Source organism: Felis catus, chromosome C2, assembly GCF_018350175.1.
Source record: "Felis catus isolate Fca126 chromosome C2, F.catus_Fca126_mat1.0, whole genome shotgun sequence".
In the NCBI taxonomy this organism is placed as follows: domain Eukaryota; kingdom Metazoa; phylum Chordata; class Mammalia; order Carnivora; family Felidae; genus Felis; species Felis catus.
In genome coordinates, this window is record NC_058376.1 from 17,779,914 (window position 1) to 17,901,809 (window position 121,896).

The 121,896-nt window shown below is 41.6% G+C and overlaps 1 protein-coding gene and 2 long non-coding RNA genes across 4 annotated transcripts; 1 reads left to right on the forward strand and 2 right to left on the reverse strand.

Moving 5' to 3' along the window:
- Positions 1-64,185: 64,185 nt before the first annotated feature.
- Positions 64,186-69,436, reverse strand: LOC123379888. The gene is made up of 2 exons (XR_006584868.1): positions 67,631-69,436; positions 64,186-65,426 (listed from the first exon to the last, which is right to left on the reverse strand). It is a non-coding gene; the product is annotated as an uncharacterized LOC123379888 (long non-coding RNA).
- Positions 69,437-70,437: 1,001 nt separating this feature from the next.
- Positions 70,438-121,386, forward strand: ADAMTS5 (ADAM metallopeptidase with thrombospondin type 1 motif 5). Of its 2 annotated transcripts, XM_023238835.2 has the most exons (9): positions 70,438-70,617; positions 70,960-72,808; positions 84,652-84,784; positions 96,719-96,886; positions 106,061-106,344; positions 107,361-107,544; positions 107,916-108,091; positions 110,364-110,539; positions 114,691-121,386. In XM_023238835.2, exons 2-9 carry the CDS (start codon positions 71,705-71,707, stop codon positions 115,256-115,258), a joined length of 2,793 nt encoding a protein of 930 aa, XP_023094603.1. In that variant the 5' UTR covers positions 70,438-70,617; positions 70,960-71,704; the 3' UTR covers positions 115,259-121,386. The 2 variants fall into 2 exon arrangements, with proteins under 2 accessions (XP_023094603.1, XP_023094602.1); XM_023238834.2 differs by lacking the exon at positions 70,438-70,617 and having other exon boundaries at positions 70,913-72,808.
- LOC111556360 lies at positions 84,604-96,724 on the reverse strand. The gene is made up of 3 exons (XR_002735813.2): positions 96,109-96,724; positions 90,648-90,850; positions 84,604-84,833 (listed from the first exon to the last, which is right to left on the reverse strand). It is a non-coding gene; the product is annotated as an uncharacterized LOC111556360 (long non-coding RNA).
- Positions 121,387-121,896: the final 510 nt, after the last annotated feature.

Sequence of the window (121,896 nt, forward strand, 5' to 3'; positions counted from 1 at the left end):
GGAATAACCAACTATATACAATGTCCCTTATCAGTGTAATGAAATTTTCCTTTATTACCAGTTTGCCCACAGAGCCAAAAAAAAAGAAAAGAAAAGAAAAGAAAAGAAAAGAAAAGAAAAGAAAAGAAAAGAAAAGAAATAAAAGAAAAAAAGAAAGAAAGAAATGGATATTGGCTTTATCAATATTGTTCTGCATCTGATCAGATGATCCTATTTTTTCTCCTTTATTTTATTAATGCAGTAAGTTACAATGATTGACTTACAAATGTTACACTGCCTTTACGTTATTAGAAAAAACACTGCTTTATGCATTACTGGATTAATTTCACTAATAGTTATTTTTTCATATTTTTGTGTCTATGTTCTTGAAATAAATCTGTTTGCAAATTTCCATTCTTAAAGTGTCCATGCTTTGTTTTGGCATCAATTTATGCTTGCCATTAAAAAGTTGGGGGAGTATTTTCCTTCTGCTTCTATTCCCAAAAAACTTTTTATAACAATAATGAAATTACTTCCCTAAATTTTTGGAAGGATTCAAAGTGAGATCTTTTTGACTCAGAGTTTTCTTAGTGGAAAGTTTAAATTGCGAATTCGATTTTTTAAACATACACAATAATTTGCATTTAATCTGCCATCTTGTGTCAATTTCAATAAATTGTGGTTTTTTTAAGACATTGGCTTATTTAATTTTAATCATTTTAGTTGTAATCTTAATTGGTAGATATTGCCCATATCTATCAGATATATATATATATATATATATATATATATATATATATATATTATTCCTTTAAAAACCTACACCATCTCTCCTTTCTTTTAATCAAGAATAGGATTGTCAGGTTACAATTTTAATAGTATTCAACTTTCAAACAACCAAAATTTATCTTTGTTTATTTTCTCTATGGCGTATTTGTTTTCTGTTTCATTCATTTCTGCTTTAACCTTTTATTGTGTCTTTTCTGCTACTTCATTTAGCTTTTTTTTTTTTTTTTAGTTTCTTCACACGGAAATATAGATTGCTAATTTTTCATATTTTCTTCTTTTCTTCTGGATGTATATCTACTGAGTTTTCCTCACAGCACAGCTATAGCAACATCCTACAACATTTTTATGTAATATTGTCATTAAATTTTAGTTCAAAATATTTTCTCATTTCTACGTGATTTCTTCTTTGGCACACAGGCGATTTAAAAACGCATTGCTTCATCTTCAAAGTTTGGGGATTTTACTAGTTATCTTTCTATTTTTGTTAATGTTTTTCCCAGTTTAATTATATTTGTGTCAGGACATATTATCTATGACTTCATTTTCAACTCCTTTGGAAGTTGCTTTGTGGCCCAGCATGTGGTGACCTATTTTGGAAAATGTTCCATGTACACTTGAAAAGAACTGCATTTTGCAGTCCTTGAGTGCACTGGTGTGTGTGTGTGTGTGTGTGTGTGTGTGTGTGTGTGTGAGTGCAGGCATGTGCGTGTGTGTGTATGTAGAAAGAGAGAAAGAGAATTACGTATATTCATAGTATATATATTATGTACTTATATACTATATTGAATTGTTTAATTATGTCAAGTTGTTTCATTATATAAATTTCTAACACTGAATTTTTGTCTGCTTCATCTGTCAGTTACTAAATGGGGTATATAGAAATCTCAAATTATGAGAACTCATCTGGCTGTCCCATAAGTTTTTAGAAGATAATATTAGTGGTATACAAAATTAGACCTTGTAAATTTTTTTTTTTACTGAGCATCTCTGTGAATCATCATTTCTTTAAGTATTTGACTTGTGTTGGTAGAGTTTTACAGCTTCTGTTGATTACTCTTTGCACTTCTCATCTTTTCTTTCCTTTTCCTTTCAACTATTCTGTGCCCTTATATTAAAGATGCATCCCATGTGAGCAAGAGATGGCCATTTTGTTTTTTAATTGTCTTTATAATTAACACTGTCCATGAATTTAGGTTGGTTTTTTCTATCGTACCATTTGCTTTCCAATGTGTCCATCAATTCTTTGTTTCTTGTGTTCTCGTTTCTTGCTTTTTTCTGGATAAATCAAATATCTCTATTTTTTTTCACTCCTCATCTTTAATAAGCCTGTTAGTAATACATTCTATTATTATTTTTGTGTGTAATTGTTGTTAAGGTTCTTTTTGCTATTGTGGGAAACTATACATAACATAAAATTGGTCATTTTTCAGCAGACACTTCAGTGACATTACTACATTCACCTTGTTGCACACACATCACCACCTTCCACTTCCAGAACTTTCTGTCATTGTCTCCCTGAGATTCCACACTCACAGAACAGTAACTCTTCATTCCCTCTCCACACAGTTTCTGGTGCTCACCATTCTACTCCTGTCTCTATGAACCGGACTGCCCCCAGTCAGGTGGACTCATACAGTATTTGACATTTTGTAACTGGCTTATCATGTCGCTTAGCATAAAAGTCGTCAACGTTCATCCATATTGTGGCACGTGCTAGAATTCTCTTGCTTTTTAAGGATGACTAATATTTCGTGGTATGACTGTATCATGTTGTATTTAGCCATTCATCCACCAAGGAACACTTGGGTTGCTTCCACCATTGGATTACTGCAAATAATGTTGTTGTAAACTTGAGTGTACAACACTCGAAGATATATTCTCCGAGGTCCTGATTGCAAGTTTTGGGGTATATTCCCAGAAGTGGAGTTGCTGGATCATATGATAACTTAACGTTTAATGTTGTGAGGAACTACAATATCATCTTCTATGGCAACTGAGCCATTTCTTTCCTGCTCAGCAGCCCACAAGGCTATATTTCTTTCACATCTCCATGCGTGTAATAAATTCAATGTCCTAGTGATACCCTCCTTCTTTTCATCTATTTTTTTGCTGTATTGGCTATTTTTTTTAATTTTATGTCTGACAACCTCCATAGCTGAAGTTGTATGGTCTGTTCTTTTTGTCTGCTTTGATTTCCATATTTTCTGTCACCTTCCCCTTCAAATTTAGCAATATAACTGGCAAAGAATTAGTCAGATATAAAAGATTTTAGAAAGGGTGGTAAAGAATTTTTGCCAGTGAACCTGGATTTCTGAAAGACTCTCTCACCATTAACCAACAAACAAAAATCTGCAACGGGTATTTAAAGGCACTGGGGGTAAGAGGCACTAATAGCAGATTAACAAAATTATTAAGTTTACAATTACTCTTTTCATAGTGAGAAAATAACAATATTCTCACATGATTATCTTACTCACAAGAGATATAACTTTAGACATCACCACTGCAAAAGACAGAGATATAGTTGTTTCTGTTAGGAACTCAGAAATTACAGGTGGAAGTCTAAGCATATGAGTCTGGGTTCTCCAGAAAACAGAAAGAACAAGAGATTTTATATAGAGACAGAGATAGATAGATAGATAGATAGATAGATGCATGATAGATAAATAAATGATAGATGATAGATCGATAGATAGATATTGATAGATAGATAGATAGATAGATAGAGATAGATAGATGATAGACAGGCATTTACTATATGAAATTGGCTCATGTGATTATAAAGGCTGAGAAATCGCAGGGTAGCAAATGATATAGTTCTAATCCAAGTCTGAAGGCCTGAGAGCCAAAAGAACCAATACTGTAAGTTCTAGACTAAGACCAAGTCAAAAGGCAGGAGAAAAACTATGTCTCAGCTCAAAGACAGTCAGACAGAGAGAGAATTGTTTCTTACTCATCCTTCTCTTCTATTCAGGCTTTCAACAGACAAATACCCTCATAGACACATCGAGAAATACTGTTTAACCAAAAGATAGGGCCCTCCATGGTGGTCCAATTAAACTGACACATAAAATTAGCCAGTACATCAGGATTTTTTTAGTCTTTTTTTTTTTTTTACTTTTTTTTTTTAGTTGAAGTATAATTGCCAAGGTTTTATTTATTTGAGAGGAACTAGATATGAATAACACAACCTTTTTTTTTTTTAAGAGAGAGAGAGAGAGAGAGAGAAGTGAAGCCCACCCAACGTGGAGCTTGAGCTCAACAACTGTGAGATCCTGACCTGAGCCAAAGTCAGATGCTTAAGGACTGAGCCACCCGGGAGACCAAGCATAACCCTTTCATATTCACTTGCCTTGTCTTGCTTTGTTTTATTTTTATCTCAGATGTAAAGTTGTTTGTTTGTTCACCTTCCCTGACTAGAACCTGGCGAGCATGATGTTCCAAAACGCATTGTGAAGGGAGAGAGAGCAAGATGTCAGTTTTGCTTCCACACGCCATTTGTAAGTTCATATCTGGCTCTGGAACCGGGTGTCTCTGTGCACTGCTAATTGGCCCATTGTTGGTCGATGGGAATCTTTGAGCGTGACATCATTAACATTCTAGCTTATTAGTTGAGAGGTCACGAAGTGTCTAGATGAACTCCTGTACTGATCGCTACTATTTCTATTTTGCCATCAAGTCTTCGTGTCACCTCAGGGTAATACTAGGATCTCTGCAAAACAAACTTGAAAGATCTGTTTTCAAAAATCTAGCTCATCAAAATATTTACCGAAACAAAACAAAAGCAATGTTATGGTGATGGTACATCATGCTATGATTATCCCGCCTAGTGAAATAGTTAAATCAGGTGAAGTTAACTTTTTGTAATGTTTCTTTATTTTTGAAGGAGAGAGAGACAGAGCATGAAGGGGGCAGGGGGGGGAGAGAGAGAGAGAGAGGGGACACAGAATCCGAAGCAGGCTCCAGGCTCTGAGCTGTCAGCACAGAGCCCGTTGTGGGGCTCGAACTCACGAACTTCGAGATCGTGACCTGAGCTGAAGTCGGTCGCTCAACTGACTGAGCCACCCAGGCGCCCCAGGTGAACTTAATTTAAGTGAGGTGAAATGTAGTTGAACAATACAGGTTTGAACTGAGCAGGTCCACTTAGATTTTTTTTTCAATAAACACAGTACGGTATTGTAAATGTATTTTTCTTCCTTATGACTTTTCTTAATAACGTTTTTTCTCTCTAGCTCACCTTATTGTAAGAATATAGTACATAATACATATAACATATAAAATAGGTCCATCGATTATTTATGTTATCAATAAGGCCTCCAGGGGCGCCTGGGTGGCGCAGTCGGTTAAGCGTCCGACTTCAGCCAGGTCACGATCTCGCGGTCCGGGAGTTCGAGCCCTGCGTCAGGCTCTGGGCTGATGGCTCAGAGCCTGGAGCCTGTTTCCGATTCTGTGTCTCCCTCTCTCTCTGCCCCTCCCCCGTTCATGCTCTGTCTCTCTCTGTCCCAAAAATAAATAAACGTTGAAAAAAAAAAAAAAACTTCTCAATAAGGCCTCCAGTCAACAGTAGGCTGTTAGTAGTCAACCTTTTTAGGAGTCAACAGTTATATGCAGATTTTTAACTAGAAAGAGTAGAGGGGAGTTGGTGCCCCCAACATCCACGTTGTTTAAAGAGCCCACTGTGGTGAAATAAATTACCTGTTATAAATTACCCATCTCAAACTTAAAAGTATTTATAAATGTAAATATACATTTATATATTTAAACTTCAGAAAAATATTCTTCTGTTGAAAATCAGGGACATTTCCACACTCGGTAATGAGGGTCCTTTATTTTATAGAAGAATTTCTCTCTCTCGAGTTTGTCTCTTATAAAACACAGTTGAAAGGATACAATGTTCCATGATGAAATCATAATAAAGTCTGCACATTAGAAATGACAGCTCCTGTGTAAAACATTTCTGCCAGAACTCCAAAGTCTCTACTAAAATGTCTGGCATTTCTGTAAAACCTTAGTAGATATTTTTGGGATAACATAACATTACCTCAAGGAATTCCATGAGCTGTCCCTCCCCACATCTGTTAGCAAAGTTCTTGTCAAACATGGGTCATGAAATGTGGCTGAGAGCTGCAACCCTTCCAGTCAAAACTGGTGATGTAAAGTTGTCATATATTACAATTGTGTCCCCACCAGGGAGAGGGGGGAGTATTATTTCGATCCCTTTAACATTCCAGATGAAGAAATAGACTTAGAGGAATGAAGAGATGTTAGGTTCATACAACTAGTTAGTGGCAGAACTAACCCCGAAGCAACGCCATTCATTAAAAACTTTTAACAACTTTCCCACAGGGGCGCCTGAGTGGCCCAGTCGGGTAAGCGTCCTACTCTTGACTTCAGCTCAGGTCATGATCCCATGGCGGGGTCAGGCTACCATTGAGTATGGCGCCTGCTTGGGATTTTCTCTCTCCCTCTCTCTCTGCCCCTGCCCCACTCGCTCATGCTTTCTCTCTCAAAACAAAACAAAACACTTTTCCACAGACGCACATTTAAAACAGAGAAGAAGCTTACACCCTAAAAGTCTAGACAGATAAATGGTAGTGATTCACAGGAAGCAGAACATTTCTTGGAAGTATCTGAAGCCATGTGAATTTTTCAGCCCATGTAGAATATACCTATGTCTCTCTTAATGTAAAAATAATGTTTTATATATCTTACCAATAAAAAAATTTCAGGCATAATAAAGACAGCTTATATAGTGTGGTAGGCAGAGTCCAGTTTTTTGGTTTTCTGGGTTTGGGTGGGTTTCGTTTTGGGGGTTTTTTTGTTTGTTTGTTTGTTTTGGTTTTGTTTTTTTCACCCTTGGTGGATTAACATGCCCTCCAGAGGATACATTTATCTGAGTTTCAGAAGCAAAGGATGGCAATCTGTTTCCTATATCATTCATTGTATCAAGTGAGTGTGGAGTGGGGGGTAATTTTAACTAGTCTAGGAAACAACATAAATGATGTGAGATTTCAAACTAGGCACTGGAAAATCTAGACAAATCTAAAATGCCCTGAACATTTATCAAATTCTATTTCATGAATAAACGGACTCACTTGGCACATTTTCTCATAACATAAACACCAAGATATAAGTTAGGAAAGAATGCATGTGTCAGCCAATGGCTAGCCCATCCTTACTTAATGCCCATCCCTACTACTTTGTATTTCTGTATTCAGCTACTCAGGGTCCCAAACCCATCATTCTGCATTTTTTTCCCCCGGACAGGCAGCCAGAATTGTCCATATCCAACCTTGCATTGATAGAAATGAACTTGTCTCTCCCTTACCTTCATTAAAACTTCCCTTATTGGGATGCCTGGGTGGCGCAGTCGGTTAAGCGTCCGACTTCAGCCAGGTCACGATCTCGCGGTCCGTGAGTTCGAGCCCCGCGTCGGGCTCTGGGCTGATGGCTCGGAGCCTGGAGCCTGTTTCCGATTCTGTGTCTCCCTCTCTCTCTGCCCCTCCCCCGTTCATGCTCTGTCTCTCTCTGTCCCAAAAATAAATAAACGTTGAAAAAAAAAAAAACAAACAAACTTCCCTTATTATGTCTGAAAATTTCAAGTAGGTGATAGGAAGAAAGCAACCTGATTAAAAGCATATATAGCTAAATATAATATAAATATGTGTATATATATATACACATGTATATATATGCGTTTATATACATATATGTGTATATATGTATATATGTGTATATATGTATATATACACATATATGGAAATAAGCATATAAAAGCATACGTATAAATATACACATGTATATATATATGTGTTTATATACATATATATGTGTATATATGTATGTATGTGTATATATATGTATATATACACATATATATGGAAATAAGCATATAAAAGCATACGTATATATAGGGAAATAAGCATATAAAGCTATATATAGTCTGGTTAAACTTTCCCAAGATTAGGTGTACTTTGAAAGGAGGACGTAACCTTAGCTCAAATGAATTTGTAATTAGCACAGAGTCTTGCATTTCAAACACAGTAGTAATGGGAGGGGGCTGGGAATATTACATGGCGGACCTGGCAGCACAACTCGGCTGTTTTGAGTTGTCATCACCTGTGGCTTTTGAGGCTGTCTCTTTCTATGCCAGTTTCCACGTGAGGGTAAGGGGGAAGCCAAATGACTGACGACCTTAATTTCAGAATTGTTTCTTTTTAAGGTTTCTTTGTTTCCCTGTATGATTTGCTCCTGTGCTGTCTCCATGCTTAGGAGTCATGGTCACCTGCTTCATTGCCCAGTGGATGTTTGTTGTGAGACTGTGTCTCCAAATGCCTTTCAGCCTGGTCCTGATTGAGGTCCCGAGGATAACAAAGTCCATACCACTTGGGGAAGAGAATTCTGAGCAGGGTACCTTCGTGCAGTAGTCTGGCTTTGCCTCCAACTTGTCTGTGGCAAGTTATCATGGTACCGTGCATGGTTTCACTGCTGCAGACCTTCAACTGCTTACAAGGAATGATAACAACTAATTCTGTTTATTAACATGGGGGCAGCTGGGAGGGTTCACTCGATATGATATAAGTTTCCTCTAAGGAGAGGTTATGAATGAAAACATTGCTGATTTGAGTCCACATGTGTTCCTTGAGGGGTTAGGCAATTTCACCTGCTAACTAGCCAATATGGATGTGGATAATTAAAAGCAGGCAATTCACAAAATATTAACAGCCAGCAATTTGAAACCTGTAAGAAGGGTGTTGACCTATCTTCACAATGTTTCCACCCTTTGGGTACCCTGGAGAAATTAAGAAATATTGGCTGATACTGATCCTTGCTGTGAAGAGCAACTTTTGTGGGGTTTTCTGCCAAGAATCTGTTGTTTTAAGCAATTCACAAAGAAGGCCAGATTGGTATGCGTTCTCCCTACTTGAGTATTTCTGGTTTGAATTATTCCTTGCAACTATCAGTTCTGGAGGGAGGGTGGATTTACAGTGCACTGGTATTTAGATGGTGGGAGTAGGGGGCTGTTTCTAATTCCAAGCTATATTGAGGAGTAATTAGTTGCAGTGGAATAGATCTTTTCGGAGATAAGGCCAATGGCTTCCTCTTTAAAATGCTTTTCGTCAGCAAGAATGTTTTCATTTAAACGTGGTCCGTCACCAATCTCTTGTGTGCGTGTGTGTTTTCCATTTTCCAAACCCTAACAAACATTTTGAAGGGTACATTTAAAATAGGTGTTTATTTACATGTGTAAAAGTACATAGATAACATTTGTAATCTGACACACCAATGCACAAAGTTTTATCCTGTAATTTGGGGGAAGAAATCTTATTTTTGACTCTACATTTATACAACAGAGAATTCAAGACGTTATTATTCTCTTTATTATTTTAAAACTCTTTATTATTCGTCTTTCTCTGCAAGAAAAATTAGTGACCTACTAACATTCTTGAACCAATGTAGGAGTCTTACTTCAAAAAAGTTCAGATCTTAACCTAATTACAATTGCTAGAAATAAAACTATTAAGCAAACATTTGTTAGGGCTTGATGTTGTGACAGTATCATTTTCTGGGAAGTGAGCCATTTATGTAGAACTGTCAAAGAGAACCAGGTTTTTACCATTCTTTTGGAATTGGGTTTACAAAATCCCCAAAGTGGTCCAATAAGTACCTTCTCTGAGTTTGTTAGTGAATTATTTATAGCTGAAACACATTTTAATTAATTAATGGAAGGAATGCACGCGTTTTCCCAGTACTTTCTGCCAACATCAAACCAACTGAAATTTTGCTTTTCAACATAGCCTATCATAAGAGCAAAATTTTTAATTTTGTAAGCTTTGATTTTCTGTTTATCCATTATAGTCATATTCAAATAACTTCACAGAAATGGTACAGGGATGTGACAAAATATAGGCTGAATGTGTCACTCACCTGATCGAGAGGCATCTGAGAGACAGGAAACTTCCAATAAAAAATCACTATAATATCAGTCCTTGTAAGATGATTCCTATAATAATGATTTAAAAAATAATGAAAAAGGGGCACCTGGGTGGCTCAGTCGGCTGAGCGTCCTGACTTCGGCTCAGGTCATGATCTCGCGGTCTGTGAGTTCGAGCCCCGTGTCAGGCTCTGTGCTGAGAGCTCAGAGCCTGGAGCCTGTTTCAGATTCTGTGTCTCCTTCTCCCCCGCTCATGCTCAGTCTCTCTCTCCGTCAAAAATAAATAAACATGAAAAAAAATTTAAATAATGAAAAAGACTTACGATTGAACTAATTTCTACCAGGTTTTGTAAGTATTACACACACATTTGTACTTCATCTCCAAATAGTAAAGAAAAATTAAGCACAATTTTAGACTTTTTTCCTTGAAACTGATAGAGATCTGGAGCGTTGGGGAAGTCGCACAAGATGTCTAGGGTTTTACAGTGAATAAGTAAGAAAGGGAATATTCTGGCCATATTCCTTACTACCAAGCAATCACATTTTCTGTTTATAAAACTAATGTTCTTTATATCCTTAATTAATAGAAAAGCATCAGTGAATTCCAGAAAAAAAAAATACAGTTGATCCTTGAACAATACAGGGGTTAGGGACACTGACTGCCAACACAGTAAAAAATCACATATAACGTTTGACCCTCCTCAGATCTCAGCTACTGATAGCCTACTGTTGGCTAGAAGCCTTACCAACAAAATAGACAGTCAATTAATTCATAATATGTTCATGTGTCATATACCGTATTCTTTTTTATTTTTAAAGTTTATTTATTTATTTTGAGAAAGAGAGAGACAGTGTAAGCAGGGGGGTACAAAGAGAGAAGGAGAGAGAGAATGGCAAGTAGGCTCTGTGCTGTAAGCACACAGCCCGACTCGGGGCTTGAACTCACAAACCACAAGATCGTGACCTGTGCCAAAAGCAAGAGTCAGACACTCAACCGACTGGGCCACCCAGGCTTCCCTATACTGTATTCTTCTAAAGTAAGCTAGATAAAAAATGTTATTAAGAAAAATCATAAGAAAAAGAAAATACATTTACAGCACTATTGGTATATTTACTGACAACAATAAAAGAGAACATGTGTAAGTGTACTTGCACCACCAAGCCTGTGTTGCTCAAGGGTCAGTTGTATAAATATACATAGAATATATAACCATATAGGGGTACCTGGGGGGCTCAGTCGATTAAACAACTGACTTCGGCTCAGGTCACGGTGTTGTGGTTCGTGAGTTCGAGCCCCGCGTCGGGCTCTGTGCTGACAGCTCAGAGCCTGGAGCCTGCTTCAGATTCTTTGTCTCCCTCTCTCTCTCTGCCCCTCCCCTGTTCATTCTGTGTCTCTCTCTGTCTTTCAAAAATAAATAAGTGTTAAAAAATGTTTTTAAGTATATGTATATAACCATATATTAATCCCTTAAAAAAAAGGAAGTAATTGTGAAAGTAGAAAGTGCGTAGGTTCTAAGGAAAAAAAGCAAGGCAGAGACTAGGGATAAGGAGAGTCGGGCTTTGGATGGGAATTCCATTTTAAGAAGAGGGGACTACAGTGGCATCACAGAGAAGGTGTCTTTGTGACTTAAGTCCTATGGCATTGGGGGTGGGAGGGAGAAGGTATCTGAAGAACAGGAAACTTCCAGTGAAAAGTCCCTAGGGAAACAAGATTCCTGGAGTGACTGAGGAGTGGCAAGAAAGCCAGTATGGCTGAGGGGTAATAGACAAGAATTGGAGAGTGGAAGATAAGACCAGAAAGGTTAGTGAGGTAGGGCTGAGGTGAGGGAGGTAGGCATTTATAGGCTTTTGTAAGTCATTGTTGAACTTTGGCTTTTATTTAGAATGAAGCGTGAAGCCATCGGGAGGATTTGAAAAGAGAAATTATATGATGTAGCTTATATCTTAACAATATCACTTAATACCTGTGCTGCAAATAGGCTAGATGTGGGTTAGTGCAAAGAAAAAAAAAAAAAAGCAGTGATTCAGCTAATATAGTTGTTCAGTTGAGGAATGTCAACATCTTGGATCAGAATAGAAGCAGTGAAGGTAGGAGAAGGTTATTTTGAAGGCGAGCTAATGGTATTTGCAAGTGGACTGTGCCTGAGATATGGCAGAAAGAGGAGTCCACTAGGTGAGATGGGGTGGGGTCCAGAGCATGGATGGAGAGTTTGCTGGAGTTCTTCTCTGATTGCTTCACTTTTCTCAGTGAAATAGAAGATCGTCAGTTCAGTGGGAAAAATACGTGAAGAAATTCTGGAAGTCGAAGGAAAGACAAGATGTGAAATGATCATCTGGGAGAGTGGAAAAGTAAATGGGCCGGTGGATAGAGGACGATTACCCGACAACTTGAAGTTAAGGACGGTAAAGCTCACGTGAGAACAGCCAGCGCTGTTGGGTGTCCTATTTCAGCCACACTGAGGTGCAGGTGCAGATGTGAAGTATTTGGAGGGCTGGATTTCGCCAGGGTTGGGATTTTGCCAAAGGATCGATTACGGGAAGGAAGGATAAAGCAGCTGAAAAGCATATGCCAAGAAAAGCTTTTAGTTGACTGTAGAATGGAGGTGGAGTAAAAAGAAAGGTGAGGACGTTAGGTGGAGTAGCCATATAATTTATTATCTAAACCAGGTCACTATTGATTCTTTCGCTGAGATGACTAACACGTTTAACCCAAAACTCTCCTATGCAAACCAGAACATATGGGTATTATAACATTAAGGGGCACGGGACAAGAAAAAGGGCTTGTGATTATCGGAATCAGACTACTAAAAGAGATGGGGCTAGAAAGGTGGGAGGTGAAGGTCAGAATGTGGTACTTGAAATTGATAGTATGGAAGGTTTGCAGTTGCTGTTAATAACAAAATCACTGGGGCATCTGGGTGGCTCAGTCGGTGAAACGCCCGTCTGATTTTCAATTTCAGCTCAGATCATGATTTCATAGTTCACCAGTTCAAGCCCCATGTGGGGCTCTGCGCTGACAGTGTGTAGCCTGCTTAGGATTCTCTTTCTCTCTCTCTCCCCCCCCCCAAAATAAACATACATTAGAAAACAAAACAAAACAAAATCATGTCCACATGGGTGAGTGCCCGAAGGAGGTGGAGGGCAAAACAACTGGAAAGGAAGTCAAAACCAGAGAGGCCCGTGGAGGGAAAGGTCCACGCAGATGTTTCCAAGCACAAAAACCAGGAAAGGGGTGTTTTGGAGAGAGTGGCATCTACGAGGGCTGATATTTTCAAGGAATTAAGGGGTTTGCCTCGGGATCAGCAGACACTTGCCCAAGGTACCGTAAACAATGTTATAATCTGAAGGCTTGAGAGTTAAAACTGGGAGAATTTAGAGAAGAGGAAGGAAGAATCGTCTCAAAGCTTCAAAGAAGCAGAAGCAGCAAAGAGCTTGCCTTCTCCTGCCTAGGCGCGGGAGACCACGTTTGCGGGCACGACACAGCGGCCACTGGGCACCCCGAGAGAAGCTGTGCGCCAGTGAGGCCAGGTTTCAGAGCAAGAAGATAAAGAAAACTGCCAGGAAAAAGATCAAGGCTACCAGGGATGTGGCTGTGTCATCAAAAGGACGGCGAGGATGAAAATAATGCTGCGTGGGAGGGGCGGAAGTAGGGAGTAGGAGGCGGGCTCGGAATAACGATGTGCACCGGGAGGGGGGGGGGGTGCAGAGCAGACGCAGGAAAACGGGATGAGCAACATCTCAGAGACGAAGGGAGGCGGCGAGATTGGGCTTCTTAGTGCCGAGGCAGATGATGATGCTGAATCCATCTTCGGCAAAAGGAAAAACAGGGATGGAGACGTGTGTGGAGGATGGTGCTGAGCGGAACTCTTCACAAGGTGTGGAGGCCCACCCTGCTAGCCAGGGTATGGCCCCACCACCACCTCAATGTATTGACTGATCATCTTTTCAAAATGCAGTTTCGACCTTGTGTATTTTAGCATACTCTGCATCAATTAATACATTAGGGTGAAGTTTTATTTACAGTTTTCCAGTTTATTTATTTTGGGAGAGAGAGAGAGAATGCACATGTACACGCATGCGATGGAGAGAGTGGGGGAGGGAGAGAGAGAGAGGGAAGGAGAGACTCCCAAGCAGGTTCCATGCTGTGATCATGGAGGAGCCTGACACTGGGCTCGATCTCGCGAACTGTTAAGATCGTGACGTGAGCCGAAAGTGAGGGTCGGAGGCTTAACTGACTGAGCCACCCGGCTGCCCCCAATTTAAAGCTGCTGCTTTGTGTAAAGCCAAGTATTTTCTGGAAAAACACATCTCTGACTTTATCGTAGTGGCCCTTGGTGGAAATTGTACAGAAAAGCATTCAATGTTACCATATATGTAGACACATATGCTTTGCAGTAACTAAGTCTATTTTGTTTTGTTGTATTTTAAGAAATCTTTAAGGCTCTTACTTTTTTAATCTAAGGAAATAGAAATGCAATTTTAATTTGGGGCAACATGGTTACCTATTTCAATATTTTAGGAAATGTAATACCATTAAAAAACATTTTAATTAACATATATTTGAATAACTTAATTAACAGATACCGCTGCATGATCCATTGAATTTGTTTAATTAAAAAACTCTACCAGTACTTAATAGTGTGTTACTTATTTTAGCATATTGAAAGCTACTTAGACTAAAACCCTAACTCAAAGAGAACGCAAATATTTGGATGACTAATAATGGCAAGGGAAAAATTCAGCTTGGATACCTCTGTTTTTTTTCATTTAGACAAACAAGATGACAAAAATAAAGTTGTCTGTGTAAATGTATGGTTATTAACTCATTTTCAGTTACTCTTTAGCCCAGCTGATATTTTATCTCTGTGTTTTTTATCTTCGGAGGGGGAAAAACAGAAAAGAACTCCAAGTTATACAACTTAACAGAGCAAAATAAAGTTCACATGTTTTTGTAAAAGGAGAATAAATGAATCCGTACATTTGGACACACAGTCTCTCATCTCTGGTCAACAGCTTGACCAGTGATTCTGCATTCCTATGGTTTCTGTTTTGACATTGTTGTTTACTCTTGGTACTACGTGTACGTATTTTTTTCTACCTTTGTTATTTTCATAGATGTTGCTCAAAACTTAAGAATTGTTCTGCCAGTACACCTTTACAAAATTAAAGTTATAGCCTAATATGTTTCAATAAAAATGAATATGAAAATAGATTGGCTGCAAATACATGCCCTGACTAGTTAAGTGAACGGTTATCCCAAAGTACTCATGAATGAGTATGCTGTTTTTAAAATATGTGTTTTATTATTCTTTGAAGAGTAGAGGGATGAATCTCTTTAGATGCTGTGTTAGTATGAATGCCAACAGGAACTGCTGTGGCTGAGACATTCCTTCCCACACAAGCCCCAAATGCTAGGGCAGCTGTCTTCATAACAGGTTAACATGTCCCTTAAAATGTCCCCTTGCTCTGAATGGTCAGTATGAAGTTTAAAAAGAGTCAGAGTAGGATGTGGGATAGCAACAGTACCAAAAAAAAAGAAAAAAAAAAGTCATGTAAGTACCTTCACTCTTCACCTAACTTCCAATGCCTATGGCTTGCTGCTTCTTTCCAATCCTTGATGAAGAGAAGAAAGACTGTATCAATGGGGTTTTTTTCAAGGAATTATGGAAAAATTCCCTCCTTGACCACTTCAGATTTGGCATGGGCTTTATTGTTTTATATACATCTTATAGATATGGCATGAAAGACCCATTGATATCAGAGGTAATAAATTTTGTTCCAGAAATTCACCATGGAAGCCAATGTAAAAATATTTTTGCCCTTTTTCCTAGGCTTGTGCGTTGGGATGGCATTCCTACTGGAGTAAGTCACCCGTAAGTTTCCTTAGTAGTCAGTTTCCCAACCTGTCTTATGATTGCCTTCTCTTAAAAAAGTATGAAGATAAGAGAATACATATTCCCAACAGATGGGATAGCCTGTGTCTTTTAGACACGTTTCAGCAGCTAAATTGTTCCCCATTTTTTAAGGTTCTTGGACCCCGAGTCTTAAGTTAGGTATGAATGTGTCTGGCTCTTCATTAAATTTACTAAGATTCTTGCTTTAAAATTGGGGAAATGGATAAGGGACTAGAAAAATGTATCTTCTTACCCATAACTTAATCATGTAGAACCTTTGAGTAGGAGTTATTTGGCTCTGACGACTGGTAACTTCAAAATGGAAACATTTCATGAACTCACCCAGCTTTCTTAGGAACACATTCCCTTCCAGAAACTTCCCCTAAACACACACACACACACACACACACACACGCACACATTTATTTAAGTAATAAATGTTCCAGCCACCACTCAGATTTTTCTAATCACATATGTCAAAAGACAGTCTTTTCCCTGAATTAGAAGAGAGGTTGTCTGAGCTACTGACGTTAGCTCAAGCACCTCCATCAACTTTTGAAATAAGATTCCTGGGGCGCCTGGGTGGCTCAGTTGGTTAAGCATCTGACTTTGGCTTAGGTCATGTTCTCACAGTTTGTGGGTTCAAGCTCCGCATCAGGCTCCGTGCTGACAGCTTAGAGCCTGGAGCCTGCTTCAGAGTCTGTGTCTCCCTCTCTCTCTGCCCCTCCCCTGCTCATGCTCTGTCTCTCTTTCTCAAAAATAAATAAACACTAAGAAAAAATAAGATTGCTCTTACTAACTGTATTGGTTTTACAGGGCTGCCATAGCAAATACCACAAACTAGGTGACTTAACAGAAATTTATTGCCTCACTGTTCTGGAGGCTAGAAACTCAAAATCAAGATGCCAGGACCATCGGTTTCTTCTGAGAGCTAACAAGAATACATCCCATGCCTTTCCCTTAGTTTCTGGTGGTTTTCCAGAAACCTTTGGCCTTCCTTGACCTGTGGCCACTTATCTCCAATCTTCGCCTGGTGTTCTCCCTGTGTTCCTCACTGTGACCATAGTTCCCCTTCTTATTAAGCCATCAGTCATATTGTTTGAGAGACCCACCCTACTCGAATGTAACTTCATCTAAAATAATTACACCTGCAATGAGCCTATTTTCAAGTCAAGTCACACCGTAAAATAACCAAGGTTAAGACTTCAGCATATAAATTGAAGGGAGACAAAATTCAACCCTTAAAACTGACCCATAGGTCCTTGGAGGTAAGAACTCTTTGATTCATCTTTCGCTATTGTTTCTAGTCTCCCAAGTTCAAGTGTCTCCATACCTGTTACTTATTTATGTTTTGAATACACAGAGTTCTGATGCATTCTTATCTTCTCTTTGAAACTAGAGCAGTCATTTACTTATTTATTCAATAAGCATACAAAAAGTGTTTATTTGAGAGAGAGAGAGAGAGAGAGAAAGAGAGAGTGAGCAGGGAAAGGGCAGAGAGGGAATCCCAAGCAGGTTTCCTGCTATCAGTGCCGAGCCCAACATGGGGCTTGATCCCACGAACCATGAGATCATGATCTGAGCCGAAATCAAGAGTCAGATGCTTAACCGACTGAGCCACCCAGGCACCCCAAGCATATATTATCTTCTAGGTACAAGGGATACAGTATAAAACAAACACTAATGTCTCTAGCTTTGATAGACTTACAGTCAAGTTAGAATGTCAAAAGAGAATAGGGAATTTTACAGCTGAGACATTTTAGATATTAAAGAAGATAAATTCTTCTTCTAAGTACAGAAACTAAGGAAGAAGTCAAGGACTTGTTTACTCGAATTTCCATGCCTTCCCCAAAGTTTAATTTTTCATGGTTAATTGTCATTTTAGGGGACAATCTGACATTCCAAAGGGAATAATTCCTAGCGAGAGGAAACAGACTCCACAGAAGTGTATGTTTGAGGGCTCACTGAGCATCTGCGTTCCAGCAGCCACAAGCAGATTTTTTTTTTTCTCCGATTATATCCTTAGGACCTTGAGCAAATGTTGCTCAGAAATGTGAATGGAGAACTTTCACTCTAGAAATGACTTCCCTCTTATGCTTTGTTCTTTGCCACAAGCAGTTTAAGCAAACCATTTTTCAAGAGGCACACTGGGATAAGATTCAAATGGACCGCAGAGCGGATGAGAATCATGCAAATAAGGAGAAAGGAGAAAAACCTATTAAACACCAAAATAGCAACAAGGATACAGAGAAGCTAGGCACGCCTGGAATCTCTGGATTCATGGTGACGGTGGCCCCAGGTGAGCAGGAAAGCCAAATTCTTAAACCAAGCATAGGGAGCTTAATATCACTATCTGTCATGTATTATTAGGAAACATCTATATAAAGGATACGCTTCATTGTCTCCAATAAAAAATTCTGACATCTTAAAAAAATTAACTGCAAAAGAAATAAGTTTCTTTCTTTCTTTCTTTCTTTCTTTCTTTCTTTCTTTCTTTCTTTTTTTGAGAGACAGAGACACAGCACATGCTCATGTGAGCAGATTAAGGGGTTGAGGGAGAGAAAGAGAGAGAGAGAGAGAGAGAGAGAGAATCTTCAGCAGTCTCCACACTCAGCGAGGAGCTCGATTCCACGACCCTGGGATCATGACCTGAGCTGAAATCAAGAGTTGGACACTCAACCAGATCAGACACCCAGGTGCCCCCATTCTTTAAGAAAGGTCTAAAAAAGTTCAAATATCTCATTTCCTTGGTATTGGTAGTTCCAATTGAAATATATCTTTGCCATTTCTAAGAGAGTCTAAAGGGTATTCAAGGACACAAAACCAAGAGCCTACAGCATCAGAGGCTGAAAGCAATTAAAAGATGTTTGCCCTTTGTCTGAAAGGGAAAAACATTAAAGAGTCACTAACGTTGGGAAGAGAATGGAGCCATAGCTCAACTTGACTAGGTATTGTCATGTTGCTCTACGAAATGAATACAGCGGTCTTCACCTCTACCAGAAATGCATGAAAGTTCCTTTGACTTCCTGTGACTGGGGACATATGGTTACTTCTGGCCAATGAATTCTGGGCAGAAGTGTCATATAAAATGTTTTTGCCAATCCAAAGGCTCACCCCCACATCCCAACTCAACTCCCACCCACATTCTCTGCCCAGAGGGATCTCCTTTTCCCACTGACATGACCAACAATGTTTAATTGGTTGTGCTATATGAGCCCAGGTTTCTGAGAACAGTGAGCAGAGGACTACTTTTGACACTGTAATATGCAGGTACCATGAGCCATAAATAAACCTTTAGTTATTTTAGCCACCAACATTTTGATTTTGGTGTCATTCATCTTCCTAACTTACACTAGTCCGTCCAGGACAGACTTCATAACCATATCAACATTTGACACTAGCTGGATTTGTAATATACAAATACAGTCTTTGATATGTAAGTTTATATTCCATTATTATTTTAATGTGCATTTCTCAGATACAAAATGGTTTTGTGTATCTTACTGTATGATCGCGAGATTTTTGTGTTTCTTCTTCAACTTTACTATTCACAGATATTTCCCATTTTATATTGCTATCTTTATATGCCATTGATTTTGGTGAGTTTTACTCATGATTTTTTGGTTTTTAGTTTAAGTTTCAGACATTGAAAATATTTTCTTCCATTCTGGCAACTTGTCTTTAACTTTGTGCTATCCTTTTCGGAAAAGAAATCCATAATTTTTATAGCATCAGATTGTTTTATAGCATCAGATAATTTTCCCATTGATGTTCTGTTTAAGAAATCCTTTCTGACCTCTAGGTCAAAAAGATAAATTCCTAAAAAACAAACAGGCAAAAAAAAGATAAATTCCTACTTTTCTTTTTAATAACTTTTTAAAATTTTTTGCTTTTCATATTTATTTCTTTAATCAATCTAAAGTTTTATTTTCTTCCATAGAAGGAGTGTGTTGCTCAACACCACATATTAAACAATCTGCTTTTTACCACTGATTTGTAAAGCCAAACATTTTTGTATCCTCAGTTCTTGTATATTTGCAATGCGATCATTGACTCAAATTTGTGAAATATTTACCCTTGGGGATCTTATTCGGCAACCAAGGGCATCTCCTTCCTATGGGTTTTTGTATTTTGCGGCTGGCAATGCCCACCCATAGGAATTAGAGCAATGCAAATGAACACAAACACCTCCAGCAGGGTATAAACAATAGCATTAGTTGGTACCCTTTCCTGCTGGGTTAAATAGATTCGCTGAACAAAGCTGCATGAATCTTCTACACCGTGTGGGGAAGAGGTAAAGTGTAGGTGTTTAGTTCAGGTTCCTTCGAAGCAAAGCCTGAGATAAAAATGTGTATGCAAGGGATTTACTTTTGGAGGGAAAAGGGCCTTGGCTGGCAAATTGGGGAGTAAGACAGAGAAGGTGGATAACAGAAGGTAACAACTGTTGGGACTAGAGCTTACCTCCACTGGGAAAACTCTGGGATTCAGTGCAGAACACAAGCTTTGCAGTTATCACAGATGAGTCGTGAGAGCTGGAGTACTTCCAAAAACTCATAGTCTGAGAGCTGCATTCCTGATCTTCAGTGGGCAGAAAAGGAGCTCGGGCACCAGGAGAAAGCCCTCAGGTACCGATGCTGGCAGCTGGCAGTATGTAGCTACATGGCGTGCCCTGAGGAGGCAAGGGTGATAGGAAGCTGGTGGACCGCCGACAGTGATGGTGTTATACGTCTGGTGAATGTAGGTCATAACTGGATAGCCCTGTTTAATAAGAAGGGAAATACAGGGTCATAGAGCAGAGCTTCTCAAGTTTAATTAATAAATGTACCTCTTTGGGTCACCTGGGTGGCTCAGTGGGTTGAGCATCCACCTTCAGCTCAGGTCATGATCTCACGGTTCGTGAGTTCGAGCCCCGCGTTGGGCTCTGTGCTGACAGCTCAGAGCCTGGAGCCTGCTTCAGGTTCTGTGTCTCCCCCTCTCTCTCTGCCCCTCCCCTGCTTGTGCTCTGTCTCTCTCCCTCTCTCTCTCTCTCTCTCAAAAATAAATAAACATTAAAAAAATAATAATAAACATACCCCTTGGGAATCCTAACAAGACCCAAAGTGGACACTATTAATATTCCTATTTTACACATGAAAATACTAAGGTATAGAGATGTTGGGAATATTTCCCAAGATTTCAGAGCTAGGTTTGGTTTTCACTACTTTTTTTTTTTTTTCAGGAATTTGGGTCACTGGGAAATTAAGACTTTTGATACAAATATTTCATTGTTTGTCTTGATCCCCCACTGCATTTGCAAAATACTCTGTGTGTGGGGGGCTGGGGAATATATATATATATATATATATATATATATATATGTAATGAAAATTTTTGTTTCTACAAAATGAAAGAAACAAACAGCTAAGATGTGAAATCCAAATGTCAAATTACTTTACGGTTGAAATGTAATAGCACAAACAGGAAATATTATCCAAGCAGTGAGTGGACCTCATATTTAATGTTCCCTCTCCTTATTTCCTCACATTACCCACAATGAAAATAGTATTGCAAAGCTCTGACTTAAGAGGCTATTTCCTATACTTTGTCCTTAAAATCTCTCATATCAATTCTTGGCTTTTGACCTTTAAAAATTTGAACAACGACAGTTCTTGCCAACCATTTTCCCCACTCAGATGTTTAGTTACAATCATTCACAGCTCTTTCTGAGAAAGAATACCACAGTGTGACAGACTATCATCCTGTTTATGAGGCTTTAGATCCACGGCCGCTCTGTTTGCAGACTAGTCGAAGTTAGACAGTTCTGGCTCTTCTCCACCTGTACTTTTTCCCTTGCGTTGATGGTAGGTTCTAAAATTCTCCCCTAGGATCCACTATACAAAAGCTAATAAAAGAAGACACACATTATTCTTGATCAGAAGCAGCTTTTAAAATGGAGCACTATGGAACATGGCGGCGTAGGAGGACGCTGGGCTCACCGCGTCCTGCAGGTCACTTAGATTCCACCCACACCTGCCTAAATAACCCAGAAAACCTCCAGAAGACTAGCAGAACGGAGTCTCCGGAGCCATGCGCAGCCGAGAGGCCCACGGAAGAGGGTAGGAAGGGCGGCGAGGCGGTGCGCGCTCCACGGACTGGCGGGAGGGGGCTGGGGTGGAGGGGTGGCTCACCGGCCAAGCAGAGCCCCGAGTCTGGCTTGCAAAGCGGAGGGGCCCGATGGAGTGTGTTCTGACAGCAAGCGGGACTTGACATCTGGAAGGTTATAAGCTAACAGCTCTGCTCTGGGAACGGGAGGGCTGGAGGACAACGGGAGGGAGAGTTGTTGAGCCCCAGACGACAGAGCGCAGCTTGGCGGGGAACAAAGGCGCTCGCCAGCGCCATCTCCCTCCCCCATCCCCCAGCCAAAAGCCCAGAGGGAACCAGTTCCTGCCAGGGAACTTGCTCGCTCCGCACAAACACCCAACACTGTGCTTCTGCGGATCCATCCCTCCGGCGGATCTGACTCCCTCCCGGTGCCGCAGGGCCCCTCCCGAAGCAGATCTCCGAAGGAAAAGCAAGCTGAGCCTGCCCCTCCCGCCCCCGTGCACCTTGCCGATCCACCCCAGCTAATACGCCAGATCCCCAGCACCACAAGCCTGGCAGTGTGCAAGTAGCCCAGAGAGGCCACGCCACCCCACAGTGAATCCCGCCCCTAGGAGAGAGGAAGAGAAGGCACACACCAGTCTGACTGTGGCCCCAGCGGTGGGCTGGGGGCAGACATCAGGTCTGACTGCGGCCCCGCCCACCAACGCGAGTTATTCCAGACAGCACAGGGGAAGTGCCCCGCAGTCCCGCACCACTCCAGGGACTATCCAAAATGATGAAACGGAAGAATTCCCCTCAGAAAAACGTCCAGGAAATAACAACAGCTAATGAACTGATCAAAAATGATTTAAACAATATAACAGAAAGTGAATTTAGAATAATAGTCATAAAATTAATCTCTGGGCTTGAAAACAGTATAAAGGACAGCAGAGAATCTCTTGCTACAGAGATCAAGGGACTAAGGAACAGCCAGGAGGAGCTAAGAAATGCTAACAACGAGTCGCAAAATAAAATGGAGACAACTACGGCTCGGGTTGAAGAGGCAGAGGAGAGAATAGGTGAACTAGAAGATAAAATTATGGAAAAAGAAGAAGCTGAGAAAAAGAGATAAAAAAATCCAGGAGTATGAGGGTAAAATTAGAGAACTAAGTGAGGCACTAAAGAGAAATAATATACACATAATTGGTATCCCAGAGGAGGAAGAGAGAGGGAAAGGTGCTGAAGGGGTACTTGAAGAAATAATAGCTGAGAACTTCCCTGAACTGGGGAAGGAAAAAGGCATTGAAATCCAAGAGGCACAGAGAACTCCCTTCAGACGTAACTTGAATGGATCTTCTGCATGACATATCATAGTGAAACTGGCAAAATACAAGGATAAGAGAAAATTCTGAAAGCAGCTAGAGATAAACGTGCTCTAACATATAAAGGGAGACCTATAAGACTCGTGACTGATCTCTCTACTGAAACTTGGCAGGCCAGAAAGGAATGGCAGATCTTCAATGTGATGAACAGAAAAAATATGCAGCCGAGAATCCTTTATCCAGCAAGTCTGTCATTTAGAATAGAAGGAGAGATAAAGGTCTTCCCAAACAAACAAAACCTGAAGGAATTAGTCACCACTAAACAAGCCCTACAAGAGATCCTAAGGGGGATCCTGTGAGACAAAGTACCAGAGTCATCACTACAAGCATGAAACCTACGGACATCACAATGACTCTAAACCCATATCTTTCTATAATAACACTGACTGTAAATGGACTAAATGTGCCAACCAAAAGACATAAGGTATCAGAATGGATAAAAAAACAAGACCATCTATTTCCTGTCTACAAGAGACTCATTTTAGACCTGAGGACACCTTTAGATTGAGAGTGAGGGGATGGAGAACTATTTATCATGCCACTGAAAGTCAAAAGAAAGCTGGAGTAGCCATACTTATATCAGACAAACTAGACTTTAAATTAAAGGCTGTAACAAGAGATGAAGAAGGGCATTATATAATAATAATCACAGGGTCTATCCCTCAGGTAGAGCTAACAATTATAAATGTCTATGTGCCAAATACAGGAGGCCCCAAATATATAAAACAATTATTCACAAACATAAGCAACCTTATTGATAAGAATGTGGTAATTGCAGGGGACTTTAACACTCCACTTACAGAAATGGATAGATCATCTAGACACACGGTCAATAAAGAAACAAGGGCCCTGAATGAGACATTGGATCAGATGGACTTGACAGATATATTTAGAACTCTGCATCCCAAAGCAACAGAATATACTTTCTTCTCAAGTGCACATGGAACATTCTCCAAGATAGATCACATACTGGGTCACAAAACAGCCCTTCATAAGTATACAAGAATTGAGATCATACCATGCATACTTTCAGACCACAATGCTATGAAGCTTGAAATCAACCAAAGGAAAAAGTCTGGAAAACCTCCAAAAGCATGGAGGTTAAAGAACACCCTACTAAAGAATGAATGGGTCAAGCAGGCAATTAGAGAAGAAATTAAAAAATATATGGAAACAAATGAAAATGAAAATACAATAATCCAAATGCTTTGGGATGCAGCAAGGCAGTCCTGAGAGGAAAATACATTGCAATCCAGGCCTATCTCAAGAAACAAGAAAAATCCCAAATACAAAATCTAACAGCACACCTAAAGGAAATAGAAGCAGAACAGCAAAGACAGCCTAAATCCAGCAGAAGAAGAGAAATAATAAAGATCAGAGCAGAAATAAACAATATAGAATCTAAAAAAACTGTAGAGCAGATCAATGAAACCAAGAGTTGGTTTTTTGAAAAAATAAACAAAGTTGATAAACCTCTAGGCAGGCTTCTCAAAAAGAAAAGGGAGATGACCCAAATAGATCAAATCATGAATTAAAATGGAATTATTACAACCAATCCCTCAGAGATACAAGCAATTATCAGGGAATACTATGAAAAACTATATGCCAACAAATTGGACAACCTGGAAGAAATGGACAAATTCCTAAACACCCACACGCTTCCCAAACTCAATCAGGAGGAAATAGAAAGCTTGAACAGACCCATAACCAGCGAAGAAATTGAATCAGTCATCAAAAATCTCCCAACAAATAAGAGTCCAGGACCAGATGGCTTCCCAGGGGAGTTCTACCAGACATTTAAAGCAGAGATAATACCTATCCTTCTCAAGCTATTCCAAGAAATAGAAAGGGAAGGAAAACTTCCAGACTCGTTTTATGAAGCCAGTATTACTTTGATTCCTAAACCAGACAGAGACCCAGTAAAAAAGAGAACTACAGGCCAATATCCCTGATGAATATGGATGCCAAAATTCTCAATAAGATACTAGCAAATCGAATTCAACGGCATATAAAAAGAATTATTCACCATGATCAAGTGGGATTCATTCCTGGGATGCAGGGCTGGTTCAACATTCGCAAATCAATCAATGTGATACATCACATTAATGAAAGAAAAGATAAGAACCATATGATCCTGTCAATCGATGCAGAAAAGGCCTTTAACAAAATTCAGCAACGTTTCTTAATAAAAACCCTCAAGACAGTCGGGATAGAAGGAACATACTTAAAGATCATAAAAGCCATTTATGAAAAGCCCACAGCTAACATCATCCTCAATGGGGAAAAACTGAGAGCTTTTTCCCTATTATCAGGAACACGACAGGGATGTCCACTCTCACCGCTGTTGTTTAACATAGTGTTGGAAGTTCTAGCATCAGCAATCAGACAACAAAAGGAAATCAAAGGCATCAAAATTGGCAAAGATGAAGTTAAGCTTTCACTTTTTGCAGATGACATGATATTATACCTGGAAAATCCAATAGACTCCACCAGAAGTCTGCTAAAACTGATACATGAATTTAGCAAAGTTGCAGGATACAAAATCAATGTACAGAAATCAGTTGCATTCTTATACACTAATAATGAAGCAACAGAAAGACAAATAAAGAAACTGATCCCATTCACAATTGCACCAAGAAGCATAAAATACCTAGGAATAAATCTAACCAAAGATGTAAAAGATCTCTATGCTGAAAACTATAGAGAGCTTATGAAGGAAATTGAAGAAGATATAAAGAAATGGAAAACATTCCGTGCTCATGGATTGGAAGAATAAATATTGTCAAAATGTCAATACTACCCAAAGCTATCTACACATTCAATGCAATTCCAATCAAAATTGTACCAGCATTCTTCTCGAAACTAGAACAAGCAATCCTAAAATTCATATGGAACCACAAAAGGCCCCGAATAGCCAAAGGAATTTTGAAGAAGAAGACCAAAGCAAGAGGCATCACAATCCCAGACTTTAGCCTCTACTACAAAGCTGTCATCATCAAGACAGCATGGTATTGGCACAAAAACAGACACATAGACCAATGGAATAGAATAGAAACCCCAGAACTAGACCCACAAACGTATGGCCAACTCATCTTTGACAAGCAGGAAGACAGTCTCTTTAACAAATGGTGCTGGGAGAACTGGACAGCAACATGCAGAAGATTGAAACTAGACCACTTTCTCACACCATTCACAAAAATAAACTCAAAATGGATAAAGGACCTGAAGGTGAGACAGGAAACCATCAAAACCCTAGAGGAGAAAGCAGGAAAAGACCTCTCTGACCTCAGTCGTAGCAATTTCTTACTTGACACATCCCCAAAGGCAAGGGAATTAAAAGCAAAAATGAACTACTGGGACCTTATGAAGATAAAAAGCTTCTGCACAGCAAAGGAAACAACCAACAAAACTAAAAGGCAACCAACGGAATGGGAAAAGATATTTGCAAATAACATATCGGACAAAGGGTTAGTATCCAAAATCTATAAAGAGCTCACCAAACTCCACACCCGAAAAACAAATAACCCAGTGAAGAAATGGGCAGAAAACATGAATAGACACTTCTCTAAAGAAGATACCTGGGTGGCCAACAGGCACATGAAAAGATGCTCAACGTCGCTCCTCACCAGGGAAATACAAATCGAAACCACACTCAGATATCACCTCACACCAGTCAGATTGGCCAAAATGAACAAATCAGGAGACTATAGATGCTGGTGAGGATGTGGAGAAACAGGAACCCTCTTGCACCATTGGTGGGAATGCAAACTGGTGCAGCCACTCTGGAAAACAGTGTGGAGGTTCCTCAAAAAATTAAAAATAGACCTACCCTATGACCCAGCAATAGCACTGCTAGGAATTTACCCAAGGGATACACGAGGGCTGATGCATAGGGGCACTTGGACCCCAAGGTTTATAGCAGCACTCTCAACAATAGCCAAATTGTGGAAAGAGCCTAAATGTCCATCAACTGATGAATGGATAAAGAAATTGTGGTTTATATACACAATGGAGTACTACGTGGCAATGAGAAAGAATGAAATATGGCCCTTTGTAGCAACATGGATGGGACTGGAGAGTGTTATGCTAAGTGAAATAAGCCTTACAGAGAAAGATACCATATGTTTTCACTCTTATGTGGATCCTGAGAAACTTAAAAGAAACCCATGGGGTAGGGGAAGGAAAAAAAAAAGAGGTTAGAGTGGGAGAGAGCCAAAGCATTAGAGACTCTTAAAAACTAAGAACAAACTGAGGGTTGATGTGGGGTGGGAGGGAGGGGAGGGCAGGTGATGGGTATTGATGAGGGCACCTTTTGGGATGAGCACTGGGTGTTGTATAGAAACCAATTTGACAGTAAATTTCATATATTGAAAAAAATAAAAAATAATAAAATAAAATAAAATAAAATAAAATGGAGCACTATAAAACTTCATAATTTTTTTTTAAAAAGTTTCCCTAAAGAAGGGCACCTGGGTGGCTCAGTCGGTTAAGCGTCTGACTTTGGCTCAGGTCATGATCTCACGGTTCATGTGTTCAAGCCCCGCGTTGGGCTCTGTGCTGACAGCTCAGAGCCTGGAGCCGGCTTCAGATTCTGTATCTCTGTCTCTCTCTGCCCCCACCTCCCACTCGTACTCTGTCTCCTTCTCAAAAATAAATAATAAAAACATTTTTAAAAATTTTTGAAAAGCTTATAAAAAAGTTCCCCTAAGGAAAGTGACGTTTAATTGTTAACATTTCACATATTGATGTCCATGCTCACAATGGCATGTCTTTCAAGCAGGAATACCGTATAATAACATCACTGATGATGCAATATATCTTTATTTATATGATTTGTGTGTGTGTAACAAAGATACTCTTAAATAGAGCATCTTACTTCATCACTAAAAAATGTACTCTGTTATTGTAGACTTTTACAAAAAAGAAAAACGAAGTAACTATCCCAGAATCAAAGAAAACTAGTAATTTCCAGATGCGTAAGTGGAATCCAGGACCGCTAAAGTTCGTATTAACGTAACATTAGTGTTCTTTCCCATAAGCCATGTTTCGGGACTATGTTTCCAAGTGAATCACATGGGACACTATCGATTTAAAATCCAGCCTGCATATGCGATCTCATAGAAGTTTCTCCTGATGCCTGCAAGTGATCATGTTTATGGGTATTTGCTTCTCAAATATGTCTGCCAAGTGAGGCATGAGATAACACTTAACAACAATGAGATGTTTGTGTGATAATTACCACAAAGAATGTCTCTCAATAATTCTTACCAGTGAGGCAGAAAGAGAAAAATGAGCCATAAAGTGTGCCAGTTAGATAAAACATTGGAAAATAGTTTGCTCTCAAACTAAGTGGTAGTGAAGGTGAATTCAGGCACGAGTATTTCTTCTGCATTGCTGTCACTTACATATTGTTTTAAGCCATATTCTGTTAAGGTATGGCACACAAACAAAAAAGCTAAGAGACATCATCTCCGGTATCAAGAAACACACACACATGCACACATGCATGCACACACACGTGCACACACACATATAATCGCTGATAACTCATGAATAATTGCCGCAGATATGTTTTAGAAATTCAGAGCACATATTTCTGCAGATGGGTAAACAGCGGTGGTATTTCAACAGATTCCCAGGACGAGATTTCTTGAGAAAGCAGAAGAGATAAGACATAGGTTCTTGATAGTTATCTCTAAAAAGTTCATTCGTGATTCAGAGTCACAGGATTCTCAGTTAAGAAAAGGTGCCAATCAACGTGGTTTAATAACACATCTTTATTTCATGCTCAATACTCCCTGAAATCCAAGGACAAATGCTTATAGAGCCATTAAAGAGGCTTAGCATCCTCTGATTGTATGGCAGAAGCCTGTAGTTATGCCAAAGACTTGTATTGCAAGGACAAGATGATCATTTTATGGGGGTAGGCAGCTAAATTATTCTAACCTGTCTAAACTTTACCTGCAATTTTCAGATGGCATTCCTTTATTAGCAATTAGAACTCCTCTAGATTTCATTTTCTTTTTCAGCTAAAAAAGGTGTTCTGGTTAAAATAACATGCATTATTGGGGGTGCCCGGGTGGCTCAGTCAGTTGAGCGACCGACTCCGGTTCACGTCATGATCTCAAAATGTGTGAGTTCAAGCCCCGCGTTGGGCTGTGTGCTGACAGCTCAGAGCCTGGAGCCTGTTGCAAATTCTGTGTCTTCCTCTCTTCTTCGTGCTCTGTCTCTCTCTCTCTCTCTCTCTCAAAAATAAATGAACGATAATTTTTTAATAAATAACATGCATTATTCAAGCCAAACAATATCACGTGTATCCTTGCCTTAGATATCTAAATTTTACAAGAGTGGAATTTATTGATGCCTAAATGAGTATTTTGCTGGACCCATGCATTATATATTCTTATCTTTCCTATTTTTGGATTAATTTAATCTATATTCAAATTATTATCTAAATTTCTTTTCCTTATGTCAAAACTTCTTTGCTTGGTTGTTTGCTCTCTGAATCAAAGCTGGTTAATATATAATAACTTGATCATTGTAGAAAAGGCTCAAAAATTATTTAAGTAAGTTGAAATATTCCATTATCGAAACAAATTAATCCAGATTTTTCCCAGCAAAAGTAACCATCCATCAACTTTGGAAGAAATGAACTCTTACCCATTCTTTCTTACACTCAACCATGCCTGGAAAAATGTATCCTGGGTAAGTGATTTTATTTGTTCTAGCAAACCTAACTCAAGGATCACTCACTCATGGGGGTGCTTGGGTGGCTCAGCCAGTTAAGTGTCCAGCTCTTGATTTCTGCTCAAGTCATGATCTCGTGGCTGGTCGTGAGATCGAGCCCTGAGTCTTTGGGTGTTGGATGTGGAGACTGCTTAAAATTTCTCTCTCTCTCTCTCTCTCTCTCTCTCTCTCTCCTTCTCCCTCTGCCCCTCCCCCACTTGCAAGCACTAGAGTGCGAGCTTTCTCTCTCTCTCAAAAACAAACAAAAGATCACTCATGTATCTCACAAATAATCACTGATCACTAACGGTGTGTTTCACATGAAAGGAACAGCGGAGAAAAAGCAAAAGTCCCTGTCATCATGGGAGTTACAGTATAAGGCAGGAAATCAGTCAAACATATAACTCATTTTCTATGTTAATAAAATCTTCAGTTCATACAGTATCATCAAATCCTGTACTCTAATTCACTGTAATATAATTCATTTTGACAAGCGGAAGAATCTGTTAAGATCAGACACAAGAATCTGGCAGCAATCTAAGGTTTTATCCATGGCACAACCACCTTCTGTCTCATAAACTGTTGTCTCATGGCCGGCTCCGCCATCATTCCCTCCCTACTGAGTCAGTAGGTACCGCCCACGGGAGTTGAGAGGCACCACTGCAGCGTTATGGCTGAATCTCTCACAACCCTAGAGTTAATATCACAATTTCTATAGTGAGAATTTTATTCAGTGAGAAATATTGATAGTGAGAAACTACTTATAGTGAGAAATATTAATATGCTCAACTCCAAGAGTGATCCTAAGGCACCTGGGTGGCTCAGTTGGCTAAGCATCTGACTCTTGGTTCCGGCTCGCGTCATGATCTCATGCATGGTTTATGAGTTCAAGCCCCACATCAGGCTCTGTGCTGTCAGTCTCTCTCTCCCTCTCTCTCTGCCCCTCCCCCCACTCACTCTCTCTGTCTCTATCAAAATAAATAAACTTAAAAAAATAAATAAATAGCTTTATAAAAAAAAGAGTGATCCAAGTTTTGGAGATCTGTTGCTTATATCATTGTGGGGGTATTTTCGCAAAAAATAAGAATACACACATGAATACAAAATTAGATTAGGTCAAGAGATTTGGAAGATGCGAATACATGGGAAGATCTGAAAGCCAAGCTTTATTAGCTTCACAATAAATGTTTCCATTACAAATGAGAATACAGCACACCGTTCATCACATAGACACCTTCATATGTACACGATCAAGCATAACACTCTAGCACCTATAACTAAGGTTATGAAAATCCTATGACAGTATTTGCATATTTAATCCAGCTAAAAACACACTATGATAAACCACCAAACTGCCTCTTAAAGTGGCTGTATCATTTTGCATTTCTACCAGCAGTGAATGTAGTTTCCTGTTGTTCCACATTGTCACCAGCATTTAGTGTTGTCAGTATTCTGGGTTTGGACCATTCTAATAAATATGTAGTGGTAATGTGGTTGTTGTTTTCATCTGTGTATCCATGATGATGTATGATGTGGAACATCTTTCATGTGTTTATTTGCCTTCTATGTATCTTCTTTGATGAGGTATCTGTTAAGGTCTTTGGCCCATTTGGGGGGCAGGTTGTTTGTTTTCTTATTATTAAGTTCTACTTTGTGTATTTTGGGTATAGTCCTTTATCACTTATGTCTTTTGAAGTATTTTATCTCAGTATGTGGTTTGTCTTTTCATTCTCTTGACAGTGTCCTTTAGAGGGCAGAAATCTTAAATTTTAAAGAATTCTAACGTATCAATATTTTTTTCATGGATCATACTTTTGGTGTTTGATGTAAAATCATTACTATTTGCACAAGGGGGGAACCATCAGCAACACAAAATGGCAATTTACTGACTGGGTGAAGATATTTTCAAATCATATATCCAGTAAGGGGTTGGTATCTAAAATGTATCAAGAACTCCTACAGGGGCACCTGGGGGGCTCAGTCGGTTGAGCGTCCAACTTCGGCTCAGGTCATAATCTCACGGTTCGTGAGTTGGAGCCCCGCGTCAGGCTCTGTGCTGACAGCTCGAGGCCTGGAGCCTGCTTCAGAGGCTGTGTATGTCTCTCTCTCTTCCCCTTACCTGCTCACACTCTGTATCTCTATCTCTCGAAAATAAATAAATATTTAAAAAAATTAAAAAAAAAAAAAGAACTCCTACAAACCAACACCAAAATAACCCAAACAACCCAATTGAAAAATGGGCAGAAGGGCTTCTGGTTGTCTCAGTCGGTTAAGTGTCCAACTTCAGTTCAAGTCACGATCTCACAGTTCATGAGTTCGAGCCCCATGACGGGCTCTGTGCTGACAGCTCAGAACCTGGAGCCTGCTTCAGATTCTGTGTCTCCCTCTCTGTCTGCCCCTCCCCCATTCATGCTCTGTCCCTGTCTCTCTCTCTCAAAAATAAATAAATGTTAAAAATTTTTTTAAATGAGCAGAGGACCTGAACAGACATTTTTTCAAAGAAAACATATAGATGGCCAAAAGGCAGATGAAAAGATGCTGAATATCAGTAATCATCAGGGAAATGCAAATCAAAACCACAATGAAATATCACCTCATACCTACCAGAATGGCTCGTAGCAACAAGACGAGAAACAACAAGTGTTGGTGAGGATGTGGAGAAAAGAGAACACTTGTGCACTGTTGATAGGACTTTAAATTGGGTCAACCACTGTGGAAAGCAGTATGGAGTTTCCTCAAAAAATCAAAATTAGATACCCCATGTGATCCACTAATTTCACTACTGGGTATTTACCCAAGGAAAACAAAAACACTAATTCAAAAAGATATATGCACCCCTATGTTTATTGCAGCAGCCAAACTATGGAAAGTGTCCATTGATAGATAGATGAATGGATAAAGAAGATGTGGTATTTATACAAAATTGGAATATTGGCCATAAAAAGAACGAGATCTTGCCATTTGTGATAACATGGACGGACCTAGAAGGTATTATGCTGATTGAAATAAGTCAGACAAAAAAAGACAAATGACCACATCATTTCGCTTATACGTAAAATCTAAAAAACAAAACAAATGAACACACAACCAATCAATCAAACAGACAAACAAAAATAGACCCTTGAACACAGAAAACAAACTCGTGGTTGTCAAAGGGGAAGCCAGTGAGAGGATGGATAAAATAGGTGAAGGAGACTAAGATACAAACTTCCAGTTATAAAATAAATAGGTCACAGAGATGAAAAGTACGGCATAGGGAATAGAGCCAAGAAGATTGTAACAACCCTGTATGGAGACAGACGGTGTCTGTACTTTTCGTGGTGAGTAATGAGTAACGCGCAGAATTGTCAAATGCACAGAAATGTCAAATATGCACCTAAAACTCATATAACATTTATGTCAATTATGCTCAGATAAAAAAATAAGTGAAAATAAAAATGATTGTTATGATTTTTTAACCAAATCAAGAGATTTTCAAAATAGCCGCGTTTGTGAATGTTTTCATTAAGGTCTGTCAACTGGGAATTCTTTAAATCTAAAACCAAAGATCACTATTATTAAAGAAGATTGGTTTTATGTATTTATCTTTTGAAGTGTATTTACTTATTTTGAGAAAGAGAGAACACACACGCATGCGTCCGGGAGGAGCAGAGAGGGGTGGAATTCCAAGCAGGCTCTCCCTCTGTCAGCACAGACCCTATCATGGGGCTCAATCCCATGACCCAGGGATCATGACCTAAGCCTAAATCAGGAGTCAGACACTCAATCTACTGAGCCACCCAGGCACCTCTAAAGAGGTTTAGGTTGAAAGTCTGATTGTTTTTCAAAGTGTTTTGCTACTCGTGGAAGTTTCCATCACCATCCATCATGGGGGCTAATAATTCACTTGAAACACAATGAATTGAGTTTATGTGGGATGAATACCTACATATGAAAGAATTGGGGATTAAAGCAATTGCCTCTTTGCTTTGAAATCGCTGTGTGTTTGAAGTAAATGTATCACTTCAACTAGAATCATCCCAATAAGTTATGTTTCCCCTCCCCTCCTATTTTGTCAGTGTAGCCAGAAAATCTGTAAATAAAACCATTTTATTCAGATTCCAAACACACACTGACGTGCACACACAAAGATACACACTCATATACATTCATAACCCCTTCAACAAAAACAAGACTATTCCTTTCAAAAGAATACCAGCCTTTACTGTAAACCACCAGAACACTAATGTGCTTGCGCATGAGTTAGAGATATAGAGTAGCTTCCCGAACCCATGTGTGGTTTTTACAAGCCACTGCCTTCTGTTTACCGCTGAACATTTCCTAAGGCCACTTCCCACCACACTGAAGACCTTCCATCAAAGGGAATAATATCCCACTGCTCTTCCACAATGTGAATGTTACAAATCATTCCACTTTAACAAAATATTTAGCCCTTCAATCTCATGTTTGAAAAGCCACATGGCAAGGGCAGAAGCCACAACCCAAAAGGCATAATGTCTAAGTAGCAAAAGTAACAAGTTCTCATTATTGCTCTCATCTGGCCCTTCAGCATGATTCTTTCTTCCACTTCACAAAAGCTCTGGCCAGCCATTCGGCAATAATCGTCAAGATGTCGGCTAATAGACTTTATTTTAACCTTAAGGGTCGTTGGATTTTAGTGTCAGGTTCTAAATGAATTAAAATCCCTTAAGACTCACAGCAATAAATATCCTTCGGAGAAATTTCGAGCATCGTAATCATTGGCGAAAGAATATTTGGAGCAGGAACCTTCCCAGAAACCACATTCTGAAAACATGCGCCTGCTCGACTCCATTTCACTGGGCTGGGGGAAGCAGGGAGGTGGAGAAAGAGCTTTGTTTAGCATCAGAAAGAACTAGATTCTAACAGCAGTTCAGGTATTGATTACAAATATGGCTATGGACAAATCAGAAAACTTTCTGATCTTCACTTTAGCCAAATGTATCATGAGAATAAGAAAACTTATGTCTTCAGGATATTGTTACAATTGGATGTTTAAATGCATATGAAATGCCTACTGGGTAGTAGGTGCTTAATAAATGACAATGAATAGCTATCGCATTCATCTATTTGCATCTTGAAGTAAATGTAAAACTGTGACCTGTATCGTCATAATTGTGGCTCTTTTTCATGACTACGGTTTAACATCCGTTCTTTAATATTTGTAAATTTAAAGCGAACTCAACAGAAACTCGTTGCTTTGTTAACGTGGAACTTTTTCTCAGTGGTAAAAGCATGTCCGCTGCCCTCGCACCTGTCAGAATGGCTAAGATCAACAACACGAGAAACAACAAGGGTTGGCATGGCTGTGGAGAAAAGGGAAGCTTCCTGCACTGTTGGCGAGAATGCAGACTGGCGCAGCCACTCTGGAAAACAGTGTGGAGGTTCCTCAAAAAACTACCCTATGATCCAGTAATCGCACTACTGGCTATTTACCCAAAAATCAGAGAAACACTAATTCAAAGGATTACGTGCCCCCCGATGTTTATTGCAGCATTATTTACAATAGCCAACCTACGGAAGCAGCCCAAGTGTCCACTGATAGATGAATGAGTAAAGAAGATATATATAGATAGATAGATAGATATAGAATATTACTCGGCCATAAAAAAGAACGAAATCTTGCCATTTGCAACAACATGGATAGAGCTAGAGAGTGTTATGAGAAGTGAAATAAGTCAGTCAGTGAAAGACAAATAACCTATGATGTCACTCACATGTGGAATTTAAGAAACAAAACAAATGAGCAAAGGGAGAAAAAAAAGAGAGAGAAACCAAGAAACGGACTCTAAACTATAGAGAACAGACTGATGGTTACCAGAGGGGAGGTAGGTGGGGGGATTGTTAAATAGGAGATGGGGACTAAGGAGTGTACTTACCATGAGAAGAAACAATAAAACAATTGTTTAAAATGTTCATTGATAAATGCTTTCAATTTCTACTCTGTAGTCAGCATTTTGGACAGAAATGGAACATCATTTGCTACTTGTATGGGAGTCTAAGTGATATGGGAATTCTATATGCCTCTGAAATCCTATTATTTTGTATAATCTGAGAAGCAAGTGAGAGAGAGGAAATGCACACCTATAGGATTTTATGTTGTCGATAAATTCAACATCATAAAAGTATGCCTCTGTTCTATAAAATATCCATGTTCCGTACCTTAACAACACTTTATTTGTATAACCAGAGTCAAAAACAGGGAGAGGATAGAGAAGAAATTATTTTTGTTTGCTTTTTAAAATTCTACTTGCAAGTAGCATTGCCACCAAAAAAAGTAGATAAATAAACAACAAACTATTTCGTGAAGGGATAACTTGACAGGAATCGCTTCATAAGCCACTTATCCATAAACTATGGATATCTGATTATGATATCAGGATATGAGCCACATTTAGATATTTATTAAGTTATACTTTGAAACAAAGAAGCTAACATTGACTAATATGAAAACTTTGTTGTGTTTTGTTTTCCTCATGAGTCTATTATAACGTTCCTGAACTTATGGAAGTCTGGCTCATATAATCTCTGTGAATAAATGTTTTATGGGACTGGACAAAAATAAAAATTCTTACCATTTCAGGTTTTTTCTATGTGCCACATGCTGTTCTAAGCACCTCATGTAAACGTTAGAACAATCTAGAGGATAAGTATAACTATCCTCATTTTTAAAAAAGAGAAAATTGATTCTTTTTAGAGATGAAAGATCGCCACTTTTCCAACATCACAAAGATAGAGCCAACACCCAAACCCAGTTAATCTGAGTCCAAAGCTTTCATTCTCCTCAGACGGCCATGAACGTCTACCTGTGATCCGCTTCGTCTTCCAGGTAAGATAGCTTTTCGAGTGCTCTCACCTTCTCTGGGAAGCTGATGGCGGAACTATGAGCCTCAGTCATGGTCAAAGTGTCAAAGGTTTCTTAACCTCCAGAACAGCTCTCAAAACACCTGTCACAGCCTAGTGTGTGCATATCAGCAGAAAGTTAGGAAACAAAGTAAGAGCATTATCTAAAAAGAAAAACGAAAGAAAAAGTCACACGTGGCATCTGGGGTGAGCCACAAGTCTGTGTGAACAGTTCTGTATGTTTGGTTTACAACAGAGAAACTTTGGTGTGGGCATCAGTGCTCAGGGGAAATCAGGCAAACACAAGGGATAGATGTTGGTTTTTTCAGTCATTACAGCTTCCGGTGGCATCGCATGATACTCCTCGGGTGTTTCCTCACAGCCATCCTATACTGCGGATAAGCCAGAATGACCTCTTGTGACAAAATAAATATCAAACTTAACTTAATCAGTTGACTTGCCTGAGATTCCATCGTCACTTGGTAATATTGATAAGGTAGGGTAGAGGTTCTCAAACTTTTGGTGTGAATAAAACTTAACAGGAGATCTGTTAAAATTCAGATGCTTTTTTTTTTAATTTTTTATTTGTTTTTGAAAAAGAGAGGGACACAGAGCGTGAGTGGGGAGGGGCAGAGAGAGAGGGAGACACAGAATTCAAAGCAGGCTCCAGGTTCTGAGCTGTCAGCACAGAGCCTGACAGGGGCTTGAACTCACGAACCGTGAGATCATGACCTGAGCCAGAGTTGGTCGTTCAACCAACTGAGCCACCCAGGCGTCCCAAAGTTCAGATTCTTAAGTGCAACCCTAGAGAACCCTCCTGGGGTGAGGCTCTGGAATCTACATTTTTAACAATACGTCAAGTGTTTTTTGTGGCAAATGACCCAGTCTGTTTGAGAAACAGAGCTTGTCAATGAGCTTCTTGGTCTGCAAATGTTAAGCTGATTAAGGACAGGCTTGCGGAATAATTGTCGCCTGGAGTTTCCTGGAGTGGGAATATTACAGGATTTAACAAACTGTTTATAATGGCTTAAATCAAGCCATCTGCCAAGGAAATAGCTATCCAGGACCGTGGACAAAGAAAGGCGCTTCAGATACCAGGTCCCAGGGTCATCACAGGGAAGCTCTGTCCACAGAGATAAAAAGGACTAATTGATCACATAACTAACTACTCCAGCCAGACCAGCCTATCTGCTTGGGTGGATGGTGGATGTATCTAGGGCCACGTCCTTAGTTGGTGGTCTTCTCCATTCTTCTGTCTTAGGGATTGCTGACTCTTGAATGAAAATCGTCCTAAGGGAGTGATTTTTGGTGTTCATGAGAAACACTGAGAGGAGCATTAAACCAAAAATCTTCTCCAAAAACATTTGACATCTTCTCTTATAAAGAGTATCTTGATCCTACCAGCTGAAAGCAATCATTTCTGGACCTCATTTCCCATTGCATTGGGTGCTCACCTCCAAATGACACCATGACTGCTCTGTGAAGAATGCTCACTTGTGTACCTTTCCTATCTCTGCACATGACTGTACAAGATCCATTGTGGACTCACTGTTTTATCCCCCACGTGTGCACAACACGTATCTGGCACTTCTAGGCAAGGGTGTTCTGGGGATTTGAGTTACTGAAGGTTTCATTTGCTAGAGAGTAACTTCTTGCAGAACTGCTAATAACAGCCCTGAGAAGATAATTTGAGAGGCTTGCCAAGCAAGTGATATTCCAGAACTTATCCCTGCCAAAGAAAGAACAGAGTGAGAATCCCATGTACCAGATATGTTTTTCCTCTGATCTGAGATTTATGATATCACAATTTGTGGAAACAGTGAATCCAGCTTTAAGTCCTTGGAAAGAAAGCCATTATCATGAGGAAAGCTAGGATTCTAAGATCTTTTTTACTCTCTTCAGGGAAAGAGAAGCCGCGTTTCTCTGGACATGGACTTGGCAAGAAGAAATTGGTGAAAGGTCTTGGCTTACCTGCCAAACTTTAACCTGTGCCTGGTTTGAGGGGAAGGCGGTGCAGAGACCATTGCAAGGCTAAGCGCATCCATTTCATCTAAAGGTTAATTGTTGGGCAAAGATGAAGAGAGATCTCTTTCACCTACTGCAACAGTAAAGATTTGTGGGTTGGGTGTGTGGTCAGAACCTACTTATTCCTTGGTTCCATTTATTGAAGGTTCGTGGAGTCTAGTGCTGTTAGCAACTGGTGAGGCCTCGGACTTTTATTTGCGGACTGTTTGACATAGGAATGTCATGGTCGATGCTAAAAGCTGTGGTTTGCTCTCAGTGACACCTTGGTCCAATAGTGTATCTTGGCCCAATACAATGCATCTCAGACCATTTGGTTAATTCCCTTAGCACGTTGTTCCAGAGGTAAGAGTTTGTGGTGTCTTGGCAGTGCTTGGAAACTGGTAACATTTTTCTCATGTACTTTAGTCTGGATAAAGTTTTAGCTGGGTAGTCACGGTAAAAGCTTGTGAAGGTCTAACTGAAACGTGTTCTAATATTCCAGTTATGGTAGCTTTTGGACTGTTGATTTGGGCCAATAAGTGGGATTTAGAAATGGCTTCATAATGTGATTTGTTTGGTGGAAGGGGGGCAACATTAGCCTTGCGGTCAGTTTTCACTACAATTTGTAACCAATGCTCACTTGAGGAGATCTTCTTTCTCTGCAGGTGGTCCCTAGGGCATCCTATACCCAGTAACCAAAATCTAATGGAGCCTCAGCTCTATGGCCCTTCCTTTATGAGCTTGGTAATGGGATAATAGTGCAATGGTAAATTTAGAAGTTCTTCAAGTACATTGATAAAACCCATAGACTCGCCAAAAAGCTATCAATCCTTAAAGAATCCTCAGTCTACTACCGAGACTACAGTCTACTACTGTATGCACAGGTACATTTACATTTGGAATGTGAGAAGAGATACCAAAAACCCTCACCATTTTCAGAACCTGTGTTCTTTCAGAGATTGTGACAATGTATATTGCTCCTTGGTGACTCCATTCTTCTTCTTTTTTTTTTTTTTAATGTTTTTACTTATTTTTGAGAGAGAGAGACAGAGCATGAGCGGGGGAGGGGCAGAGAAAGAGGGAGACAGAGGCTCAGAAGCAGGCTCCAGGCTCTGACCTGTCAGCACAGAGCCCAATGTGGGGCTCGAACTTACAAACCATGAGATCATGACCTGAGCTGAAGTCAAACACTCAACCAACTCAGCCACCCAGGTGCCCCAACTCCATTGTTCTTTAATCATTACGGGTGGCTGATAATAAAGGTATGTGGGTGCCACATCTGAAGCCCGGTAATGGTTCTCCAGTGATTATACACCCATGTTACTGTGCAGAATGGAGTAATGGTAGAGCTTATGGGTTAGGCAGTCAAATATAGACATAGCCCTGGATACCCGATTCATCTTGGTGCTGTCATTGTACAATTTTATGGTGAAGACAGAGTATTGGCTATATTTTACATAGGTCATAAAGCTTTTAGAAGGGGACTAAATATGGGAAGCTGATGTTTTTCCTTTTGTAAGGGTTATCTGGGAGTCCAAATGTCAAGTGCCCTATTAAATGACATGTATGTTTTGGTTCCTACCAATTACCTATCCTTCTCAAAGATCACATTCCTATTAGACACTGAAACTTATCCACTTCCCAGAATATATGTAACCTAATTCCTTGGTGCTCTACTCAGATTCCTTTTACTGAGTCACTGTATGTACCCCCGGGAGTCTGGAGACATTTGTTATTAACAGTTCACACCACCGCCTTTCTCTGGAAGACCACCATTAGAGAATGGGAGTGGACTCACCTGGAGAGGTGTGGAGTTGCTCCTTAGCCAATGACTCATGGAACAGGGGTCTAATAATCCAGCCCCCCACCCCCCGCCCTTGTCTCTGGGCAGGACAACCTCTATCATGTGATTCAGGCTCCCTGTGAATCAATCTAGACTTTTGTTGAACAACATGCTTGCCTAACTTCTCGCCTGGTCCATCCTATTTTCCTGATCCCCTTAAAAGTTTGTTTTCCTGAGACCCTCCATCAGTAAACCACTTGCACAGGAATCTCAGACAGCCCTGAGACAGAAATGAAAAAAAAATAGAGAATTTATTTTAAAAGAGAAAGATGCAATTGTGGTCACCAAGGCTCAATCAGGCAACTCGTCATATACATTTATCCTTTGGGGGTCTATTAAACAACACCTTCTCCATGGACACAAATCCATAAGATCTACAGTTAGCAAAAAAAAAGAAAAAAAATTAGCAAGGGAAATTATTTACTAAAATCTCACTCATACACTCACTGAAGTAAAAAGCAATATTTATTAGTATGAATTTGGTAAGTTAAAATTTATGGCAGAGTTGATCAGTAAGAAAATGGAACTGTGTTGAGTAACTGAAACAATTTTAGGGCAGTCTTAACCAATCCGAAATCTTGAAAAAATTCCTAGTGAAAATTTCCTGTTTCGAAGCTGAATCACTTAAAATCTAAAACTGCATTCTTTACCCGTAACAAATGCTGACCATCGTTACCAAATTGTCATAAGGAGAGCTTATAAGAATACATGTTATTTCACAAGTGAAATTAAGCTATGATCCGATTATCCACTGAATAGGTGCTCTTGATATTTTGTCTCTGATCATAAGTATGGAAGGAGTGGGTTTTTTTTTCTAATACTCTACCCTACCAAGTATGCACCAAACTGTTTTATTAAAAAATAATGCAAGAGTGGGGGGCGCCTGGGTGGCTCAGTCGGTTGAGCGTCCGATTTTCAGCTCGGGTCACGACCTCGTGGTATGTGAGTTCAAGCCCCGAGTCGGGCTCTGGGCTGATGGCTCAGAGCCTGGAGCCTGCTTCCGATTCTGTGTCTCCCTCTCTCTCTGCCCCTCCCCCATTCATGCTCTGTCTCTCTCTCTGTCTCAAAAATAAATAAACATTAAAAAAAAATTAAAAAAAATAATTTAAGACTAAAATCCCTTAGTCAATAACACATTTATTAGACATTTAAATTTTTATAAAGATACTACAGAAAAAAAAAGTCCCTTGCTCTATCAGAAGAAGTTCTCTTAAAGGATTTACAGAACCAGGGAGTGAAAGGTGCCCGTGAAAATCAGATCTGAGCATCATAGTCCAAAGAAATTTGACGTAAACAAGTGCAAAACCTGAGTATGTTCTTTTATGGCCATGACCTCCAGCAGGATAGTCTTTCTCATCCTTATATCCTCATTCTGCTCATTTTGTCCCCATTCTTGATTAGAGACCTGACAATAGAGACCTGATATTACTCATGCCCACTGCCCACGTGCAGCATACGTCAACCAGCAAGAAACGTAAGTAAATGAACTGCATAGCTGTTGAAGTTACCTAGAACCATCCAGCTCAGTAATTATGGTCAACACTGTGTCCTCTTCATATCTTCGCTAAATAGGAGGCTTTGACAGACCCTTCAATATGTCCCAGGGTATTTCCTGTCCTTCCAAATCCACTTCTCAACCTTTTGCCCTCTATCTTCTGTTTTTGAGGCTAACTTGTAGGGACTATATTAATGGGCACCATTGCCCTCTGGTCTCCATTGGATTTGGTCAACAAAAGAAGGAAAGTAAATTTAAGATATTTACCTCCACAGCTGTCTTCTTGTGTGGTTGCCTCAGACTGGTTGCATTCCTCAACCAAAGGGCAGAGATCACTGCTCTTTTCCTCCAGATAACCCTCTCTATAGGCTCTTTGTATCCCAGGTTCTAGAAATTGACCCCACCTCTTTTCCTGACACACATGTTCAGCTGTTACCATTGTTATCACCCTGTTGTCATGAACTATCTTTTGATTCTGCACATCTTGCCCACTCATTTGCAAACAATTCCTCATTAAAGCTTCCTGGAATGATCACCATTAGGAGGTGTTATTTGCTTCAGCTGGCTGGCTGATTGATAAACAATAGCATGCTCACTTTCTATGGAATTTGAAAGATGGCTGAAGTTTATCCCTGAGCTCAGTCAGCATCTAAGGTTACATTTGTATAATGTCACAGTTAAATGGCTTTGATTTTGTTCATTAGAAATTTGAGCACCTATGCAAGCTAAAATTGACCAGTGATTACTGGATACCAATTATTTTCCTAAACTTTTGGGGATTTAAATCTGTACATCTGTCTTTGGAATTAAGGCAAATTAACTGAGACTCATATAAAGAATGCAACACAATTCTTCAGTCTCTCAGGTAGCAGTGTGGACACTGGCTAGGGGAGAGGACAGAGGGAAGAGGGACACAGGAGTCATGTTAAAATAGACCCACTGAGTGATGATGAGGAGTGTGGCCACAGTGTGGTAATGGTAGCTGGGGCACTCAAGGAAAACACTGGACAAGAGTTAACTTGAATGGTGATAGGACGAATTAAGATGGAAGAGAAAAAAGTCAATACTTAGTACAAGAACTAGTGACTTTAGACATCAAGATTTAACTTCAAGTGAAAAGTTTTAGTTTATGTGGAAAAACTGAAAAGAATCTCCATGAATTCTCCTTGAGGACTTAGCGTTGCGTTCTTTTCTGGCAAACGCTTCTCTTGGGGAGTAGAAAGGGAAGTGAATTCCAAAACAAATGGGTCTAGCAATTAAGGACACAATATAAAGAATTTGTTCTCCATCGATTTCTAACATACTATTTTCATGTGTTACTTATTAGGTATTTGAAAGGACCTAACATTTTGTTGAATTAGGCAAAAGAGGCAACATTCATTTCTATTAAGGGTAATAAGAGAAATGAAAGCTACCTTTTGCCAACCTTTCAATGTCTTGGCCCATCTGCATTTCAGATTCAGTTCAAAATTTTTCATCTAAGTTGAAGTACAAAAGGGGAAATATTTTTGGATTGACCAAGGCATAGATGTACAGATTATGGTGGGTGTAAAATAATTATCAGAAACTATTTTATGAGTTTTGAATAAATAAATAAATCAATAAGTAAATAAATAGGCAAACAAATAAATAAGAGACATATGGACTGCATTTCCCTGGAAATACACTTGGGTTTAAAAATTAAAAAGAAAAAATAACCACTCTGGCAAAAAGCTGACAAGTGTTTGCCAAACCCCAACAGTTGGAAAAATAGCTTGAAACATTTGAGGAACCCAAACATGGATGAGTTTGCCCTAGTTAGAAGGCCTTTTACGGTCAGATGAATGTGGGTAACAGTGGAGGAGGCAGGGAAGAAAAACAAATCACAAACAGCACATGGTCTGGCATTTTTCCAGTCAATTTAATGGAAACCTAGATTAAAATATTCCACAGAATGTACCTGACTCGAACTTTCACACCAAACAAGATCAAGAATTTCCTGGGTAGTTGACCCAACTCGGAATGAGAAGTGTTAACAGCTTAGTATATCCACATTGCATACGTTCTAGACTTAGTGACCTGGATGTCAAAAAGTTCAGAAAAAAATGATATGAATGACCACACGAATAGGTTCTCTGCAAGGGAGGAAGTACTCTGAGTGCAGATGATGTATCAGAAGTGAAATTCTAAGTAAGTAATTAAAAATCCTGCCCGTGGAAAAGAAAATATTGATGTCCTCAAGGCAATTTACAAATCTGGACAGAGAGCCCTCAGATACCTGAATATTTGCCCAGCAGAAACATGAAAGAGATAAATCTGTGTTGGTAACTAGGAAAAAGATACTACAATGGAAAAAACTAATGAAGAAACGGAACACAAAACCGAGGCTTTTGAGAAATGCTAAGAACTATAAAAACGTGCCATTCACTCGACAACTATTCACATTCTAAGAACCAAACAGATGAGCTACGTAATTGATTTGTGTATTCACAAATTGTATATTTGTGTATATACAAATTTGTGTATTCACGTAATTGGTTTGGGATTCACAGGGTAGCATAAACTACCTACCATCTTATAATTGTTTTCATTTTCCCTATCAAAGAGGATAATTTTCAAACTGGAGTGAGTTAATTTTGTTAAAATTTCAGCCTCAAATTAACAAAAAAAAAAAAAAAAGAATAGCAAAGGACATTAACTTTTTGATGTGTTACAGTGTCTAGGCCTGGTAATCTGTATTCTAAGGACCTGAAGAAAACCCCAGAGGACAAGCCAGGTTCCCATCAGTAATCTTTGCTAATTCATGGAGAATAGGAGAACTGACAGAGAATAATATATTATTTTCATTTTCAAAGTCGTTGAGAGTGCGGAGTGAGGATTTCACTATTGATGGGGCAGTAAACTTATGTGAAGTACTTGCAATATTTTAGAATATTAACTCAAGAATAGTTCACATCTTTTTAAAAATTTTTTATGTTTATTTTTTTGAGAGAGAGAGAGCGCGCGCGTGCGCAAGCGAGCATGAGTGGGGGAGGGGCGGGGAGAGAGAGGGAGACACAGAATCCATAGCAGGCTCCAGGCTCCGAGCTGTCAACACAGAGCCCGACACAGGGCTTGAACCTACGAACCATGAGATCATGACCTGAGCCAAAATCAGATGCTTAACCGAATGAACCACCCACATGCCCCAAGAATAGTTCACACCTTGAGGAATTTAAAGACTTCACTTTAGTTTGACTTTATTGTAAGTTTTCTAGAAGAACCTGGAAAAACATGTGTAGGAAGATAACGTCTCAGATTCATGATTCTGGCAGGGAGTTAGGAAAAAAAAGAAACTGCCATGGAAAGAGATGTGGAATATTAATTAATAGGAGAAATAAACAATTTCAAATAAGATGGAGTAGCTGAAATAAACAAATTTTTTATGAATAAATAATAAAAATAATGTGATGAAGTTATTTATGAAACTAACCATAAAATTCAAGCTCTATAGGAAGTCAACTCTACCAGAAGTGTAGCTCCTATGGAAGCATCATACTCTTGTTTATTCAGCATAAGTGAGATGTGAGCCTACTGTGTATTAAAACCTGTGACTCAGTCAGTTAAGCGTCTGACTTCAGCTCAGGACGTCATCTCACGGTTCGTGAGTTGGAATCCCTCGTCGGGCTCTGTGCTGACGGCTCGGAACCTGGAGCCTGCTTTGGATTCTGTGTCTCCCTCTCTCTTCCCCTCCCCTGCTCATAGTCTGTCTCTCTGTGTCTCTCAAAAACGAATAAATGTTAAAAAAAAAAAAAGAAAAATTTTTTTTAAAAAAAGAACCTGTTTTAACTACTAAAGTACTCTAATGCTGTTTTATGTTCCAACTAGGCTATATTTCCCAGTTATTCATACTGTGATCTGGGTATTTCTGTGAAGGGATTTTGTAGATGTGATTAACGTCTATAATCAGTTGACTCTAGGTGAAAGAGATCATCTTTGATAAAGTGGGTGAGCCTGGTTCAATCAGGTGAAGGGTTTTAAATGTAGAACTCAGGCATTTCTGAAGTGGAATAAATGCTGCCTGTAAACTTCAGTCTCAGATGGTGCTTGCGAGTACTAACCTGCCTTCCTAAAAGTCTGTGTTATGGATTTTGGAGTGATGTAACAAGCCCCCACAGTTCCCTAAGGTTGGTTCCTTGCAATAAACATCTTGATATACATGTCCTATCCATTCTGTTTCTCTGGTGGAAGCTTAACTGATACAGCTTTTGGTTCCAGAAAGTGGGACACTGCTGTCACAAAGAAATAAACACGTGGAAGTGCCTTTGAGCTTGGATCATTGGACGGAAGGTGGAAGAATTTCAAGACATATAAAAGAAAAAGCCTAGATGGCCTTAAACAAACTGCTGAGAAATACAGATGGTAAACACTTCTAATAGAACTCCAGGGGAAACGAGGAACACATGACTGGAAACTGGAGAAAAGGTGATTCTTGTGATACGATGGCGGAAAAATTTCACAGAAGTGTGCCTTACGGTGGTGCGGAAAGCAGAATTCATAAGCGATGAATTTGGGTATTTACCTGAGGGGATTCCAAGCCAAGGGTTCAAGATGCAACTTGGTTCCTTCTTTCTGCCTATAGTAAAATATAAGCCAAAAGAGGTACATTGAGGAAAGAACCATTAAACAAAAGGAAACCGGTACCTGACACTTAGGGACGTTGTCAGCCTCTCCCAATCGCAATGATGCTAAAATGAGCACATTCATTGCTAGGAAAGTGTGTTCTGAAGAGAAGGCACAAGTGTGCGCGGACAACATTGTGCTAGTGCAAAAAGGTGAAGCATGTGACTCATCGGTCTTCTTAGCCCTCTCAACAGGAGGTAGGAAAGAAGATGGGGTTGCCCAGGTAAGGTCTTTGAAATTTTGTTTTTAATATTTATTTATTTTTCAGAGACAGAGACAGAGAGAGCACAGGCAGGGGAGGGGCAGAGAGAGAGAGGAAGACACACAATCGGAAGCTGGCTCCAGGCTCTGAGCTGTGGGCACAGAGCCCTTTGGGGGTTCAAACTCACTAGCTGTGAGATCCTGACCTGAGCCGAAGTCGGACATGGAACCGACTGAGGCAGCCCACACAGGTAAGATCTTTGGAAGACACTTTTGTCTAGAGGAGTGAATCCCCATGACATACACCTGAGAGCCACAACACTTTTTAAGAAGGTTATATCAGCAAAAAAACAAAAACAAAAACAAAAAACAAAAACCTGTCAGGACAAAATGAAAGAGGGTTACCAGACTCTCAAAATTCCAGAAGCAGGAAATGGGCTGATAAAAACGACTCAGTTGCAGAGACATGTGCTACCATTCAAAAAAAAAAAAAAAAAAAAAAAAAAGCATAACTCCAAAAGCGGAGACTTTCTCCCAGAGGCTACAGCCATGGGTGTAAAAGGCTGCACAGAGACTGAACCCATAGACCCAGAGGGTGGCGTCACAGACACAGAAGCCAGAGACTCCAAATCCACAGAGGATTATTCCCGGGGCCTTGAGACCCAAAGGGATCTCCTCTGCTGTGTTTCAAAAGCACGTAAGACCAGCGACCTTTCCTCCCTTCCATTTTCTCCCTTTAGGGATGGGGATTTTTACAGCTGCTATGTGATGTCTGCCCCACCATCATAATTTGTGAACAGATCATGTCTTTTCCAGTTTCACAGATTGGCAGAAGGAGGGTTTTGCCTCAAGGTGGAGCCTACTCAGAGCCTCAGCTATTCCTGATTTAGATGATTTAAGTGATGACATTGGGACTTTGAATCTGATGATATTTAAATGAGATTTTGGACTTGAGTTGATGCTATAACGAGTTGAGACTTTTGGAAATGATGAGACGATGTGACTCTGTTTTGCGTCGAGAAGGACATGACACTTCGGGGCCAGAGTAGACATAGTGAATTGAATAGTGATCCCCTAATCCCTAGAATCCATAAGTGTTATCTTATTTAGAAAACTAAAAAGGTATTTGCAGGTGTGATCAAATGAAGAATCTTGAGATGAGATTATCCTGGATTATCTGGACAAGCCACTAAATCCCATCATGTGTGTCTTTCTAAGAGGGAGGCCAAGAGATTTGACACAAATGAGAGAAGGCAAGGTGAGCAAGAAAGCAGGAATTGGGATGATGGGGCTCCAAGGCAAAAAATCCTGAAAGCCACCAGAAGCTGGCAGAGACAAGGAACAGATTGTCCTCTAAAGCCCCCAGAGAAAGTGCATCCCTACTGACACTTGGACTTTGGCCTCATGATACTGATTTTGGGCTTCTGGCCTTCAGAACCGGAAGCAAACAAACTTCTGTTGTTTTAAGACACCAGGTTTGTGATCATCTGTTGTAGAGAAAGATTCTTCCACAGAGATTATCTCAGGCTCATGGGGGCCAGACTCACGTCGAGAGGAATTACGAGCCCTCGCAACAATGGCAGGTGCACAAAACAGGAAAGATTGGTTTCTCCTTGGGGTAAGGAGCATATCACAACAATGACTTTAGCTGTGATTGTAGGTTAAATGCAGCTTATCTGGATCAGTAAGAGAAAGGAGGTCACTAACCTAGTGGGAACAAGAGATAAAAGGGTATGGGGCAACGAAAGAGTAAGAGGGGTTTGAAAAGTGAAAAGGAGGGTGCCTGGGTGGCTCAGTCGGTTAAGCGTCCGACTTCGGCTCAGGTCATGATCTCACAGTTCGTGAGTTCGAGCCCCGCGTTGGGCTCTGTGCTGACAGCTCAGAGCCTGGAGCCTGCTTCACATTCTGTGTCTCCCTCTCTCTCTGCCCCTTTCCTGCTCATGCTGTGTCTCTCTCAGTCTCAAAAAATAAAATAAACATTAAAAGAAAAAAAAAAGAAAAGTGAAAAGGAATCCTATTCAACAAAAAATATGGAATGAATGAAAAGAAGGACAGCAATGAAATCGAACAGGTAATCTGAGGAGGGGAGCACCCGGGTGGCTCAGGCGGCTGGGCATCCAGCTCTTAATTTGGGCTCAGGTCATGATTTCACAGTCGTGAAACTGAGCCTCGCATCGAGCTCTGTGCTGAGTATGGAGCCTGCTTGGGATTCTCTCTCTCCATCTCTCTCTGGCCCTCCCCCCATGTGCTCTCTCTCTCCCTCTCTCAAAATAAACATTTAAAGACAAAAGAGGCAATCTGGGGCCTTATTGCTGATGGTCTTTGACCTGGTACTGAAGATTTTGGACTTATTCGTGTAAGAAACAGGAACTCACAACTCTGATGCAGTTAGTGAGTAGGGGTTTATGATATACTTTATATATACGTATCTTAAATGTGTTCACCCAAGAAGCTGCACAGAAAAGAAACTAAAGCCAGAGCAGAGAGACCAGATCAGTTAAAGAACAATGACAACAGCCCAGCTGCGAAAATACAACAAAGATGACAGAGAGGAGGAGATGAACTTAGCTATTTTTGAAGTCATGCTCCCTGGACTTGCTGACCAAATTAAACGTCAGGAATGAGGAGGAATCCAAGGGGTTGTTTTTTGTTTTCTTTTCTTTTCTTTTTTCTGCCACAGATTGAATGGATGCCAGTGCTACGACCTGAAAAAAGAAAGATGGGGGTGCTTGTGGCCTGTTTACACAATTCGTTTCTTCATTTAATAAATATTTACTGTTCACCTACTTTGTCCAGCCTCCGGGCTAGTGATGTTCAGCTTGGGGTGATTCCAGCACCTGAAGAAGGTCAAGCAGTAGGAGAAGGGGGAGGAGGGAAAGGAGTCATTCAGACAGTGTGTACTTTTTTGGGTTTACTTCGTTTTGATTTTGGGGTGGGTTGGCAGTGTGGAAAGGAGTAGATAGCAGGTGAAGAAGCTGTATGTAGATTAGACAGACGAGCTGAAAAGTGTGAACGGTTGTTAAAACAAGAGGTAAATCAGCTGTCAATAAGAATGTTCTATCTCCTTGAGCACAAATGCAACTTGTCAACATTTAAAATTTTCTTTAATGCTTATTTTTGAGAGAGAAAGAGAGATAGACGGAGCCCAAGCAGGGGAGGGGCAGAGAGAGAGGGAGACACAGAATCGGAAGCAGGCTCCAGGCTCTGAGCTGTCAGCACAGAGCCCGACGCGGGGCTCGAACTCACAACCTGGGAAATCATGACCTGAGCGGAAGTCGGACACTTAACTGATTGAGCCACCCAGGCACCCCGCCTTGGCAACATTTTAACGATTGGTTGACTTTGAAAAGTTTTGGCTTTAAATGTAAATCACATCCCATATGAATCTTCTCCTTTTATATGCATTTTTTAGACTGTACCGCTATGTAAAAATGTACAGTGATCTACAGATATGGACATTCTAGTATGTTTACGGCTGCTAGATAATGCGGCGCACTTAGCATTGCACTTTATTAAAATTCCAGGAGCAAACTTACCATAGACGTTCGAATGAAGCTTCATCTGTCATTTAGTAATTCTTACACAGTAAAAACTTTGATGCATGTTTAGATACGGTGAGATACTGATTACATGTACATGCTGTCCAAACACACGTTAAAAGAATACCAGTCTAGGAAATAAGCCATAAAATTCCTCTTTTTATCCCCACCTATGATGCAATTGTGCCGGACTATAAGAAGGCAGTATACAATACACGATGATTATTTTCTTTTTTGCCTGAAAGCCAGGATTATTCTTAGTCTAGGGGCATGGCGATTCTTTTATATTGTTAATCAGGGAATGTCCAATGCTTCCCAGGCCAGTGATAGTCATGACCACATGCAAACATCTCTCAAGTTTGGCGTCTTGGTTGAAAAGAAGATAAACAAATAACAGAGAAACTTTCCATGGCCAGAATTAGGTACCTGGTATATACATTGGTTCTTGGCATCCGTCTGCCATTGAGAATGGTTCGTTTTCACGGATGTAAAAATGGTCTCATGGATATCCTGAGCGGAGTTTAAACTTCATATCCTCTTGGGAAGTGCTCCACAGCATTGTTATTCTGTAATTCTGCATCAGGGAGATTTCTAATCTTTAAAGGCCTCCAAAATACCTGGTCCTAGGTAAAAATAACTTCTCTTCCACCCAATACTGCTGAAGAGAAATGTTACTTTAATAGATATGGAAACGGGTAATTTTCTCGTTTTAATGGATGAGGAAAATATTATTTTGGAAATTTTAATAGATGAGGAAATTTACCTGGCAGAATGGAGATTCAAACCAAGCATGTGACTCTTCCACCCCGATGCCAAGCTATTCCTAGCACAGCACACTGCTTCAGAAACACAGTACCCCAAATAATCAAACAAAACTTATGTTTTTGGTGGGTTTCACCCAGATTTAGCCCTCTGAGGAAAAATGTCATTTTTCTATTACAATCAAAGTTCAGCATATTTATGAATGTTGCCTTTTGTTGGTTTAAAGGACGTAACTAAAGAAAGCATACTCAATTAACTAGGGATGCCGAAACGTATTGATTTATTTTTAACCAAGGTATACATTGGGGCACCCGGGTGGCTCAGTCGGTTGAGCATCCGACTTCGGCTCAGGTCATGATCTCACGGTCCGTGAGTTCAAGCCCCGCGTCGGGCTCTGTGCTGACAGCTCAGAGCCTGGAGCCTGCTTCCGATTCTGTGTCTCCCTCTCTCTCTGACCGTCTCCCACTCATGCTCTGTCTCTCTGTCTGTCAAAAATAAATAAACCTTAAAAAAAATTTAACCAAGGTATACAAAGTACCATAATATTTAAGCCAAAAAAAAAAAAAGAACCATACAGTATAGTGAGTTGGATACATTTTTTAGATAATTTTTTTCATTAAAAAAATTATTTTTGTGGCTCTTTAACCATGTAAGATTGACCACATGCATTTACATCCTCTCCCTTGCCTTCTCAAGAACACACTGAAACGAAAAGATGAACCAATGAACCAATTTATTCTACTTTCCTAGACCACCCTGTCTCGTATTTCCCTCTCTCCTCACACCTCTGACACCTCCTTCCTTTTCTTCACTCAGCCAAAAACCTTGCTTGCTACAAATTGAGAAAAATAGGACTTTGACAAACTCGTGATGTATTCAAGCTTTTATTTAACTCTATGGGGTATGAAGAGGAGGGCTATTTAAGAGGCCAATCTTGGGGCGCCTGGGTGGCTCAGTCCGTTGAGCGTCCGACTTCCGCCCAGGTCATGAGCTCACCGTCCATGGGTTCGAGCCCCGCGTCGGGCTCTGGGCTGACCGCTCAGAGCCTGGAGCCTGCTTTGGATTCTGTGTCTCCCTCTCTCTCTGCTCCTCCCCCATTCATTCTGTGTCTCTCTCTGTCTTTCTTTAGAAACAAATAAAAAAAGTTACCAAAAAAAATTTTTTTTAAAAAGAGATCAATCTTTAGCTACTGTAAGAAGTCACTGGGTGATGATCAAAATTGGCAAATCATGATTAGCTGACCACCGATCAACATGGAAGTCAATTTCAAAAGAAATCGCTAAACGTTTTTAAATAGCTGCTTCTGAAGAACAGAGCTAGTAGATGTCGAGGCATGGGAATGCTATTTTCTAACTCCAAGCCTTTTAATATTCATTTAAAAGCCTATACAATAAAAACTAAAATTGATAAAATGATAAAATGAAACGCCGGGAAAAAAAATGCACAAAAATTATACTTGCCTTACTATTAAGATGTTAGTCTGGGTGATAATTTTCCCGTGTTTTTTCTCAATATTTTTAAGTGTTACATAATTCATAAAGTTTGCCAATAAATTCTCATACAGAATAAATTCTTTTGTATCTTATTCTATTTTATTTTTTATTATTTTTTTCAAATTATTTTTTTTTCAACGTTTATTTATTTTTGGGACAGAGAGAGACAGAGCATGAACGGGGGAGGGGCAGAGAGAGAGGGAGACACAGAATCGGAAACAGGCTCCAGGCTCTGAGCCATCAGCCCAGAGCCCGACGCGGGGCTCGAACTCACGGACTGCGAGATCGTGACCTGGCTGAAGTCGGACGTTTAACCGACTGCACCACCCAGGCGCCCCTCTTATTCTATTTTAGAAAACATTTCCAGTGTTTGCAAAAGAACTAACTCAGTGGTGGAAGAGAGGAGAGTACATGTTTCTGTTTGTATATATTAACTCATACTTCAGTAGCCAGGGCAAGAAATTACCCTCTTGCTGGACCTGTTATTGGACTGAACACAGGAGAGGCGACAGAAATGTTTTCCTGGACTGAAGGAGTTGCTGGATTTATCAGTGAATGTAATTTGCCAAAGAAATTACATATCAAAGAGGGTTTTCAGCACTGGAAAGTGGGTGCTCTAGGGAAATGAAAAGTCCAGTCTCATCTGCACAGGTAACGACCCAATCTTAGACCAGGAAAATTCACCAAGGTAGTAGGAATCTCCCAAGCAAGGTTCCTTGGTAGACAGTAATCTGATCTCAGAAGACAGTTCATTCACACCTGGGAATGACAGATAAGCCATCAAAATCAGCAAGAGTTGTCCTTGACAAGGACAACCTCGAGGCAGAAGGAATTGGCTAGATTTCTGAGTCTTTGATTGTAGGTCAATATCACATCATCTATACCCAAGAACCAAAAATGAAGACAAAATTTCTCTTTCAAAGACTTTGCCATCCATTCTATTCTTTACCTGGGCCATTCTAAGACAGTCCTTAAATGTACAGCTCATCATTTGGGCTGTAAATGAAATGATCCCAGTTAACTTTGGTTTTCCCATAGGTACGATGTTGTAATAAAGAAATATTGCCTACTGAGGGTTGATGGGGGGTGGGAGGGAGGGGAGGGTGGGTGATGGGTACTGAGGAGGGCACCTTTTGGGATGAGCACTGGGTGTTGTATGGAAACCAATTTGACAATAAACTTCATATATTGAAAAAAAAAGAAATATTTCCTAATCAACATCCTGATGTCCAATTTTCTTTCATAAAATGATCACAGTTTCTCTATTAAAACTGTCTCTCATTAAATCATAAATTTATATGCCGTGCACTGTAAAAGTTTTAACAGTATAGAGAAGTTAATAAATTTGAATGATGCAGTAACTAGAGACACTAACATACTTAGTATAATGAAAGTATAACGGGTAGAAATACTTGGTGGATAAAAGTTAGCAACTAAGTTACCTTCTGAGGAGGAACAATATTATATAATAAAGAACAAGCTTTGGAGGCAGGAGACTTGGATAAGTTCCGGCTCGGCCTCACCACTCTTTGGCTTTGCCCAAGTCACGCACCATTTCCAAGTTTTAACAGGTTGATATATGCAAACTGAAATTCATGATGTCCTTGTCATAAATTTCTCAAAGGATTAAACACGTCGTCAATGCAAAATGACTGCTATAGTGACTGTCCCGCGGTAAGTGCTCGGTAAATATTTGGCTGTTGGTACCTGTTGGTTAAAAAGAGAGAATATTTGCACGAATCGTCTATCCTACGTGATTATTATTGCTTATTGATAGGGAATGTTTGAGACCGAGAACCCAAGAGCACTCAGGCAAATGGATCTGTGTAAGTTGCCGGGAGGCCATCTGAAGTCTCAGGTGCTGGTTCATGTCAGAAAACAGTGTCACTGATGGACTGAGTGGCCTCCTGCCAGGGCCCTGAGTCCTGGGCAGAACACTCAGCATGTGACTCATTGTAAGTCAAATCGGTGTAAGGGAGGAACCACCCGTTTAAAACAAGTGCCTCCTAGAATTTGTTAGAGCATGAGAAAACTCTGGGAAAGAGTGATATCTCTGATGCAAAATGCATAGGTCCCCCCCACCCCCCGACTCTCACTTGCAGTACTTTCTAAGAATTCCCTTTGCCCCACTCCTGTATCTAGTCAAAGCATCTCTTCTAAGCTGTCTCTTTGGAAGAGACTGGGATCTGGGGGGTGAGGCTTCCCGTGGCCAAGGCGATACATAGGTTCTGCCTTTTTTTACCACACTGTGGATTACGCTACACAATAAAATAGGAGGTATATCCCTTTAGCTTCATGTATAAACCATACTAGAAAACCCTACGCTACCTATGGAGCTTGAGCACTGTCCCACGTACAGGCATTCGAACTTTAATTCAACCGCCATCGCTATAATTTAAACCAAACGCCATCACCATCCGCAAAATCCGTTTATTTCCTCTTTCCCTTCAGCTTAGCCAAGAGAATCAATCCCTCTCTCCCTCTCTCTCCAGTTTTATTGGTAACTGACCTACATACATCACCCTGTAAGTACAAAATAGCGCGATGGTCTGATTTACAAATACCGTGAAATGACAACAGTAGGTTGAGTCTCCACCCATCATCTCGTATAGATACAATAAAAGGAAAAGAAAAAAAGATTTCTTCTCGTGATGAGAACTTTGAGGTTCTTCTCCTAACATCACGCAAGAGTTAGCTCTAGTCATCATGTTGTACATCACGGCCCTAATGCTTGTTTACCTTATAAAGGGAAGTTTGTGCCTTTTGACCCCCTTCCTCCAATTACCCCCCCCCCCCACTTAAAATTTCTCTCTTTTTAACATTAAACTTAAATCCCACTTGGGTGCTGCCACGCATTACCTGGCAATTTTTTCTTTCTTCTCTCCTCACTATGAAAGCTGTACAAGCTCACTCTCCCTGTCTCCATGTGGGCCTCAATCAGCCTTCAATTTCTCTCATATTTTATTTTATACTTACATTTCTGTTTCACTCAAAAGCTTCTGGCTCCTTATAAACTCCCCTTTCTTTTGGCGACTGAGGAGAGGACCCTTACACGTTGCCGGCACCCTGATCTTGGACTTCCAGCTTCCAGAACTGCGAGAAAGTGTTTGTTGGTTACCAGCCCCCTGGTCTGTAGTATTTTGGGTTGGAGCAGCCCAAATGGACTAAAACAGAGGCACCCTGGATGAATTCAATCTTCAGTACCGTCCTCCAAGTCCCTGTCTTCAACTGTATGCAGAGTCTGTGGATATATTGCTATTTTCCGTATATTATGATGTTCTGGCGTCTTAAAAAGAAAATTATCCTTCTGAATAGGGAGGCACTGCCCATCCTGGGACTAGACTTTGATATTCAAGCCCACTCCATACCTCCTTTCTCGGGCTCAGGCGCTAGAGCAAACAAGATTCCTCTGCCTTAATCATTCATCCCAGGACCACGTATCAGGCATCCAGGGACGTCACCTATAGCCCTGGTGAAATATCCACACTAGATAATCCTAAACTCTTTATCCTGCCCCTGTCTTACCTTGTTGTGGAAACAGCAGGGAAGGTCTAAGTGCCTGCCATCACCTGTTTCTGCTCTCTGACCAAAACCTGTTACCTCCCCCGGCGTCCCCTGCAAACCCACGCTGGGCCTGTCGTTTCTGGAGGAACCGTATTGTTAAAACTATTTTTCAACGGCCTGGGTCTCTCCGTATCGTCAGTCAGAGCCACGCACAGAATAATCGTTTTATATTTTAAAAACCGTATTTTTTTCTTTTCAATATTTCTGTTTTGTTCTCTTTTACGCTCACCTCTTCTTTTTCTATTGCACCTTCATGCTGTTTTATAATATCCTGTTCTCCGAAATAGAAATGATTTCTTCATGTGTCTCTTCAAATGACCTCCGAAACTCTGAAGTTGTAATCCGCTGATCCCATGAAATCCCTTTCCCCTGAAATTATATTCCAATTTTGACGGTTGATTTTGTTGGCGGTACCTTTTAACATTCGATTTCTGGGTATAGGTCGCCCACACGTTTAGATAAGGAGGTTTTGTCAGTTAGCTCTTTCCTTTACTTCCTCTCTTTACCCATCCCTGCCTAGCGATCATTAGTTCTAACACCCTGGTATTGCACACTTCAGTGTTCTTGCCAGAGGAGACAGTGGGGACATCACAGACATAAACACAGATTCACTACGTTCCCCGGTTCCATTTCTGATGTCTGAGCTTAGTTTTACAACTAACCCGGGGCCACAGCTTACTACAAATCATTGCTGCAAATACCAGCTAGGTGCCCCTTTTTAAGCCCACCATCATGATCTAGACACGCAAGGTAGAGGATTTCAGTTGAGGCTTCAGCTAGCGAGGCTGACTCCAGGCGTCTATCCATTAGAGGGCCAGAGTCCTAAATGCCACTGCCCACCGGTCCCAGAGTCCAGAAAGCCTATGACTTTATGACTCGGAACTTCTGTTTCTGATCCAAAGAGACCTCCTTTAGAAAACGCCTGTTTCTCTTTTTCTATTTTATCTTCTCCGTCTTTGTTACATTTTTGAACACAGGGATGTAAACAGGTGTAAGTATAAACTTAGTGTAAGTTTACACACTCATAAGTGTAACTCATACAAGCTTTGTGTGCTGCCTTGAGGCTAAGTCTGAACACCTTGTTAAAGACAACAACACTCCCTAAATCGATAAAAATACATACAGCGTATTTTTCTAAAGAAAAAGCATAATTGAGCAAATACTAAGTTCTGGACTATCACTTCATCTTCCATAGCAGCAGCATATCTCCTTACTGGGCACACGTACTGAAGTAAGATGTGTACAGAAGAGGAGTGCCTGAGTGGCTCAGTCGGTTAAGCCTCTGACCTCAGCTCAGGCCGTGATCTCACAGTCCGTGAGTTCCAGCCCCACGTCAGGCTCTGTACTGACAAGCTGGGAGCCTGGAGCCTGCTTAGGATTCTGTTTCTCCCTCTCTGCCCCTCTCCTGCTTGTTCTCTCTCTCTCTCTTTCGCTCTCTCTGTCAAAAATAAATAAACATTAAAACAATTTTTTTAAAGATTTGTGCACAAGATTCAGCATTTGTTGTGTCTGAAGACACGATTAAGTAATAAATTATCACAACCATCCCTTTACGAACCAGCTGAGAAATATGCCAGAGTCTGATAAGGATCAACATATAATTGACACAGCTTAATGGGAACATGGTTTGAATTTGTATCTGTATCCTTCCGACTTCCTGGGTTAGTCTTTTGGACCTACTTTTAGGAAGAGTTACAAACAAGATATTTACCAGCCTTGCTGCATACAACTGGGAGCACAGAGAACTCTGCTCCTTTAAAAAAAAAAAAAAAAAGGTCCTACACATTTAATGATCTTTACCATATTCATTATTCCCACCTGGGAAATCTGACCAGTACAGATTGGTCAAACCAGTTTTCTTTTTCATTTCCCAATTAGCTGAGCCTCTCTTTTTCCCTGGGGAGAAGTCAGTAAGAGATGTAAACAGAGCGACAGTTTCTTTCCATTTATATCTGAGCACAGCACATTACTCAAGTTAATGAGTATGTCAAGTATGTGGAGAGTTTCTGAAAATGCAGATCCGCCGTCCGAGGCCAGGCCTGAGATACTGCATTTCCAGAAGCTCCCACGTCATGAAGTGTACCGAGTCCCTAGGGTTTCTCAAACCCTCTCAGGAAATCCCCCAAATCAAACTGATTTTTCCACTAATATAAAGACATTACAGTGGAGTTTTCCGAAGGGCATATGACACGTGATGTTACAGTGATTGAATCCAGAAGCAGATATGAGAATCCAACCATCTTGGCTAGAAAGATTTGCAAAAATATAAAACAATACCACTCACTTTCATTTTGGAAAATATAGCTATGTTTCATAAGCAACATATTACCTAAATAAGCATGGAATCGGTTTATTGTTGTTGTTAGTGAATACATCAACAAATATTTATTTTTTAAGATCTCGTTCCTATTATCGTCACTATTAGTAGATCTAACCACATATTGAGGACTGCTCATAAACCCGATTTTTGGAGGTTCTCAGTAATTTTTCAAGGGCTCCCAAATATCTGAGATGGACCACTTCATAGAGGGTGGAAATTTATTTTTCCCTGTTTCCACAGAAATATTAAGAAAGGGAAAGCATCCCAATATATAGATAGGTCAAGAAAATATTGAGAATGCACTCCTTTTAAAAATACTACCTTACTGCAAAGTACTTAGGGACATTTCAGAAGGAAAAAAAATAAAAGAGTTTGGCTATGACTTATACTCTTTTTAATGGAATGTCAATAAACATTCAAGGAGTTCTTATTCAAGTCCCTTAAGGTTGGGAAATGACAGAACAGGAAAACAAGTGAGTCTTAATCCCAAAATATGCTACATCGCCACAAAAGTAGATGAGTCAGCTTACCCTTGGCTTCCTTAAATTCTCATGTTTTCTTACCCATCTCGTGGAGGAATATTTGGGAAAGTATTTTCCTTATTGAGCATATTATTTCTTCTGAAAGCTTCTCTTCAAAACATTTGTGGGGCAATGAGTCAAGTAATGCATTTGTTGACTTCACATGTGGCAAAAGACACAATGCGTCGGGAAGTTTCAAACCAACATATTTACTCGAGGAGCGCTTAATCCAATTGCCTGTGTCTTGCCTTCACCACCCAGTAGCTTTGTAGAAAAGTTTGCACCCTTGTCTTTCTCTTCAACCTCACTTTGTTGGCGATTTCCTGCCTTGTGCTTTGTGTGCGTGACAACACATTTTGCCATCTTGCAACGTTTTCCGATGTTTGTCTCACCAGTGAGGAAACTCTGCATGGCAGGAACCGGCCTGGAGGTGCTATTCCATCCACCTCCTTTTCTTCTACCTCTGGGTAGCGTGAGTGAAACTGTTCACCTTGTAGATCTGAGCCATCACTGGATTCGCCTGTCGGTGTATCCATTTTTTTTTCTGTCTTAAAGTACAACTTATTTATGTTCTTGTCACTCCCACCACCAACAAGAATAGTTAACCTCCTTTGAGCAAAAAAGTTGGGGGGCCCCTGGGTGACTCAGTCAGTTAAGCCTCTGACTTCAGCTCAGGTCACGATCTCGCGGTTCGTGGGTTCAAGCCCCACATCGGGCTCTGTGCTGACGGCTCAGAGCCTGGAGCCTGCTCCAGATTCTGGGTCTCCCTCTCTCTCTCTGCCCCTCCACTGCTCGCACTCTGTCTCTCTCTGTCTCTCAAAAATAAATAAACGTTAAAAAGAAATTAAAAACAAAAAAGTCGTGGTTGTAGATTTGTTTGCTTGGCTTAAAGCAACAGAAATTTATTCTCTCGCATTCTGGAAGCTAGAAGTCCAAAATCAAGGTGTCAGCAAGGCCACACTCCCACTGGAGGCACTAGGAGAGAATCCTTCTTTGCCTCTTCCTAGCTTCTAGTGGCCCCCAGCACTCCTTGGACCTTCTTTGGTTTGTAGCTTCTGCGTCCCCCCAATCTCTGTTTCATCTCCAGACGGCCGTCTTCCTGTGTGTGTCCGTATGCGTGTTTTATTAGGACATCAGTCACTGCATTTAGGGCCTAGCCTAATCCATACGACCTCATCTTAACTAATTCTATCTGCCACAACCTTATTTCCAGACACGGTTGCATTGTGAGGTTTCAGATGCTTTCTTTCGAAGAAACAAGGAGTTGGGGTTTTAGTTTTTGCTCAGTATCTTTACGTTAGTTGCCTGTTACGTGATAATGAGTATTTGAAACAAAATAAACAAAACCGAGAATCAGAAATGCCAGACAACTGCGTAGGGTGACCCATTTCAAATTACAAATTGCTGTATACTATATACATTAAGTTTTTCAGGGAACCACCCAGTGATTGGAAATGTCAATACCATACCCACTCATCGTAAGGGTCTGAGGGGGTGATGTGTTACATCATGTGGTGGGAAAGGCAAGGGTCATGGAGTCTTCCCTCAAGGACCAACAATGACACCGTGCTGCTGCCACCTGAATTCCCTTCTGGATTCGGGGTCTAGAATGCAAAAGCTGCCATTAAACTGAGCTAGAGTCATGATTGTCTTCATAAATTATAATGCCTTCTCTTTTCCTTCAACTCAGGCCGAGATCGTGAAGAAGAAACAAGAATTACATTTTTGTTTGTTTGTTTTTGCTTTGTCTCTCTTCACTTAACTCCTGTGGGATTGAATGATGCCACTGAAATCAATTAAGCACAGGTCTGACGTTGCCTGGGTGCTGGAGGCACGTGCAGATAGCGGTAACAGTCCTCACACTCTGTGACGGGCAGTATGGCGCACGTCAGGAGGGACAAAGAGACAAGCAGAGCAGCAACTTTCATAGTGTCAGGGAATATAAACACAAGAGGACATGGATGAGAAAATTACATTGGTTTGCTTTATTTTATTATTTTTAAGTTTGTATTTATTTTGAGAGAGAGACAGAGAGAGAGAGAGAGAGAGAGAGAGAGAGAGAGAATCCCAAGAAGGCTCCATGCTCAGGGCAGAGCCCCACTTGGGGCTCGATCTCATGAACCACGAGATCACAGCCTGAGCCACGATCAAGAGCCGGTCGCTTAACCAACTGAGCCACCCAGGTGTCCCACATTGATTGTTTCAGATTCATCTTTATAGTTCACACAGGCACCAGAGGTGAGGAGCATGAGAAGACGTGTCTCTCTGAACCCTTACGGAGTTTCCACTTTGCATCAGGCTTTTCTTCAACTTTAGCGCCTGGAATGAATGTCTTCGATATCGTTACTCTTCTCAGCTCTCGCAGTTCTCGTCCAACACTTCCCATCGGGGCAAAGTCAGAGATACACTCTTTGAGCCAAAGTTTAAGTGAACACAGAACAGTTAAAACTAACCCACAACTAATAACAATATCAATCGTCATTGTAATCATATTTATTTGCCATGTACCAGGCACTTCATACATATTTAAACTCTAAACCTTCATAAAAACTTAGGGAGGTATGTGTTATGAGATTTCCTCTCTTGCAATGGGGAAATAGGTGTCTATTTATCCCAAAAGCCTAAATAACTTTCACAGGATCACAGATCATGCCTAGACTGGGATATGAGCTTGGGGGTTTGGCTCGTTGCTGTGTTTTTGTTTTTGTTTTAAAACAGTTCTCTCTCTTTTTTTTTTTTTGAGGGTGTGCTCAACCATACAGAAGGCTAGCACAAAGTACACTTTCAGCCACTCTTCTGCGTCACAGTTTGGCAGAAGACTTCTGTCACAATGCGGACCTCTGGTGGTTTGCTCTAACTTCTACGAGCCACACGATCGGCATCTCCCCACACGCCAGGGTCAGGCACAGAGAAGGGGCAGGTGAGTCAAGCATCCCTTCAGAGCACACCTCAGAGGGGTGTGCGTACCCTTATGTTGTAACATTTGACAAACATTTGCGGTACGGACTAGGATGTGACAGACCTAGAATAACAGAAATACAGTTGAAGTCAGGTTTAACTAATCCTCAATGTGAAAGTTCTGGAACTGGCGTATCGGCTGGGATAACGGGTGTTGGCAATTTTGATCCAGACCAGCATGAGACATGCACAGGTAACACAGATCAGAATCAGAGAAACAAGAACGAAACAAAACAAAACACTAATAAAACCAGTGGTGCACACGTATTAGTTACTTGAGACTACAGTTCTCAGGGATAATGGGATAAGCCTGATCGCTAACATCAGACCAATATAATAATACTGACTATGCGATCTTACTATTTTCAATTCAGAAAATGTTTAGACCGCCTACTGTATGTAAAGCATTGAGCTGGGGACTGGACAGAACGCGACGAAACAGAAGTGTGTGAATCCGGATTCTCCTTCGGGTGACAGAATTCCTAATGAAAATAAACAAAAATCAAGATTTTGGGGCGCCTGGGTGGCACAGTCGGTTGAGCGTCCGACTTCAGCCAGGTCACGATCTCGCGGTCCGTGAGTTCGAGCCCCGCGTCAGGCTCTGGGCTGATAGCTCGGAACCTGGAGCCTGCTTCGGATTCTGTGTCTCCCTCTCTCTCTGCCCCTCCCCCGTTCATGCTCTGTCTCTCTCTGTCCCAAAAATAAATAAAAAACGTTGAAAAAAATTTAAAAAAAAAAATCAAGATTGTAATGACCTTGCCGGATTCAAGGGTTCTGATGGCATTATCTTCTCTCTCTTTTTTCTCTCTTTTGTTCTCCTTTCTACCACTTGGCTTCCTTCTTAGCCTTCTACCATTTGATGGCATCCCTGGCTAGGCGTTTATTCTCCCCCTTTCTTCTTGGGCTCATATCTGTTTCTATTCCCCAGCTCCCGCCTTCCCCTGACATCTGGATGGGACCACATGGCTACTTCTGCCAAAGGACTGCAAGCAATGAACGACACTACTTAGAGGCAGAAGCAGAGAAGAGGGGCGGCCCTCTTATTCTCTCTTCCTTCCATTTCTAAGTCAGCCTTGGAGACAACAGATGGAGACTGGGTAGGATCGCAGCATGGAACGATCTTGAATTTCTGAAGGCTTGCATGGAGCAGTAGAACTCTACCTGCCATCGACCCACAATGAAATCGGATATGAGTAAGGACTACAATGTGATTGTGCAAAAGCACTGGGAACTGGAAGGTGTTGACTACAACGGTTAAACTTCAATTGTGTGAAACCATGGAGAATTTATGGGTGTTTATGATAGCAACTAGATTTCTCTTTTTCGTGCCTGGTGCTTGTATCTTTGATCATGGAGAAAGAGTACATTTGGCAGATGACTAGGGCAGATGTCCCCCATGGGACTCCAATGGGCAGAGCTCTTTCTGGAACAAACCACGATGGCCATGTGTGTGGGTGCTCTGAGCTGCCAGGTTGGGTATCCAGTGCCCAGGCTTGTGGGAAGGGGGCAGGAAGAAGATCACCATTATTCAAACACGTGCCATGGGTTTCTCAGAAAAGACAGGGCTTTATTATTAGAGAGAAGATGGTTAAGTGTCAGACAAATTTCAGTGAACACGTGCAAATAGACTTTAAAAAATAATTAACATACATATTTTGTAGAGCGCACATGTCTACCCATGCCTCCAGGTGTCTGTTCCTGGCTAGAAACTGGAGTTACCACAGTGACAAGGACAAGCAAGGTTGGTGTTTTCATGGAGCACGCATTCCAGTGGAGAAGCGGGACATAAAGAGAGGGAGGGGGCACCTGGGTGGCTCAGAGGGTTAAGCATCTGACTCTTGATTTCAGCTCAGGTCACGATCTCATGGTTTGAGGGTTAGAGCCCCATATCGGGCTCTGCACTGACAACAAGGAGCCTGGTTGGGATTCTCTCTCCCTCACCCTCTCTCTCCTTCCCTTCCCTGATCTCTCGCTCTCATAATAAATAAACATTAAAAAAAGAAAAAAGAAAGAGAAGGGAGGGAGGGCAGGGAAAAGGGAAAGAGTGTGGAAGGAAGGGGGAAAGACAAGAATAATTCTGAGACACTGAACTACATTCAGCATGCCAAAATTGGCTTGTGTAGGAGGGACCCAGCCGTGAGACTTGTCAGTGATTAAAGGCAAAACAAGGTTTACAATCAAATGCGGCGAAGGAAAAATAAAACTCCAAGACACCTCATAGTCTGAAGACATCGTTGTGCATTTCTTGGAGGGTAATCTGTTTGGCTGGGAGCTAACAGAGAGGCCACGGGATCGTCTGCTGTTTAACCCTCCATCAGCAATTTTTTTAAGTCATTTTTAAATTTTCTGCAGGTTCCATAGAGTTTATCTGTGGAATACACCCGAGAGGCTTTCTCTGTGCCGTCCCCGACTGACAGTTTCCCTCTGAAAGTGCCTCCAGTCTTTTCCGTTTTAATCTGCACCGTTTTCCTCATCCAACTTTCCTCAAAGGACGCCACCTCATACACTACCAGGTGGAATGAAATGATGACAACTTGATCGATGCAGTGGCAGAAATAAATGAAGATCCGAGATGCAGAGAACCAGGCTAGAGATTACACAATCACATGTCAGTGTGTGTTCAGTAATTCACATCCAATGACTGGTAAATAATTCTAAAGTAATGAGTCAAAAAGAAACCTTTCAGGTATCACTCAACAGAGTCCCCTGAATCATCTGGGCTTCAGCTGACATGGGCCGTCAAGGACGTGATAACCTTTGTGGGCAGATCTGGTGAGGACTCCCCTTGACAGGATGATTTCAAACACAGGTTTGAGTCTTACTGAGTGACAACTTTATCCTTTCCTACCCAGATCTGTTCTCTAAAAATGTGATGTCCCCCATTCCTGAAGGACAAGGGGAATCATGGTTTCATCACTTACCTAGACTGCAAAGGGTGTAGATGGGTTGGAAGAAGATCCCGAAAGGAGAAAAACAAAAGCAAAAGTCTAGCTTTTGGGAAGAATGCAGGAAAATGTGGTCAAGGAACAGTTCCCTGAACTAGATAAATCAATCAGTTTCTACTTCCCCGTCTCTTCTGTTGCCTGAGGCTCATCTGCTCCTATTTTCAGCGATCAGAGGTAACAATCTTTTATTTTTATATGTATTTCTTTATTTAGAGAGACAGAGAGAACATGCGCAGGGGAGGGGCAAAGAGAGAGACAGAGGGAGAGAGAGAGAGAATCCCATGCGGGGCTTGAACTCACAACCAAGAGATCATGACCTGAGCCAAAATTAACCAACTGAGCTACCCAAGCGTCCCCCCCACCCCAGATGTAGCAATCTTGCTGGGATTCTGGAGTGTTTCAGCAACTGTGGGAGGCTCAGTTGAGTTGATGGTGATTGACAGGTAGGGTTCTTCCTGCGATGTAGAATCAAATCGTCATTCAGGCAGTCTCATTTCATGTTTCCAAAATGATTCTGGAGACAGAAAGAGAGGTATAGGATGAGCATCACCTCCTAAGTAAAAGAAATTAACTAAAAACTTCAGTGCCTTCATCTGAACACCTATGTGCGTGTAGGATCTCTGCTTTTCCATCTATTAGTGCCTGACTGGGACAGATGTGTGTTAGAGAGATATGTATTAGCCTATGGACAGCCATGAAAAAAAGGATACTGAGTGTCTTTCTTAAATCATCTAAGCAACTCGCAGTGACCTCAGCATGGTGAGCAGGAGGAAAGCTTGTTGACTCCCCAGTCACCTTGTCCATTTCCTTCCTGCCCAGTGGGGAGTGAAACAGTAACCAATTGGTGTCTATCAACTTTGTTTAGACTAATTTCCTCTTCTTACTTTACTGACCAGAATAAGGTAAATACATTTAACATGGAGAGATCGAATCCTTTCAAAGAAGACTGTAATATTCTGGAGCTTGAGCAAGGTGTTGTTACCATGAAACCTGAATTAAAACAACAACAACAACAACAATTAGTTGTTGCTATAGAACAACAACTCCTACCTACTACAATTACTACTCATTAAGGAATTTGAAAATTTTTTCTTAAATTTGCCTCCATGAAGGGAAAAATAAAGACCTCAAATGTTTCAAATTACTGTAGGCTGGAAATTCCTGATTTTCCATGTGTTTCCAGTAAGGTTTGATTTCAAGATGATTTCCGGAAAATAAAGGGGCAAAAAAAAAAAAAAAAAAAAAGAACTGGAGTAACTCATAAAAGCAAGTAATATGCGCATAATTGTGTAAGAAAAGCTAAAACAACATTTCCCAGCTGGTCAACATAAAAACTGACTTGTTGGTTTTACTTTACAGATAGCACCTGTATGTCTTAAATAATACACGTGTACATTATTCACTCGAAGACTTTTTATAGTTTAAAATTTCTGTGAATAAGAAAAAGGAAAATCTATGTTTCCAAAAACTTACTTTTTATTTTCAGCAAACTGATTCTGAAGTGTATGATGGTATCCATCACAACAGATAGAATGTTCTGTAATATGTCCTAGGCACGTAGCAGAGACAATAGCTTTACCAGGATTGCAGCAAACTTCGCTGGAAAAAAAATCTCTGCTATGCAAGAAAGATTTCTTTGCGAGGGGCAAAGAGAAATTGGTGTAATTAATCAGATCAGAACTTTCTCTGCACAGGCCAGTGCGGCACAGAGGGGACACTGGGTTAGGGGTGAGCGTGTGTGTGTGTGTGCGCACAGGCATGCTGACGTGCCTTGTGTGCTCAATGTGTGGGAGATTGTGTACATGTATCGGCCGGTCCAGATGCACGTTAGATCATCCTGAGATATAAGAGGATTCGGAGACGGAGTTAAAGGGATGGAAAAGGAGAGGACCGTTCGGGTATAGCTTCATCTTCTAAACATTTAGGATTCGTATCAAAGGTAGTATAGTAAATATACTCCTTCCCACATTCCTAGACTGTCACCTTTAGCTTTGTTTTGCTTTGTGGTAAGAACATTTAACACGGAATGTACCCTCAATACATTTTTAAGTGCACGATACAGTATCGTTAACCGTAGGCACGACGTGGTCCGGAAGATCTCTAGCATGTGTCTAGCAGAACTGAATCTGTACTCCCCATTTCCCCCTCTCCCTGGGCCCTGGCAACCATCACTCTACTCTCCGATTCCAGGAGTTTGACGTTTTATAGGTGACAACACGGATGAACCTGGAGGCATTACGGTAAGAGAAATAGGCCATCACCAAAGGACAAATGCTGCCTAATCGCACAACACGAAGGGACTAAAAATAACCTCTGGTTTTGAAGCATGTCTTTTGAGAACTAGAACTTGAAAAGCTGAGTAGCCCCCCAAGGAAAGGGCTGGCCCAGAGTCTTCAAGGCATTCATAAAGGGCCTTAAGTAGCCACGGAGAGGCTGTCCTTCCTCGCATCCACCATCAGGCCCCAAAGGGAGACGATACTAAGGAAGCTCGAAATACAGTAAGGCCTGGGGTAGGGAATCTGGGTGTGGGAAAGGAAAATTATTGCGCAGAGTCGAGAGGCTGTGATTCTCCTGCACGGGAGGTGAGGAGCAGGTGTTTGGCTAGAGGGGGAGTATTTTACTGTCACTTATTTCCTCACCCTTACCATTAAAATCATAGATGGGGGAGGGGAGGAAATGACACTTTAGCAAATGGAAATGTGAGAAAATACCACTTACAAGGATACACAAGTCCTATGGACTGAAGCTGTCCTGGAAATACATAGCTCAGAGCGCCCGCAGGGGTTAGTTACTCTCTTGCCTTTTTCCCTCCATATTTGCATTTTCCAGCCTGTAGTCCAAGCAGCTCCTGGTACAATTGGCTCCTCTGTGAACCGTGAGCCTCTCTGAACGTCAATCATGGCTTATTCACGTTTATGTGTCTCCGGAGAACTTCACACAGCACTTGGTAGCCAGCCCTCGACAGACATTTGCGAAACTGGATAGATTTTAAGAGGTGCTGTCGATTGAGCACCGACTGAAGGAGTCAAGTTTTCAGGATTCAGGAGAGCTGACCACCGGTGGACTTGTTAACCGCAGGCAATCGCTCTGGTCTCTGCTCTCAGCTCCTCTTTGGTACCTGGAGGAAGCGGCCTTAGGTGATCACCAGGATAAATTTCAACTGTAACTTCCCACTGGCCGGCAGAGAAAGTCTCCCCCGCTTTTGGGAAATGTAAAATTATGTTATCAGGTGTGATCACGTCCTCCACCAACGCAGCGAAAAGTTCTCGTTAAAAATGCACAAATACAACGGTATTTTCGGAATAATCAAAGACTTAAGTAGCAGTTAGCCCACCTACGCACGACTGCTAATATATTTTAGCCTTCTACTGTAAAAGGAAAATAACAACTTGGACTACTTTCATCCAGGACAAATGACTTCCTTGGACTGACAAGACAGTCATTGTTCTGGAACTTAGCACTTCATCCTAATCCACGAGGGTAATATCTGAAAAGCATTACCAAACGAACTTCCTAAAGTATCCAAGTTACTTTCACAGAAAAGTTAAAATCACCCCCAAGTAGAAATTGCCTGACTATGTAAGAATCCACTCAGCCTATTCATAAGCTGTCGTTATAGTGCCTTTGTGACTATGTGGTTCTAATAAATATTTAGTGCTTGATACTCATGTTTGGGGCCTTCTCTGCCCTGTCCTGTTCTTCAACATATTTCTAAACATTTGAATACTCTGAGGACAAATGTCATTATGTAATTAAGCTTAAAGGCATAAAGTTCAGAGGCATGATTCACATGAGAAATATCGTGTTTTTGAAAGAGGAGCAAAACTTTCACTAAGAGGAAAATTCGGCTGGCATTCCCAAAAGTGCTAAAGAAGACATTTCCTGCCTGTGAAGGCAAATAATTGTAATTCACAAGTTCAAGCCACTGTCATCCAAAATGCTTATCTCGCAAAATGATCCTCTGGGAGTAACAATGATGAAATGGTTAACATTAGTAAATCAGAGTTGTTTTAGAGATGGTGTTTAGTGCCCAGTATTGGTGCTCCCTTTTTAGTGAAACTGGAAGAAAAAAAAAAAAGTTTGCTCTCTATTAAGACCGAAGGACCACAAGGTTTTGAGGAGGGACAGAGAAGACAGCTTCCATCTATCCTGATCCTGAACACCTCTGGTCCCTCCAAGTATTCAACTTTAGAATTGGCTTTGGGCAACTGACCACTGAGAGACCCAGGGGGTGTGGAATAAAAAGGGGGTGATGGGCCTTAAGCAACAGCAATTTCCTGCCAAGTCTGGAGGTATTTCAGAATCCACTAGGGGCTGTTGGGTGGTCCAGGGTCCCCAAGCGATCATTTCATTTACACACATGAGCTAATGCTCAGGATATGCATCACCCGGCCTCCCCCCATGACTGACTCCAGAGGGTCCTCAAGGCACTGGGCACTGGGCACCATTGCTGGGCAATTCTGAGCTTCCCACACGGGGTTCCCCGCCACTCTGAGGACCTCCAACCACTCCCTGAAAAAGCGATCACACCTCTTAGCAAGGATCTGGGGAAACCACCTGTAGCTCAGGGTCCGCTGAGGAAGGCCCACTATCCTGCACATCTCTGTAAGTGAAAGGTAAGAAAGGCAGAAAAGTGTTAATGATACAGAATTCATTTTATCCACGGATTCATTAATTAGCCTGAAGAATGAAGGGAAGTGGGAGGTGCTCCTGTTCTAGGGGATCTTCTACCCATTACCAGATAGTGGTCAGAACGCCCTGGGATGTTCTTTCCGTTTCTATTAGGGTCCATAACGACAGGAAACAAAGAAACTAGGAGAAACCTAGTCACAATGACTATGCCACTCACCTACCAATAAGCACCGACCTGCACCCCCCTCTCCCCTCTTTTCCAGTCTTTTTTTTTTTTTTTTTTCTCCTAATGGGAATTTCTGAGAAGGATAGTAGGTCAGGGCCTGGAGCCATGAGCGGTTGTTTTAGGACACATAAATGCAAATAACGGGTATCTGATTTTCATTTAAGCAGGAGGAAGAAGAGAAAGTATGGGCACATATTTTTTTTTTAAGCTTATTTAAAAAAAAAAAAAAAGCTCAATTCTCTACCACAGTTAACTCTTTCTCGCCCTGCCTTCTTAGAGCAGAGCGAAGGAAGTTCCAGTCTCCCGGGATGAAGTGACAGATTGCGGGCGCCTAGGATCGGCGCGCGGAGAAAGGCGGGGTGGGGGTGGGGGTGAGCCCCGGGCTCGCACACAAAGGCGCGGAGTTCCCAGGCGGCGGGCGACCCTGCCGCGGACACCGCAGGACTCGGGGCGCAGCGACGCGCCAGGAAGCGCCTGCGGCTCTCCGGCCGACCGGCCCCTCTGCCGGTGGCTGGGAGAACTTAGTCACCCGCAGCCCGAGCCCGACGAGCGTCCCGCAGCGAAGAGGCCGGGGACCTGGGGAGGGGAGGCACCCCGGGACCGGGGCGGCGGCGGGCCGGCGGGGAGGGCGCGGGGCGAGGGGCCGCTGGGGCAGCCGAAAGCCCCGGGCGGGCGGGCGGGCGGACGGAGTGGCAAGGTCTTCGAGGCGGGAGCGCACGGGCGTGCACCGAGGAAAAAAACTTGCGGCAGGAACTTCCTACCCAGGGAGAAGGAGCAGGAGAGAAGGAGGCAGGGAGAGACTTGCACTGTCTCAGTAACTTTCAAAACACCCCTTTCAGGAGATGAGGTAAGCCGGGGTTAGCCAACCCCGATTGGTTGTGAAATATCAGACAAACCCGGAGCCACTGTGGCTTTAAATGAGGCCAAGGAAATCTGTTTTTCTTACCCCAATACTTTTTTTCCCCCCCTCTCGCCCTTGCTCCCTCCCTCGTTCCTCCTTCCACCTCGCCGGGTCCCTCTCGGTCTTCCTTTCCTCGATCACCCCCCAACCCTCCCCCCCCCAACCACCACCCCTCGCCCGCCCTCCCCCATCTGATTAGGCGCGGACCGGGAAGGGTGGGAGGGGTGGGGGAAGCTCTCCCTTTAAGAGGCAGCTTGCAGTGACGAATTGTTGAAATTGCCATTGCAGGATGGCATGCCGCTATAAATTCATTGTTCCACCTCCTCGCATCTTCACAGCGCTCGCGCTGCTCTCCGCGCTCGCAGCGGCCGACTGGGGATGACGGCGGGCAGGACGACACTGCATCCGAAGGGACACGGACGCGCCGCTTCGCTGGCTGCCCGCAGGCCGCGCCTGGCATTTTTTGTTTCAATTTTTATGGCTTTTCTCCCTCTCTTTCTTCCTTTCCTCCTGGTTCTAGTAGAGTCAAGGACACCCACAGAATAAGAAAAGGACTGGGCTCCGGAGCTTGGAACCCCCGCTGCCGGCGGGTCCAGAGCAGCGAGGGGGCGGGAGGCCGCGCGCACCAGTTGCCAGCCTGGTGCGCGACACCATCCATACTTTTTGTCGTGCACCGTTAGTGGCTGCATTGGGGGCTGGATTTGGGTTATTCCCCCCACCCCCTTTCCTTGTATTTGCGGAACCTCCACAACCCGGCGTCCCCCCCCTTTTTTTTCCTTTTTTTTACCCCCCTTTTTTTTTCCGGAGCACGCATCCAAACATTTTCCAAAGCAACAAAGAAAAGTTCGCACGCTGGCACCGAGGCCGGGACCGGCTGGCGCTGCCGCCAGGCCCTCCTCCCTCCGACACTTGACTCAGCCTTGCAAGCAAGTGTGTGTTGAGCCCCCCACCTCCCGCCCCGGTCACTTCCACACCGAATAACAGATACCCATCAAGTCCCCGTCGCGCGGCCCCTCCCCGCGGGCGGCGCACTATGCTGCTCGGGTGGGCGTCCCTGCTGCTGTGCGCGCTCCGCCTGCCCCCGGTCGCGGCCGGCCCCGCCGCGGCACCTGCCCAGGATACAGCCGGGCAGCCTCGGGCTGCCGCAGCGGCCGCCCAGCCCCGCGGGCGGCAGGGGGAGGAGGCGCAGGAGCGGGCCGAGCCTCCGGGCCACCCGCACCCCCTGGCGCCGCAGCGCAGGAGCGGCGGGCTGGTGCACAACATCGACCAGATCTACGCCGGCGGCGGCAAGGTGGGCTACCTCGTCTACGCGGGCGGCCGGAGGTTCCTCCTGGACCTGGAGCGCGATGGCTCGCTGGGCGCCGCTGGCTTTGCGCCCGCGGGAAGCGGTCCGGGTGCCAGCCGGCGCCACCGAGACCACTGCTTCCACCGCGGCACCGTGGACGGCAGCCCCCGCTCCCTGGCTGTCTTTGACCTCTGCGGCGGGCTCGACGGCTTCTTCGCGGTGAAGCACGCGCGCTACACCCTGAAGCCGCTGCTGCGCGGGCCCCGGGCCGAGGCAGAGGCCGGGCGAGTGTACGGAGATGGGTCCTCGCGGGTCCTGCACGTCTACACCCGCGAGGGCTTCAGCTTTGAGGCCGTGCCGCCGCGCGCTAGCTGCGAGACTCCCGCGTCGCCGCCAGGGCCTCGCGAGCGCCCCCCGGCGCACGGCGGCCCAGGCCCACGCTGGGAGCTGGCCCCGCCGTTCCCGGACCAGACGGTTCCCTCCTCCGAGGGGACCCAGGGACCCCAGACGTGGTGGCGGCGGCGGCGCCGCTCCATCTCCCGGGCCCGCCAGGTGGAGCTTCTCCTGGTGGCTGACGCGTCCATGGCGCGGATGTACGGCCGGGGCCTGCAGCACTACCTGCTGACCCTGGCCTCCATCGCCAACAGGCTGTACAGCCACGCCAGCATCGAGAACCACATCCGCCTGGCCGTGGTGAAGGTGGTGGTGCTGGGTGACAAGGACAAGAGCCTGGAGGTGAGCAAGAACGCGGCCACCACGCTCAAGAACTTTTGCAAGTGGCAGCATCAGCACAACCAGCTGGAGGATGACCACGAGGAGCATCACGACGCGGCCATTCTGTTCACGCGGGAGGTGAGTCCAACCTGCGTGGGTGGTCCGAGCGCCCGTGGGAGGAGGTGGGTCAGAGGTTCAGCCTTGCTGACCGCCTGGCTTCTCCCACACGCCGCCTGCCGCTGCGGATTTGCCGGAGTGCTCCTTGGAGGATAACCCAGCTAGCCTGCAGCCCTGCTCGCGTGGTCTGGGTGTCCCCAGAAGCAATCCCTGCCTTGAATGGCTAGACCTGCGTAGACGATCAATCAGGCTGGATGTCTCTAGTCTGAGATATGGTGTCCTAGAGGCATGAATAGGATAAGAAGGGACTAGAATGGTTGAGAAAACGTACAGAGCTAAGTGGGAGAAGGAGAAAAGCAAATCTGTCTTTTTTTTTAATGTTTGTTTTTGAGAGAGAGAGTGTGAGGAGGGCAGAGGCAGAGAGAGTGGGAGACACAGAATCTGAAGCAGGCTCCAGGCTCTGAGCTGTCAGCACAGAGCCCGATGCGGGATTTGAACTCATGGACCGGGAGATCATGACCTGCACTGAACTGGGAGGCTTAACTGACTGAGGCACCCAGGCACCTCAAAAGCAAATTTATCTTTGGAATGGGTGGCTTTTCTTCCTTTTTTTCTTCCTTCCTTCCTTCCTTCCTTCCTTCCTTCCTTCCTTCCTTCCATTTCTTCCTCCTCCTCCTCCTTTTCTTCTTCCTCTTCTTTCTCCTCCTCCTCCCTCTTCTGCTTTTGTGGGGGTGGGGGAAGGGGGATCTTCCACCTCTCAGTGAGCCTAAATATACAACTTGGTGCAACCTCATGGGAGGGGCTTGTTGGTTCATCCGTTGTAGCCACTTTCATCCATGATCTCTCATTGTCAATGTCCATACTTCCTTACTGGAACCACTCCTGTGGCATAAGCTGAGGAAAGACTTTTCAAAGGAAAGACTCTTTTTCTAGTTTGGCTTTTTAACGAAGTTCTTACGTGTCCACCTTGGTGAATTTTTGTTTCTGGTAAGGAAGGGATTCGGGAAGGCAAGGAGGATAACCCAGTCTTGTCAGGATCCTTAGTGCCTCCTTTGCCTCGTCCTCCAGTCAGGCACTGCCTGTCCCTCCGGAGCTGCCAGCGAAGGGTCACATCCAGCTTGCATGTTTGGGTTTTGGATGAACGTGTTTCTGAAGCCCCAGTGTGGAAAGACCTGGGCAAAGAGTCAAGACAGGAGGAAGGAATGCTTTCCCAGGATTTCCCTGTTTTAAGGAAGATGGTTAAAGGGGAAGGAAAGAAACTGATCTCTATAGGCCCGGAGGTTCTAGGAAGAACACAATATCTATTTGCTCAATCATTCAGTCCCCACCTAAATGTGACATTCAGACACGGAGCCTGGGCTGGTTTTGAGCCTGGCTTCCTCAGAGCTCTGAGCCTGCTTCATGACTGTGCTCTGATTGGCAGTTTTAAGTCATGCCTCTCGGCTGCCTGGTAAGAATTGCCTTCGAAAGCTCATTCTTTAAGTATTTGGGATCCATCCAGGGTAGCTGAAGGATTTGAAAGTTTGAAATATCATGCAAACGCATGGTATGAAATGGAGTGCCCAGAGCTAGGGTAGAGGATGCCATGATGGCTCGCAGGCTTTAGAATCACAGGGCTCCACCACCTAATTCTCTGTTTTTACCAAGGCACCCCTGGTATGAAGGAAAAGTGTCGTCAAATTTGGAATGGAGACACACTTGTGGTCCATGGGGGGGACATAAATGTAAACCACATGTAAACAAAGATGGCAGAGGGCAACAGTTTAGGAAGAACCTGGCAGGACATGAGGCTACGCACGATGGAAAATCTTCCTTCTCATTAAGTGATCTAAAAACCATCCTGTAATTTCTCTGCGCTACATTAATCTTTGAAATGGAAGAACATTCGTTTTGGAGCCTTCTGTATGGAGTGAACTTCTCCTGTAAAACTAGTCCTTTTTTATTTGGTTTCCAAGACTTTTTTTTTTTTTTTTCTCGTAAGCAATTTTCCACGTCTGGATTTCTTGCTCTGCTGCATCATAAGAAGCTGCCAAGAAGAAGGCTTCAGAGAGTTTATGGAAGGAAGTTCTCTAGAGACGGAGGAAAAAATACTTTTGTAGGCACACTACTCCAAATGAGTAGGTCATTTTAATAGTTCACTTTCATTTTGGAATACAAATGCACGTTCCATAATTTTTAAAACAAACAAAAATTAATAGAAGACCCCATTACTCCCTACCTCCTCCTGCCCCATAATTTTCCTAATTGCTTCCCAGAAAAAAAAAAAAAAAAAAGGGAAATCCGTTAGTGGTTCTAAATGATCTGCCTATTGCTTTTCTGGATTTGTGTTTTATTTGGGGAGTTGACAATTCCTATTTTCCAAGCTCTGAAACCTATCAGTGCGTTTTAAGTAGATAAAAGCAAGGGACCAAGAGATTAATGGTCTATCTTAATGTTAATAAGGATTGTAATAACATAACATTTTCCAAAGGAGTCTGCACATGGAAAATATTTTACATGGGCCCTCCGTCGCCTCCCTGCCAAGCAGAAGCATACTTTTGGTAAAGCGAATCTCACTTAGGTTGTGGTTGGCCCTCTGGTATATACATCTAACTTCAGAAGAACCAAATACTTGAAAAGCATGTGTATTGTGACTATATAGACTTAATTTCAAAGAATGCTGTTCACTGGGGGGCTGAGAAAAATATGACAAGACCCTTATGCAGCATCCAGTAAGAGTACCTTGAAATGTAAAGTTAAACTCCACCTAATGCTTCAGACTGTGAGAAATAAGGGGACGAGAGCAGAAATCATCTGAGCCCTTCTACCGTAGAAATCAGGTACCCTAAGACCTAAGAGAAACGTTCATGGCTTTTTTTTTTTCAATGAGAAATACCCGAAGTTGGCACCTGGAACCTACTTTTACAACTCTGTTTTGAATGTAAGAAGTACGTTGCTTAGCAACCAGACGCCAAGCCATCAAATCCATGTTTTGATGGGCTCTGAGAACCGTTCAAATTTTGTGTCCAGATGTCTTCTCTTAAATTGCTTGTTTTTCAGGCACGAAGCGAATGTGTGAGGATATGTTTTCCACCCCTGTTTACTGGCCCGGGCCACCTTGAACGTTGTGTCTGGGAGTCAGCAGAATGGTGCTAGTAATTCATTTACCTGGCACTCTAATTAGAGAAACTTAGCACCAGTCAATTTTCTGGCAGAGGAACCATTTTCATCCTGGAATAGCGCTCATGCTGGAATTCGCACCCCTTCTGCCATCAAACAGTAGACATCTGATCTCCCCAGGATTTCGTTTTGCTTTCCAGAATCTTTTCCTTGTCCCCTGGTTTCCTCTTTTGTTTTAAAATAGGTCCTTTAAGGACAGTCTCTTAAACCCATTTAGGAGACCACACACTCCTCTTTAGGAACAAATGTCCTACCTGCAGGATGATAAAATTGGAGATTGTTTAAGACCCCCCTCATCCCAAACTTAGTACGGATCGAAAGCATTCGACTGAGAATGAACCAGCCACAGACTGTGCAATATACAAGGTGCACTCGCCTTCATTAGTTACCGCTCTGCGAGTTAGTAGGCAATTGTCTCTCAGCTAACACCTCCCCTTATGTTCTGCTCTGCAGCGCTGAGAAATGAGAGAGCATTTCTCCTCCAGCAGCCGGCCCCTTGTTAGCTTGTGACAATAGGGAGTCCTAACGGGTGACCTGAAGCTAGGAGGAAGAAGGACGTGCTGTTTCTTACTTGCTTGCTGACTAGATTGACTAATCCACTTGCCCATCTGAGTTCAAATCCCATTTAAAGTCCAAAGTGAACTCTTAGCCAGGGTTCCTAGCCTGTATAGATCAATCCTAATCAATAAACATCTAAATAACTCAGAAATGGGAAGACTGGGAGCAGATTAAGCAGCTGTAGTTGACATTTTAAAAACAAATGTAGGGGTGCCTGGATGGCTCAGTCAGTTAGCTCTTAGACTCTTGATTTCAGCTCAGGTCATGAGCTCATAGTTCGTGAGTTCGAGCCCCGCATCAACAGCACGGAGCCTGCTTGTGATTCTCTGTCTCCCCCACCCCCTCTATGCCCCTTTCAAAAATAAATAAGTAGACATTTAAAAAAATGTGTTGGATGCCCGGGTGGCTCAGTTGGTTAAGCGTCAGACTTTGGCTCAGCTCATGATCTCACAGTTAGTGAGTTGGAGCCCTGCATTGGGCTCTGTGCTAACAGCTGGGAGCCTGGAGCCTGCTTCAGATTCTGTCTCCCTCTCTCTCTGCCCCTTCCCCCCTCAAAAATAAATAAACATTAAAAAGAAAAAAACAAACGTGAGTTGCAAGTTGCTAAGAGAACAGACCTAAAGGTTCTCATCACAAGAAAAAAAAAATGTAACTATGCATAGTGATGGATATTAACCAGACTTATTGTGGTGATCATTTCACAACATATACATATATCAGATCCTCATGTTGTACACCTAAAACTAATATAAGTCAATTATATCTCAATTGATGAATAAACCAATAAATATAGTGAAGAATATTCTAAAAAATCTAAGGTTCGTTACAGACAATATACCAAAACACACAGGGCTTAGGTAATTACTGTCTTTCTGTCTCTCTGTCTCTCTCTCTCTGTCTCTCTCTCTCTCTCTCTCTCTCTCTCTCTCACACACACTTTTGGTGCATGGATATGAATACCTTCTATGTGTGAGGCACTCATTGATGCAACTGAATGCAGCATACGTGGAATATACCTGTTCCCTGCCCAACTGGGCTTATCACCAAGGGAAAGGCAGCAAGTGCACACATATATCACTCTAATTAAGGAAAACTTGGGTAAATGTTGTGACCAAGTTATAAACAAAGTATGTGAAAAGAGAAGGGAGGAATAATCAATTCTGCCCATAGATCTTAACATAATGGCATTGTGTATGTGATGTCATGCTATCATTGTGTTATACAACCAAAATATCATAATTGGGCAGATGAAGACATTAATGAAAAGAAATAGTCTTCTAAGAGTAATAACTGACAAGTGGCAGAGAGAGAACGTAGTCCTGTCTAATGCTCTCTAAACGAAATAGTGTGACTAATTTAGTCAGACAGTCAGTATGTTCCTAATAAACAGAGAAGAATTCAGAAATTTAAAATGTGACCCCTTTCCTAAGAATCTATCCCAGGAAACAGACAAGGAAATGGATAATTGCTATATAGCATGATGATTTTTATGACACATGTGCCCATGAGATATCATGGAAATGCGTTAGAAGGTTGCCTAACCCAGCTGAGTTCAATTTGGAGGAAGTCTCAGAGTTAACCAGACCGTAAGGAGGAAGTAGGCATTGCAGACTTGCCCCGCTGTCATGTGCCCAGGGACAAAGGGGGTTGGAAGTGATACAGCACACAATATGAAGGCAGAGGTTGATAGAATCTAGTCTAGAGAAGACGATGACAACTAGATTATAGAAGAAATTGTGTGTCATGTGTATCTAGTCTGTTCAGGCTGCCATAAAAAAATATATACCATAGATTGGGGGGCTTAAACAACAGAAACATTTTCTTACAGTTCTGGAGCCTGGGAAGTCCAGGATCCAGGTTCCAACCTATTCAGTTTTTGGTGAGAGATCTCTTCCTGCCACGTTTTCGCTGTATGCTCACATGGCCTTTCTTCCAAGGGTCCGGCATTGATGGTTGGAGGGGAGAGGAGAGAGAGGAGATTTCAATGTCTTTTGTTTGAAGGACACTAATCCTATTGGATTAGGGCCCCACCCTTATGATCTTATTTAACCTTAATTACCTTCTTTTTGGCCCTACCTCCAAATACAGTCACATTGGAGATTAAGGCTTCAGCATACGAATTTGAGGTTTTGGGGGAGACACAAGTCAGTTCAAAGCACCACACTTAAGATTTTATTTTATTTAAAAAAATTTTTTTTCAACGTTTATTTTTGGGACAGAGAGAGACAGAGCATGAACGGGGGAGGGGCAGAGAGAGAGAGGGAGACACAGAATCGGAAACAGGCTCCAGGCTCTGAGCCATCAGCCCAGAGCCCGACGAGAGGCTCGAACTCATGGACCGCGAGATCGTGACCTGGCTGAAGTCGGACGCTTAACCGACTGTGCCACCCAGGCGCCCCAAGATTTTAAGTTGTTAATTAAATCCAATGGTAGTCTACGGATGTAAAACGGCCGTGACCAGGAGTATGTTCTGGGATGAGCCTTCCAGCGGGAGTAGTTGGACTCAATCCAGGGGGAGCCGTTGCAGGCTCCATCAGTAACCTTCAAAAGGAGACTTGAGATAATCAAAATGAAAAGAATGGCATTAGCAATACAGAAGCAGGCACCAAATCAAGAGATTTTGAAATGAGGTGGCTGTGAGTTAATTAGCCCTTTCCAACAGAAGGAGTGCTTGGGCTAAGGTTTGGCCCCAAAATGTTGATAAGATATGCAGGAAATAGCGGACAAGAGGGGACATGACAGTGCAGTGGAGGCTGACAGGAAGCCTGGCTTGCAGGTTGAATGCCATGCTAATCAGATCTGGGCTCTGGAAGGTAACTGACTGCCGCGTACAGGCAGGGCAGTTACAGGAGACAAAGGGACCACTTAGAAGCCTCAGATGATGGTACAGGCAGGAAGCCATAATGGAAGGAAGAGGAGGAGACATTTGGTAGGTGGGATCAGTGACTTAGGTGACCAATCAGATGTGGTAGGAGAGAGAGAGAGAGAGAGAGAGAGAGAGAGAGAGAGAGAGAGATACAAGTAAATGAAGTCCAGGTTTCTTATCCAGCCCTTCCATTTTCTTCTTTTCTGGAATATCTTTCTCAGTGCTTCTTATACATTTAGTATGCTTCTAAATTGCTGAGTTTTACTGAACACACCATAGAGATAAAGACCATGCTGCATTATTTGTTGTAGGAAAGAATTTGCTTGACCAGGCACAGGCTATAAATGTAAAAGGTAACAGAACTGTCAAGAAAAATATGTGTGATGCTTTACCAGTACCATGGTGAAGGTGGTTTAGGAATTGGGGCGTTTAGATGCGGGTTCAAATTTTGGCTTCACCCGTCTCAGGCTTGCAACTTTGGACATTTATTGCCCTGAGCTTTAATTTCTCCACCTATAAATTGGAGTGTTTCCATTTAATATCAACACAGGTAGAGCTAGAAAGACTTAGGGATCACCTGGTCCAAATTCCTTATGTTAATGATGAGGGAACTTTGTCTCAAAGCATTTAAACAACTTAGGTAATGACTCTGACTATTAGTGTTAGAATTAAAAAGTGATCTGCGTTAAGGGTGCCTGGGTGGCTCAGTTGGCTAAAACTGACTCTTGATTTGGGCTCAGGTCAGCCCTGGGTCGTGTGGGACTCTGTGCTGACAGCTCAGAGTCTGGGATTCTCTCTCTCTCCCTCCCTCTCTCTCTCTCTGCTCCTCCCCTGCTTGCGAGCTCGCTCGCTCTCTCTCTCTCTCTCTCTCTCTCTCTCAAAATAAATAAATAAATAAAACCTTAAAAAAATAGTGGTCTACTTTGCATTGACTGTGTCTAATCAGCTTCCATTCCTGTTTTCCAAAAGGACTCTCCCAAGCATTTCCTCCCCCTAACCTCCAGCTTGCTGCTTCCATCTTTCCCTTCTTCTTACTTTACCTTTAGCAGACGAAATGTCCCATCTTGGAACTTGGGCCACACCATCTTTCCAGCTTCCCCTGATTGCCTTTCACCCGACAAATCCTACATTCTCCAGCCATGACAAGCTTCCTGTCATTCCCCCCCAAACAGAGCCTGCCTTCTACCACCCCCTGATGTATTGACCAATCTTTCCTGGTTGGGATACCCCTCCTCTAAGACTTTCAGACTTCTATTCATCCCTCAATATCAGTCACCTCCTTTGAGACACTTTTATTGATTCAGATTCATTCTACATTCCCTCAAAAATCAGTTGTAATAGCATGTCACAATTTGCTTCCTTCTTGGCATATCTGTTTTGCTCACTAGATCGCGATGCTTCTTAAGGCCAAGATCAGATCTTATTTATTTATCACAGGGTCAGCACTGAGCACAGCGTCAGCAGATTGGGGGCACATCGTAATTGTTTTAGGAATCAATGCATCTGGATCCGTGGTCTCGGTATATTTGTATCACCTAGTTGTATCCAGAAGCATGGACAGAGATAGTATACCATGGGTCACCATAATGGTCGGACTAACAGACCCGATGAACCCAGTTTCTCTTGAGATCTAAATCAAGACCTCTGCTATTGGGGATTGCTGTACAGGTGGCCAGAAAGGCAAATGACACCTCAAGAATTGGATGCATAGATAAATCTGCATTATGGTGTACATGTTTGAATAGTACTTAAGACTAAAATATGTACCATGCAAGATGAATTCTTCTATCTTAATCCCTTTTCATAGGAATTGGGAAGTCAGACAGGCATCTGAGGCTTATTAATTCCTCTTCTGTGCCCTTCTCTTGAGCTCCATGCTTGCCCTTATGAGATGGTAATATTTATATAAACAGAAGTTGCTGGTATTTAACTCAGGATTCCATTGGACAAGGAAATCTCCCTTAATTGGGGCTGCCATTGCTGCAGGTGTGATGATGGCTGCTCTTCTTACCTTGTGTTGCTTTTTGGCTCCTTCCCGCAGCGCATTTATGCTGCATGAGAGACAGTCTCCCAGTCAAGGCAAGAAATCCCATGGCTCCCGCTATTCATTCCTCTTTGCACATTCTCATGTCTTCTTGCTTCATTACTGACCACTGGGATTTGCTAAGGGGTCATTGGGACCAGTGGGTCAAGTGGGATTTGTACTATCTTCTGGGCATCTGCTTCTCCAGGTAGCATACTTTTCTGGCTCCCTCCCCCCGACTCCATCCCCAAGAATAGGTCTGGGGTGCTACTAGTCCTTCTAAATTTCATGATGAATCACAGATGCTGACACACTCATAATCCCCTAAATGGCCACATCTGGTGAATGGTCACCATGTCAATGACTTCCTTGCCAAGTCTTCATCGATCTTGTTGACCATCTAAGCTCTATTTTTGAGTTAGATCCAATGTCCCAGTCATATCTCCTGGCCTACACCACAAGCCACCTGTTAAGTTTCTGCATGCTTTTCCAACTTTGACATTTTACTAATCTTCCTTTGCAGTGCTATCTACGCCATGGTGATAGGATCTGGATCCTGCATGTAAAGGGCCATCTTTAACATAACAAAACTATAACGAACCTTCAGATCTACACTGACCAAGCAGAAACTCTTATTAGCAGTTTTCACTTAATTACCTTTTATGTGGATAGTATATATGAGTCACCATTTTTTCAATATCCCCTGCCTTCAGATCCAGAAGACAGATAGGTGGAGGGATGGATGGATGGATAATAGAGATAGATAGACAGATAGATAGATAGATAGATAGATAGATAAACAGATAGATGCTATCGCCCCCTTGTCTCCTTACTCCTAATCTGAAATAACATTAAAAAAAATCCTACTAACTTCAAATAAAGTGTGCACCTGTAAATGTCATAAATCTCTACCACAAATTGGTATAGGTGTGATGGGCTGTATTCTCAGTAATTTGATGCACAAGTTGAGTTTTTACGCATTGGCATGAACATCGGATCACAACAAAATACAGACTTCTCGTTCGAAATCTTGGGGATGAAACTGTATGTGGGTTGCCAAGGTTTGCAATGCGTGAATGAAGTGGAGAGGTTGCCAGTTTACATAATTATAGTTACGAAATTATGTAAAGTATGGCCGTGTCATCAAGGGGTTTAATCAGTTGTGCTTACAAAAAGAAAAAAAAAGAACAACTGCTTCTGTTCATAATTTTGGCACATGCACACATTTCTGTGGCAAAGGGCCAACTGCATTTAATGCAATTCACGGATAACAAGGAGAGTTGATAGCCTCTAATGAGCAATTGACACAAGCACACAGAGAGATATTAAGAATCCAGTTTAAACTTTGTTCAAAGCAGGAGGGCCATTTCCATTTGCTGTGGCTCTTCATCTGAGCTGCTGAACGACATATGGAGTAAGAAGGGGCAACAATTCCTGCATTTCGTTATTTGAAGATAACGACCCCCAAATTGTGACGATACACGTCACTCTGGGTTTACAAAAAATGTGTGCAGGGAAAGCCTGTCGTGTCTAGCAATGACAAGTGAGTCTTTGGTCTTAACGTGACTGAGATGATTGGAGAAAAACCGGATGGAAAATGTATTGTGCTATATTATTATCTCGAAGACTGATTATTATGCAAAAGCGTGTTCCAGTTTCAATTTTAAAAGCTACTAATTTGTTCTCAACAGCTGTAATTTGAGATCCCACGGGATGACATATGAGGATACACAGGAAACTTGGGGAGGCTATTGCTGGTTTGGGGACTTGATTCACCAAGGCTACTTGGCCGAGATTTCCACTGTCTGAAGCTATAATAACATGGAGGCAACAATGTAATGCATCACAGCTGGGATCTCATAATCTATGGAACACAATAAGGACCTGAAAGTATACTAGAGAGAAGATCGTAGGGTATATCTTTTAAATATTCTTTACCTTGGTTAGATTTGTATGCAGCAAAATAGGGAAGAGTTAGATGACTATGTTGACGTGGAGTGGGTAACATTGGTTATGTAGTAAAAACGTCGTGCACTGACTTCCTGGAACCTGCTGAGAACTTTCTAGCATACCGTGTCTTGAAGGTGTGCAAGGTCTACGTTGCATCTGACTCTATGTCCCAGTTCACCTCAATTAAGCAAATGAGCCAGACATTGTCGTAGTTGGGGATGCAAAGATAATAGCTATGATGGAAACAATACTTATTATCTCAACCAGTAAATAGTCATCTTTTATAATGGTATTTTAAAAAAAACCTTTTTCTTCTGGAATTCATTTATGGCTCACTAGGATACTATCTTGCATTTGGGGATGTGGAAATACACAGTGTTCATTAATTTTCCTTGAAGACGGTGGTCAAACGCAAGAAGTTCTGATGTCTCTTAATACTCAAATAGCATTTAAGGGAAGGCTTATTACAGATCGATCATGTACAAAATCCTGGCTTATATTTTCTCTTTATGCTTCATAACTTAAAATTGTCTCGTGATGTCTCTTTCAGCTAACTCGATCATATTTAATGATCATTTTAATGGGATATGATCATGTTTTTCTTTGAGAAGCTTTTCAAAGCTATACAACTTCTCATCAGAAAAATGCTCCCACTCACTTCTATAAACACAATATATCGCATATATTTTCCGCAGATTGATCAGGTTGAGAAACGCTGCATCGGATGCTATGAGTAAGAATGCACGCATTTTTGAAGACGTAACCAATGAAATTACAGCTGCATTTGGAAATGAAGAGCCAATCTTTCAAGGGATTATGCTTTTGGATTACAATTTAGTTTCCTATTTGCGTTACTGATACACTTGTATTTTGCCACAAACACGTGGTTGCAGTTTGCCCCTGTGATCCAAAATAAATTATTAGGCCGGGCTTCTGATAAGCTTAGCATGACTTTCGGTCAGAATTTGAGGGCTTTGGTAAGTATGACTGTATGTGAAAGTGATCCTGCCCGTTAAGTGCCTGTGTATATGCTGTACTTCTTTGTGAGAGCCGAGGTTGCTATTGTAACGGACAAGCTACAATCCCAGGACTTCTTTTTAAATGCAGTTGAGTCCCATCCCCTCTGGGGCCAGGAGATGTTTAGAAGAGTCCATGCCACTAATCTGTCTTTGGAGCATTTCCAGAGCTGAACAGGTGATCCCATAAACCTATCCCCCTCTTGCTGGTTGGAGTGAGCAAGTGACTCGACAAGGTGGCTCCTTCTGGATGTAAATTGATTTTAATGATTTCTTTCTTTCTCCCCGGCAGGATTTATGTGGGCATCATTCATGTGACACCCTGGGAATGGCAGACGTTGGGACCATATGTTCCCCGGAGCGCAGCTGTGCTGTGATTGAAGATGATGGCCTCCATGCGGCTTTCACCGTGGCTCACGAAATTGGTATGCAGCGCCTTTTCTCTTCCCTCGCCAAATCAAACACTTGTAACAGCTGCAACGGGAACCAAAATACTTGGCAATTAATTCCAGATCTCTCCAGGTTCAGATGTACTGCTGGGGATTAAATGTGTTTATATTTGCACTTGTAGGGTTAACTGGTTAGGGAGAAGGAAGGCACAGTCAGGCACACAGGAGATGTTGCCTGTGGACAGTGTCATTTAAACGTGTAAGAGAAATTTGCGACAGCTACTGTCCTGTGACGTGTATCCATCAATGACTCTGAGATGGAATTTGTCACAGTTGACTATGAAATGCAGCGAGGTGCCTCTTGAAAGTTACCCAAGAGTCTCCTGACTCCTCCGGGGCTAATCAGTTTCGCACAGAGATTTGTCATGTTTATTCCACTGTGAGTGATAATAGCTCCTGTCAAAGGTAAATAATAGCTTATAACAAACAGTCCTATCTCGTCTTTAATAACAAAGACAAACTGAGACCAACAGTCCACAGGGTTTGTCTTCAAATGTCACCCGATTTATGTGTCATAAGAGACACGTCTAAATCTTAAGATTGGGAATTTAGGACGGAGTTAATTGTTGAAAAATATCCCAGCAGTTAGGAAATGTGTTTCCCGGGCAGTGACCTAGGTTCCTAGGTATATGAGTACTTTAGTATTTAGAATTAGATATTAGAATCAGACACATCTGGGCTCAATTCTTCCTAAAGTACTTTCTGCTGTGTCGCATTGGTCTTATTATTTAAATTCTCAAAGCTTGTTTTCATATCTGAAGTATAGGAATAATGGTACCGATTTCATGGAGTTATTTTGGGGTCCAAATTGGGTAGGTTACAGACACCAGCTGTTATTTATAACCACGTATGCTTCTGTTTTGCTTCTTAGGTAGCAAATTCATTTAACGTTAGATGTATGGCTCACCTTTTAGCATCATCTTCTTGGGAGCAGAGTATGCTTTGATACTTTTTTGCTCTATTTCCCTTAAACAGATTGAGGTTTTTAACCTAAAACTGTAATTCTTAAACAGAAATTAAAGCTGCTTTTTCACATTCCTAGTAGGCAGAGAACATTTCACAGAGGGCAGGTTTCTGGCTGCTGTGTTTTCCTTGGAGAGTCAAATAACTTCAAATCAGAGATGTAATTGTGTAAGTCAGCACAATGCAACAGTGAAGTGGAAATCAGTGGTTAAATTTCAATTCTTAAGTATTAATCACGACTCTAATTTTCTCCACTGACACTCTTCTTACTATCTAAGGAAGAAAAACGGCACACGGACATAAAAGCCTTAACATAAATAACCACAGCATCACTGATAATAATTTAATTTACACATTAATTGGGCATCTGTAGCCTCCAGACGGAGTCTCATCTCTGCCTCCGTGGTCTCTGATTTGTCTCACGCAAGCGATTCAGACACTGAGTCTCCATTTCTTGTCTGTAACGTGGGCTAATGATGAGATGTGTGCTACTTTAAAAGACCTGGCAATGGGGCGCCTGGGTGGCTCAGTCGGTTGAGCGTCCGTCCGACTTCGGCTCAGGTCATGATCTTGCGGTCTGTGAGTTCGAGCCCCGCTCGGGCTCTGTGCTGACAGCTCAGAGCCTGGAGCCTGCTTCTGATTCTCTCCTCCCCCTCTCTCTCCGCCCCACCCTTGCTGTACTCTGTCTCTCTCTGTCTTTCAAAAATGAATAAATATTAAAAAAAAAAAAAAAAAAAAGACCTGGCAAGCCTGAAAAGGTTTTTAAAACACATATGCTATTTGAGCTCTCAGAGCTGGGAATATGTCTTTACCTCTCTCTCATTTATACCTATTAAGCCGATAATGATACAGCCTAATATAGATCCTTAATCAGTATTTATTACCTATAGACGGATGTGCACGAGTGAGTAAGTGGGATAAACACAAGAGCTGCCCAAGGCAACATTCTGAACGTGCAGCAGAAGCTAAGAAGAATTAGCCCAAATGCTCCAGAGGATTATCATTAAGCAGAGATGACTTTGAAAGTACACCAGTAGTTAATCACCATTATTCAGAGCGATGGAAGTTCCGAAAGAAAGGTTCTGTATCTGTGGGTAGGCAGAGGCTGCTTCATCTCAGACTCTGTGAGTAAGTGACACTGTTGGATTGTGACATCAGCCATCCGTAAGATTATGAGCCCTACATCCTGATCTTCTAAAGAAGAGATCACAAAGTTCTTGAAGGAAGGGCTGTTTCTCCGTTTAATCCTGCAATGGTCTGTTATCACGCATTGCTAGCATTGGGGAGGTTTCTCTGCAAGAGTATCCCTGTGGCAGTGAATTAAGTCTCTTTGGGGATGCATTAGACTCTCAAGACAACTGGGCTGGCATGAAGAACCTTCCGGCATCACCTTTCCCAGCCTTCCTGAATTCCTAAACCAAGGGTAAACGTGGGCAGGCCCAGCAGCCTGAGAAGTAGGAAGACAGGTGCTGATGAGAACAAATGTTTTATTAAAGCTGTATATGTACAATAAAGACTTTTTTTAATGGTACAGTATTGGGCAGTTTTACAAGGGAACAATGATGGAGAAGTATAGGCTTCTATGCGAAAAACTCAAGCCCAAATCTTTGATTATATGACCGTGCCCTCTGTTCCCTTTAATTTCTTGGTTGGGTCATCTCTATTTCCTTCTTTAGAATTCTCTATAATCCATTCTTCAGTCAAACACTGCCCACTTAATCTATCTTTCTGCATTACATATAGCTTAATCTGAGAAATTTAAGATCTGGGGATAAGGGGATATGGACTTAATTTTCCTTTTGCAAAGGGATCTGGCTTGCATTCTCTTTATTTTCTAATTGCTTTATTATTCTTTAATTTCACCTCTTGCCTAGATATTGTGAACATATGTTATAAAGTACGAGCCTTAAAGAAATTAGAGACAATAACCCCACAAAATATTTCCTAATCATCTGTCTGTTATTACAGTCTTGCCTCTGCAGCCCGTGTGATCTTTGGTAATGCCACTCGCTGAGCTGTTTCCGGCACTTTATTTTTAGATTGTTGCATGAAACCATGGGTCTGAGCTAACCATGCTCTGGATTCTAATTCCACTTCATTCTTCTCGTGTGATTTCTTCCCTTGCTTTTATTAGACATTTACCACTTTCCAGATTGGGAGGTTATATATATAGGCTGTGGACAGTGGTAAAGTGACCTCAGTTTTTGCTAGAGTGCTTTGAAATCTGCTTGAGAACATTCCAAAATGTGCCATTTGCTTCATGCACACAGACTGTGGAGGTATGTTACTGTGCTCAAAGCATAAGCCGTGAAGAAAATTTCTAGGCTGTTCGCATAATTTTTCTACTTTATTTCTTCTATAAGCAGTAAAAGGATATACAGTGAGACCTTGAAGTGCAAGTAACTTGGTCTGTGAGTGTTTCACAAGATGAGCAAATAGGTCTGATAAATTTTAACTTGCTAACCGAGCGATGTCTTGCAATACAAGTAGTATGTGAGGCTGAACATCACATGATCACAACCGAGCCAGTGGTTCTTGAAATTCGCTTTGAGACACAAGTGCTTTGGATTACAAACGTGTTTTCCCAGAACGAATTATGTTCGCAGACCAAGGTTTTACTGTATTTGATGAAGGAAAATGCTTTCGGGGTGCCTGTGGCTCCGTCGGATCTTGATTTCGATTCAGGTTGGGATTTCGCATCCTGTGAGTTCGAGCCCCAGGTCGGGCTCCACGCTGACAGTGCAGAGCCTGCTTGGGATTCTCTCTCTCCATTCTCTCTGCCCCTCCCCCACTCACTCTCTCTGTCTTGAAATGAATACACTTATTTTTTTTTAATTAAGGAAGGAAAAGAATAATGCTTCCATTAACGGACTTCTCACGCTATGCCCCACCACTGCGTATTTCTGTACCTAGTGGTTTAAAATACAGAGTCAGATTTGAATCACAATTTTCTTTGGTCTTGTATCCCCTCTATCTGAAATGTTTCCGAACTTGAAAATTAACGTGAAGTACTTGAACTAGCCTGAAGGACCCATCTTACAGCTTCTCTGTCCATCAGGCTAAAATCAGAGTGGCTTCAATGAACAATTCTGAAAAGTGACTCTTTCCCTGGACCAGATACTAATGTGAACACTTCTTTTTTCCTGCTAATCGTTTCCATAAAAAGAGCTAGATTTTGGAGATACATAGTCTACTGATGCCAGTGCAGGCTTCTGGAAAATCGATTTTGATAAATATAGACCCTACACAGGCAATAATAATTTGTCTTCCTCCTTGCCATGTTTTGTGTATGTAAACATCGACTAAATTGTTCGGACATTTTAAGAAGTTGCTTTAAACTCTCGGGAACACAGTCCTCATCCGTGTGCCTTGAGTGGAGGCAAGAATGTGGTTATGGCCATTTTATAACCCAAGTGTGAACTGTGGAAAGTTTGCAAGTGAATGTAAGTTTACATTTTGAGTTTATATTTTTAACTTGTCAAACTTTTATTATTGGCTTGTAATAATAAAGATTTCACCTGCTGCACACATGGTTCTCCAAAATAATAATTTTATTGATGTTGGGCCAGCTCCCCATATGCGAGGGAGAACAATCTGATTTTATTTAGGCTAATGAAATCCATCATTTGCGAACTTGCTGAAGCTTTGCTTTATCGTAGTTAATTATAAAATGTGCTAAGGGAATCTCTCCACCGTGAAAGACTCCAAAATGCTTCCTGAGCTAAAGTCAGGCAACTTAAAAAGTCAAAGCCAAGTATTCAGCTGGAGGCTTAGGAAGTAAGTGGTGGAGACACGGCAGCCCGGCTGCCCCTGTTTTGCTGTGGTTAGAGGGAGTTCTTTGGTTGCGCTGATGTGTGTGACTGTGCTCCCAGAGATGATTAGATTAAACAAGGCCATGTTTTGAAAAGCTGCAGAGGCCCTCGAAACACCATAGACTGAAGCCAACACACAGAATCAGATGTCAGGACCAACTGTGAATGTCGAGTGAAAGGAAGCTAGGATTAAACTTGGATTTAAACCCGAACGTATAGCTTTAATCAACGTGAGCTAAACGTATTATTATTATTATTATTATTATTATTATTATTTTCTATCTAGTCTGGAGCCATACCACACTGTCCTTCTTGGCCCCCAGATGAAAGGTGGAAATGGGTCTCGACTCTACATCCCGCAGCAATGGGAGATTTAGGGTTTTTTGTGTGCCGGTTCTGTGTTTTCTGTATCATATCCCAATTCCCATTTCTCTTGTGGAAGCCTCTAGATTGTCAGCCACATGTGTAGAAATCCAAGTTGAAGGTCACATAAAGAGTAAAGACATCACAAACTTGATGCATGATTTTTTCCCCCTCTAATGGTTAGCAAACGTCTCCTTCTCTCCTCAATTGTCTGTTAATATCAAAATTTATCAAAACTACTTAAGATTAGAGTACTCAAGAGCATAACAAAGCGAGGATATCAGTGAGAACAATAAAGTCAGCTCACAATCCCTGGGCCTTTGATACTTGTCAAGCGTATTTTCTAAGCACCTTGCATCTTTTATATTATTTAATCCTCACAAAATGCCATGGGGTAAGCACTATCAATGAGTCACCCAAGAAAGGAAAAAACAGAGATGTAAGCATCTTTAAGAAGTTTCTAAACGTGCCTGAGGTCAACAGCTAGTACACTGCTAGGGTAAGACGTGAACCCAATTCACTTGGCTCTGAAACCCAAGATTTCGATGCTATCCTATAATGGTTCGTTAGTGTTGATCTTCCAGGAGATAATCCTGAATTTGGTTACAAAGGATTCCATATCCTTTGTATCCACAGCTAGCTAGAAGGCCCCCAAATTAAGTTTTCTCCCTTCCCAATTCTATAACTGATACAACACTTACCATTCATGCTTAACGTTTTGAAATGGGAGTTTGTAAGGGTTTTATCACTTCTGCATAAGGCTTTGCATTTGAATAGACATGTAGGATCCAGTTCCTGGAGCTCCTGGTTCTCTTCTTCAAGGATTCTGGATTCGGATCCCACGTGAGCTGTTGGCTCACTTTTCAACCCCTGGCAAGATCTTCTTACACCTCAATAATCCCAGCTGGAAAATTAGGTAAAATAAAAACATGACCTCATTAAGAAACAGATGCTTCATCCGAGCTGTTCTTTCTTAAGTAAACACATTACAGAGCTTTTTGTGACTTTTTGTAGGATGTGGTGCTCTGTCCCCTTGTCCGTTGGTCAGCTTAGGGTCAAGATACAAGAGTTTGAAATGCTGTCTAATTTTCAGACCAAAGTTTAGAAGAACAACCCAATTTCCTTCCTGAGGTTAATATTATAAGTTAGCCCTAGTTGTAGAGTAACGCCTGAGCTGAATAAGACGCTGGACCAACATTTCTCTTTGTAGTAACGTGTCTTCACCTGGTATATATACATTTTCTCAGATTTACTAACATCAGAGTCATTTGTGAATTTAAGGAGGCAAGATACTCTTTAAGTCTATACTGTGAATATCAAAGATGAAATTTATTTAATGAGATCTCACTCATTTTGCCTTTAAAAAGACAATTACCATACTAGAGAAATTACTGGGTGACTAATTGTTTGCTATTTCTGAGATTAACAGTATAATTCAAACTCCTGCCCTACAGACTTTGCTTTGACATAATTCACCATGAAATTTATTTCCTTGTGTAATCCAAATAAGCTCTTTCCAGATCTTTGTGTGATGGGCACTCATGAGCAAGATTGTTGTATTTGTGATATGATCGAATGTCTATTAAGAATAGATAAGTACTCTCTCCAAAAGCATTTGCAATTTACATCTTGACTTTTAATAATGATTTCAAAGAACAAGAGGCAGTTCTGAAGTCTGTAGCACTTGGGAAAATATTGGATTACCCAGGTGCATTATTCTCCGAGCTTCCTTCTGACTTCTGTAATACCTTTCATGTTCTTAGTTCATATATAAATACAAATGTCGTTAACAAGTGCACTCACTGCAGAAGTGTGTTTGTTCCTTTCATTACCTCCAGATTTGAGGTGAAAGGTTTCCAGCTACGTTAATCAAGAATTAAAGATTGACTGCATGGGGTGCCTGGGTGGCTCAGTCGGTTGAGCTTCCGACTTCGGCTCAGGTCATGATCTCACAGCTCGTGAGTTCGAGCCCTGAGTCGGGCTCTGTGCTGACAGCTCGGAGCCTGGAGACTGCCTCGGATTCCGTGTCTCCCTCTCTCTGCCCCTCCCCCATTCATGCTCTGTCTCTGTCTCAAAAATAAATAAATGTTAAAAAAATTTAATAATAAAAAAAAGAATTAAAGATCGGCTGCAAAAGATAGCCTTGTAAACAAGATGACTTAACGTAGTTAAAGCAAACTGCTCTTCAATCTTTTGCACATCTACTAATTACAAATACTAATACTTCCAATTTTAATATTCATACGAACACTAATTCTTGCAAATGCAAATACTAATTCCTCCTTAAAGCGAGACTTTGGGACCTCTACTTGAAACCCTGACAGTGAGTTATCGCCTTCTGTCTACTTTCTACGTCGTCTCTTCTCGGTAGGGGTTTGACTCTAGGAGCTTGGTTGAGCTTCTTCAGATCTCTTCTTTTACCTTCAAAACTGCCTTGACTCCTCCTCACTCTTCTTTTCTTTTCTTGCTTTCCTTTTTTTTTAAAAGTTTATTTGCTTTGAGAGGGAGAAAGAGAGAGAGAAAGGGGGAAGGGCAGAGGGGGAGGGAGAGAAAGAATCCCAAGCAGGCTCCTCATTGTCAAGGTAGGGCACCACATAGAGCTCGATCTGAGGAACCCTGACATCATGACCTGAGCCGAGGCCAAGAGTCAGATGCTTGACCGACTGAGTCTCCCACGTGCCCTCCACTCTTCTTTTCTATGTGGACTTCGGAAAGAAATATCTGGCTTTCCGAGGGTGAGAATTGCCTTTCTCTGTGGGTTCCTTGGTTCTATCACTCGGCCTCCTCCAAGGACTTCTCCCCTCAACTAACTCTGCTCTGTATTGCTCTAAAGACTCCTCGTAAAATGCATTTTGATAAACCAACACCCTAAGTTTAGGGGTTGTAAACAATTTCTCCACCAAGGCTTCATATGCTTCATTTGCCGTCTTAATCTCTGGGACACATTTGTGCAAATCCCAGCTGTGCTAATCCTGCTGAAGGCTGCTTCTCAGGGAAATGCTTCGTCTCTGCTCACATCTGCAATTTTCAACATCCCCGTGGGTGACTGATGAACGAATTCTCACTGGAAAAGGCAGATGTCCTAGGAGATCAGGGACATCGTGATCCATTCTAATTAAACCTTTCACAACACCGACTCGAAATGCATTATTGTCCGCTACGACATTATATCTTAAGTTTCCTGGATTCTGGATTTTTCTATGTTAATAAGCGTTTAGTGCCATAGCGTGTGGTCTCTAATGTGAGTGTCCTTTTAAAATATCCTGCGCTTTTATATGTATCTTGGCATTTCAGGGCTCAGAGATATTGGCAAACCTCAGGCTGACATTAATGTCTTAGCATAATGACCGGGGGACTCACATTTGAAAATACCACAACTTTTGCTGCTCACGGCCTTTAGTATGGCTGTCACGTCTTTCCTGAAGAGCATCCAAACATTCCTCACATTGATCTTCCATTTTAATTCCTGTCCAGCTCCTGAAGGGAAGTCACATGGGTCTCTCTCACTGTGCCCTGCTTCCAGCTACTGGAACTGACTGCCTGTTTCTGTGGGTGCTTAAATGTTCTTCGCGTTGGCCATGACTTCTATTGTCCTTTAGAGAGCATGCTTCTCCCAACCAGCCGACAGACTTTCTTCATGGAGAACAGAATATTCCTCCAAAGATTCTGTCTTTCCCTTGACCCCTAAGCCGTCCATTCCCGATTCACTTTTGCAGATCTTAGAAAATTCGCATCTTCTTTTAGCTCTTACTGAAGTGGAACTAGGATTTGTTCCTGCTCAGAATGGCAATCGTTTCTGGTCGCCATATAAAAATTCCTTATACGTATCTTCGGCAGCAGCTAAGTTACACTGATAAATTAGGAAATTGATGGAGCATAAGATTCACAATATCCTGCCAAGTGGCACGCCAAAAGATTCCTAAAACTGTAACAAAATATTTTTTTTGTTTTTTTAACGTTTATTCATTTTTGAGAGACAGAGACAGAGCATGAGCGGGGAAGGGGCAGAGAGAGAGGGACACATAGAATCCAAAGCAGGCTCCAGGCTCCGAGCTGTCAGCACAGACCCCGACATGGGGCTCAAAGTCACAAACCATGAGATCATGACCTGAGCTGAAGTCGGATGCTCAACCGACTGAGCCACCCAGGCGCCCCACAAAATATTTTTAAATAAACTGTTTGGCTTATATAATTGAAATCTTTAAAAAATTATATGTGTCACTGTTCTATATGAAAGAAAAAATCGAGGTACTCTTCAGGGCTTCTCAAAGGTACTTTGGTATTTGCCACATGGTCTATATTCTATTCTTTTTTTTTTTCCTTTTTTTTAAGTTTTTTAAGAGAGAGAGAGTCCCATCCAGGCTCCACACTATCAGCTCGGAGCCCGATGCAGGGCTCGAACTCACAAACTGTGAGGTCATAACCTGAGCCAAAATCTAAAGTTGGATGCTGACCCCATGGAGCCACCCGGGCGCCCCAGCCTGTATTGTAATTCAGAAGTCTGAAATTTACCCTCCCAAATCACCTGATGCTGTAATAAAAATTCATATGGAAAGTGTTACTTGTTTGGACACATTTGGAGAAAAAGACTATTGTTTTGTTAAATAGATCTGAATATCTTATGAAATAGAATGCAACATCACATATTTTTCTCAAATACAAAACCTGGATTGAAATAAATGTTAAGTGGCAGAGGTCACCCTAGGCCACTTTCCTTCTCTCTCTTCTATGCCAGGGGGGAAAAAAAAAACCCAAGTGTGAAATTTCCACACAAATCTCACAGCGTTAGCTGATAAAGATTCTACGACGGAAAAGTTCAAGAAGCACAGAGTGCCTTCTCCACAAGTGTTCTTTGCACTAAGTAACTTTAAGCCATTTTGGACAGGACATGGTGAAAGGTCCTGTTTTTTTCAGAGCTGTGGGTTGCATGAAGAAAACTCCATGTACCATCCAAAAATTGGACACCCCCCACCCCCCCCACCCGTCTCCTTTTGCGTGTTATTGGGGACATACTTAACAGACTCTGATGCACATTCGTGCTACTGAGGAACTAAAACGTGAGAGCAGGAGGGTTTCCCACAGAAAACTTGCTAGGCTGGCAAATGCTATTGAAGTAAATAACTGTATAAATACCATAAAAATGTGGAGCTTTGGAAGGTCACTGAGCCCTGGCCACTTAATTTCAGCCACAACAGCAAGCAGCTGCTTGGTGGACAGTTTTGTTATGAGGTGTTGGTGATTTAACAAGTTGGCCAAAAGTAGCTGGAATGTGGAATGAAAGATTTCATCTCTGTTGGGTTTTACTGTTGTGCACTGAACTTTTTTGGGTTTTTTTGTTGTTGTTGTATTTTGGCAGAATGACCAAAGTCCCTGCCTTTGGCATCCGGGAACCCAATGCAGTCATCATTTCTCTATAGTATTTTATACACCCTTTTTTTGATCCTTTGTGTATGATTCTATAAAACTTTACCAAAAAAAAAAGCTATTAGGATCTATTTGTCTACTTTTTCAGAGTCTCTACAAAATACTGTCCTGGAATTAAAAAAAAAAAAATTTAGGGGCGCCTGGGTGGCTCAGTCAGTTGGGCGTCCGACTTCGGCTCAGGTCATGATCTCACGGTTCGTGGGTCCGAGCCCCGCGTCGGGCTCTGTGCTGACAGCTTGGAGTCTGGAGCCTGCTTTGGATTCTGTGTCTCCCTTTCTCTCTGCCCCTCCCCTGTTCATGCTCTGTCTCTCTCTGTCTCAAAAATAAATAAAAAACATTAAAAAAAATTTAAAAAAAATTTTAGATATCCTGGAGAATGTCATTTTATCCTTAGACTATGTGAAAATCTTATATAACAATAAAAAAAAAAAAGACTAGATTGTAAGAATGTGGTTGGGACACCGAGCTTGATAGACTGGAAATGGCAGCCTGGGATTGCAGGGAGCATGCATAGTGAGCTGGAGCATGAACACCTACGGGGCTGAGTGGTTTGGGACAATCACCGACGTTTCTAGTAGCTGTTCTCTCTTTAAGCTCTAACACGCCACGATGGGCATCTTGGTGTCCTAGACGTTTCTTCAATGGGTATATTTTTCAAAATCTGTCATTTATTTGGGGGATGAGCAAACATGCAGAACCCTCTAAACAAAGGAAACGAAAGGGTGACAGCAAGCTTACCTTTGTTGGGAGCCAGAACGTTACTCATTTCACTCCTCTTTCTTTCCCCCCCTTGTCGTCTCTTGGATAGCTACCTGGTAACTTGGCCAAGAAGATAGAAGTCACTGACATTCAGCAACCATCTATTAAGTGTTTGCAACTTGCAGAACATTGAGTTAAATACAGAGGTTTCAACAGTGGATGGAGGAGATGTTCTCTGATCTCATGGGGCTCCTGGTTGATCAGAGAAGGCGGAAAATTAGACAAGTAATCAAAATAACATGCAGTCAGGGTTATGACATAAACCCACAGTTGCCTTGCAAATTCTAGATTCTAAATAAGGCCTGTTTCTACATGTCGTTGAGCATGTGTGATCCAGATGGATTATGGGACCATCTATTCCTTTGTGTAATTTTTCAGTTTTCCTCTAAATGTTCACCAAAAGTGACTGCTCTGACTACACACAGCTTTAATTTCCCTGGGGGTCCAGTCTGTGCATGAGAAAGCAGTTAAAATGAACTCATGTACAGTTGAGGGCAGGGGAGGGGGACCAAGTGCTAGTATAATTGTCACGGAAAAGTAGAAATGCAAAATGGCTCATTATCTGCGCTCCCGCTCTTCTCTCCCTTAGGACATCTACTTGGCCTCTCCCATGATGATTCCAAATTCTGTGAAGAGAACTTTGGTTCCACAGAAGATAAGCGCTTAATGTCTTCCATCCTAACCAGCATCGACGCGTCCAAACCCTGGTCCAAGTGCACTTCAGCCACCATCACAGAATTCCTGGATGATGGCCATGGTATGTGTCATTCAAGACAACACGGGCTCAGTCACAAAACTTAGGGGGGATTATTACCAGTGTTACTTTATTACGTCCTCATGAAACCCACCACGCCCTGTGAGACGGTGGTTGTTTAGGTAGGGTCAGAAAAGGACCAAAGGGACTGTCTGTTGTTGTATAATGCCAACGTCCTTGGTGGCATTATAGCTATGGTATTTTTGCTTTGGAATTGAAAAGTTCAAAAGAGAAACAGTGTGGGAGACCACACAGAATGCCTAGCCAGTGCCCTGAAAGCCTGGCTTCTATTCCGTCTTTCACCACTAGCTTCCTGTGAGAATATTGGCAGACATCTTGTTTCCCTGCTATTAATATGACTCTCAGAATTATTTGTTACATGCCTCTTACAGGGGTGTGGTTAAAATGTAGGTGACCATTCTGTTGGATCCTCTTCACGGCAACAGAAAGACAGGAAAGGAAGCTCTTTAGATTTGCATTCACTGGAAGAATCTGGTTTTATCCTGACAGCAGATTCTCCTAGAAGTAGAATGAAAACTACAGAAAAGAACAAGAAATCAATCTGAATGGTGAGAAAATACTTTAAGAACTTCAAAGGAAAATCTTTGGTTTTATCCATTAGATACAGTTCAAGAGCATAGCACACTTTATTAAATTCTGTAAATCTAGGATTAGTCCTGTAAATTATGTAAAAATACCAAGGAAGTCACAGTTTTTAGAAATAATAAATTCTGACCTTTAAGTAGTTTTTGAAACAAGCTGTTGCTAATTTCCTAACATCCTTTTTTATTTTCTTTATTTTTTTCATCTTTTATTATTTTAAAGTCCTAGACACATAGGATAGATGCATTAGAGTTGAGGTAGTTGACCTACAGAGACCGTGTGGTTCACAGTTTTCTCAGGTTATAGCAATGGACATATTCTCATTCCTTTCTTTCCTCTTAAAATTTGTCTCTTTCCGAAACTGGTGGTTGAACTGAATATGACAGAAATTTTTGATCATAATAATTGTCCATAAAATTATCTCATGATGCATGGCTTAGAGTTAGCTGAAGAGGACCCGTGATAGTTGTTTTTCTTGGTTCCACAAAGCTAATGGCGTAACATTTCATAATATCTTAGTGAGTTGGCCATCTTGAACACTGGCTAAGTAACGTCAAAACAATTGATGAATCCTTCAAAGAAATTCTGCTACAAAGTTCTTTGGTATCTTGGAGGCAAAATCTGTTCATTAACTCCATTTTGCTATGTTAGTGGTGAACCAGTAATGCTTTAGCTACTTTAAACTCTTTAAAATATCCTATTCCTGGAACAATCCAGGCCTAGCCTGGTTTAAAATTTCCCTCAATAGAAGCTGCTCTTTGCTCATTGGATGGGCGTCCCAATATCTCAAAGATTTAGGAAAAAATACTAAGAATCCATGTGTCAGGCTTTTTCTTAAGACTAATAATAAGGGGTATTTTTCAGTGCAGCTCAGTTTACAATGCTGACTTAAAGAGGATAAAGTCCTGCAATTGAATGTTTACCTAATTATCTGCCTGTGCACATCGAACAAGTCAGTATCTAATAAAGTCCCTCTTGGGTGGGGCGTTAGTCTCCGCTCTTAATATCACTTTTGCTGCTTTTTTCCCAGGTTTTCTGAAAATGAGATAGCATTAATATTTTATTTCAGAATACACATTACACATTCCAAAAGTTTGAGCTAAACTTTGAATCCCTAAATGAATGGATTTAGTTGCTAAGGCAGCAAATACTTATGGCTAAAACGGGACCATTTTTATTTTCCTGTGCAAGTATTAGGTCAGCTAATTACAATGCTGTGCAGAATTGTGTTCCTTATTGCCATAATTTTGGAATGAGTCGTTTATTTCATGTTTGTGGAATTCATGATCTTACTTTCTGTGCAGCAAATATGCTTTCAGTATTGTCTTCATTTTTAAACATCACTCCTGTATTTAAGAGTCCACGCTCAGATTTTTAAAACTTTTGCAACAAATTTACATAGCTTACATGTGTCTCTATGTCCATTCCAGAGATCTTCATGGTAGATAGCAACCAAGAACATACTTTTAGTCGATGTGGATCTTATCACTTGCGTTGATAAAATCTTATCTGAATTTCCCACTCACATGTTAAATACATTGATTAAATTACCAAAATTCTTGGAACAGCAAATTCTCATAGTCTACTTCCTAAATTTATTCATTTCATGAAGCTTAGACACTCTCACTTTTGAATATATTGGTCAGGCAGTCTTGTGTTATGACACACACACACACACACACACACACACGCGCGCGCGCGCACACACACTGATTTTTATCAGGAGCCTGTAATGAATAAAGTCATTTAAGAATATGGAGAGCCAAAGAAAGTAGGGTACAATTGCAAAGCTCAATTACGCTCATTTCAAAACAGCACACACAGATACCGAAACAGTGATACCCTCTATGTACTGTGATTTAAGTGGGAATTCAAATAATTTAATAACTTTTAGACTGCCACCAAAAAATCGAGTTAAGTCAGTTTATGTGAAAGTGCAGTGATAGTAAGCCCAGAGGCGCCTGGGTGGCCCCGGCTCCGTCTGTTGGGCTTCCAACTTCGGCTTAGGGCATGATCTCGTGGTCTGTGAGTTCGAGCCCCGCGTCAGGCTCTGTGCTGACATCTCGGAGCCTGGAGCCTGCTTCAGATTCTGCGTCCCTCTCTCTCTCTGCCCCTCCCCCGCTCATGCTCTGTCTTTCTCTCTCTGTCAAAAATAAATAAACATAAAAAAAAGAACTAGTAAGCCTGATTTTGAGATGGTTGAGGCTCTGACATTTCAGCTTCAGAGCTTGGGAGAAAACCAGGGAGAGCATCAAAATCCTAGAGGAAAGACAAACAAACAAACACATCTTTCTTAAAAGGCTAGACTGATACCAAGAAACCATATTGTAAAATCCTTTTACTTTGCTTATAGGAAATGACTCCGACTTCCATGCAAAGCCCTTTCATTCATAGTTAATAGAAATGGTTCTACTATTTTTCTGCACTACTTTTCTAGGCTGCTAACAGTTTAAAGCAATATAATGGTCATCATGGCAGGGGTCAGGGGGAACTTCTGGCAGGTAAACTGAGAGCAAGAAGGGATATCATTTGACAATGAAGGAGAAACCAGAAAAGCTGTAAAATGTAGCCCTAAAAGCTCAGAGGTCTCGTACCTTTGGCCTAAAGGTCAAACATGGTATCATATCACCATAATCCCCGAAGGTACCTCTATGTTTCCATGTGATACAATGATCGATGCTCAGAAAAAAATGATTTGCTCTGTAGGAAGATGAAATTGATTAAATTGCGACACTAATATAAAGGCAGCAAAGCCAAGGAGATACTCTCACAAAATTTATACAATTTTTAGAAGGTGTCTAAAGAGTTCCTTGTCTGGAAAGTCTATTCATGGATAAAGAGCTCATCCATCTCCTTCCCACCAGTGCTAGAGAAATGAGGTCTTAAAGCTCAGTTAAATTCCCATGATTTGATTTGTTTTTAAAATTATTAGCCAGAAGTAGCTGGACATTTGTAGCACTCTCCCACTGCCAAATTTAAATTCATTAATACTGAGTGTTTCCTGATTTCATTCCAACAAGAAGTATGTAACAATTAGGTTACGGTTGAAAAGTCAACACGCACAGGCTAAAATAACTGGACTGCCGATTTGTGATTCAGAAAAGGAGAAGCCACGTCTCAGGGGCACTCCCCCACCAGCCTCGCCAAGATACTTGTAGACATTCTGCAGCGTTTATACAACTTAGCTCTATGCAAGCTGGCGAGGACTGTGATCCCCAAAAATCAAGGTAAGCACCGGCAGAGAAATTGTGCGGTGGAAGCAGGTTGCTGAATTTCTTTTCTCAAAGGCTAATAACCGTGAAGCCAAAAAGATAGCTGTGTCCACTCTATCCCGAAGTCCACGGTGCGAGGTGATGAAGAAGGCCACCCCCCAAACAGGTGCAGCTCAAGAGGACCCTTGACACAGGCTGCTAAGGAAAATCTAGAGACAGCTTTGAAATATTAACATGGGACATACTTGAAGAGCTAAGTTTACAGCCATCTACTAAACACAGAACTTTGGAGATAAAATGGTATTAGAGAACCAGTTCTCTGAATCCAGTGTAGACTATAACGCTAATAACAAGATCTTAACATTCAGTTTTTAAGGCAACACTCATAAAACTCCAGGCCATTCATGACAGTATCTTGATTTTCACAGCAAATGTATTCTTTAAAAAGAGTCTGCAAATAAGGACATATTTAAAGGACTGGTATTTTTAAACAGCTATGCTTCACCCTATAACAAGGAGACTTTTTCATCTAATTTCCTCGGCGTAACATTGCCGTAAACAGTGCACTTCAAGCTTGTGACGGTGTCACCAACAGATCCCTGGAATTGCCTTTGGTTAGCGACAATGGTCTGTGCGTTGTCAATGGCCTCAAGGTGTCTCTGTCACCTGGCCTGTAATACATCACTTCCTCTTCTACTGCTAGCCATTCAAATAAACACCTATAAACATTGGGGTCCAAGTGCCCCTATGCATCAGCACTCCTGTATCCCTTGGGTAAATTCCTAGCAGTGCTATTGCTGGGTCATAGGGTAAGTCTATTTTTAATTTTTTGAGGAACCTCCACTGTTTTCCGGAGCAGCTGCACCAGTTTGCATTCCCACCAACAGTGTTGATGGGGGATGGGAGGGAGAAGAGGGTGGGTGCTGGGCATTGAGGAGGGCACCTGTTGGGATGAGCACTGAGTGTTGTATGGAAACCAAGTTGACAATAAATTTCATAATTAATATATGAAAGGCCAAGATAACTTCAAGATCATTTTATAGGTTTATGAAGAATAAACATACATTTTAAATATATAAAAAAAAACACCTAAAAGAACTATGAGTTGCCGGGGAGATATGCTTGCAAGTGAAAGGGGACAAGTTTCATTGGGAATATTCATTGATTTCTGATACACCATGGGTATTCAGACCGATGCTTAATTTCATGCCTGTGCTATTGGAAAGGAAGAGTAAACAGAAAAATTACCATCGTGCTAGAAACAGAGGAGAAAATATGAAAAGAATAGAGAACAACCACATTTGATCTGATGATTTTCATTAATCATTGAAATGAAAGACAAACAGTGCTGGAAATCAGATAGAAAAAGGCCAGAGATTTTTCTAGTCCATTTCGTGGAGGCCTGGCCTCCCTGGCATCCCCCTTAACGTTCTCTGTGGCCATGGAGAGACTACCACCGTCTTGCCTTTAATAGCTCATCACGAATCTCTGCCTTTTACTTTTTAAAATTTTTCACCTTTAAAGCATTTAATTGAACAGGGCTGGTAAAAACGAATATGCAACATGGACACATTTCTGTTGCCTTTCTTCTAGAAACTATCCATTCTTCTATGGAGAAAATGTGAACACAAAGGGGGAAAAAAGGAAGCAGGGAGGAAAAGAAAAAAACAATTCGGCAATTTGTGGAAGAGAGCCCAGCAGAGCCCAGATAGGATTTCAGACTAGGATAAGTTGAAAAATACGGGAAATAGATGGGAAGAAGTGGTGGAGAATGAAAGTCCAACACATTAAGAAAAGTCAACCGTAGATGGCTGCTTTTAGAGGTCAATGCAAATGATGCCGAAAGATTGACAGATATCCTCTTTCGCTCTTCCCCCAAATTATACATATTTTTAGAAAAATGGACCATGTATATCCAGCCCACTGTGATTTAGGTTTTAAATATTGTATACTGTGCGATTCAGAATAGGCTCTAGACGGACTTGTTTTTTATTGTTGTTCTCTAGCACAACAGTGGAAAGCATTCCATTTGGTAGAGGTGTCCATACCTATTTTATATTGCAAAAGGACATAATTAAGCATATAGATGAAACTGATAGACTGTATGTTTCAGGATACACAGAAACTGATGCAGCAACAAATCCTGATGAGAACACCGGAATAATAAATTAATGGCAATTCTGAAATAAATCATTTTATTTTAAGCAAGAAGTCATCCCCAGGTGACCTCTAAGGGAAAACCATAGAACTGATATACCATATTTTTTTTAAATTTTTTTATGGTTTATTTATTTTTGAGACAGAGACAGACAGAGTGTGAGTGGGGGAGGGGCAGAGAGAGAGCGAGACACAGACTCTGAAGCAGGCTCCCAGGCTCCGAGCGGTCAGCACAGAGCCCAACGTGGGGCTCGAACTCACGAACCACGAGATCATGACCTGAGCTGAAGTCGGACGCTTACCCGACTGAGCCACCCGGGCACCCCTGAGACACCATATTTTTAATAACAAAGCAAATGTGTTACTCATTTTTAAAACTTACCCTTTGGGCGTGAAACCAATGTAACATCATGTGTCAACTTTACTCCACACAAAACAAAACAAAACTTTAACACTTGGGTATTAAGCTTTTTAAAGAGACACCACATCCCAAAGTCTCCTTGTTAGAAGTTGATTTCAAATTGAATTCTATGTTTCTTTTTGCTCACCATCTCCTAGCCAGGTGGAAAGAGGTCAGTGACTGCAAGCCCACAAAGAGGTGGGCAATTATTTTGGCTCAAGACAAACGAAGTTCACCCAGGCCACATGTATCCACACACGTTAAAGGCTCCCCTGCCTAATCCTTAGTTAGACAGTCTTACAGTTCTGTGCTTTTCAGTAAAATAAAAAAATTTCTTGAAACAGCACTTTTGAAGAATCGGAAAGTATTCTTGCTGTCTCAGACGTTTGTTGACAGTTCGTGTAACATCAGCCACCTGTCAAGCATTCCCTGGTTTATACAATGTTCTCTTCTCGTGTAGCAATGAAGATAACGCTTTTCATAGAATTCTCAGTGCCTGGTCTTACTGTCTTCCAAACAAAGCTTGGTGAGGTTTGACTATCATTCTTTCCTATTGGCTTGATGTTGATGTTTTTCTTTTAACTTGATGTTTTTCTCCCAGCGTTCTCTTTGGCTGGATGCTTATTTTTAAAGCTTTTTCTGGCTCGCCTTCAGAAGCTTTACCTCTTCAAACGTTCTGGCTCGGAAACTAAATAGGAACTCTGTTCTTTATTCATTTTCATATAATGCTTCCATCAGATTGACGAATTCTGAGGTATTCACTTTGAGGAAACTTGACCGTGGTTGTGAAAACATTTGCAGTATACTTAAAATGTGCTGAACTGTTCTTTTTCGCAGTGGAAAGTAGGATTGAAATGTGAATTTTCTTTTGTTAAGTGAGAAGAATGACTTGCATGTGTCTACAATTGTTAAATAATGTTGAGCGTAGAGTCACCTGTCATTGTTTCGTAAATTTCCGGTCACCCTTTATATTTCTGTTAGTTGATTTTATGCTTACAGTGTCCTAGTGAGAAGAGAAGGATTCCACAGAGCTTGAAAATTAGGGGAAGCTTAACTGAGCTTGGTCAAGAATACTCAGCCACTTCGTGTTTTGCCAGAATTAGACTTTAGACCAGGTGTTTCTACCATCAGGCAGGGTATCCACCACTTAAAAGATTCCTCCACACGCCTGCCCGGTCAGCAATAAAAGCGAGAAATCTATCCACACGCTAAGCAGAGGCGAGAAGGAATATGATGAGGAAGGCAGGCTCTGAGCATAAACCCCTCATAGCTACATGACCTTGGGTCAGTGGCCTGTGTTTTCATTTCTCAGTTTTCTTATCTGTAAAATAAAGAAAATATTAGAATCTGCCTCAAAGAGTTCTTGTGAGGATTAAGTAAGCGAGTACATTTAAAGACGTGAGGGGGTGCTTGGGTGGCTCAGTCGGTTAAGCATCGGACTTCGGCTCAGGTCATGATCTCATGGTCCGTGGGTTCAAGCCCTGCATCGGGCTCTGTGCCGACAGCTCAGAGCCCGGAGCCTGCTTCGGATTCTGTGTCTCCCTCTTCTCTCTGCTCCTCCCCCGCTAGTGCTCTGTCTCTCTCTCTCTCTCTCTCTCTCTCTCAAAAATAAATAAACCTTTAAAAAGTTAAGAAAGAAGTGAGAATAGTGTAAATATTTGTTACGTTTAGTGCTATTAATAATCAGCGAGCAAATCCTAAAATCATGTAAACAAAAACGTGCAGAAACCGATGGGTAATGGGCATGCTCCTGTAGGCCCAGAGACAATTCATGGTGCTAACTCACTGAGCAGGGATACTTACGGGAAGCTTTTGAAGGGAGGGGAGGCGTGTATCAGCTCATGAGTTCACCTTGCCTGCATGTATGCCTACTTCTACGGATTCCCCAGCGTCACTCCTTGATGCTTCTCACAGTACTATGTAAGGAGAGTACCAACTTATTTGTGTGACACGCTTCAAGCACCCAACAGCTACTAGGTGCATCCAAGACTAGACCCAAATGGGAGACAAAGAAGAAGAATTAAAAGAAGGGCTTTGTCCCAAAGTTTCAAAGATTAGGTCTTGTCTTTGCCTACTGCTCCTTTATTCTGTGGCTCTTGAGTGCTCTGTAGTTAAAATTCACATAAGTCTAGAAGAAATGCCTCATTTCTTTTATTTTCTTCACTTTGGGGGGAGACGTGAAGGCGTAGATCTGGGTCGTTTTCGTGTTTTCCCCGTATCTAGTATGTTTGCTGGGACATCGTAGGTGCTGACCAAATGCTTGTTGATGTAGTGAATGAATGAGGTCTCCCCTTGTAATTATTTACGGAATTAATGGAGAGGGACGTGGATGGGCACATGAGGAAGACCTAGGCTGACAGTGGAGAAGGGTATAAACAGAGCGCATGGACAAATTCTGTTTCTCAGAGTTGTAAATGCTCATTTATTATTATTGTTTTTGCTGCTGTTGTGTCCATTGTCTTATTTCCTCCGGGTCCGTCCCGATTTCCTCTCACCCCTCAGCACAGTGACTGTTCTTACAGCTCATTATTACAAAATAATTTCACTTGATCATCCCGCAGTCATCGTCACAGATACTCCAGAGCACGTACGTAGCCCGTGAAAATCCGGGAGGTAGTTAGTTGGTGAATGCAGAGAGGTGCCCGCATCCCTCTCCTGTGGAGCCCCTGCCCCCGGGCATCAGCCTGCAGACGTGTGGCCGGCTTATGGTCCCACACCAGCTGGAGCGCTGCGTTTTCAGACCCATGAGTTGCGTAGGTAGAAGCCTAAACACAGAGCAGCGGTCAATCTCGGTTTTTCTTTCAGGTAACTGTTTGCTAGATGTACCACGCCAGCAGATATCGGGCCCTGAGGAGCTCCCCGGACAGACGTATGATGCCACCCAGCAGTGCAACCTGACGTTCGGGCCTGAGTACTCGGTGTGCCCTGGCATGGACGTGTGCACTCGCCTGTGGTGTGCCGTGGTCCGCCAGGGCCAGATGGTGTGTCTGACCAAGAAGCTGCCAGCCGTGGAAGGGACGCCATGTGGGAAAGGGAGGATTTGCCTGCAGGGCAAGTGTGTGGACAAGACCAAGAAAAAATATTATTCAGTAAGTGATTTTGTCACGCAATGCCTGGGGACGCAGGATCTGAAGAACATTCCGGTGACATGTGTGGGTGCTATCACCAGAAGGCTTTATTTCCTAGTGAAGATATTTTTCCTTGAAAGGCTCAAGCGGAGCATTTGCTCAGTCTCCTCCGCTTTTCAAGGTCCCGAGGAGAGCGTTGACATACACACGCACAGTGCTTGTCTTTCAAGACTGTTACACAACCACGCATTCTCAGATGCCCCAACAGCAGCCAGAGCTCTTCGCCCGTTCCTTCCGCAAAGGAGTTTATAGCGTTCTTCCCTGCGGCCCCTCTCGTCTTCCTGCTGCAGTTGCCAGAGTCGTAGACCCCTAGGGCGTCAGAACAGAGCTAATCATTCCCTGTGGTGCAGTTACACGTAGCGTGAGTGCGTGAGGGTGTGGGTGCTCTTTGATATTCGTCATATTTCCTCTCGACAGAGAAGGACTCTAGTCTTATCAGGAACTAAGCCAAACTCACGTCAAATATGGTTATGCGTGTGACAGGATCTGTTTCAGATGGGATGCGTGATGTCAACAAAAGGATGCAGAACTTAGGTGCTAAAGAGGGAGAAAACCATAAATACGATCAGCCATGCCAGGCATCGTGCAAAGGCCACAGCGGCATATAGCTTGCTAAAAATGCGGAATCACAGCTGACAAAAAGTTAGCTGTAGGGCCGTGGTTATTGACGGAAATGGGCAGTATCAGAAGGCCCAGAGGAACCAGGAGTGATCCTTGCAGTGTGCTCAATACTGACAGGGAAACATTCAGATCCTAGTGCCACGGGACGGCAGGGAGCAGAAAAGAGGAATTGCTTAGAATTGGAATTGCACTGTCATTCCAGAACGTCCAATATCTGTGACCGTGCCCAACTCAGTGAAAATTTACACCTGGGATGCAGTTTCCATTATGTCATTGAATGCAGATGATTTCCAAGTGCACGTCTTGAATGTTTTTCTCCTTTCTGAGTTAGAAATCTCTTCTATTTTCTCTTTCAGACATCAAGCCATGGCAACTGGGGATCCTGGGGGCCCTGGGGCCAGTGTTCTCGCTCGTGCGGGGGAGGAGTGCAGTTTGCCTATCGCCATTGCAATAACCCCGCACCCAGAAACAGCGGTCGCTACTGCACGGGGAAGAGGGCCATCTACCGTTCCTGCAGCGTCACGCCCTGCCCACCCAACGGTACGCTGCTCCCAAGTGTCAGCAACCCACCATGTGCCACTTGTAACCTGTATTCTAGCAGTAATAAATAAAGGAGGCTAGAGAAATAGACTATTAATCTTGTACTTCACGGTTCCACCAGTGTGCGAATTAATAACAGATGCATGAGTGATTTTTAAACGGTTATTAAAAGCAACTCGGTATTCAGAGAGTAGGAAGAAAATAATGGTTGTTTTCAACTCCATGTACAGATAAAACCCTCCCACCCTTGTGTGTCAAGAGGCTCGCAAAGAAAGAAGTTTGCGCCTTCTCCTGAAATTTATTGAAAAGCACAAGATTATGTCTCAGGTTCAGAGTAGGTAAAGTAATCACATGACCTGTTTGTTTTTTAGGGAAATCTTTCCGTCACGAACAGTGTGAGGCCAAAAATGGATATCAGTCTGATGCGAAAGGAGTCAAGACATTTGTGGAATGGGTCCCCAAATACGCAGGTGTCCTGCTGGGGGATGTGTGCAAACTGACCTGCAGAGCTAAGGGGACTGGTTACTACGTGGTGTTTTCTCCAAAGGTAACTGCCCACCGCCTGTCCAGAAGCCGTCGAGCCTTGCTGGAGATCATTTGGTAGAATAAAACCTAGAGCTACCAAATATAAACAGTCATTATTCCTGGAGTGGCTAGATTTTGGAGGGTTTTCTTTTCATCTCTAGGAGGTCTGTGTTCTCAAACCTTACACAAAGAACAAGAAATTATTCTGTACAAACAAAACAAGTCAATATCTCAAAAGCTACTTTTGAAAAACGTAGCTCTCTGTCAGGGAAGGTGTGGTTTGACTTCAACTTCAAAATAAGCAAGAAAGCTTTCTATTTTTCCATTGTTTAATTAAGAATTCCTTTGGCGGGGCACCTTGGGTGGCTCAGTCGGTTAAGCGTCCGACTTCGGCTCAGGTCATGGTCTCGCGGCTTGTGAGTTCGAGCCCCGCGTCGGGCTCTGTGCTGACAGCTCAGAGCCTGGAGGCCGCTTCAGATTCTATGTCTCCCTCTCTGTCTGCCCCTCTCCCGTTCATACCCTGTCTCTCTCAAAAATAAGTAAACATTTAAAAAAATTAAAAAAAAATTCCTTTGGTGATTCATGAAAGTCGGTTTCAAGATCATCATCTCTGACCCAGACTGTTAAATGTCTTACACCCATAATATGAATTCATATCCCTATAGTTAGATGCGTTATGATATATGTGCATGAAATTATCCCTCATTTTTCACAGGAAAGCATTTGCTAAGTTACTAACAGTTTTATTTCTCACAGTGAATGGTATGCAGCAATTTAAAATACTGTTTATCTAATTTGTAAACAGGTGCTGCATTTAAAACTGCCTCTGAAATTGGCCTTCAGATATGTGTGACATATTACTGAAAACAGAAGTTAACATCCACCTTAAGTCATTTTGAAAATACTTTCTCTTTTCATTGTAAAATAATACATTTTCGGGGTGCCTGGGTGGCTCAGTCGGTTGAGCATCTGACTTCGGCTCAGGTCATGATCTCACGGTTCGTGGGCTCGAGCCCCGCGTCGGGCTCTGTGCTGACCGCTCGGAGCCTGGAGCCTGCTTCAAATTCTGTCTCCCTCTCTCTCTGCTCTTCCCCCGCTCATGCTCTCTCTCTCTCTCTCTCTCCTTCAAAAAATAAATAAAAAAGAATTTAAAAAATTTTAAGAAAAAAATAATAATACAATTTCATTTAAAAACTGTGACAAATAAGATCACCTGGAAATGCCACCATCTGGAGACCTGTGGGTCTGCTGAAGTATACCCCACTTCACTTTGCACACATATACACACTCACATACTCACACACATATATGAAAATAGTAGTAGATACCCAAATGCAAAATACAAGTTTATTTATACATATGACTACATATGCTATTTATATACACTCACATGCACAAACCACAGGGTGCATATTCATACTATTTTATAGCTAGTTTTTAAAATATATACTATTTTGGGGTGTGATTCCTTTACTTCAAATGTATTCAGTATCTTCTAGTAAGTACTTTGCTCTAACTTCCCCAGACTCCTTTTCTGCACTAATATGTTTGTGTCTATTTCAATGTCTGACGGTTCAACACACGATAGGGCATGCTTTTCAACCACAAGGAGGTTTGGATGTCAAGTGTAGACTTTCAAATGCATCACTAGAGTAACAATTATGCCACCAAGAAGGATCTCTGCCATCTTTTTTTTTTTTAAGCTTTGTAAAATGTTTATTTATTATTGAGAAACAGAGAGAGACAGAGCATGAGTATGGGAGGGGCAGACCAGAATCCGAAGCAGGCTCCAGGCTCTGAGCTGTCAGCACAGAGCCCAGGGCAGGGCTTGAACCCACAAACCACCAGATCGTGAGCTGCAGTCAGATGCCCAACCGACCGAGCCACCCAGGCGCCCCAGATCTCTACCATCTTGAGCTTGCTCATTTTCCGCACAAGGGACACGTCCCACATGCGAAGTGAAACGATCGTTTCTAGCAATGTAAAAAGGTGAGACGATACCATGGGAACATGCTCGGGATACAGAAAGGGAGAGGACGACCTTGGGTCTCCTGGCACATTTGGAATTAGGCTCAAGAGAGAAAGTGCATAACTGAGATTTATCTCAGATCTTCCTTCTGCCAATATGTCGAGGATGTTTCGGTTAGATACTCCTGGGAACTATGCTTTTTCGGTTGTTTGTTCATTTTTCGATGTAGTGTCCTGATCAAACTCAAAACTTGCTCTCTTACTGTGCAAACCAAACCACCTGGGCACAAGTATCTCCCGCCGCTAACGTGAGCCTCGTTATTCAGGTGACGGATGGGACCGAATGCAGGCCGTATAGTAACTCCGTGTGCGTCCGGGGGAAGTGTGTCCGGACTGGCTGTGACGGCATCATCGGCTCCAGGCTGCAGTATGACAAGTGCGCAGTGTGCGGGGGAGACAACTCCAGTTGCACCAAGGTGGTCGGGACCTTCAATAAAAAAAGGTGAGGGGGTAGAACCCTTGCCCTTACGTGCATGGGACAAAGCTTTAGCCTTGAGAAACTGAAAGGGTGACTCATGCTACGTCACGAGCCATCCGTGAAGGGGTCCAGCATGGCTCCAGTAACATAGGGTCCACTTGAGAACCGGGGAGGGAGATGAGAAAGCTCTGGTTGCCTCTGGTGGCAAATAAACCGCAATGGCTCTGATCAGGGTCAAGGTCTTGCAGAGTGGGAACACTCAGAAGGAAAAGTCGGTGGGATCCCTGCTAGCCATCTCGCTATTTCTGAAGCATCTCTTATTTCGGAAGCATAATTTAGGGAAGGATGGCCAGTTTGCATCATAACGATTTCATTTTACAAAGGATTTTTCATTAGGCTGTATTTTTCTTGAGAAGACCTGTAAGTTAACTGCGGTGATAGAGACAGCAATCCCATTTTATAGTGACCTCTGCAGGTTTAAATCTTCTCTATAAAGAAATATATGCAGTAATGTCTGCTTCCTGTCATGGTCCTTGATTATGCTTTTGTTTTAAGTATGTAAATGTATAAAGTATCCAGTTTTGGGGGGGCGTCTGAGTGGTTCAGTCCATTCAACGCCCAACTCTTGGTTCCGGCTCAGGTCCTGATCTCATGGTTGGTGGGTTCGAGTCCCGCATCAGGCTGCATGCTGATGGTGCAGAGCCTGCTCGGGATTCTCTCTCTCTCCCCTTCTCTCTCTGTCTCAGCGCCTTCCCTGCTCACTCTCTCTCTATCAAAATAAATAAACTTAAAAAAATAATAAAAATAAAGTACCCACATTTTGGCATGAAATATTATGGTATCAGCTAGGAGGAGGGAGCAGGCTAAAAAGTCTGCTGGAATGCAGGATTGTCTTTCCCCTTTCTCAAACCACTCTTTCGCTGAGTAGTGTTGGCCCGGTACGCATGCATTCTTGATGTGTGTGGTGTATTGTCTTTACCGGCAGGTAATATGCAAACCCGATGAACAATAAGGATTTATTAAAATAGTCACATGCCATGTTATTATGAACCACTGGAAATTATCTTTGATATAATAAAAAAATTGTATGTCTGCAGAATCTATTCTGAGTTAAAAGATGCATTACTAATCTCGTTTGCTAGCGATTCATCGGACTGTATTGAGCCATCTCTGTAAAATACCCTGCATGTCAATTACATACTGCATTTGTATATATTGCCAAGGTGCAAGACACCTTAGAAATGATGAAGTATACCTTTTTGTTTTACAGATGAGGAAACTGGGACTCTGAAAGTGTAGGGCTTATCTAATTTTGCACGGTTGTTAAATGCTAAAGCAAAGGCTATGCCTTAGGTCATAAGATGAGAAGGCTATCTTATTTAAAAAAAAAAAGGAAGGGGAAGGGAAGAAGTTCAAGAATCAAATAAGAAATAAAATACCTTAAGTACTATATGCTATGCATTTTTCCTACATAAGCTTAGAAGCCACTTTTTAAAGTACTAAATTTAGCATTTTGTCTCTGTATTGACAACCAATATCTGCATGTTCATTGTCACATGAAAAGATGAAGAAATTCACGGTAGCGACGAGTGGTGGGTGACACAGCAGCTTGTCAGTTGATTTAACCAAGATTATATTGTGTGATATGACTGTTGAACTATTAGATAAATTACCTTGGTCAAATGTGACATATGAGAAAGGACATTGATCTTGGAGCTGAAATCTTGACAGTCAAGCTCTGACTCAGTGACGAACATCATGTGATCTTTGAAGAGTCGCTTTTATATTTTTTTTACTATCAGAATTCTTTTTTTTTTTTTAATGTTTACTTATGTTGGGGAAAGAGAGAGACAGAGACAGAGCATGAGCGGGGAAGGGGCAAAGAGAGAGGGAGACACAGAATCTGAAGCAGGGGCCAAGCTCTGAGCTGTCAGCACAGAGCCCGACACGGGGCTCGAACTCACGATCTGTGAGATCATGACCTGAGCCGAAGTCGGATGCCTAACCGCCTGAGCCACCCAGGAACCCCTACAATCAGAATTCGTGAGAGTAGAATGGAATTAATAGTAATTATCTTGCAAGTTAATATTGCTATGTGCATCAGAGGAGATGATGCATATTAAAATATTTCAGCAAGCTCACACCTCTTGACAAATACGACCCTAATCTTAATTCACTCCTCCCTCAATGTTCCTCACCTCAGTAAATGGCAGCTCCGTCCTCCTCTTGCTCAGTATCAGGAGAGTAAGAGAATCATATTTTATTGAGGCCCTAAGAAATCAAGGCACTAGGCCTCCTACCTCCCGCTGCCTTGGGAAGGTCAGTCTCAAGACCTCCTGCAATGGCTGATAATCCCAACTGATTCTCACGAATATGAGGAACGCTAAGGAATAAGGATTTAAAACAAAAAAACAAACAAAACAAAACAAAAAAGCTCTCCTACCTGATTCCCTTACCCTTCATTCTTTATTTTCTTGACATCCTGTTCGGCGTCACTTAAACTCTGTATATAATCAGAACGTATTTTCCTGTAACGGTTATAAAGTGTGACTGGCAGAGGTAAGGGTGTCGCACATGGGGATGTTGGGAAAGGAGCATAAAGTAAGAGTAAGGGGCCATGGCTTTGGAGCCCAGCACTGCCACCGGCTCTGGAGTGCACCTGTTCAAATACTTTAATACACCTCCACTTTATATGCTTCCTACGTAAGATGAGATATCTTCTCCAACACCCCTCCAGGTTATGTTTCGAGCCACGGTAGGTTTGCCTATGATCTCTTGATCCTAGATATTTCAAAAAAAGTAAGTCCCGTAACAAATTCTAAGGCAAAATGTATTACAAAAATAAAAATAATGAGTCCAGTTGGATGGGTAAGCAGTATCGTCAGCCTTGCATCTTCTTTCTCCCAACACAATAGAAAGTGGCAGTCGCTGTCCATCAGATTCCCAACACACAAAAGGATTTCCCTGGGGAGGAGCCCCTCTCTGGATTCAGAGGAAATGCCTGGGCAGGGCAAATACCTTAGGGATTTTCAGGGTACGAATTAGTTGCCCCATAACCCCTCAACCTGAGTAAGAATTTAGCAGCAGATCATTAAATTTCACACACACCACACTACACGGGCAATTTGTTTCTATTCAAATAACTAAGAAAGTAAAACATATGGGGACCTTATTATCAAATTACTTATGGAGGCAGAGATTTTCACAAAGATGACTCCTTACACGTAGAGTCTCTTGGTGCTCAATTAGCATTTCTGTCCTGGCCTTTTTCAAAAGCTGTGGATATTAGAGATATTGATGCCTTTGCCCATATTCTGGAGCATATGATGGGTCGTTCGAGACCTACCTTATTTGTCACCCATCACATAGCCTCACTTTATCTGTCGTAAGTTTCATGGACACAGCATTTGAGGAAATTTGCTATAGCATTAAAGATTCACTTTTTTTTTTGTTTTGATGATACTAGTCAGCGATGGTTACCCACTTACAGAATTTTACATTCCATTGGTGTTCTGCTCAAATAATCCAGAGTTCTAGTAGAAATAGAAACAGAACTTCTACTGTGTCTCTAGTTCATCAGTTAAATCTGTGGTTCCCCAACTATTCTGCACATTTGGAACGACTCCCAAAATCCTGCTGTCTCTTCCCATCCTGACAGATGGGATTTAATTGGTGTGGGGTCTGGGGATTTAAATTTTTAAAAGACCTCTGCTTGATTTTAGTCTGCAGACAAATCTGAGACTCGTTAATTTAAAGATTTCTATGAGACTGAGGGCGGATTTTTGTTAGTTTTTACACATATCCCATTTTGTGCCAAAAGAACATAAAGGAGCTTTGTAAAGATGATAGGATTTGGTAAGAGTGTGCAATGTGTTTGAAAATCTAAATAAAGTTGGTGTACGTTTTAAAACGAAGGGAGGTTGTTAACATCATCCTAATTTTGAACATCACAATAAAAATGTATATACTCTCATAGTCTACTCACAATTTTATTTTGTTATAAGGAAACTAATTTTTGAAGCCAATTTTTAACTAATCTCTTCACTACATTAAAACGTGTGAAGATAAGGTAAGACTTTTAGAGAACTCGTATTTGTTTCTCCGTTTACTAAGTGTTTACTTATTTTTCCTTCTTTGTCTCCCTCTCTCTCCTCTGTGGACATTCCTGCTTCCAGTAAGGGTTACACTGATGTGGTGAGGATCCCCGAAGGGGCAACCCACATAAAAGTCCGACAGTTCAAAGCCAAAGACCAGACTCGATTCACTGCCTACTTAGCCCTGAAGAAGAAAAATGGTGAGTACCTTATCAATGGGAAGTACATGATCTCCACCTCGGAAACCATCATCGACATCAATGGAACAGTCATGAACTACAGTGGTTGGAGCCACAGGGATGACTTCTTGCATGGGATGGGCTACTCAGCCACGAAGGAAATTCTAATAGTGCAGATTCTTGCAACAGATCCAACTAAAGCATTAGATGTCCGCTACAGTTTTTTCGTTCCCAAGAAGTCCACCCAAAAAGTAAACTCTGTCAGTAGCCACGGCAGCAATAAAGTGGGCTCACACACTCCACAGTTGCAGTGGGTGACAGGCCCATGGCTCGCCTGTTCCAGGACCTGTGATACGGGCTGGCACACCCGGACGGTCCAGTGCCAGGATGCAAACCGGAAGTTAGCGAAGGGATGCCTTCTCTCCCAGAGGCCTTCTGCGTTTAAGCAATGTTTGCTAAAGAAATGTTAGCCTGTGGTCATGAGCTTACGCAGAGCTAACTGGATGATTCATCACTGATCGGTCGTGGCAAATGGTGGTGATCAATCGTGGTAAACAAAAGGTCTACCTGAAGCACAGAAAGTCACGCTTCAATGTCATTGTCAACAGGAGTCTAATTATGGGCAGAATCTGCTCTCTGTGACCAAATGGAGATGTGCACTGCTTCGTGCGACAGTAGTGACCTTGGAATACAGAAAAACTTGGGAGTTATTGAACATCCCCTGGGCTACAAGAATGAAAAAACACTGGTGAATGTAGAATCAGGGGACATTTGAAGATGGCAGAACAGTCTCCCCTTTGTCACCTACCTCTTATAGAATGTCTTCAAAGGCATCATAATCATTTTCATCCATAATACACAGTAGCTTATTTTTACTGTTTGTAAATCATTCTCCCTTGGTATGTCACTTTATATCACTTGGTTCTATTAAAAATATATATATATATATATATATATTTCTATAAAAAATGTTTGACCAAAGTAGGTCTGCAGCTATTTCAACTCCTTCCAGTTTCCAGAAAGAGCTGTGGATGATTTACTGGAAATTAAGAACCTGCTGCTGTTTTCACAAGATTTCACATACTTTCAGACGACAGGAGATCAGATTTTAGTCAAAAACCGTTTTGACAGGAAGCATCTTCTGCGAAATTCTAAAAAGGAAAAGGATCTCCGCGTAGCTGGTCATTTAAATAGATACACCGATCCATTTACTTAAACGTCAACTGCCTGTATTTTTTCAGGCAGCCAGCCAAATGAATGCATAATTAGGATGTAGATGTAGTGTTTGCGTGTGTGTATGTTAGGCGTATTCAAGAGTCTAAACACTAGTTTCCTCGTGTTAGAATTTAAAAGGCAGAAAAACACACAAATATAAATTTTCGATTTATATCTTCACACTGCTTGCCCTTTCAGAGGCTTCCAGCTAATATCCTACCTTGTGTAATATTCGTACAAAACACATGGCAGAGAGTTTTCTAATCACATCTGACACGTTCAACGCTGGTATACCTCTTACCAGCCAGCCTTGAAAATGCATTTGTTTTCGCTTGTATGTTTTGTTCAAGGGTTCTGTTAAGACCCGCAATGTTTTGTACTTGTTGATTTAGTTTGATAGGAATATTAAAGATCACTTTGGAGTTAGCCACATCTAGAAGTGATTATCGTATATGTGGCTCTTGCAAAAGGAAAAAAAAAATAGTGGTTAATATTAATAAGACTGTTTCCACACCATACAGGCAGTGATTCTTTGCATTGTCTTTTTAAATCCAAGTATACTGATACTGTCCGTAAGATTTTTCCCAGTTGGAAAGCACTTGGTTGTATCAGTAAGTGTTTGATGAAACGGGACGATTTTTGAGAAGTTTGTTGCTTCTGTTTCCATAGCCTGTCTAGGTAGGTTGTACGTTTGGGTGTTAGATATGGAATTTTTTTTACAATTGACTGCCTAAAAATCTCTTTGTAAACGGTCAACTGCACCCCTCTACCCCATAGCTCAGAAAATCCAAGGTGTTCAAATTCATCGGGATTTCTTTTTCTTTATGAAAGATTACAAAGCCAATTGTTTTATATAAAACTTTATAATAATCATACCAAATGTGCCTATTATTAGAGATTTGCATATAAAGATATTAGGGGACAATTGTTTGAGTTCCCTTAAAGCTCACCAGAGTTTATTTTTATTAGAAAATATTTTTAATATAAAATAATTATGTAATTGATCTTGCTAGATCACATTGATTTCAGTGGGTGAGGAGAATGGAGGTCTCACTGTTTTAAGTATTTTCTTAAGAAATTATTTGGTGAAACAAAATAACATTTTACAAAACTGTTAATCTTCCTTTGGCTTCTCATCGACTGACTTTGCTTTAGACATGGTCATTTACTCTTAATAAATTATTCATTAGAGAAATGAGTCCTCTATAGAGCTGGTCACCTACATTTGATGGAGGTCACCAGATATCAGGGACAGGAAACAATGCTGTTCAAATCACTCGGAAAAGAATTTTAAATCATACCGACTATTTGACTATTCCAAAAGAATTAATAGCCAGGCCAACCTGACTTTTTCCCAGTTTTCAAAATAATTTTAATCAAGTAACTCAACTGGGACAAAATTTGTTTTTATCTTTTGTTGTCCTATTCATAGCAGCATGAAAAAAAATAATTGAAGGGCAGCCATGTTTGTCTCCTACTCTGCTTGTCTATACTGTATTCATAGATTTTTTTAGTATGATTTATCATTTATTTTCCCCCCAAACAGTGAAGTTTTATACTTCTCATTGAAACAATCCTAGAGAGCTTAAAAGGAATAAACCACTATTCCGTGCTTTTAAGGAGTTTTCTTTAGTTTTTTCATACGAGTATCAATAGTTTGACTGAGGAATGTATGTCTATCTAAACTCCTGAGAAAAGCGATACAGACTGGAAACTGAAATTCAGAGAAATGGAGTGTTCAGTAGATAAAAGGAATGATAAAGGGAAAATCCCCTATAATGAAATCTAATTCAGTCCAGTCTAATGTTGGACTCTGCATTTCCCCTTTCCATAGTTGCATCGTGAATGAAGAGTCCAGGATTCACGATGCTGAGGCTCCTTCCTCGAGGAAAAAAGTTTGTCTGAAAATGCTCAGGATAGTCAGAATCTAATCCCACAAAACTAAACACTCCGGATTCAGTGTCACTAAATAGAGGGAGCCCAGAAGAAAATGACATCTTTTTCTTCTGGAACAGAAGAGGCCAAATTAAGCCCTGCCTTGTTGTTTAAAGGTTTCAGGGCATTGTTTTAATTTGTTCAGTAAATTCAACGTCCTTTGCCTTCCTGTGGAAACAGTTTTATCCCATGAAACTAAGAATGAAGGGATTAATCACAAACAAAAATAAAGTTGCAGCACTGAAAAAAAAAATGTAATTTATTGTTTTTGCGACTGGTATGTGAATTTGTGTGATAAAAGTATTTATTCTTATTTAACAAAGATATGTGCAAATTCTATATTTAAAAAGTTTTGCTGTTGTCCTACTTTTAATTTATGCTTCATGTTTGTGTATAAAGTACACTTTGTGAGTTTACATAATATACAGCACTGGTTGCTTTTGTATTTTTTTACAGAAGGCTTTCTGCGTGAAACAGGCGTATATGTATATATTCCTCACGTATCCTTATTCTGATACTGTAGTCTTCCTCTCTAAGGAAGTTTTAAACTTACTTTTTCTTAACTAGTGGTATTCGTTACTTGTAGTTACATTAATAAGTCTGTTGGGTTTCGTTAATACTAGTTTTTCCAAGTCACAGATAAGAAGAACCCTTATTCAAGCAACTGAAGCCTAAGTTCTCAACTTGGTGTATAGATAGCCTGGAAGCTTCCCACAGAAGCTAAGATACAGTTCAGAATCCCTGATACCAGTGATAAACGCGGACAGGGAGCTGTTGATACGTGAAATTTGTGTGCACACAATGTCCCAAGAGCTATCAGTGATGATAAAACCAAATACTGTCCTTTGCTGCTTTAAAAACACTCCTTAAAAATTAATACCATTTATTCTCTAGCATTGGCAGGATCCTATAGTTAGAGTAAACAAATTGCATTTAAGTGATTTAAATACTAGTAATCATGAACGTTGCTACAAATATGGGGTCTCCGTTGATAGAATGTCACTTTGTACTACTGCTAATGAATCTCGTGGAGTGAAAATAGGACTTGGGACAAGCAAGGACATCTTTAATCACATCAGCTTGCCTCTGACTGTGATTTCAGTCTGGTCACAGTAATAAGGCAAAGCACCCCTGGATATTCAACTGACCAGATCCATCTCTGGCTCTGATGTTTCCCCCACTGACTCATTCCTTAATAACAAGGTCATTGTAATGGTTTAGGTGAGCACAGCAGCCAGATTCAATGAAGTCCAGGACTTGTGTATGACTTAGAGGTCACTCTTTGTGAAACAAGATTGGATTTAATAATGGCCAAATTTTGCTAATAGTTTATGGCTGAGGATTGGTGAATATTACTGATCTATTTATGATTAAGTGGAGGTGATAAAAATACCTTATATTTTTTTAACATTTCAAAGTTAATAAATGAATAACCATGAGTATAGAAATGGTCATCCAGAGCTATCATAGAGCCAGTCTATCATTTAAACACACAGGAAAGGAACTTGTATGTTTTCTCTATCATTTTTCTCATTTGCCAACACCTATAGTTTTAGATTGTCAGACAGACCATTTTAGGTAATTAGTACACTGAAAAAACCCCAGAAAACTCCCTAATGGCCTCCTTGCTAGCACGAACTAGAGAAATGACGTCTGAAGTTATATGATCATGAAACACATCAGTCTATAATGCATAATTATATTCTAATCAGTTAGCGCAGGAACATATTGAAACAAGAACCCGTTACATTAGTGAGATAAAGAAACTGGAAATACACATGATGTTCAGATCAGAGAAGTATTCATCTGCCAAATGTCTTTCTGGTGTAATGATACCATAGTTCTCAATGCAGATTTTATGGGGAAAATAATGAAGGTATAGTTGCTAGAAGTTGTTGGTTTTAAAAGAGAGGAAGACTGAAATGTACATATTAGCCAACCCAGTTAATTGCACCTTCCCAATATAGTAGCACTTTAGTGATAAATTGGCTACCTGTGGTTCTTATCCTGGAGCTCCACCAACTGGTCCATATGGACTGTCATAGGTCAAATGAAAAACCAAATGGCCCATCATCTTATAAGGCACGGCCACATCAGAGTGATCCAAAGTCTAACACTGTGAGGAAAACTGTGATTTGTAAATAAAACAGCATATATTTTTTTTCAGTTTCTTTTTGGCACATCCAGTGTAATTTTTATAAAGGTGCTAATATTGATCAGTGACCAACTATCAAATATGTTACTTCGGACTCACTATTTTGTTCTACATGATTTTTCAATTTGCAAAAAAAAAAAAAAAAAGAATTCTTTTAAGTTTTTGGTCTAGGCGGGGCACAACTTGATACTCCATGTTTGGGAAATGCATCAAATGGTCAGCCTGATCAGCAGGGTTCAGTGACATAAGCTATAGGTACATCCAGGATATTTAAGGTGACATCGAGACTTGAAGAGTGTCAGGCTAGAGGAACAGACTTTTAGAGGAGTCGTGTTTCAGCACTTACTAAACCATCCGTGTTCCTTTCAAACTAACTTTTTGTTTCCGATACACAAGCTTTTGTGTGTATTTAGCCTGACTTTTTTTTTTAAGCTCTGCAATATTTTATGTCCATGGTAAACCCTTGACAACTCTTTCTTGGTCTTTTCTTTAACAACCCACAGCATATTAGAAACACCTCAGAGAGTATAATTAGAATAGGAGATCATATTGTGTGTGACTTTGTAAGACTAGACTTTCGATTAAGAAAAATATATTGTCTCCGGATGGTGTCTTTGCGTTACATGCTCAGCCATGACATCAATGTAGGAGTTGACAAATACTGCTTCCACTTAGTATGTTTATTAGAGGAAATCATGCACATGCTTTGTAAATAGACTGCAGATACCTAAACAGATTGCAGAAATATATTTAATTTGACGTGAGCCGTGACACAAATTTTTGATTTCTATATAAGAGCCTTGTGAGTAAAGACAGGTAATAAACCTAAGTGGGTATAACGGAGATTTTTATATCTTGAAACATGATTTCAAGCCAGAGTAAAATACCGAAGATTTTCATGTCGTTGTATATAAGCAGTAGAATGTGACCTGCTTATTATCTTCAATTTGTCAGAAGTGATGGTATGTTTCAGTAAATGTAATGCAGTTGAAAAACCAAAACTCTTGGAAAACTAAGACGGGTCTTGTTTAAAATGTCTCTTCCGCTTTGGCAAATTTTGAACCTGAATCAGCTATTGAAAGCGTTACTGCGTCTTGTAGCCTGCATTCCACGACAGTTCTGTTATTCAGGTAAACCACTTGAACTGACTCGTTTGGGACCTATATGTAATATTTTTCGTTGAGGAACAATATCCTATTTTGTAAAGCATTTCCCTATGTGTGACTTCAAACTGTAAAATTAAACATTGGCTTTGTGGTTTCAGTGGGCATAATAAATGTTAATTGTAAACTAGGTTAAAGTATGTACTGCATATAATATGTTTTAGAGTTGGAAAATAGTGTCCATTTATTTTTAATTTTCTCATAAGAGTAGGACCAAGCCAGCTCTTAAGGAAGTCCTTAAGGAAGTCCTAGGCTGTCTGCAGTTTCTTACCATTCTTCCATTTGGCTTAGACAGTACTTCTACCTTAGTTACGGGACTTTGGAATTCTTACTTCAAGTTCTTCTTACCTGAGTATCACTCGCTAAAGTCTGTCTAGTATTGAAATTCTGATGTTAAATTAGTAACAGCAAGTAACGTAGTCACCTTCATTTTTCCTTCTTTAAAGACAAACTTGGGGGCGCCTGGGTGGCGCAGTCGGTTAAGCGTCTGACTTCAGCCAGGTCACGATCTCGCGGTCCGTGAGTTCGAGCCCCGCGTCGGGCTCTGGGCTGATGGCTCGGAGCCTGGAGCCTGTTTCCGATTCTGTGTCTCCCTCTCTCTCTGCCCCTCCCCCGTTCATGCTCTGTCTCTCTCTGTCCC

Excerpts from the sequence above, each read along its gene's own strand:
- ADAMTS5 (XM_023238835.2), top strand. The coding sequence starts at position 71,705 with ATGCTGCTCGGGTGGGCGTCCCTGCTGCTGTGCGCGCTCCGCCTGCCC. Across the intron at positions 107,545-107,915 it reads CACGCCCTGCCCACCCAACG|GGAAATCTTTCCGTCACGAA; the intron begins GTACGCTGCTCC and ends TTTGTTTTTTAG. Across the intron at positions 110,540-114,690 it reads GGGACCTTCAATAAAAAAAG|TAAGGGTTACACTGATGTGG; the intron begins GTGAGGGGGTAG and ends TCCTGCTTCCAG.